This window comes from Peromyscus eremicus, chromosome 3, assembly GCF_949786415.1.
Source record: "Peromyscus eremicus chromosome 3, PerEre_H2_v1, whole genome shotgun sequence".
NCBI lineage: Eukaryota > Metazoa > Chordata > Mammalia > Rodentia > Cricetidae > Peromyscus > Peromyscus eremicus.
The window spans coordinates 58256830-58395432 of record NC_081418.1 but is presented as its reverse complement, the minus strand read 5'-3'; the positions used below and the strand labels follow the sequence as shown (position 1 = coordinate 58395432).

At 46.1% G+C, this 138603-nt stretch overlaps 3 protein-coding genes, 1 long non-coding RNA gene and 5 other non-coding genes across 12 annotated transcripts; 6 read left to right on the top strand and 3 right to left on the bottom strand.

Annotated features, from left to right (window-relative positions):
- The first annotated feature begins 4097 nt into the window (after positions 1-4097).
- Trnac-gca (transfer RNA cysteine (anticodon GCA)) lies at positions 4098-4169 on the top strand. Its single transcript has one exon. It is a non-coding gene; the product is annotated as a tRNA-Cys (tRNA).
- An 867-nt stretch (positions 4170-5036) lies between these two features.
- Trnac-gca (transfer RNA cysteine (anticodon GCA)) lies at positions 5037-5108 on the top strand. The gene has a single exon. It is a non-coding gene; the product is annotated as a tRNA-Cys (tRNA).
- Positions 5109-8939: 3831 nt separating this feature from the next.
- Trnac-gca (transfer RNA cysteine (anticodon GCA)) lies at positions 8940-9011 on the bottom strand. The gene has a single exon. It is a non-coding gene; the product is annotated as a tRNA-Cys (tRNA).
- Positions 9012-22514: 13503 nt separating this feature from the next.
- On the top strand, positions 22515-45403 carry Znf746 (zinc finger protein 746). Of its 4 annotated transcripts, none has more exons than XM_059257691.1 (7): positions 22515-22613; positions 25339-25638; positions 25768-25849; positions 26701-26814; positions 41763-41954; positions 42513-42638; positions 43659-45403. In XM_059257691.1, the coding sequence occupies exons 1-7, from the start codon at positions 22590-22592 to the stop codon at positions 44759-44761; spliced, it is 1941 nt and encodes a 646-aa protein (XP_059113674.1). In that variant the 5' UTR covers positions 22515-22589; the 3' UTR covers positions 44762-45403. The 4 variants fall into 4 exon arrangements, with proteins under 4 accessions (XP_059113674.1, XP_059113673.1, XP_059113672.1 ...); XM_059257690.1 differs by having other exon boundaries at positions 43656-45403; XM_059257689.1 differs by lacking the exon at positions 22515-22613 and adding an exon at positions 22694-23220.
- Positions 45404-53985: 8582 nt separating this feature from the next.
- On the top strand, positions 53986-54947 carry LOC131906283 (glyceraldehyde-3-phosphate dehydrogenase-like). The gene has a single exon (XM_059257039.1). It carries the CDS (start codon positions 53986-53988, stop codon positions 54373-54375), a length of 390 nt encoding a protein of 129 aa, XP_059113022.1. The 3' UTR covers positions 54376-54947.
- A 458-nt stretch (positions 54948-55405) lies between these two features.
- LOC131907527 (U6 spliceosomal RNA) lies at positions 55406-55509 on the bottom strand. Its single transcript, XR_009378434.1, has one exon. It is a non-coding gene; the product is annotated as a U6 spliceosomal RNA (small nuclear RNA).
- A 10538-nt stretch (positions 55510-66047) lies between these two features.
- Znf777 (zinc finger protein 777) lies at positions 66048-91601 on the top strand. Its single transcript, XM_059257687.1, has 5 exons — positions 66048-67141; positions 68320-68446; positions 72716-72829; positions 85668-85919; positions 89862-91601. Exons 1-5 carry the CDS (start codon positions 66299-66301, stop codon positions 91031-91033), a joined length of 2508 nt encoding a protein of 835 aa, XP_059113670.1. The 5' UTR covers positions 66048-66298; the 3' UTR covers positions 91034-91601.
- Positions 91602-108779: 17178 nt separating this feature from the next.
- LOC131905804 (uncharacterized) lies at positions 108780-126339 on the top strand. Its single transcript, XR_009378044.1, has 3 exons — positions 108780-108902; positions 110341-110439; positions 126162-126339. It is a non-coding gene; the product is annotated as an uncharacterized LOC131905804 (long non-coding RNA).
- A 6843-nt stretch (positions 126340-133182) lies between these two features.
- Trnac-gca (transfer RNA cysteine (anticodon GCA)) lies at positions 133183-133254 on the bottom strand. The gene has a single exon. It is a non-coding gene; the product is annotated as a tRNA-Cys (tRNA).
- Positions 133255-138603: the final 5349 nt, after the last annotated feature.

Below are 138603 nucleotides of genomic sequence, written 5' to 3'. Positions count from 1 at the left end.
CTTCACACTCAACAGTCTTACAATTTACAGTTTTTACTTGTCTCACAAGATTTGGTAAGACCAGCACTGCTGCCTCCACAAACTCAGCTCAGACAGGTCCCACTCCAGTCCCCAGTGTCTCCAACTCTGCCCCATGTTGTCATTTTGGCACCCCCACACCTTAGCCTGTGGAACAGCATAGCTGGAATCAGAGAGGCATAAGCTACTAAAGGACTTCAGATTTACATGTCTGATTTCTTCAGTTATGCACAAGTCCTCAGTGTGAAGAGACTCTGCCTAACTTCTTTGGGGAACTATGTGGTACCTGCATGTGAAGACATCTCTCCAGCCCATGGATGATCTGAGTGTTGCCCCTGAGGGTAGTTGCTGGGTAGATGGTGAAGATGTCTCTTCAGGAATGAGTGAGTCATTGAGGACCTCTGACAGCAGGGCAGGAGGACACAGAGGGTCAGGAATTCTGAAGCTGTGGCCTCTACCCTGGCCTTCAGATCAATCACCACACCACAAACTCATTGCCATATATTTATTTCAAAATATATGGCACAATTCAATTATTTTGAAAACTCAATAATATTTTAAAAGACCATTAAGACAAAAACACTTATATCCCTGAATACTCTTTCTTCTTATTGCTCCTGTCACCCAAAGGGAGCCATTCTCCAAAGGTTTAGCCCTCTCTTCTCCTCTGCCTATGCACTTACATAAAATGCATATGGGGTGGCAAGTCTGATTTAATCAGGTCTAGACAACAGTAACTAACTGACTTGTAGAAGAGGATTATAATTTTCATGTCTTCTTCCATTCTCACTTTCCCATTACATTCATGTCCCAATGTATGTTGGATGACCTTCTATGTTTTTATCATGATGACTTGTTGATGTGCATCATTCTAAACAGGACAAAGATATCGGGTAGAACTTTTGATTTTCCTGAAGTTAATGGTAGTCTTATGTTTAAACTGTTTCATTTTCTTTAAATATCTACATCTTCCACAAACCCTGAGTTCTCCATGAAATACTTTCCAGAACAATATTCCATGCATGGAAACATTTCTACTGTCTAATGAACATTTCTACTTTCTGTTTTCCAGGAGTGACCTGGCTCCTGATCCTTGTGTTCTGGTTGTCCCCAAAAGCCAGTTGCATGGTCAAGGCCCTGTGACTTCCTTCACCATGACATTCTTCTTTTCTACCATCTCTTCTGTGTAGCAGTGTCTCTTTCCCAGATTTTGATCTTTGATGCTTCTTAATAAAATGACACTCCTTCTTTTGGGTAATGAACCCCTCCTGTGAGGTGAATGGAAGTAAAATTTCTAGCCTTTGTATCCTTGATAAGGCATATAATTCTTCCCACATACTATACTAGTAGTTTCTATATTTAATTTAAAGATTTTTTCATTAAAAAAATGTGGTGGTTTGAATGAGAACAGCCACCATAGGTTCATATATTTGAATGTTTGGTCCTTATTTGGTGGACTATTTAGGAAGGATTAGGAGATGTGGCCTTGTTGGAGGAGATGTGTCACTGGGAGGTGCTCTGTGGTTTCAAAATCCCAGATCAGGCCCAGTCTTACTCTCTGCCTCCTGCTTGTAGATCAGGTGTAAACTCTTGGGGCTCTAGTGCCATGCCTGCCTACCTTCACCATGCTTCCCACCATGATGATCATGGACTAACTCTCCAAATCTGTAAGCGAGCTCCCATAAATGCTTTCTTTATAAGTTGCCTTCATCATGGTGTCTCTTCACAACAAAGGAACACTATATTGACTATATATGTTACACTATAGTAACACAGAATAGTAACTAGGACAAAAGTTGAAACCAGGGCCTGTGTTATTGCTATGACAGGTCTGACATTGCTGGGTTTGGGTGGAATATGGAAGACGTTGGGACTTTGGATTAGAAAGACAGTTGAATGTTGTGTGACTTACCGGGTCATACTAATAGGAGCTTGGAAAACAGTAGTGCTTATCTTATGATATGTTCACAAAGTGTGTGTTTATACAAAAAAAAGTGACAAAAAGTCATGTCTAAAAATCTGCCTGAGGATAAATTCAAGAGTTTTGGATGTGTCACTGGCAGAGGAGATTCCAAGACAGCCTGGTGTTGATGGTGTCACATGGTTACTACTGATCACCCTTCTGCAGATCTACAATGAAAAGGAGCAAGAAGGGCAAAGTAAAATACAAAATGGATGGCACTGGTTCGTTGGAGTCATCCATCGCCTTTGGTTCTTAATTCCTTTCTGCCTCCTCATCACCGTAGAACCCTGAGACTTGAGTAGAGGACGTTGATGAAGGCATCCCATTTAGGACTGAGTGCTCCAAAGTCTCTCACTCTCTGTCCATTGTCCAGTGTGGGTCTCTGTGTTCATTTCCATCTACTGCAAGGAGAAGCTTCTCTGATGTGGACTGTGCAATATAGCAGTATGTCATTAGGAATTGTTTTATTGCTATGTTCCTTAGCAGAAAATTAGTAGTGGGGTTTTCTCTAAGGGCCCATGACCTAGATGGCTATTGTAGCAATGTAACATATGGGTTCTGTCTCATGGATTGGCCTTTAAACCCCGTTTTGTAAAAGTAGTGGTTACTCTTATAACATTTGTGTCAGTATTGAACTAGTATGTCTTGTAGTCAGTTATGTCTTGTAGTCAGTTGACTGTTGCAGGTCAAGGATTTGTATCTGGGTGATATTGATGATTACCTTTCTCCTCTGGTAGTGCACAGGGTAATTACTAGCACCATGAATGCTTGTCAGTTGGTATGAAGAACTTAAGCACCACCTTAACTTCTCTGTTTTATGAAATAAGGGCTGTCTTCAGACAATCAATCTACTTCAAGATGCAGCAATACCACTCTTAAAAATCTACCCAAAGGACTCTCCATCTTACTGAAAAATACTCATCCATTTTCATTACTGCTCTATTCATAATAACCAGAAATAGGAAACACCCTAGATGTCCATCAACTCATGAATGGATAATGAAAATGTGGTATATTTACACAATGGAACATTACTCAGATTTTAAGAAAAATGTAGTTTTGAAAATTCCAGTACAATGGATGGAGCTAGAGACAATCATCCTGAGTGAGGTTCAAATAACCAAAAAGGCAAATATTTCATGTCTCCTCTTATACATGGATGTAAGCTTATAAAAATTTGATCTGTGGGTTACAACCCAACTAACCACAGCATTTAGGAACCTGCTAAGGGACAATGGGGAGGAAAGGATCTTCCAAAGAAGAGGAAATAGAAAATAGTCATACAGAGAGATAAAGATGAAATCAAAATAGCATCATTTAACTAGGGAGGAAGATGAGAGACATGGACAAGAAAAGGCTATAGGAAGGGACACTAACAATGGTCTTTTAAAAACTACACAGAAACCAGCTATTTTAGGAGCCTCCTGAAATATGTGCCTATAGGAAAGGAAATTAAATTCCAGTAAGTAAAACCTCCAGAGCCAGAAATCGGTTATATCATGTAGAATTGCTGGTCAAAGGGGTTCCATGGAACCCTCCACAAAAAAAAATTATTACCAGCCATTCCCAAGACTATTATTGGTTATTCTCCACAACGAGAAGGTAAGGCCCTATTGCTGAGGACAAAATATGTTTCTTTAAAATATTTTCATTAGTTCTTGGAGAATTTCATACAATGTATTTTGATATATTCACTCTCAACTCCATTACTTAACTCCTTGTCCCAGATCCATCCTACATCTACACCCCTAGGTTTATGTTATCAAATGTGTGCTATCCATATGCTTCTGGGTGTGGGGTCATCCACTGGAACATCAGTGAGAAAACTATTTTTCCTCCTCCAGAAGCTATGAATCGCTTAAGATCCAACCCTTTGAGCTTGGCTTCTCCAGATGGGTGTGGAGGATGAGCTGAATACAGACTTCTGGACATTTGTACGTCTGTCTCAGCTGTGAACTAGGACAGGAGGGTGCTGGTCATGAGGAGGAGGCACACAGGTGTGCAGTTGGCTCAGGACTGGGCCTCACAGGAGAAAGCAGATGATAGCAGAGTACTAGCACGTCAGGGGGTGAACACACAGGTTCAGAGATGTTTATTAGATATACATGAAGCAGATGGGGGTATAGCTCAGGGGTAGAGCATTTGACTGCAGATCAAGAGGTCCCCGGTTCAAATCCGGGTGCCCCCTTCCTAGTGTCTCTTTTAGATACAAGAGACCAAATCTGAAGTATTGGTTAACACTGAGACAAAAAAACTAATGCACTGTGTTCCCTGTGCTCTGTATGAGAGAGGCTAGTACAGGACTCACTGTAAGACCCATCCAGGTCACACTCATGTTGTGACACACTCTGGCCTCCAAGGCTCTGTATGGCTCAGTCAGTGCAGGAAGTCAGTATAGAGGAGTCCTATAAAGATGAGAGTGTGATTCTTCCTCTGGCAACTTTTCATAGTCAATCCCTCAGGAAGTCACTCCTGAGCTCCGAGAAGGGAAACTCTTTACATGCTGTTCCCCCTAGCCTGTGCTTTGGCTCCTGCTACTTCTGAGGAAAGACTTGGATCCATGAATTTGTCTCCTATTTAGACTAAGACTCTGAGGAAAAGGGGAATGGCTGACCTCACTTTGTGTCCTCAGCATGGCTGATAGTGACCAGAACATAGGAAGCTCCATGGGTGTTTGTTGAGTGAATAAATGATGTAGAGAAGTAAAGGACACTCTCCTGATATCTTTGAGTACAGATAAAGTTGTCTCTGGGCAAAAGGTTTGAACCATTGAAAATCCAGAATCACCAGCTCTTGTCTTGGCCACATAAAGAAAACTGAGTGTGAACTTAAGGAAAACACCACAGTTAAGTGCCCTTTCCAGAACCACATGAGAGAAAGGACATTGAGATGGGCTGACTAAGGTTGGAGAGAAGGGTGGAGGGCAGACTTTAATAGAAAAATCTTGCCAGGTCAAGATCATTAGGAAGAACCAGTTGATCGTGAACACGTAGGAAGCCTGGGTGTGGTGCCAAGGTTGAAGAGATGCTAATGAGAGGTTACCTTACCTATAAGTGGGGGTATAGCTCAGGGGTAGAGCATTTGACTGCAGATCAAGAGGTCCCTGGTTCAAATCCAGGTGCCCCCTTGCTTAAATTTGATTTTTGTTATTAATTTACCATATGCGCCTTGAGAAGGACCTCAGTAAAGCTAGGAAGTCTCCATTAGTTGAGGTTTATTAAATAAACTCCAGAGCCTCCCTCTCTGGGTGGCATAATACAGAATAATTTGATGTCCTATAAGAGGATGACTTAGCCTCTTAACAGAACCCTCACCCAAGGGCCCAAACACTCATGACTCTGAATTCACACTCTATCCCCATTACTACGATGACCAGAAACAGAAAATGATGGAAGGGCAAATACAAGAAAATTTACCATAAGTTAAGATATGGACTTCCATCAGATTTGGTAAGTACTGGGCACAATGGATGAAAAGTGAACTCAATAGCAAATGTCAAAGAAATCTAAGACCAAAGGGAAGATCTTAAAAACCTGGGCTACAAGGAGCAGGTGATGCTTACAGGACAAGAAATCACCATGGCAGTAACCTGTCAATGGCACTCCTTGACACTAGGAGACAATAAGGAACATGGTTGGGCAGAGCTCCAGCACACCTCTGACCAACAACTCAAAGGGAGGTATCCCTGCCCGGAACTGGATGTTTTATTTGGTCATCTATAGCTTCTCAGATGAGCATAATCCCCTGTGTGGAGCAATTCCAATTAAACTCTGGTGTCCCAGAGGCCCCCAGGACAATACAGGCTATTGCCATTGCTCTCAGACACTCAACAGAACTTAGTGACAAAACCCTATTGCTGAAGACACCACACAAACTAGTCACAGCACATGGGGGACCAAGTGGTACTGACCAGGAAGCTTCCTCTCTGTTGGCTAGCTTTGGTCCAGCTGGAAAGTGCTTTGCAAAGTCATCAACAGTCTTACCCAGCTGTGGGCTCTGTGAACTGCAACAGTGACCTGCAAGGCAGTTTATTGGGGTAACCACTCCCTCTCTGTGTGATTCAAGGCCTGCTCCACAGAAGGAAATAGATGTTTACTATGGCAAATCTAAGAACACATGGCAGGTAGGAAAAGGTAGGCCCGAAGCAAATGTTCTTAGTCCCCACTTGAGAACCCCTAAATCAGATTCTCTGGAAACAGGACCTGAGGATGATCTCGGTGTCTAAGAAACTGTGGGGATGATTCATACCTGTGGGTTGTTTATAGCTATTAATTCTATATAAGTATTTCCATGATATAGATCAAAAATATTGGATAAATCAGGCCCAAACACGACAAACCGCATAATGACCAAGCCGTATCCGAGTCCACATTTGTGATGCAGGGCCTATTGTATCAGCCTTCTGGAGCAGGGATGGAGCAGCCCCCATTGTCTCTCCTCTTCCTCCCTCTTGGTCTCCATTTGCTGAATCTCTTGATGTATCAGAAGAAGATAAACCCTGAAGAACTGATTGAGTCCTCAGAACTGTGGTGAAGTGAGAACCAGAGAGTCTACGGTCTCAGGAGCAGACATGGACACTGGTGTGCTGAGCAGAGGACAGCGTTGAGTGGGGGTTGCCTGACATGTAGGCAATGGCTCTGCCAGTGATTTTTTGCCTTTGTACCTGTGTAGACTCTCCTCATTACTATATCCCTGCACTGCCTCAGCCAAGGACAAAATATGCTCTGTGACTTCTCATCTCCAGTGCCCTAGGGAACCAGACTCAGACTCACCACTAATGAAAAGATTTAAGACTCCCAACACTGGTGATGGTGTGTGTGTGTGTGTGTGTGTGTGTGTGTGTGTGTGTGTGTGTACATGAAGGTGTATACATGCCATGGAACATGTATCAGACCTCACCTTCTGCTTTATTTGAAGCAGAATCCCTCTTATTGCTTGAAACTGAGATGCACACTCCAAGCTCACCAGCCACGAGCTTCCAGAAAGATTCTCCTGACTCCAACTCCCATCTTTCTGTAGGAGTGCTAGGATTACATACCTGTGCCCCCAGATCTGGCTTTTTCATATGGGTCCTGGGGATCAAAACTTAGATTCTCAGGCTTGTGCAGCAAGTGATAAAGCCTCCTGAGCCATCTCACTAGACAGCATTGGGATAATCTGATTATTGTTTTATGCAATCTTAGTCACTTGGCAGAAATAGCTGAGGTGCTGCACAGTGCTGGGGTTCACATGTTCCTTCTGTGTCTTCAGCCAAGACTGCAGGCTGTGGAGCTGTCCATGGTACAACTTAGAGCTCCAGAGTAGTCAGGCTCTGCTTGGCCCTTCACAAGGCGCTGTAGCAAAAGCTGTTTGTGAAAAGTTCAAATCTTTGGTGAGAGTTTTTTTCTGTGGAGTGAAATTTAAAATGCTGAAGCACAGCTGCCACAGCACAGATCCTGACCAGTTAGAAGAGGTGCCAGTCAACAGCCACCACTGGATGCCCAACAGGCCAACAAGCAGCCTGGAATCCAGGCTTCACCCCACAGCCTGGGATCCTCAATCCCCAGCTCTGGAGAATCAACTGGAGTTCCCCAGTGTAGGCAGAAGACAGCACACTCCTGACCTCCCCCGGCCCCTCGTCTTTAGGGTCATTACTCTGGCCCTGTCCAGTTGCTATGCTGGCTTCCATACATGGTTCTAGATGCAGATACTGGTTCTTTCTACTGAAACTGCCATGGACTAGGATAAAATGATAAAATGCCCAGATAAGAGGCAAGTGAGGGAAAGGGTTGGTGTTAGCTCTCAATTTCAGGACACAGTCCCTTATTTCAGGGAAGTCAAGGCAGCAGGGACTTTAAGCTGTTAGTCACATCACATCTACCATTAACAGCAGAGAAAAATAGGTGCACACATGCTTGTTAGTGCTGAGCACACTTTCTACACTCACACAATCCAGGATCCCTGCCTAGGGAACAGTGCTGTGTCTTCATATCAATCTCATAACTTAATCATCAAGACAATCCCCAACATCAAGGAACACAGGCCAACCTGATCTAGACACTGTATCCTTCATTGAGACTTTATTTCCAAGGTGATTCTACATTGTGTCGAACTGACTATTAAAACTATCCCAGTGAGGATGAGGGAAAGAATACAGATGGGGAAAAACAAGAAGGTAGAGAAGACAGCATAGGTCAGAGGTCAGCTGTGTGCATTGTACTAATGCACTTTGTGGGTTCCAGAGTTTGGGCCTATTGTACCCAGAGTCCCCCAAAGACCACCAAGAGACCAAATCGGATGCAAAAGCAAAGAGTCTTTGTATTATTATGAGTTAACTTGGGACTCTCCATCCGTCTGACTCAGCAGCACAGCAGGAGAGACCCTGAGTAGCGATGAGGCAGGTTTTTAAAGCAAGGGGGCTTGGGGTTTACAAACTACATAGAAACAGACTCAGGATTGGTTTATGCAAGTGGCAATTATGTTAGTAACTTTTAATTGGCTAGCATTAGTTGGGGGTTACAGTTAACATTTTTAGGCAGGCCTGGACAAGTCCCAGGCTTTGTCCTTGAGCTGCCATGGAAGCTGGCTGGCCTTGCACGTTCACATGGACCCATGCACGTAGCTCTAAGTTGGTGAGGGGTTCGAGACAGTAAACAATTGGCTGAACCTTGAGTGGTCAGAGTAGTGCAGAAAGGGAGCTACTGCAAGGACTATGTCTTTTGTTCATGGCCCTCCCAGAAGCTGCTTGCTCAAGTCTCAGGAAACTGAATTGAGGCCTGATCTCTGAGAGAAGACTGAGCAGCCTGCTTGGCGTCTGCTTGGTCCTTTCAGCCAGTGTGCCTGAGAATGGAACCCACAGAAGTAAATGGGCATAGAAACATTGCTTCTAGAAACTTCAGCTAATGAAGACTTTCTAACTCCATGGGTGGCCTCCCTAAGATAAACCTGGTAAGTCAGTGACCAGAATCCAGCATAAATAAGGGGGCACCCGGATTTGAACCGGGGACCTCTTGATCTGCAGTCAAATGCTCTACCCCTGAGCTATACCCCCACTGGTACCAGTGTGCCCAGTTAATAAATTTCATCTGTGTGGTGATAAAGTCTGACTATAAAGTTAAATTACAGATCTTCTCAGACCTACTTTCCAGAAGCAGCCAGACCTGACTGGTGAGATGCCTTCCTCGGCTCTGCAGCTTTCCAGGCCCATACTTTTTTCCTTTTGATTTTTATTTATTCTTCTGTCATACAGTACATCCTGACCAAAGCCTCCCCTCCCTCCACTCTTCCTATTCTTCCCCTCCACCTCCTGTCTCCCCAAGATTCATTGAACCTCTGTTTCCTTTCAGAAAAGAGCAGGCCTTCAATTCCCGGCTCACAACTGTCGCTAACTCCAGTCGCTGGGGTCCCGCTCACCGCACACACGGGTGGCGCACAGACATTCAGGCAGGCCGAGCACCCATACTCACAAAATACGATTTTAAAAAGTGCGGGGGGCGGGGGGAGCGAAGGCAAGCAAGTGTGGTTCAGCGGTTAAGAGCGTGTGTGTTCTCGGCACCCACCAACAGCAGCCCACAAACGTCTGTAACCCCCGGGACCGAGCTCTGCAGGCACCGGATGCACAAACACACAGGCTTGACTGGCATCATCTGCTTTCAGGTTCCCTGAAAAATTCGTTGTTGTGCTCTGGCCTGAAGCTGGTTGCGGCCCCACCTCACCCCTGCCAGATACAAACTCTGAGGACCTGCCTCCCTAAAGTGAACAGGGACTCTGGGAAATCGAACCCAGGTCCCCACGCTTGCAAGCCGACTGCTTTACCTACTGAACCATTCCCCCCAGGTCCATCCCACCGTCTCTTCGTACTGTTTTGAAGGCATCTGAGCTATACTTTGCTTTTTCAGGCAAGGTCTCACTGTAGCCTTGACTGGCCTGGACTTCTGATCCTCCTGCCTGCCCCTCCTGGATACTGGCATCACAGGTGTGCACCACACCACACCTAGTTCTGTGGGTCAGTTTTAGTAAGTTATGTTTTACACCGAGTTTGAATTTTTCTGTGACAAATTTTTTGATGTATTGGCATCACTTTGTTCATAACGTCCCTCGTTGATCTCTCACGGTCTCCAAACTCTGAGGCATTCTCTCATAACTTCTAACATATGCTCTGAGGTCTCCATTTATTTTCTCTTGGTCAATCTTTCTGTTGGCTTATCGATTTATTAGCTTATTATTGGCTTATTTTATTGATAAACTTTGTGTTTGTTGATCTTACCTATGAACACTTAACTTCTGTTCTTACTCATACTGTTTCATTTCTTTTATATTCAGTGGATTTAATTTGGTTCTTATTCTACTTTTGTTTTGTTGGTTTTTCAATCTACCTTTCTCATACCAAACCCAGGTGCTCTGCAAGAGCAGTAACTTCTCTTAACCAGTAAGCCATCTCTCTAGCCACTTTTCAAACATTTTAAATGGTCTCATTTTTGTTACTGATGTCTAGTTTATTCTACATCAACAATGTACAATGTACTCTTACAGTTCAGTCTTTTTTTTTTTTTTTTTCAAGACAGGGTTTCTCTGTGTAACAGCCTTGGCTGTCCTAGAACTTGCTCTATAAACCAGGCTGGCCTCAAACTCCCAGAGACCCGCCTGCTGCCTCCCAAGTGCTGGGACTAAAGGGGTGAGTCACCACCACCTGACCAGTTCGGTCTTCTGAAAGCTGCCGAAGCTGACTTGAGAGATCAGCATTTGTCAGTTTGGTAAGTGTTCTATCTCTGTACACTGAAATGGAATTGTCTTTCCAATTGTTGGGTATCATCTTACATTTGGAAATTAAGTAGAATTAATTGTGACTTTCAACTCTTCCATCTTTGCTGATTTTTCCTCTACTTGTCCTATCAGTTATATGAAGTTGTTAAAGTCACCCAGCATAACAAACCATTTGAATGTTTTTCTTTTAGTTCTCTTAATTTTAGCTTTTATATGTTTTTGAGGCTGTGGCATTTATGCATTAACACTTAAATATGGGGTCATCAAGATGGCTCAACAAGTAAAGGCACTTGCCACCAACCTTGATGACGTGAGTCCAACCCCAGGGACCCACATGATGGACAGAGAAAACTGACTCCTGAAAGTTGTCCTCTGACTGAACACATGTGCATGGTGGGAGACATACATGAATATGTGTGCACACACACATAATAAATGTAATTGAAAAATAAAACTTAAACATGCTATATATTTCTGCTGTACTGACATTGGTCATGTTATGATATTTCTCTGACAAATTTCTAAGGAAGTTTCTTTCTTAGATTACAGTATGTGGGATATAAGTATAACTTCAGCTACTTTCTTCTTATTCCGATTACATGCCGTGCATTGCCCTGTCACTTCCTGCTGCTGCTTGCTGTGCTGGTAGTTTGGTTGTCAGGACCTCTCTTCCTGGGAAGCTAGAGACTCCAATCACCCTCTCGGTGTGTCTCACCTGGACTTTTCTTCTTACCTCCTGACCTCTGTACCCTTCCCTCAAAGCAACTGTTCACACAGCTCCAAGGGAAATCTTGTCAAATGTCTATTCCATATTTCATTGTCAGCTCCCAATGCAGTTACTTCCCAGGCTCTAAACCAATGGTGGTTTTTATTTGATATTTATTATTTTATGTCCCTGTGTGTTTTGCCTGCATTGTATGTCTGTGAACTACTTGAATGCCTTATCCCTGTGGCAGTCAGAAGAGGATGTTGGATCCCCTGGAATTGGAATTATAGATGATTATGAGCCACCATGTCGGTGCTGAGAACCAAACTTTGAACCTCTTCAAGAACTGCTAAGTCATCTCTCCAACCCCCCACTCATCCTCTTAACGTTGATTTGCACACCACTAGATGATGAGATCCATAGGGAAGGACTGTGGCTTTCAACCTTCTGCTCAACCCTGAGCAGTTAGTGCTGGACCAGTGACCATGCATACCTGTCTACCTAGGTCAATGATAATCTCAGGTAGTCTTTTGCCCATATGAACATAAAATGTGGCCCACTTTTCTATATTTGGGCCCCAAACTCTATCTCCCAATATCTCCTAGCAATAATAAGTACCCTAAAAAAATCTTTAAATTACCAGAATCCCTGCGTTTGGAGTTAGGAGATGCATGCTTCTTGACTCTATGCCTGCCTTGCACACCTAAGACCAGTCAGAAGAGCCAGTAAGAACTCCATATAAACTTGACTAATCTTGCTGAGTGGGTTTGTGTGTATCCAAGCTAGAGAGGACTCAGTGTCCCTGTAAAGCAGTCTTAATTTCTGACTAGCCTTAGATGTGACATCTTTCTCCCACTTTAAGTTATAAAGCAATGTTGTATTGACTATGAGGTCATCAAAAATTGATGACTCAACCGTCAGCCTTATAAAACTTCAAAATCTCCTGTAAATATGAGTCAGGATCTGAGTAATAAGCTTGTCTCTATTATAATTATTAATGTCATTGCTGGAGCACGTTGAACTCTTTCACGGTGGTGTTCCTAAACTACAAGATGAGAAACTCAACTTTTCATACTTTGGCCACTATTCTCAGAAGTCATGGAGAACTTAGTCATTATGTGACTTTTCCTGGGAAGATGTGAATAAATGTCTATCCACCCCAGAGAGTACACCAAAGAAACTCTTCTCCCCTAGTCTAGCTTGGTGAGCCAGTGAGTTTATTGAGGTTCCACACAGGACTCAGAGGAAGCTGCATCCCGGCGATCCTTGCTGTCAGCATCATCAGAGAGTGCCCCTCCCCCACCATTGCTTACTGCTTTTCTCGACCTGGGGAAGGGGCCTATCCATCTTGTGGCTTTGCAAGCCTCCTGGGTCTTGTAGTTTCATTAGCTTCCAGAGTCTTGAGTCTTCTTCCTCTGAGAAGAATTATTTTAATTTGGAGCTTAAATGACATCAGTTATAGGAAATTTAATAATCTTAGTTACTGAAATTTTAAAATAAACACAAACTGGTACTTCTTTCATATGTCTGGATTTTTTCATATTTGAAGTTTACTTAAAGACAGGCCCACCTGGTTACTCTTTTTTTTTTTTTTTTTTTTTTTTTTTGGCTTTTTCGAGACAGGGTTTCTCTGTGTAGCTTTGCACCTTTCCTGGAACTCGCTTTGGAGACCAGGCTGGCCTCGAACTCACAGAGATCCGCCTGCCTCTGCCTTCCAAGTGCTGGGATTAAAGGCGTGCGCCACCACCACCCGGCACCTGGTTACTCTTTCAAGACATTCTTCCTCTATGCTGGAACAAAGTGACCCCTTTTCTGTCCTGGAAAGCTCAGGCCTAAGGCCAGTCAACCTGTGGAGGAAGTCTGGAGCCCTTCTGTTCCTGGGGAATGCAGAGGCCCTGGGATAGGCCACCCTCTAAGCAGTTGGCAAACCACTGACACGCTTGTTGTACTCACTCTGACGTCAACCTGTCACAATAACTGTGACTACAGAGGGTTCTAGAAAACAAAAGGCAATCATGGACATTAGTTTGTTTGTTTTGTTTTGTTTTGTTTTTTCCACACATGCCATATGTCCATCTCATCCCTGGTTCAAAGTCACATCAAAATCTTACCTCCAGGTGGTCCAAGAGTGATGTCATCATGATGAAAATTCCACAACATCTCAGAGAGCTGTTTCTCAGACTGAAGCTTGAGCCCTCTCTAAGACAGGTATCCAGAGCATTTAGTGATGTGGGAACAAAAGAAGGCTTTTTCCTTTTAAGATTGATTTTTCATTTTACATCTATCAGTGTGCCTGATGTATGTCTGTGCACTAGTGACAGGTCCCTTGGAACTGGAATTACAGAGAGTTGCTAGCTGTCATGTGGGTGCTGGGAATTGAACCTGGGCCCTCTGCAAGAACAACAAGTGCTCTTAATCACTGATGAGCCATCTTTCCGGCCCAAGAGAGGGCTCTTGAAGCAGCGTATCATTGATCTTTTTCCAGTAGTCAATAAATCAAACAAAACTTTAAGTTTTTTGTTACATGTATTTATGTATTTATTTATTCTGTGTGTGTGTATACATGCACACACTCAAGCACACACACATACTCACATGCCATAGCAGCATGTGAAGGTCAGAGGACAGCTTGTGGGAACCGGTTCTCTCCCACCATGTAGGTTTCAGAGATTGGAGCTCAGTGGGCAGACCTAATGGCAGGTGCTCTAACCCACTAAGCAATTTCTCTAGACCAAAATAATCTTTTACAAATCTATAATTTTATTACTTTATGTGTATGTTTTGTGTGTGTGTTTTGATTTAATTATTTGGTTTTGCCTGCATGGATGTCTGTGCCTTGATGCCTGATGCTTCTCTCTGAGGTGAGTGGATTTGCTTCTGTACACTTCCACTTTGCTAGAAGGGAGTGTAAGAAACCTCATGCTGTGAGCTACCATAGGATGCTAGGAATCAAATCTAAGTCATCTGGAAGACAAGCCTGTGCACTCAAATACTGAGCCATCTCACCAGTAAGCCATATCTCCAGAGCTTCCCCCAAACAATCTTTTAAGACTCAAACAAGCATGGAGTTTTATAAAGGAGACTCCAAGATTTACATGGATTGTTACAGTGTGACAATTCAACACATCTGAGCCCTGAGGACAGATGGCAACTTTTTAAATATGTTATATTTATTTATCTTATTTTAAGTGTATCAGTATTTTGTCTACATGTGTGTATGTGCACCACTTGTGTGTCTGATGCCCAAGGAAGTCAATACAGGATGTCAGATTCCCCGGAACTGGAGTTATAGATAGTTGTGAACCAGCATACATATGCTGGGACTCAAACCTGGGTCCTCTCCAAAAGCAACAAGTGTTCTTAACGACTGAGCCATCCCTCCAGTTCCTATGTGCTCACTTTTCCAGTGCATAGAATTTTAGTTATAAAATGTTTGCTAGGTACGCAGCCATAGACATCTCAGCCCAGGTCCCCCAGATCCCTATAGTTTGGATATCGGATGTGCACTAAAAGCCATGAAGTTAAAGGCTTGGCCCCAGAGTGGTGTTATTGGAAAATGGTGGAGCCTTTAAGAGGTAGGAACCAGCTGGAAATTTTAAGGTCAAAGAGTATTGTGAACCCCAGCTCCCTCCTCACTCCGACTTCCCAGCCACAAGGTGAGTGGATTTGCTTCTCTGTGTACTTCCACTTTGCCTAAAGCAGGGAGTCTTCCCAGTCACAGAGGGGAACTCTAAAACTGTGAGCCACATGACTGGAGAGGTGGCTCAGCCGTCAAAGTGCTTACTGCTCTTGCAGAGGACCAGAGTTCGGTTCCCAGGACCTGTAACTCTAGTTCCAGGGGACCTGACACCCTCTTCTAGTGTGCATGTGCGTCACACACACACACACACACACACACACACACACACACACACACACACACACTGATATATATATATAATATATATACATATACATTGTGATATAGATATAGATAAATATATTCACACAAATGTGAACATACATACCTAAATTATAAAATTAATTAGGCCAAAATAAACTTTTCATTGTTCCTTGTATCAGGTATTTGGTAATAGTGACAGAAAGCTGACTAGTAGCCTATTTCCTCCATTGCTCAGGTTTTAGCCACACTGGCCTTCTCTCCTTTTTCTAAAATGCTCTGAGTCTTTTTGCCTTAAGTTTTCCCCAGGCTGACACCAGCTCCCACCATTATTGCCCACCCTCTGGTCTGAAACTCTCTCTAGTAAAACTCTCTCTACTACTTGCCTATTCTGCAAGATCAGTTCACATTTTATCTACTCTGTAAAGTCTTGCCATTGGAAAAAAATGAGGAAACATATTTATTTATTTTTAAGTTTTATTTTACATGTGTGGGTGTTTTGTGTGTGCACCACGTGTGTGCTGCGGAGGTGAGGGGAAGGTGTTGGATCCTTCCCAAATGGAGTCACAGATGATTGTGAGCTGCCACTTGGGCGCTGGGAACTGAACCCAGGTCCTCTGCAGCCAGTGCTCTGAACCACTGAGTGATCTCCCCAGCTCCAAGACATGTTCAGACACATGCATCTCTTACATACTTTCTGAGCAGTTGTATGCTATGCAGTTGGCTAGTCTTGGGACACAAAGATAGGAAAGTAGTGGTTCTTCCATAACTTAGTGGAATGTCCATCCCCAAAGGCCAGAGTAAACAATGGGACACAAATTTGAAGAGGTCTGTGACGTTAAAGGGTTCTCACGCCCACAGCTCCCTTTGAAAGAAAGTAATTCAAGGTAATTCCCTCTATAAAAAGTCACTGACAATCTGTGCCAAGTGCCTGATGGTGCTGCTCGGGCTCCCCACCTATGGAGGGCCTTGCTTTCAACTCTGCCCTGCACTGGATGGCAAGAACTGACAGACTAGATTCCCCCCCCCCCAGAGTTCCTTTGGGGGACTCACAGATGTTCTCCTAAACCTGGGCAACACCCTATCTGGATGCTTGTGTCCTCAAGGAGGCGGAACTCAGTTCAGCAAGGGAGCAGTGGGAGGAACCGTCTGATTCCTCGGGCTAACACCATGGATCTAAGACCTCTACACCTCTTTGTCCTTAAGCAGCAGCAAGGCCCTTTCTCTCTGAGCAGTTACCTCAGACAGGATGAAATGGACTGGCCGGCCAGAAACGGTGGTGTACCAGGCCTATGATCCTAGCACTTGGGAGACTGCAGAAAGAAGATCATGAGTTCAAGACCAGACTGGACTTACACTGGGGATTGGGGCAGGGGTAGAGGAACTGTGAGAATACAAGCAAACAACCATGCAGAGTGACTAGCAACTGGGCTAGCAACTGGGCCACCCCTGCCCCTCCTCCTCCCCTCCCCCTCCCCTCCCCCTCCCCTCCCCCTCCTCCTCCTCTATTTTTCCTTTTTTAGTTTTTCGAGACACGGTTTCTCTGTGTAACACAGCCCTGGCTGTCCTGGAACTCTGTAGACCAGGCTGGCCTCGAGCTCCACCTGCCTCTGCCTCCTGAGTGCTGAGATTAAAGGCCTGCGCCACCACTGCCTGGCTTGCCACCATAGCTTCTTAAACAACAGGTATGGACTATACGAAGTTGAGGCTTGTGAGACTCAACAGGGAAGATGGGGGTCCTGGAACATTTGGCAACAGTGAAAGGTCTCTGAAGGCATGAAGACAGAGTTAATTCAAAAATCAAATGTGCGGGACTGGAGAGATGGCTCAGAGGTTAAGAGCACCAACTGCTCTTCCAGAGGTCCTGAGTTCAATTCCCAGCAACCACATGGTGGCTCACAACCATCTGTAATGAGATCTGATGCCCTCTTCTGGCCTGCAGTCATACATATTGTATACATAATAAATAAATAAATCTTTAAAAAATAAATAAATAAAAAATCAAATGTGCAGCCCAGCATGGTGGCTCATGCCTGTAATCCCACCACTATGGCAGAGACAGAGGCAGGAGGATTTCCACTATAAATTCAAGGAACTCCAAGACAGCCTGGGCTCTGTGTCAAGACCCTGTGCCTCAAAACAAACAAACAATCAATAAACAAAACAAAAAATGAATCCCTGGTGCTTCTGGTATCATTTGCCTGTGTTGCACTGAACAACATCACTGAAAATTGGGTTCTGAACTGTCAACATACTGCACAGGTCATCACAGCACACTATACCAACAAACACTGCCTGGAACACCTTGGCTCAGACTTAGAAATACTGTTATATGAACTGCATTGCTTTGCCAGTTTTCTGCTTATATAGAAATATAATGGTTTACAGAAAATTAAGACTATTTATATTTATATGCTCATTGTTAATTAAAAAAACGGATGGGCTGATAGCAGGGCAAGAAGAGATTGGGCAAGACAGCCTGACGCAGAGAGAATGATGGGAGGAGAAAGGGCAGAGTGAAGGAACAGACACCAGCCAGATGCCGTGCAAGCTGGACAGGTAGAAAATGAGGTAACAAGCCATGAGCCATGTGACAAAGCATAAATAGAAATATGGGTTAATTTAAGTGTAAGAGTTAGCTAGTAACAAGCCTGAGCTATGGGCTGAGCATTTATAATTAATATAAGCCTCTGAGTGATTATTTGGAAAGCAGCTGCCAGGACAGGAAACCTTCTGTCTACAATATTTTTCTACCATCATTTCTCAGTATGTAAGTTTCATACTGTATTATAGTACGTCTTTGGATTATTGTATATGTGAATGTTAGAAATTTAAAACTGCTATTTGGAATGCTGACTTGAATTTCATTTAAAAAAAATCTAAATGAATCTTGGCTTGAGATTAGGGAGAATTTCCAAAAATTTCTGAAATGGTTCTAAACAAAACTGCCATTCAATACTATCCACTTATGCAAAGTGGAGTTCTCAGCATTGAAAACTATAAAATCAAAATATTCAACCACTCTGAGAAGCATGGAAGATGTTCCACATCCTATAATATCAATGTTCAGCCAAGACTTAATTTTTGCTGTTGTTGTATTTTGTTTATCTGTTTTCTAAGACAGGATTTTGTGTAGCCCTGGCTGTCTTAGAACTCACTCTGTCAGAGATCTGCCTGTCTCTAACTCCCAAAGCTGGGATTAAAGGCATGTGCCACCACCACCATCACCACCCAACCCTGGCTCCAAAATTTAATTCTTAACATAAAAACAAATAAGCACACCTATCATATTAATATGCAACTTGATTTTCCCTGTAAATAATTGGTAAGATTATACATATGCCAAAGAATCATTTTAGAATAAATTTATACTTACTATGAGAAAATGTTTGATTTGGAGAACCATTTTGTATATACCTAGGATCATATAAAATTTTTTCAGCAATCTCAAGCATAAAATGTCTAAGAACTGAGGTTGGGGACATGGTTTAGTGGTTAAGAAGCTGGTTGCTCTTCTAGAGGACCTGGGTTCAATTCCCAGCACCCACATGGCAGTTCACAACCATCTGTAACTCTAGTTCCAGGGGCTAGTTCTAACGGCCTCTTCTGGCCTTTGCAGGCACCAAGCATTCAAGTGGTGCACAGACATACATGCAGGCAAAACACCCATACACATAAGATAAAAATGTCTTTAATTTTGTGAAATGTCTAAGAAGCCCCGAGCTAAGCCACAGTGGGAGGATTGAGGGAGTGCTGGGCTTCAGCTGGGTCCAGTATTAAAGCAAGTTAGGATCTCCTAGGTGTGGTGGCACAGCCTTTAACCTCAGCCCTCAGAAGGGAGGCAGTACAGGTGGATCTCTGTGAGTTCCAGGCCAGCATAGTCTACATATCAAGTTACAGGACAACCAGGACTACGTAGAACAACTCTGTCTCAAGGGCAGGGCGGGAGGGGCAGTTAATATCAAAAGGAAAGCAGATTCAAGTAAATTTCTAGGGTGACCCATCTTACACATGAGAGAAGAGACGCCCGGGAGACTGGCTGACTTGACAAAGAATCGCTGGCAGTAATGGCTGAAGCTGCAGATTTCTAGACTCCCAGGGTCCCCTGAATTAATTTGGGGTCTTTATGCACTCAGAAACTTTTCACTTTCCCCAAATTCAATTACACAGCCCCATATAGGGTTGCTGCCAACAGTTGAAGCTATGGTCCAGTTGTTGGTCATTCTGTGTGATTATTTGTTTATATTCTCATGACCACTGTGAGACCCTTAGGATTTACCTCTCAGGCTAGAAGGACTTGTTCTAAAGTATTTGCTGACTTTGATTTTTTTTTTACACTTATTTATGTGCATGAACGTTTTGCCTGCATGTGGGTATGTGCACCATGTATGTGCCTGTGTCTTTGTCTTTGGAGGTAGGAAGAGGGCATCGGATCCCCTGGAACTAGAGTTACAGACCGTTGTGAGCCACCATGTGGGTGCTGGGAACTCAACCCAGGTCCTCTGGAAGAGCAGTCAGTGCTCTTGGTTGCTGAGCCGTCTCTCTAGCCCTGTGTTTTGCTTTAATAGAGTCGGGGGTTACTAAAGATATTTAGTACAGGCTGAAACACAAAGTCAGGAGGAGAGAGACTCGGGACAAAGGAGAACACAACTGAGAGCGTGTCTACGGGCTTCTCGAGGAAAAGCCGAGGAAGCAGGAATGTGGTGTGGGCACAGCTCTTCACTGGAAAGCTGTCCTTGCTCTTTCAACCCAGGACTTCACAGCAAAGCTACCCAGCACAGGCCTCAGAGCACCTCCCTTTACAGTTGTGGTCTAGTCTGGTGTTTCCCTTATCAGATTCCCTCCAGATGATAAAACTTCAGTCCCACACATGCGTCCACCCAGCAAAGGGGCTGTGTTGAAAGGGGAAGGGATTCTCTCCCTGGAAGAACTACCAGAAGGAAACAATAGAGAAGGAGCTGGGTGCAGATGCCAGAGCTGCCCCCTGTGGTAAGGGTGAGATGGACTTCACCCTTTGAAGGATTGACTCCAAAAGGCAGACGATGTCAGGGGATCCAGGTAACTCTTTTGAGAGGCAATAAATTCCAAAACTTTGGAGACTTCAGAACACAGTTGAGTTAGCAGGAAAAGAGGAAAATCAGATTTGGAGGGGTGCTGCCTACCGGCTCGTTCCTCATGGTTTGCTCAGCCTGCCTTCTTATAGAACCCAGGACTACCAGCCCAGGGATGGCACCAACCATAGTGGGCTGGGCTCTCTTCCATCATAACTAATTAGGAAAATTCCCCACAGGCCTGTCTGCTTATAGCCCAAATTTCTGGAGGCATTTTTTTTCAGTTAAGGTTCCCTTCTCTCAGATGACTATAGCTTGTGTTAAGTTGACATAAAACTAGCCAGCAGTCAGGGAGCTGTGTATGTGTGTGTGTGTGTGTGTGTGTGTGTGTGTGTGTGTGTGTGTGTGTGACAGAGACAGAGACAGAGAGAGACAGACAGAGAGACAGACAAAGACAGAGAGAGAGGGAGACAGACAGAGACAGAGACAGAGAGACAGAGACAGAGACAGAGAGAGACAGACAAAGACAGAGACAGAGAGAGAGGGAGACAGACAGAGAGAGAGAGAGAGAGAGAGAGAGAGAGAGAGAGAGAGAGAGAGAGAGAGAGAGAGAGAGAGAGAGAGAGAGAGATTAAGAATGTGTATTTCTCTTGCAGAGAACAAAAGTTCTGTTCCCAGGTTGCTCCCAGGAATCTTGACACCCTTGGCCTACTTCCCACACCGCACATAAGTACACATATTTACATACAGACACATGCATACATAATCAAAAATAAAAGTAAGTCATAAAATAAATAACCAACAGCAACAACAAAAAGATCTCAGCCGCTGACAGTCCGGGGTGTTACAGGTTCCTGCTTGGGAACTGGCACAGAAAGCAATTCTGAAAGGTAATACATCCTTGTTGCCACACGGGGGCTCCACACCAGGCTTCTGGAGGAATTTTACATTTTAATTTTTTTCTTCCTTCCCTTGTCATTACAAAACAAACATACGAATTGAAAAAAGCTAGGAGATGTCTCCAAACAGTCTGTGGTCTCTCTATTAACATAAAACTAACGACACTGCGTTAATTCATATGCTTCCAAACCTGCCTAAACTTTGTTAGACATAAAATTTTATATGAACATTGGATGGATATGGATAATACATGTGATAACACATATCCTATTATACACACATTTCAATACCGAAATGGAATCGTTCCACACTCCTCTCACTATATATCAACATCTTTCCGTGCCTACATGGTGTCCTGATATGTCACAGGAGTGGGGCGGATCTCTGGAAACTGGACTTTTTTCACAGACGGTTGTGAGCTGCCACGTGGGTGATGGGAACCAAACCCCGGCCCTCTGCAAGAACAGCCAGTGCTTTTAGCGGCTGAGCTATCTCTCCAGCTCCATTCAAAACATTTTTAAACGATGGCATTTTATTCCATTTTTTCATATCATTAAAATGTTTATTATAATACACACATTCTAGAAACCCCTACATTTTTCATGTCATTGAAGTGTTTATTATAATACACATATTACTGAAAATCCTACACGGAGGCCCACTGTGTCAATCACACTTTTCTGTTGTTGGAAGTATTCACTCCATTTCAAGGCAAAGACAGGCGTGCTACAGCTGGCCAGTGGCAGAAGTGACCGAGCCGGGGAGGCACAATGCCCGCCGAGGCCGTGAGCGCAAGTTTTATCCAGCCAAACCAGGTCGCCAGGGGCTGTGTTGACAGGAGTCCTGGTGAGCAGTCCCTCCCGCCCTAGCATTAGCGGCACAGGACCGCAAGGGGCGGGGCGACGCGCGGGGGCGGGGCCGGAGGTCGGGCTGAGGCGGGGCCTCGCGAGGAGGGCGGGGCCGGAGGTCGGGCTGAGGCGGGGCCTCGCGAGGAGGGCGGGGCCGGGCGCGGCGGCCGGCGGGCGGGTGCCGTCGCTGCCGTTCGCCGCTCGAGCTGCAGGTGGAGCTGTGCCGCCGCGCTGCCTCCAGGAAGCCTCACGGGCCTTCGTCGGCCTGGCCGCGGCGCCGGCTCCCAGGATGCAGTGTGGAGTGGCCGGGCGCTGACGGTGGCGGTGCGGCTGCGGGCGGAGCGGCGGGAGGCCGGCCTGCGGAGAGCGCGGCGGGGAAGGCAGCGGCGCTGCCGGCGGAGAGGACCCGGCGGCCGGGCCTGCGTGGGGCCGCGCGCCGCGGCGTCGACTTCCTCCGCGCCGGGCAGGACAGCGCAGGGCCATGGCCGAGGCGGCCGCGGCTCCGGTAAGGGCGGCCCGCGCGCTTGGCCCGCGCGGCCTCGGGCCCCGGAAGGCCGGGGCCCAGCACACAGTGCCGCAGGCCCCAGGAGGGCTTCCGGGCCAGACCGGGCCTGCGGGTCCTGGGGCTGCGGCGAGCGGCCGCGAGGTCCGCCGGGGCCTACCGGACCGGGTGGAGCCGGGCGCCGGGAACGGCCGTCCGCACCCCGGAGGCCGACCCGCGCCAAGTTCCCGGTCTGCGCGTCCCCGGGCCGGGCTCCTTCCTCAGCGCCGGGCCGATGCTTCCCACCCCCAGCTCCCCCCAGCGGCCTGGTGGCACCTGGGAGGTGTCCGACGTCGATTCCGCATACACTGAGCACCCACTATGTGCCCAGCCCTCCCCGGGCAGCGCGCGAGGGCTGCTCCCATTTGTCCAGCCAGGCTGGCGCTGTGCTCAGCCCGGTGTAGGCATGATTCTGTCCGCACTGCAAACCTGTGGGCTAGTTACTATTATAGTTATTTTGTACAAAAGAAAAGCTGGGGGCCCAGCGAAGTTAACTTGCCGAGAATCTCGGAGAGAAAGTGTGGGAAGACAGTACTCACAGTTCAATGGCTGTGATAAGGAAAGCAGACAGGTACACGAGTAGCCATATGGTCAGACAGAAAGAGGTTGTAGCAACCTGGTGGAAACGAAGTTCGAATGCAGGTGCTTAGCAGACCCTGTGCCTCCTGCCTGGCCAGGTATCCTGTCCTTTTGTGAGCTGAGTTAACTAGGGTTTCATAGGGCTTGGGCAGAGAGAGGCAAGGCATGGAGACAGGACAGTGCAGGACCGGTCTACAAGCCTGGAGAGATGGTTCTGGTTATGAGGCTGCAGAGTTGGAAGGGGCTGGAAGGCCTGGACTTGGTCATGTGGGTGGGGAACAGTGGAGGGATTTGGCATCCTCTTAGACCAGTGGCTCCTCTCAAACTCAGTTTCAGCTTCCCTGCCTGGTTTGCAGTTGGCTATATCACCTTCCCTTTGAGTTAGCAAGGTGCTAGGCTTCCCCAGAAGACAACTCCACACAGTTCAAAGGTCCACGGACCCCATAAGAATGGTTAAAACAAACAAACAAACAAAAAACGACCCACAGTTCAGATGTTAAACAACAATAACATCACCGAGGTAGATATTGTGCCCTTTTGTGTAACACAGAGCTTGCCCCAGAGGGAGGGGCGGCAAAGTACAAGGAGACATCTGAAACAGACTCTTGGAGTCTGGGATAATCCCTGACAGGGCTGGCCCTGAAGAGGAAGGAGAGGCCAGAAGTACCCTCCCACAGTAGTTTTTCCCTCCCTGACTATCAGAACCCATCTTCTGAGACCCACTGAAAGTCTTCAGTCAGACCCAGTGTCCTCCCTCCTGTACAGCCTGAGAAACTCTTGAGCACCTCCAGGCCAGCTTTTCCGCCTCTGGTCAAGCTCTCTTGGCCCCATTTTCTGATGTATCTAACCACATTCTGGTTCCCAGCGACTCAAATGAGTCCACACTAGTTCCTAGAAGTCTCTTTTATTTTTGTTGAAGAGTATTCTAGAATGTAAGGAACATCTGTCTTCAGGCACTGGCCAGAAGTGGCGCCCATGCAGGGATGGGGATTCTGTGGGTTGCACCTCCGATGTACATGGAAGAACTCTTCCCACTCCACACCCAAAATGTGCTTTTCATTTCCAGTGGGCAGTCTCTAAAGCCTCTGTGCCATTCCCAATGACAGGGACGTCGTCGTCGTATCAGTTTTGTGATTGTTGTTGCACATGAAAAAGTATGACCGTCCACCTTCCTCACCAGATTAGAGTATGTCACTGATCTTAGGATAGCTCATGTCTGAGACTGATTTGTACCTTCCAGAGAGTTCAAGTGGTGTAAAAATCCAACTCAATGCCAGGCTTGGTAACACACTTGTCACTCCAGGACTTGGGGTGGTGAAGGCAAGGAGGATCAAGGGTTCAAGGCCATCATTCTATTCTACCTAGCAGGTACTAGGTCAGCCTGGGCTAAGTGAGACTTCATCACAAAAACAAACAAAATATTCATCTCTTTGACTGGTTAAAATTAGCAGTAATGGTAATTTTAGCTCATGGGGGAGGGGCAATTAGGAAGGGACCAAATCAGATTGTCCTGGAGGAAAGGGAATTGGCATTGAGCTTATCTGTCTGTAAGAGGGGACAAGAGATGCTTTTTTAAAAAGCACTTGAGCAACCCCCTTGTTTGTGCCTCCTAGTTGAAGCAGCTGGAGTTTTTGCTGGGTCATCATCACAGTTCCTGTGCGATTGTGACAGGAGGCAGGCTGCCCTAGTAAACCTGCAGTTTGTCGTTTCTCCACTGAAACACCAGCAATGCTAAGTCACTGTTTACTCTGCAAAATCGCACTGTGTTTACCATGTGGTTAGCACTGTGCTGTGAAAAGACATAGTGTCCGCCAGAAGAGGTGTTCAGTGTAGTGACATATAGGAGATGCTGAATAAGGGTATGGAAAGTGCCAAGGTAGGAATCTGCACAATGTGCTGTGGGGTCCTGAGCAAGGCACCTGCTGGCCTCAGGCCAGATCTCTATACCCAAAGAGGCTGTCACTAACACAAGATCTGGTGCATGATATAAGATGTCCCTACTTTCCACATACGTGGGTCCTCCACTCCCAGCTTGGCTCACCCCATGCCTAGAGAAGGACCACAGTGCAACAGTGTAAAGAATGATGCTGATTTCTCCTCTTTCTCGAAGATCTCTCCATGGACAATGGCAGCTACAATTCAGGCCATGGAAAGGAAGATTGAATCACAGGCTGCTCGACTGCTTTCTCTAGAAGGTCGAACTGGGATGGCAGAGAAGAAGCTGGCTGACTGTGAGAAGACAGCTGTGGAGTTCAGCAACCAGCTGGAGGGCAAGTGGGCCGTGCTGGGGACCCTGCTGCAGGAGTATGGGCTGCTGCAGCGGCGGCTGGAGAATGTGGAGAACCTGCTGCGCAACAGGAACTTCTGGATTCTGCGGCTTCCCCCTGGCAGCAAGGGCGAGGTCCCCAAGGTAGCTTTTGGGGGCCCTGGGGTGGGGAGCCCAAGGGTCCATGCCTGCAAGCATGTGGGTGAGCGAGTGTAACACTGGTTTCGGGTTCCTGTGACCTTTGATGATGTGGCCATGTGTTTTTCTGAGCAGGAGTGGGGCAAGCTGGAGGACTGGCAGAAGGAGCTCTACAAGCACGTGATGAGGGGCAACTACGAGACACTGGTCTCCCTGGGTAAGGCCTGACACAAGCCTCTGTAAGGTGGGGTTTTAGAGTTCCCAGACCTCTCTTTGTGATAGAGTTGTTTTCATGTCAATGATGTGGAGATGCCTAGGTTCTGGGAGCAAGGAGACTCCTCCTCCTCACTTCTCAACCTTCTCTCCTCATGTTGTGGCTGAAGAGTCAAATCCTCCCTTCTGTTTGGAGGAGCAGACCGGGGAAAGCGGTGCCCTCTGTCCTCACCAGGCCCAGAGTGTGGACATCTGTTTCTGCTGAGACTGGGGCACAGGTGTGCCACAGCTCCCCAGTGTTTTTTTAATCAGCTCTACTGTAGCAGAGGAATTGTTCTTTGACCATCGATTGGGTAGCTTTTATATGACAGATCAGAGGGTCTGTGGAGCATAAGGTAGACCTCGCCTCTCAAAACAGGTGTTCTTTCTGTGCCCCCAAGCCCTGCTGCCCCAGCCCCTGGGGCTGCTGTCCTGAAAGGGGCAGACCCCTCTTCTTGGCCTTGCTTTCTAGTCAGGAGTGTTTGATGGGTTGTGAGTGAGTACACTCACAGTATGGTCTGCTTTGCAAACTCACTGCTGCATCATGTGGCCTGTGTCCCAGGACCGCCAGCTCTGTAGACAGATGACTGTTGGGGTGCGGTCTTTATATGCACTGCTGAATATGCGGCAGCACCTCCCCCACCCCTAGATTCTACTCAAGATTGTCCCTAGACTTTGCAGCAGAATGCCTACCATTGAGAACTGCTGTTTTGTACCAGTCAAGACATTTAGTTCCTAGGCTGTTAGTGATTTCACAGCTGCCTGTCCCCAGCTCTGATGAGAACATGGCAAAATTAACCCCCTGTCTTTCCTCAGACTATGCCATCTCCAAACCCGAGGTCCTCTCCCAGATTGAACAAGGCAAGGAGCCATGTACTTGGCGTCGCGCCGGCCCCAAGGTCCCGGAGGTTCCTGTGGACCCAAGTCCAGGTGAAGGGTTGGGAAAAGGTCAGGGCCACATCAAAAGTGTCATCAACATAGAAAAGTAAAGATCTAGGGGTGGTGTTAGTCTTCTTCCAGAAAGACACAGAGAATGTTTCAAACTAAATCTTTCATGGTTGAGTCATAGCTGACTTACTCAGCTGTGTTGTAGAAACTAGTGATTTCCACCCTGGACATAGATAGCAAAGTCAGAAGCAGGGGCACAGAATTAGGGGATGAGAGAAGAGGGAGTGGGGAACTCTAGCTATTCAGAGCAGTGCAGAAAGTCACCCATTGGTAAGCTGTATGGTACAATGTGACTAGAGTCAGGTGTTGGGTTCAGGTGAATTGGGTCCTGAACAGTGTTTCACATTTCCCTGGAGCCAGTCAGCACCTCTTCAAGTTTAGGAAGGATGGGGATGCTGGGTTCCTGCATGGAAGACCTTGCTGGGTCATTTGGTGAGAGACATTGTCTCTGCTCAGCCTCTGCCTCCTCCCTTGTTTGTCCTTTGTCTGATCTGCCACCTTGGGTTTGTGTCCTTGATACTGTGTCACTCAGATCTTCCTGTGGTGAACTCCCATGTAATTAATTGTGTTTTATGTGTTTACTTCATGGGAGTTCAGCTTCATCTCATTAGACGAGGGCAGAAACAGGTCTAGAGCTGAGCACATGGCCAGTTTTCACTGATGCACTGACCATGTACTTCAGCAGATGTGTTTTGAGAGGCTTATTGGAACCAAGGACAGTGTCAGCTTGATGTTGGGAAGGTGCCTACTGAGAGTTCTCTGCCTGGAAGAGGTGGGGGACACATATGACCTTGACTTCCAAAGCCAAGGGTGAGAGGTTCCTGGTATCCAATTTTATTTCTTTATCTTTGTAACATGGTACTTTCCCTTGTGAGAACCAGTAGGGTCCAAGAAACAGCCAGTTGCTGGCCCTCACTCTCCACTGTCCATTGAACTTAGCAGGAATCACATGTTGCCTTTCTTCTCTCCTCAGTCCTGGTATCTGGGGTTCCTGCCCTCCTCTCACTCCTGATTGAGTTGATCCATGCCCTTACCGAGCCTCATCTCTTCTCCTCACCCCTAACATCTCCATGGTGCTCTTCAGTACCCACTGTGCCTAGCAAGTACTCCTGGGTCCAGTGTGTCCCATCTGTCTTGCGCAGGCTGAGCCCTGGCTCTTCCCAAGTGTGGCTGCCCTGCAGCTCTTTTGCCCTCTTTCCCATGTCCCAGGAGGCAGGTGGCCTTGCTCCTCATCACTGACCCTTGCTAGTCTCTCTCCTTTGGAAACCCTGTCTGGAGAGCTCAGTCCTCCTTTAGACCTCTAGGCATCTTGTCATTTTTCACCCTCACTACTCTTACAGATGGCTGTGTCCATGTGATGGCCTTACCTCCATACCCTTCACCGTTCTGCACTCTTATGGTTTCCTCATTCCTTCCACTGTCCCCATCCCTAGCATGTATTCCACAGCCACTTCCTGCTGCTAGTCCTCCCAGTCTTAGACCCTCCAGTCCAACAGGTCCTCAGTCTGTAGGACCTTCAAAGCCTTCCCACTCTCCTCATTCTCCTCTGCCTGTGGCCGTCATTCGGTGTCTCTTCACACTCTCCCTCTTTCCCTGTATTCACTCTTATCTACTTGGCAAATCATAATCCCAGAGAAATCATCTGCTTGCTCTGCACCTGCACCCAGGCCGCTGCCACGGCAGACCCATAACCCTACAGCCAGTCTCCCCTGCTATTCCTGACCAGCATTTCGTGGGGCTTTTCATCCGCCAGTAGTCACCAGCATCATCTCAGCTGCCTCACTGGCTCAGAGGCTGGCAAATTATGGTTCACAAACCTAGCCCTGTTTATAAAGAGCTCACAATCCAAGAATTTCAGTTTAGTATTAAAGATCATTTTTAATTATAAAAATCTACTCTTGGGGGGAGGGGCTGAAGAAATGGATCAGTGGTTAAAAGCACATGTTGCTCTTGTAGAAGACCCAGGTTCTTTTCCCAGCACCCACATGGTGTTTCACAACCATCCGTAACTCCAGTTCTAAGAGATCTGACACATTCTGACAATAGGCACACATATGCCTTCTGCTTCAGGCACACATGTGATGCATGTACGTACATATAGCTGAATCACACACATAAGATAAAATAAATCTAAGGTGTGTGTGTGTGTGTGTGTACTTTTTTAAGAAAAAAGAAAAAAAAAACCATTCTCATGGCCCTCCAACTCCTTGTGCCCTGCCTCCTCTGCTTACCTGGTCACTCTGTAGTCCAAGGACATCCTTCTGCCTGGCCCAAGACTCTGCCCTATGCCACCTTCTCAAGCAGACATTCCCTCCCTTGGCCCCACTCCTCACTCCCCTCCAAGACTGCCCAATGTCTCTGGCTCCAGAGGGAGCATGTATGACTCCAAGCCATCCCTCTGTCTGGGTGCCTCTTCCACTAAGCCTGACCTTCTCAGTCTCCAGTCACCTGACAGTGCCAAAGGTCTGCTTTCTCATTGTGTCTAGAGAGTTTGCCACCATGGCTCACTGTCCCAATCCAGCTTCTGTTATTACTGACGACCATACACGCTATGTAGACCATACATTCTAGATTCCCCACCGTCCTAGCCTGGAGGCGGGAGAGTCAAGGTCAAGAGGCCATACCTGGTCAGACCCTTCTTGCTGAAAGCAACAAAGGATATCCCATTGTGAGACAGCAAATCTTCCCCTTGTTACAAAGCCACTCAGGCTATTATGGGGGACCCCACACCCATGACCTTATCTAATCCTGATTGCCTCCAAAGGCTCCGCCTCTAATACCATTAACAAAGATCAAGGGATTAAGTTTCCAACACACGGATTCCAGGGACACACCCAACCACAACACTGCTTCCTGAAGTTATATCTCTGGATACACAGGATACCTCCATCTCCTGTGGTTCCTGCCCCACCCACCCCTGCTGCCCTTCCTTTGCTGTTTCCTGTGGCCTTGAGACCTTTCTGAAATGGTGTCCCCTCATTCTCACAGTCTCTTCCTCATGGCAGCTTAGGTCTCTGTACCTATATCTAGGTGTGTGCCCCTAGCCTTGACTTCTGCCTGAATTTCCCACGCCCCACTTCCTGGGCTGTGTCTCCGTTTGGATGCCCAGTAGATAGCCATGACAAGTACATCCCAGGCAAGCTGGTAACCTCCCTTTGAAACCCATTCTTCCTTCATTCTCCCTAGCTTCTCCATCTGTCCAGCTGTAAGCCAAAAACCCAAGTTTCTGGCCCTCTAGTCACAACACACATCTACTTTCTCTCTTCCTAGCCCTCCCACTCAGTTATCTAGACTCCTTCCAAGCCTCAGTCTCTTGCTGAGATGAGTGCCATCACTGGTCCTGCCCTTAGCCCCTAGTCTGGTTGGACCCAGGGATCCCCTTAAAATGCATGTCCTAACTTTCCATCCGATCTCCACAACTCAACCATCCTCCCATTTTCCTGTCTTTCTGCTCTCATCTCACTGTCCTCTAAGCTATTTGCTCAACATTCAGGGCTGCTGGTCCCAAATCCTTGGCTCATGTACTTCTTCAGAGCCACTACAGGCAGGCAGGCCTTTGGGTGGGATTTCCTCAGTCACCCTATCTGACATTGTAGTTCTTCCACCCACAATTCTAGTCTCTCTTTGTTCCAGGTATTTTGTACTTACCCATTATATGCATGTCCTCCCTCCCATTTATAAATCCCAAATGATAAAAAGTGGTTTTTGTTCATGTAATCATTCCATACTCAGAATATTTTATAACAAAGAGTAGGAATTCAGGAAGTGGTTTTGAGTGTATGCTCAGTCCCATCCTTTAAGATGTGTCAGTGTTTGGTATTTGGAATGTGTCTCTGGTACTGTTAGCTGCCTTATTCTCTGTTGGGTTGTTGTTGTTTTTGTTGTTGTTGTTATTTTCTTACTCTTCTACTCTTTGTGGGGAGGGCTGCCACCCAGCTCCCAAATAAATCCCATGGAAACTTATTCTTTCTTATAAATGCCTGGCCTTAGCTTGGCTTATTTCTAGCCAGCTTTTCTTAACTTAAATTATCCCATGTACCTTTTGCCTCTGGGTTTTTCCTTTTCTTAATTCTGTAATCTTACTTTTACTCTGTGGCTGGCTGTGCGGCTGGGTGGCTGGCCCCTTCTTTTCTTGTTCCTTGAGCTCTCTCGCTTCCCAATCCCTCTTTTTTTCCTTCTATTTATTCTCTACCTGCCAGCCTCTCCTATCCTTTCTCCGGCCTTGCTTTTGGTCGTTCAGCTCTTTATTAAACCAATCAGGTGTTTTAGACAGGCAAAGTAACACAGCTTCACAGAGTTAAACAAATGCAACATAAAAGAATGTAACATATCTTTGCAGCATTAAAGTAAATGTTCCATAGAAAATGTAACACATCTTAAAATAATATTCCACAACAAGTCCCATTCTTCATGCAGTAACTACTTGCCCTTTGTTGCCCTTGTGTTTCGGAAAGCCAACATAAATGTTCCTGTATTTTTCACTCTGTAGTTCACAAGTGTCTGTACTAACTCATTAGGGTGCTGCTGCTGTGGAAGATAGTCCTGCTCTTTTAGTGCAAGCCTTTCTGCCATAGCCTCAGTACTGGGGTTAGAGGTGGGGCCTAGTGCACCTGGCCCACTGGGCTTTTCAGCAGGTGCTTGATATTTGAAAAACAACTATATAACTAGGTGTGACACATGCCTGTAATCTCAGCGTCTGGAAAGCAGAAGACTCTTGAGACCAGCTAGGAATACAGTAATGAAAGCTCTCAAACAAGATAAAAGAAAAATCCAGATGTAGTAATGTATGCCAGTGTTTTGGAGGCTGGGGCAAATGGATTGCTATGAGTTCAAGGCCACCTGGATGACATAACAAGTTTCAGGCCACCCAGGGATACATAGTAAGACCCTTTCAAAATAAAACAGAAAAGAAAAGAAACGAAACTGTTGCAATGTATTTTCCAGTAATGTCTATTTTTTCACTGCCACAGCAGCATGGTAGTGGCATCCTTGAGTGCATCTTTGTATCAACATGTTTCTCTGGAGCAGACCTAAGGTGCCACCTGGATCAGTCTTCGTCACCCCCTCTGCCAGTACCACTGCTCTCCCCAGGATCAACAGAAGCCTCTCCCATCAGCCATCAGCATTATGAAATGTGTTTCTGACATCTTTTCCCACTTTTCATAATTAACATTTGCTCATGAGGCAGGGGTGAAATGTATCTCAGTTTAATTTCTGTTTCTCTGACGGCCTATCATAGCATACAGAGGAAAAAAAAAATCTGCTCACCTCAGGCCAGACAGGATGCAGAGCAAAGATACTATCTTAATTTTTTTCTTTAAAAGATTTATTTATACACACACACACACACACACACACACACACACACACACAAATGTCTGCATTTATGTAGGTGACCATGTGTGCAGTAGCTACAGAGGCCAGAAGAGGGCATCATATCCCCCTAGAACTAGAATTATAGAGTGTTGTGAGCCATCACGTGGATGCTGGGAACTGAACCTAGGTCCTCTGCAAGAACAGCAGATGCTCTTAACAGCTGAGCCATCTCTGCAGCCCCTTTAAATATTTTTAAATTACACCTTAAATTTAGGGGTGTGTGTGTGTGTGTGTGTGTGTGTGTGTATGTATACACACTTGCACGTGCCATGGCCCACGGGGAGGTCAGAGGACAGCTTGTAGGGTAGGTTCTCCTACATCATGTGAATCCTGGTGATCTGCAGCGTAGCGGCCAGCACCATTACACACTGAGCCATCTCACCAGCCCATATTGTATTTTTTAAATACATTTTTTAAGGTTTTGCTTTTTAAATTTGTCCTTAATCCATCTAGAATTAATATTTATATAGACTGCAAAAGAGAATTTAAAATTTGCCACTGGGCACAGTGGCACACACCTCAAACCAACTGGGAGTAGAGGCAGGAAAATCAGAAACTCAAGATCATCCTTGACTACAGAGAAAGTTGGAGGGATGGCTAATGGCCCTGTACCAAAAGCTCTGGCCTCCAAGCCTGATGATCTTAGTTCAATCCCTAGGATCCACGTGGTAAGAGAGAACCAACTCCTGAAAGTTTCCCTCTGACTTCTACACATGTGCTGTCATATGGGCACTGGCACTCACACACATATACACATAATAATAAATGTTTAAAAAAACTAATTGGAGACCAGCTTAAAATCCATGAGACCCTGATTCAAACCGTGCATTAGTAGATACCCCGGTCCTGGCTGGTTTGTAACATCACCTGCAGCTTGATAGTTCTGCATATACACGGGCTCGTTGTTCTGTCTGTCTCTTCCAACGCCACACTGTTCAGCTCCTCAAAGCCTTGTGGATCAGACCTGCCCTGCCTGCTCTTTGAACTGTTCTGCTGTTCTTGGATCTTTGCTCTTCAGGATGCATTTTGGAGTCTTTAAGTTCTCAAGAAAATCCTCTTGTGAGCATGGATGAATTTCATTCACTTGCTTTATAATTTAATGTCTAGAGAATTGCCATCATTACAACTCTGAGCTTTTCTGTCCACAGGAAGACTCATTTATTAACAGTTTCTTGGGTCTTGTTCTGGTAGTTGTTTCTCTAACAAATAGGATTTTCTTTTAGACTTAATTTTGAGTTTTATATAGTTGTAACAGGGATACATGTGGTATGCTTTGACTTCATTAGGTTAAAAAAAATGCTGCTCTTATTAGGTATGGTGAGTCATCTGTTCAGACATGCTTTGGTTTTTTTAATCCTTCACAAAAAAAAAGTCACGAGTAGATCCTTTGGCAGTGCTAGGGATAAAACCCAGGGGCTTGTACAACATTGTTTTTCCGCTCTAACAGTTTGGCTAAGGTGTTGCAGAATAGACACCCCTGATGATGTTTCTAGAGTTTGCACCTGCATTGTGATTTTATCAGGTCGTTTGTTTTGTTTTCAGCACTAAAGATCAAACTCAGGGCCTTGTTTGTGACAGGCTAGCATTCTATCATTGAGCTATACCCCAGCCTCCTTTTAGATTTATTTATTTTCACTTTGAGATGGCATCTCCCGGTGTTGCCCAGGCTTGCCTTGCACTTGAAATCCTGCCTTGCCTTCTGAGCACTGGGACTGTTACCTGGGAGGAGATTTCTTGGGTTCTTGTCTTTAAGGGAAGAATTCATCAGAGGGGTGCAGTAATGATTTACTTAGCAAAGTGAAGCAAAGCCATAGTGCACTTCATAGAGTGGGGAACGAGCCGACCCAAGGATGGGTAGTGAAACAGATCTTGCACTTGTTATTTTTATAAGAGGTGTTATGAATATTTATGAGGTAAGAAAGTAGCATGTTTGTGTGGTAAGGTAACCTTTCCCCTCCCAAATCATGGGACACTGGAGCACACTTCTAGTGTCCTTCTTCCCATGATCTTTTTTTAGAAACCCACTAAAGAGATCAAAACCACAATGTCAATGGTATTCTGAAGCCTGGGTCCTTGGAGGATACAGACCCTTTGTTAGTTGGCATGTGCGGCACTTGGGAAAGTACTCCCTCCCCTTAGTTTTACTATAGTGGGAATAACCTAACTGCAGTGTGAGGGTGTTCAGCCAGAGTGACATCTTGAGCACAGACACGGCTACCGAGATAACGGCTTCCATTTCCATGGTTACCATTTCCATGGTTACCTCACATTGAAGCCCTGCCTGCTGTCTCAGGATTACAGGTGTGTGTCTTCATACCTGGCATCTTCTAAAGGACCAGGCTTGATGGCACACACCTTTAATCCCAGAACTTGGGAGGCAGAGGCAGGCAGATCTCTGAGTTCGAGGCCAGCCTGGTCTACAGAGTGAGTTACAGGACAGTCAGGACTACACAGAGAAACCCCGTCTCCAAAAAAAAAAAAAATATCTTCAAAAGGCGCCAGAGAGATGGCTCACCAGTTAAGACCACTTGCTGCTCTTCCAGAGGAGCCAAGTTCTGTTCCCAGCGCCCACGTCAGGCAGCTTACAGCCATCTGTTACTCTAGCTCCAGGGGAGCGGATACTTCTAGCTTCTAAGCCTTAGAATCTAAGGGCACCTGTACTCACTTGCACATACCCAAACATAGACACATACCATATACACGATAAAAAGTATATCTTTAAAAGTTATCTTAGACTATCCTACGAAATCAGCAGTTTATTATATAATTTTAAATAAAATATAGTTTTAAGGCATAGCTGTGCACACCTATAATGACATTCAGGAGACAGGAGACAAGAGTATCAGAAATTTGAGGCTCCATCGTGAGGTCCTGTCTCAAGACCAAAGGCTGAGGATGTAAGTCAGTGATAGAGCTCTTACCGAATATGCAAGGTCCTCAGTGCTGCCTCCGGCACCATGCACACATTTATACACACATTTCCTCCTACTTGTACTTAGCCAAAAGTTTTGGATGGTTTGGGGGCAGTTGTGTGGGAATCCAGTATAGAGCCTTAGTGTACATGGTCACCAAGCACTCTCTCCTGTCTCCTAGCTAGACTTTTTATTGTGGACAAGTGTTATTATTAAACATAGAGGGTTGCTTTTGTTTTTTAGTAGTGTGGTTTTTCTGCATCATATGTAATAGTAAGAAAAATACCTAGGAACAAGACTGATGAAGTGTCTAGAGTAAAGTCACCACTTGTATACCAAACACCAGCATGAGAATTGAGCACCACCAGAACCTTCCAGAGTCCGTGTCCCTTCCAAATCCCAGCCTTTCCCTTTTTTATAAACAAACAAACCAGGAACTGAGCAGATCATTCCCTGCCTTTCTTTATATTGTTATTTTCTGTGTGTATTACCAAAAACCATTGTTTGGCTTGGCCAGATTTTAAACTTGTTATGAATGGTGCTGTGTACAGACGTTCTTCTTGGGCTGCTTTTCTCATTTGAGATCTGTGCTTGAGCTCTCTGTGCTGATATAAAACCATTAGTTTGTTCATTTCCATGATTTTTCACTTCATAGTTTTTTTTTTTTTCTTTTTTCTTTTGATTTTTTGAGACAGGGTTTTCTCTGTGTAGCTTTGCGCCTTTCCTGGAACTCACTTGGTAGCCCAGGCTGGCCTCGAACTCACAGAGATCCGCCTGGCTCTTTCTCCCGAGTGCTGGGATTAAAGGCGTGCGCCACCACCGCCCGGCCGCCACTTCATAGTTTTTATTTACTTCTTTTACTGCTGGGGAGTATTTGCATTTTGTCTAAGTTTGGGGTTATTTAGGGTTAGTTGTGGATTTTGGTTTGGTTTGATTGTTTTGCTATAAGGACATGCTGTTGTGAAAATTCTTAGGCATTTGTAAAGGTTTCTCTAGTATTGACCTTGGAATGACCCAGTAATGTCAAAGTGTCCCTGAAGTGAGGTTACCAGCAGGACCTGGGCCTCCTCTCCTGCCTCATTCAAAAAGTTGTTTTCATTTCTGACCATCATATGGAGGTGAAATGGTTTTGAATGGAGCACTGTATGCTGTGTTCCTGGGCCATTCTTCTATTTGTCTTTTTAGTTGTTTTTCTTATTCATTTGTAAGAGTTCTTACATGTAGGAATATGAATCTTTGTATGTGTACTGATATTTTCTCAAGTTGGGTTTGTTGACTGTTTTGTGTGCTGGAGCTGGAACTCAGGACCCTATATTATAGGCAGTGCTCTTCTGAGCAGTGTGCTCCATGATGTAGTGTAAAGCCCGGATGCTTCTCACACCACTGTACTTAGATTTGGTAGTTTTTCCCTGTCTGCGTGAGCCTTTTTGTGTCTCAACAATTAAGAACTATTTCCCAGTTTCCAGATCATAAAGTCTTGTATTTCCTACTGAAAGTTTCAAGCTTTGCTTTGCATATTCAAACCCTTAACCCAGCAGGATTAGGTTCTCTACTGAGCAGCTGAAGAGACTGTGGTACTTTCTTCCTAGCACTTTGTTCCTCCCTTGCTGCTGGGAAGTACTAGAGAACTACAAATGGGGTTTTGATGCAAAGTGTTGACACTTTTCTCTAGTAGAGTCATGTTATACTTGATGGTCTGCAGTCCTTTATACTATCTCAGTAAGAATTCATGATTATTTCTTTATTTAGTTTTAGTTTTACGAGACAGGGTTTCTCTGTGTAGCCCTGGCTGTCCTGGAATTCACAAAGATCGGCCTGCCGTTGCCTCCCAAATGCTCGGATTAAAGGTGTACACCACCACCACCACCACCACCACCACCACCACATTTCATAATTTAATTCCCAAAGGTCTTATACTTTTTCTTTAGTTATATTTTTATGTTCCTTGTGTACTTTGTTTTGTTGTTGTTGTTGCTGTTGTTTTTTGTTTTATTTTATTGCTGTGCTCAGTGGCATCTTGTTTAACTGGCAGTTTATGTTTATTGCTGATTTATGGGGACTGGGGCAGGAACACCCTCCCATCCAGCAGGAGCTCTGTGGAGGTAGTTTGCAGTCCTCTGCCTCTGATGTGTGAAGTGACGCACTGGAGAGGTGAGGACCAGGAGCTGAACTAGCACAGTCCCCAGGCCACTGGCCACCTCCTGAGACAGTTGTCCTCAGCTTCCCTGCCAGGAACAGGCTCCAGCCCAGCCCAGGTTAACTTCTGACACTAGGGTCACGGTAAACAGTTTTGTCCACAGATGAAAGCGAAAGTCTGAATTATCATCATAAAAACAGCTTAGCCTCACTGCTTCCCTCCTTTGTTTCGTGGGTTAAGATCCATGTCAGAAGAAAAATAGCAATCGATTGGCTCCTCAGAACACTAGTTGTGTATTAAAAAAGCAGTTGTGAAGCTGGGTGTGGTGGTGGTGGTGGTGGTGGTGGTGGTGGTGGTGGTGGGCACCTTTAATCCCTGCAAGCTATTTCTCTGAGTTCAAGGCCAGCCTGGTCTACAGAGTGAGTTCCAGAACAGCTAGGTATGCACAGAGAAACCCTGTCTCAAGAAAGAAAAAAAGGAAGGAGGGAGGGAGGGAAGGAAGGAAGGAAGGAAGGAAAGAAAGAAAGAAGGGGAAAGGGGAAGAAAAGAAAGAAAAAGCAGTTACCTCTCATTTGTTGACATTTCTAGAAATCTTGCTGAAATTCTCATTAATACTAATAACTTTTCTAATAATTGTCTAATTCTCAAATTTTCTGAGAAATTAATCACATCAATTAATAAAAATGTATTGGTTTTTGTTTTCAAATCTGTAATGGCTTCAGTAGAAAATAGGCACCCTGGTGATATAGACGTAATAATGGGTACCCTAGTGATAGACACATGATAATGGGTACTCTAGTGATTCATGATTTGAAAGGGACTGCTTTGAACTTTCCACATTGAGAATACCACTAAACAAGTCCTACAGTTCTGGATGGCTAAGGGCTTCAACATCCAACAGGAGGGACTACAGTTTGGGAGGATGGATTTGTTGTTGGCTTTGGCATCTATTGAGATGATGGGTTTTTATTTGCTGTTTGTCCCTTTAGTGCACTAATACAGTAAGTTACATTAGTTCCTAAGGTTGATACATTTTTGTGTTTGCTGTTTGTCCCTTTAGTGCACTAATACAGTAAGTTACATTAGTTCCTAAAGTTGAACCAACCTTGCAGTCCTGGAATAAACCTTACTGCGTCATGATCATTTGTGTACATTATAGATTTATTATGCTGATGGTTCATCAGTTAGATTATAATTTTCCTTTTACAGACTGCCTCCTCCTGCTTTTAGTATTAAAGATATAAGCCATTATGTGGTCTCCATTGTTATATGCTCAAAGAGTTTGCTTGATGTTGGAATGATCTACTCTGGGTGTTCAGAAAACACTGTTGAAACCACGTGGGTCTCAAATTTTCTTTGTTGGAGGCTTTAGACAACAGATTTAGTGTATTTTAGTTATGAGATTATTTAGGTATTCTGTTCCTTTTTTGGTCGGTGTAATTTTTCTAGGGGATTTGTTTATTTAGAATACCATCCACAGTATACTCCATACCATTTTAACTTCAGCTGCATCTAAGCTCACTTTTTTTTTTTTCTTTCTCATTCTCAGGCCGGTTATGGCCGCTGTCTCCTTTTCTCCTAGTAGTTTGACTAGAGATGAACTAGCTTAAGATTCTTTTCAGTGAACTAATCTTATGTTCTCCACATTGTTTTTCTGTATTCCGATTTACTAATTCCACTTTCACATCTTTCTCTCAGACTGGGAATTAAACCTAGGGCTTCACACATGCAGGGCAAGTTCTCGGACCTCCGCACTGTGGCCCTAGATGTTGTTGTTGGTTGTCTGTTTGTTTGATTTTGTTTATTCTCCACATTATTTTGAGGCAGGGGTGCAGAATGTTGCCCAGGTGACTTTAAATAATGTGCTTATGATCTCCTCACTGCCTGCCAAGAGGCTGGAATCAGAGGCCTGAGCACAGCTGTAGCTTCCTTCTGCTCTTTTTAAAAGCTTTTGTTTGGAGGCCAGCCTGGTCTACAGTGCGAGTTCCAGGACAGCCGTGACTACACAGAGAGACCTTGCCTCAATCAATCAGTCAATAAAGAAAGAAAGGCTTTGCTGTTGGTATTACTTGTGAGACTTTGCATTGCCTGACTAGCCCATTAATTTTCATCCTGTCTTTTCTACTGTAAACATGCAAAACTATAAAATTTCTTGTATGTTCCACTGTAGCTCCAGCCCACACATTTTGATAATATTTTCATCAACATTAGCACCAAGATACCCTCTTGTAATTTGCATTTCAGTTTTCCCTTAAACCCTTGAATTATTTACAAAGATACATATACCATATACATACCTACATGGAATTACTGATTTCTATTTTGCTTTCTGTTAACTTTTTTGTTTGTTTGGTTGGTTTTGGTTTTGGTTTTTCGAGACAGGGTTTCTCTGTGTAGCTTTGCGCCTTTCCTGGAACTCACTTGGTAGCCCAGGCTGGCCTCGAACTCACAGAGATCCACCTGCCTCTGCCTCCCAAGTGCTGGGATTAAAGGGGTGTGCCACCACTGCTCAGCTGTTAACTTCTTTTTTTATTGTTTGTGTAGCTAGAGTTTTCCTGCCTGGCCCACAGTCAGGACAAATCTCTCTCACCTGCCAGTCCCACAGCCACTCAGACCCAACCAAGTATACACAGAGACTTATATTGCTTACAAACTGTATGGCCGTGGCAGGCTTCTTGCTAACTGTTCTTATAGCTTAAATTAATCCATTTCTATAAATCTATACCTTGCCACTTGGCTCGTGGCTTACCGGCATCTTCACATGCTGTTTGTCATGGTGGCGGCTGGCAGTGTCTCTCTGACTCAGCCTTCCACTTCCCAGCTTTATTCTCCTCCTTGTCCCGCCTACACTTCCTGCCTAGCCAATGGCCAATCAGTGTTTTATTTATTGACTAATTAGCAACACATTTGCCATACAGAACATCCCACAGCATGTTTGTGTATGGGTGTTCTGTCTGCATGCATGTCTGGGCACTACTTGTGTGCCTGGTGCCCTCAGAAACCAGGAAAGGTTGGATCCACTTCCACTTCCTCACCCTTCTCTAATTTTGCTCCTGGAACACTTCTGGAGGTATGAGTAAAGCATACCATCCATCCTGTGGGGGATGGCTGGTCCAGACAGGTGTCTGGCTTTGGTTACCTTTTGTCGGGATCCTCTTCTGCCATGTTCCTTGGGATATCAGTATTACTCCTGTCCTTTACATTTTCTTCTTTTGAGTTTATTCATTTAGTTTTTACCCTCTCTTCAGACTATTGTTACTTTTAATTAGATTGAAAGTTATATGCTGGGCAATGGTGGCTCACGCCTCTAATCCCAGCACCTGGAAGGCAGAGGCAGGTGATCTCTGTTTGAGGCCAGCCTGGTCTACAGAGTGAGTTCCAAGATAGCCAGGGCTATACAGAAAAACCTTGTCTTGGAAAACAAAACAAAAGCTCTTTTCAGTAAGCTTCAGAGACTTTCTTTTCCTTCCTCTCATGGGGTGACTTTTTATGAGTTTGATGGTAATGGACTCGTGGTTGCATGTAATGGAATTTGTCTGAAAATGCCTTTGTTCTATCTGTAGTTGAAAGACAGAATTCTAGTTTGACTGTTATTTTCTCTTCCCTGTGAAGATAATGTCCCTCGTCCTTCTGACTCGGCCGTTGTTGGGGAGCAGCAGTAAGTTGGCATTACTCTGCTGGGGTATACACTCCCTCAACCCAGGCAGCACTCACCAGTCTGGCACCAGCCCCGGCCTCTGCTCACCTTACTGTACTGTCACCTGTGCCTGAAACCTGTTTTCCCAGTGTTTTAGATGCCCGTTAGGGGACTTTCTCTGGTTCCTGCGTGTCCAGCCACTGTATGCCAGACTCAGCTCTGAATGCCACTACATCTACAGGGATGATGGCAGGGACTTTGCTGTTAATCTGTCAAGAACTCTCCTGGCCATTTACCATCCATTCTAATCTCCATACACACACCCCTTTGTTTTTTGTTTTGTTTGTTTGTATGTTTTTGGAAGACAGGGCCTCATGTATTCCAGGCTGGCTTCAAACTCGCTATATAGCTAAGGATGATCTTAAACTTCTGATCCATCTGCCTCTACCTCTCAAGTCCTGGGATTACCCGGATGTACCACCATCCCTGTTTGATGTGATGCTGGGGATTGGACTGATAGCTCCTTGAGCTAGGCAGGCACTCCACCAACTGAATTACATCCCCAGCTCCTCACTCCATCCCTAATCGAATTGCTTTCCTTGACCTCGGGACTCTTCCTTTTAAGCTCATGTGCGGAAAGATAGGGTTGAGATTCCTGTATTATATGCAAGTGAGAGCAAGACCTGAGGGCAGCTAGGACTTACCTTGGATCAGCTCTAGCCCTGAACATGTCTGCATGTTCTTCCTTCTCACCAACCCAGGCACCTACTGTCATGGCTTTCTTGTACCGTTAGACCCTAAGGATCTCCTTGATGGTGTATACATTCCAGCTCAGGCCTGAAGGCCTCACGTGCTCTCCTTTTCCTAGGCTCTGGAGCCCCAGTTCCTGCCCCTGACCTCCTGATGCAGATCAAGCAGGAGGGGGAGCTCCAGCTGCAGGAGCAGCAGGGTCTGGGTGTGGAAGCCTGGGCAGCTGGACAGCCAGATATTGGGGAGGAGCCCTGGGGCCTCAGCCAGTTGGACTCTGGGGCAGGAGACATCTCCACAGATGCTACCTCTGGTAAGTAATTGAGATAGAAGCAGACTCTGGGATGAGTTTTAGGGACTGAGGGTAGAGGTTGGGAAGGTGCCTAAAAGCATATGAGGAACTGTGAGCTCTCAGAAGATCTAGCCTAGGGGTTACAGAGATGGCTCAGTAGTTAAGAGCATTGACTGCTCTTGCAAGGACACAGGCAGCTCACAGCTGATGCCCTCTTCTGGCAACTCAGAGTACAAGGCATGCCTGTGGTGCACAGACATACATGCAAGTGAAAAACCATGTGTACAAAATCAAAATAGATCTTTTTAAAAGGAAGGAAAAAATCTGGCCCGACAAGAAGTTTTTCAAACCTACCTTGAGGCATAGGCTCACCTCTTGTTGGAGAAAGGTGAGTTGATAACATCTGACTTCCCAGTGCTTCAGAGAAGGGAGCAAGACACTGACTTCAGAGAGGCCAAGGCACATGGTCATTCAGAACAGGGCTTTCAGGGTTTCAGTGGCCTGCCTTCCTCTCTCTGTTTTCATGTTCACTATTCTCCCATGTCCTTGTCCTTCCCCTGTGATTTCTCTTCCTTACAGGTGTCCATTCCAACTTTTCAACCACCATCCCACCCACTTCCTGGCAAGCAGATCTCCCTCCCCACCACCCCTCTTCAGCATGCTCAGATGGGACACTGAAGCTCAACACAGCAGCATCCACAGAAGGTACAGGGGTGGCGGGAGAGGAGACCGAATGCCTGGCCTGGGAGCCCGGTTCTTCCGGGCACATTGTCCCATCCTTCCCGCCGCCGCCGCCATGCTCTGAGTCCAGTCTTACAGCTGGCCTGTGTGCCTTCTGCTCTCTTCTCCGTCAGAACTCTCTGATTTGAACGGCCTTCCTTGAGGATGCCTGTGTTTCTGTACAGTTCCTTTCATGTGCAGTTAGCCAGTCTATTCACATAAGCTGATTTCTTGGAGGACATGCCGCCCCCTCCCCCCAGGCAACCTGTGGCTCCCATGGCACAGATGCAAACAGACTGAGCTAAAACCACTTCCTAGATATCAATACTGCCAAAGACAGCGGAAGCCAGAGCTGGAAAGAACAGCTCTCACATTCTTGTATTCATTCTCTTGTTTGAAGGCCAGTTATCTGTTACCTCAATAAAAATTTCTGTCATCTTTTACCACCCCCACTCTCAATACACTAAAAATCCAAGATCCCTGATAACAAGCCTTGGGCTTAAAATTCAATATATAAAGTCAAATCGTTCTATTCGTTCAGTAACATTTTGGTCATCAGGTAACTGCAGTTACTGCGTACCAGATGGCATGCTGAGGTACCTTCAGATGTGTTGTCCAGGCTAATCTTGTAGCCCTGGGAAGCTGGGCATTCACAGTGGAGCTGTGGTTAAGAAATGTTCCTGACAGCTGTACAGAGTCCCAGATGCCTCAGAGGCCAAGCTTGTGCCTCGGCCTTATTTTTAGTACATGGCCATCACACTCAGAATCCCTTTCTTAGAATAAACTCATGATTTATTTTAACAGCCGAAGAAAAAGAAAACAGAATCTGGGGACAAAATCTGGGAGTTGCTTTTACTGTGGGGAAGTCACCAGGCCAGGTGAAGCTTTGGGCTAGCCTCAGAACCAGGACGGGATGCTCCTTTGAGCTGTGTTGCTCCATGGGGCTGACTCTTTGTGGCCTTTAAAAATGTCCAGAATGATCTCTGCTTTTCTCTCTTCCAGCAGACGTAAAAATTGTTATCAAAACAGAAGTCCAGGAAGAGGAAGTGGTAGCCACACCTGTGCATCCCACCGACCTGGAGGCTCATGGGACTTTGTTTGCACCGGGCCAAGCCGCAAGATTCTTTCCCAGCCCTGTCCAGGAAGGAGCCTGGGAGAGCCAAGGCAGTTCCTTCCCCAGCCAGGACCCGGTGCTGGGGCTGCGGGAGCCCACTCGGCCAGAGAGGGACATTGGTGAGCTGAGTCCTGCCTTAGCACAGGAGGAGGCCCCTGCCGGGGATTGGCTCTTCGGTGGCGTCAGGTGGGGCTGGAATTTCCGGTGTAAACCTCCTGTGGGCCTGAACCCAAGGACGGTAACCGAGGGACTCCCTTTCTCCTCTCCTGACAATGGAGATGCCATCTTGGACCCCAGCCAGGCCCCAAGACCCTTCAATGATCCCTGCAAATACCCGGGCCGGACAAAAGGCTTTGGTCATAAGCCAGGGCAGAAGAAGCACCCAGCCGCACCCCCTGGAGGCCGGCCCTTCACCTGTGCCACATGCGGAAAGAGCTTCCAGCTGCAGGTGAGCCTGAGCGCGCACCAGCGCAGCTGTGGACTGCCCGACGGGGCAGGCACAGGGGCAGCTTCCACCACTACTGGCGGTGGTGGCAGCGGAGGTGGCAGCGGAGGTGGGGGTAGCGCACGGGACAGCAGCGCCCTGCGATGCGGGGAGTGTGGCCGCTGTTTCACACGCCCCGCACACCTCATCCGCCACCGCATGCTACACACTGGCGAGCGGCCCTTCCCCTGCACCGAGTGTGAGAAGCGCTTCACAGAGCGCTCCAAGCTCATCGACCATTACCGAACGCACACGGGCGTGCGGCCCTTCACCTGCACAGTGTGTGGCAAGAGCTTCATCCGCAAGGACCACCTCCGCAAGCACCAGCGCAACCACCCGGCGATGGCCAAGGCGCCCACTCATGGGCAGCCGCTCCCACCACTGCCGGCTCCTCCCGACCCCTTCAAGAGCCCGGCAGCCAAAGGACCCCTGGCTTCCACAGACCTTGTGACTGACTGGACTTGTGGCCTAAGTGTCCTGGGACCCACTGATGGTGGTGGGGATCTGTGACATCCTCCAACCCTCCCGTGGCCCCTGCAGGCCACAAATGTACAAAGTCCCATGTGCAGACAGCAAGGTGGCCTGAAAGCTCAGAAGCAAAAAGGGAGACTTGGCAGAGAACCAAATTTCCACGTTGCTGAACTGGTCACTGGAAAGAAACTTCTCAGTGCAGCCTCCACCTTAAAGAGAGTAGGATTCCGACTGTGAGACTGAACACCTTAGTAGATCTTAAGTAATTTAATTACAAACCCATTTTTTGTTTGGTTTTTTCTCTTTAATTCGTGAGGAAAAAAGATGGAAACCAGTAGCAACACCAGTTGAAGTTCTGAGGTGTACTGTGGCTTTCAAGGTTGTGTGTCCACCTTGTCTTACCAGGGTTGGAAAGGTGGTCAGTGGGAAGAACAGGCAAGGGCTCTCCCGGCCTTGGACCACACAGTCCTATGGCAGGTGAGTTCCCGTTCTATTCAGGCAGCTAGTCTGGCCCTTAGGTCCTGGGTGATGAGGGCACTAGGGGCCTAGACAGACAGCTTCCACTTAGCAGCAGGGACTACCCTAGAAGCAGCCCTTACCTTCTCAAAAGACCCCTAAAGCCAGGCCTGACTTTCCCTGTCCTAGCCATCTGTGGTACCTGTCCAAGGTGGTACTGTCCAAGGTGGTACTGTCCACTGTAGTCGTGGGCCTGGCTCCTAAGAGTCATGGAGCTGTGGTCGTGTTAGGTCTGGAGGGTGGTGGCCCTCGAACATGAGGTCACAGAAAGCCAGGACCACCCATCCTGGGCTATGTCCATTAGCCATGGATGCTTCTGTTGGCTGCCCATTGTGCAGTGCATTCATTTTCAAAATGGTTCCATTGCCGTGACTAGGAAGCAGCAGACAGTGGTTCTTTTTAGAGAGAAATAAAGGGCTCAAAGGGGACACAGCCTCTCACTGTGAGTACTGTGTGTTCCAGGAACTGGGAAGAGCTTCAGCTGAGTCCCAGCTCTCTCTCGTGGAACATCGGTTTAGGGGAGGAAAGGTTTTGAGGTCTTGCCCTCTTAAAAGATTTGTCCCACACAAATGGATCAGATCATGAAGACAGAGAGCTCCTGCCTCGGCAGCTCAAGCTGGACGGCCCCAGTATGATTCCGCGTCACTAGGCACGCAGGAGGTAGTTGGAGTGCCAGGGAACTGGGTAAGTGGTTTTCTCAGGCTTGCCTGGAATGTCTTCACGGTGGAATTAGAGCTAGGTCCAAGTTTCTGTCATAAAAGTGCTGTCCCCAGCACACATAGCCATTCCCATTTTGTTAAAGCAGCCGCTGGTCCTCTTCCCCAAATGGGTAACGACTCCCTGAAGAGAGCAGAGACCATGGTGCCCAATCAGCTCCCTTCTGCGTACTTTTATTAGAAATAGACTAGTTAATAAGATTGTTTCTATGTACTGTATATTTTGTACCTGTTTACACTTCTAATATTGATATAACTGATATTTTGAAAAACAAATGAACAGAAAACATCCTGTTAAAATAAAACCTAACCAGCACCAAGGCTGTTTGATGGATTCCATTCTTAGGCTTTTGGTCATTTTCCCTGCTGCTTCTAAACACCTCCTCCAGGAGGCCATTCCTCAACCCCCATAGCTAACGCTTGGCCAACTTGGGAACTGTGACTGGGTGATTTCAGGGAAGTCTGGCTCCCTGGAGATAAACTGGATTTTGGAGGGAGAATCAAAACCTACCAAATCTGTTTTGTAATCAAAGTTTATATAGTTTAGTTTACTTTGAGATGGTATTCAGGAAGATAGGATGCTCTTCGAGAAAACTATGGACTATCAAGAAAATGGATGCAAGCTGTTGAGTCTTCCCGCCCTTGCCTGGGGAGGTGGCAGTACCTCTGGCTGCATCCTGGTCTTGCTGCTTCCAGGAGGTGTTTTCGATACTGCCACCCAAAGGCTGATAATTACTGTTGATAATTCACCTCACACTTTCGGCATTTTTCATCTTAGTCATAATTTAAGGAAAAGAAAAGAAAAAAATTTGGGGGGGTGCTAGAGAGATGGCTTAGCAGTTAAGAGTACTGGCTGCTCTTGCAGAGGACCCAGGTTCAATTGCCAGCACCTATGGTAGGTGCTGTGAGCCTCCTGTAATTCTAGCTCCAGTGGAGCTGATGCCCCTGGCCCCTAAGACACCTGCACGCATAAGCACACACTCCTACACAGATACACATAATTAAGAATAAAGATGCATTAAAATTTTTATTTTTCACTTATTTCATATTTTTTCCATGAAGGACATAAGAATGAGACAGAAGGGACGGTTCTACCAGGCCCATGACGGAGAATCATGACAATGCCTAACTCTGCCACTTGACCCCTTTCTTCACTTCTGGTCATGTTCCCCCAGTGGATGTCTAGTATTTTTAAAAGCCAGCAAGGAGTCCTACCCAGTTCCGGTGCCCTTGCTCTTCCCTAACCCCTGCATGCATCCCCACACTCTTCAATGCAAGACTAATAAGCCAGAGCCTGGCCATGGTTCCCTAATAAAGGATTTCTCCATCCTGGGCTGGGTGCCACTTGCCAGATGACAGAAGACAAGATGGATCAAGCTGCATGTTAACCATATCAATAACATCAAGTACCTGAGCCCGGCGAGGAGATGAGCTCTATCATCCCAGCAACTGGAAGGCAAAGGCAGGAGGGTCACTGCAATTCAAAGCCAGCCTGCTCCATACAGGTCCAGTAAGCCAGGGTTTTTCATCATGAGACCCTGGAAAAACACAACTGGAAAGTAACTATAATTGTTTTAAAGTTCTTCTCATGTGTGTGTGCTTGTGTGCGTTAGTGTGCACTGTGTGTAGCAGTCCTCAGAAGTCAGAAGAGAGTGTTGGGTCCCCTGGAACTGGAGTTGAGGCACCTGTGAGCCTCCACACTGGTTCTGGGAATCAAACTAGGTCCTGTACAAGAGCAGCAAGAGCTTCTAACTGCCAAGGAAGCCACTCTCTCCACCCAGCTATGATTCAAACAAACAAACAAGCAAACTTGTACATCACTGAAGGTCTCAGTGCCACAGAGGCCCCATTCCATGCTCCCTGGTTGGTAAAGGTTAAAATCTAAAATGCAGCATAGCGCTTCTAACCGTTCGCATCTCACCCTAGAAAAACAGCCACTGGATCCCCCCAGAACTCCATGTCACAGCCACTGCAAACAATATCCACCTTCCCCTTGTCCCCAGTCCACCTGGTACATTCCTACCTCCCCTTGGGTCTTGGCTCAAAGAGCCATCCAGCCTCCCCTGGTCTCTGCAAGTGGAACTGACACCAGCCTCTCTCCCAGACTCCTGTGTAGATTCCATCTGTCACCTTATCCAACCCTTTCCTACCTTGTAGATGTCTATGGAAGTTGACCATTTAAAAACAAGGCAAGAGACGTAGAAAACAAGGCCTTTTCTCTTTGACAGCTGTAAGACAGAGTTCCTAATTTGGGTGTAATTCATAAAGTTTCCTACAATGTACACATGAATGTTTAAAAATATTAAAAGACCATTTAGACATTAATATATACTCTCAAATAATTTCTATGTTATTTTTAAAATGCAGGGGTATCAGGTGTGGTGGCTCACATCTATTAATCCCAGCATTTGGGAAGCTGAGGCAGAAGGATCACTTTGAGTTCAAGGCCAGCTGGGCTACATAATGAACTTTCCAAGCCAGTCTGGGCTACCGAGTGAGGCCCCGTTTTAAACAAGGGGGCAGGGCTGGGGGAGCCACTGGAGAAATGGCTTAGTGGTTGGGAGCACTTGGTCCTGCAGAGGGCCTGAGTTTAACTCCCAGAATGCTCATGGTAGTCACATCCATCCATAACTCCAGGTCTGGGAGATCTGACACGCCTTTCTGACCTCCACGAGTACAAAGCATGCACATAGTACACATACATACATGCATGCAAAACATTCATAAATCTAAAAAAACTTTTTAAATAATAAATGCAGATATTGTGAACCATATGACCCAAACATATTGCTGATAAGTGCATCTTGAAACTCTAAATAATACTTAATAAACATGCTTTCAAATACAAAGCTAAGACAAAAAATAAAGGGTAAAGACTATATGCCCCAAATGAAGACAACTGCATGCCCAGTTACAATCGTAGAAGTCCCTGTTGTACCTCCCTGGGGTTGGTTGGGTCTGGAGAAGAGCACAGCCGTAAGTCCAAGGCAAGACTGGACTCCACAAAAACCTTGTAAGCCATGTCATCAGTACACACGAGGTTCAAAAACACATCCTGGCACCGTACCACCATGTGACGGTGGGTCCTCTGGGAAACGAGTGTAAGACAGTCTGAAGTACAAGAAGTTTACCTCTGGAAGATCAAAGGGGGAGGAAGCAGGGCTTCATAGGCTATACATCTCAGGCCACAAGGCCACTGGAGCATCTGCAAAAGGACAGTCGAGGAGTCAGGTTTGGAAATCAGGGACAAGGCAGGAGGCAGACCTAGCAGTTTCAGCCAGCCCAGCAAGGTGAGCTAGAGGAAGGAGTCCTATGCTGCACAGAAATGAGCAGGCCCTGAGCCCCAGCTGCTCAGTCCCTGTCAAGCAGAACATGAAAACCAAGGCATTTCCCAAAGGTGTTCACAGGCAGAGCTGGATGGCAAGCTCTTAAACTGAGATCCAAACTGTAAGCAACATGGCTGCCACAGATGACAAAAGCTTGTCCATCTCAAGCTAGGCTCTGGCCATGGTAAGAGCAATGTCCTTCTGGAGAATTCAAAACCAGAACTTGTAGCCAGGCAATGATGGTGCACACATTTAATCCCAGCACTAGGGAGGCAGAGGCAGGCAGATCTCTGTGAGTTCAAGGCCAGCATGGTCTGTAAAGTGAGTTCCAGGACAGCCAGGGCTACATAGGAAAACTGTGTCTAAAAAAACAAACAAACAAACATAAAACAGAGCTTGTATCTGCTAGTACCATACCTAGCAGGTTAGGGGTTCAAATTTACCTTATTTGAGGGGTTGATAAACGGACATAAAAAGCGGACAGAGAACAACGATAGAACTGAAATTTCCAGGTGAAGCAGACAACAGGAGGAACCACCCCAGAATACAGACCTCAAGCCCTGCTCAATATAAACACACAATCACACATTACAAAACCAGAAACAATCTAGCCAAGAGGTGGCTAGAAAAACCCTGTCTCAAAAAAATTAAAACAAAACAATCTACCATTAGTAAGAAACACTAACAGCACGGTTAAGTATCCCAGAACTCAAATTCATATAAAGATACTCCTAAAGCCAGATGTGGTGACTCACACCTTTAATGCCAGCACTTGGGAGGCAGAGGCAGGTGGATCTTTGTGAATTCAAGGCCAGCCTGGGCTACAGAGTGAGATCCAGGACAGTCAGAGCTACATAGTAAGACCCTGTCTCAAAAAAAAAAAGATATTCCTAAAGATAATATAACTTGTTTAGAGTGTATAAACCTAACAGCACAGAAGCAGAAAGTAGAAAATGCATAGTCAATAGAAACCACCAAACCTTAATCATCAGTCTTACACGCAACTGTGAACCCTACAAGCTCCAGTAACCATCCGCCTGGTAAGACATGTCCACTGGCGCAATGGTGGCTTGAGTGTCATGGAGTAACTGACCCTCTCTGGTTGGATTTAAGGCCCACTCCACAGGATGGACCCCATGCCTGGCACTGTTACCAGGGTCAAAAACCTTCGGCTAGACAGGTCATAGGCTCTAGGGGAGAGCCTGCCACTTCTCTCTCTCCCTCCCTCCCTCCCTCCCTCCCTCCCCCCCCCTCTCTCTCTCTCTCTCTCTCTCTCTCTCTCTCTCTCTCTCTCTCTCTCTCTCCCCCCCAAAGGGACATAGTATTAAACTGACTCCTAATGACTTCCTGTTAGACCCATAGATTAGTGCATCTCTCAAACCTCATCAGAAAAGCTTTTTTTTTTTTTTTTTTAAGAGTGTATGGCAATTAACACAGACCCACATTTGGGCAAGGTGCAGAGAATAAGGAACTACAAAGTGACGGCCCTAAATGCTAGTGGGAACAGGGGTGGGGTGGAAGGGTTCTAAGAGCCAAAGGTGGTAGTGACTACAAAAGAACCCCGCAGGGCAGCTGCACAGAGGAACTTCCAGCAGGTAGGAAACCCCAGCACACAGGGAGGAGGTGGGCACAAAGCTACCCCTTGCTGAGTTGCTGCTATTGGTAATAGAGAGTTGCCGGGATTAGGAGAGTAGTTTTCTTTAAGGGTGTGGTCCCAGATAGGTTAAACACACTACAGTGGATGGACACACACCCAAAATGATATAGACAGTGCTAACTGGTCTGGATTTCTTTAACTGAGGACAAACAGTTGGGTGGGCATGGAATTGGGGATGGATTTGAGAGGATTTGGGGGGTGAATATGATCAAAATACAATGTGAAATTCTCAGTTACGTGTGTGTGTGTGTGTGTGTGTGTGTGTGTGTGTGTGTGTGTGTAAATAAAATCATCAAACCTTAAGAAAGCCAATATACTATGAAGAACAATGTACCATTTTTTTAAAGGTATTTCTAGACAGGCATGATAGCCCACACCTTTTTTAAAAGATTTATATATGGGTGTTCTATCTGCATGTATGACTTTATACCAGAATAGGACATCAGATCCCACTATAGATGGCTGTGAGCCAGCTGCCATGTGGTTGCAGGGAATTGAACTCAGGACCTCTGGAAGAGCATCTAGTGCCCTTAACTGCTGAGCCATCACCCCAACCCCTTAGCCCATACTTTTTTTTTGTTTGTTTTGTTTTTGTTTTTCGAGACAGGGTTTCTCTGTGTAGCTTTGCGCCTTTCCTGGAACTCGCTTTGGAGACCAGGCTGGCCTCGAACTCACAGAGATCCGCCTGGCTCTGCCTCCCGAGTGCTGGGATTAAAGGCGTGCGCCACCACCGCCCGGCCTTAGCCCATACTTTTAATCCTAGCAATTAGGAGGCAGGGGCAGGTAGATCTCTGAATTTGAGGCCAGCCTGGTCTACATATGGAGTTTCAGGCCAGTCAGAACTACATAGTGAGAACCTGTTGCAAAAACAAACAAACAAACAAACAAATAAATATGGTATTTCTAAAAGTAAAAGTATGGTGTCTTAGGGTTTCTATGCTGTGATGAAGCACCATGACCAAAAAGCAAGTTGAGGAGGAAAGGGTTTACTGGCTGACACTTCCACATTCTAGTCCATTACTGAAGGAAGCCAGGACAGGAACCCAAACAGGGAAGGAACCTGGAGGCAGGAGCTGATGCAGAGCCCATGGAGTGGTGCTGCTTACTGGCTTGTTCAGCCTGCTTCCTTATAGAACCTAGGACCACATGCCCAAGGATGGCACCACCCACAATGGGCTGGGCCTTCACCCAGCAATCGTTAATTAAGAAAATGCCCTACAGCTGGATCTTATGGAGGCATCTCAAATAAGGTTCCCTCCCTTCAGATGACTTAAGCTTGTGTCAAGATGACATAAACTAGCCAGGATGTATCATCACAGAACTTGAAAAAACTTAATGGACTGATTAAACAACAGAACCACCAATAGTTGAAAAAGAAATTGTGGTCATTCATCAATATTAGGGAAGGACTCATTCTGAAGCCCTCACCCCATAGCATTTGTAAATAACCTATACACATCCTCCCAGCCAGCTTAAATCACATCAATACTACTAGTAACATCTAATACAATATAAATGCTATACAGATAGTTGGTATACTATATTACTTAGTGGAAATGTGACTACTTTTAAAGAATATTTTATGTCTAAACCCACAAATACTGGGATCTAACTGTAGTTACATCAAAGATAGATGAAGAACCTACAATGAAGAATAGAGAAAATGGAAATGGAAATATGTTGTGTTAAATGCATAAACTAGAGGACTGGAGAGATAGCTCAGTGGTTAAGTGTAGTTGACTCTCCTTTGGGCCACCAACTCACAAATAATGACCCAGAGACTTATTATTAATTATGAAAGCTCGGCCTTAGCTTAAGCTTGTTTTTTAAGTAGCTCTTATAACTTAAATTAACCCATTTCTATTCATCTATGTTCTGTCACATACCACCCATCTTGCTTCTTTTGTGTCTCCTGGCGACCCATACCTAGATTCATCTCCTATTACTTTCTCTCTCTGCCTGGAGATAAAGTACACCTCCTGCCTAGCTATTGGCTGTTCAGCTCTTTATTACACCAATCATAGCAATACCCCTTCACACTGTGTACAGATATCCCACAGCAGTTAAGGGCGCTTAGTACTCTAGCAGAGGTCCTGGGTTCTGTTCCCAGTATGCACATCAGGGAACTCCTAACTGCCCAGCTGTTCCTAGTTCCAGGGAATCTGATGCTCTCTTCTGGCCTTTGCCAGCACGTGCATGCACACGAAGACCATAAACTCGCACAGGCACAACATACCCATAAATAAATAAATATTTAATAAAACAAAGCAAAATTAAAATAATAGACAACAATAAAATCTAAGATGGAGATGATTTAAATGAAAGCATTCTATGGTCCCTGTGATTTCACAAAGGTCAGAGATGTTGAGAGTAGTGGTCCCCTATAACCTCAGCACCACGAAGGCAGCGGCAAGAACATCAGGAATTTAAGGCCATTCTCTGTACATAGTAAATTTAAGACTAGCCTGAGCTACATGAGCTTCTAGCTCAAAAAAAGCCTTTTAATCAAATTAAAGTTTTAAAAAGAAAAAGACAGATACCAATTTCATTTTTTTTTTTGGGGGGGTGACAGAGTCCATGTAACATGGGCTAGCTTGGAACTCACTATGTAGACCAATCTGGGCTCAAACTCACAAAGATCTACCTGCCTCTGTCTGTACTGAGTGCTGGAATTATTGGGCATGTGCTACCACACCCAGGGAAGCAGGTTTTAGACGTTCTAAGTCAACCATACAATTTAAAATGTTCATTCACACCACTAAAAGAACAGTAGGATGGCTCCTAGCAGAGGTAAAAAAATAGGAAGAAAATCTGCTTCACTGAGCATGGTTGTGTATGCATTTAATCCCAATACTCAGGGACAGGGGCAGAAGAAGCTGTTGAGTTCCAGGCAGCCTGGGGTACAGAGTGAGACCCTATCTTTAAAAAAAAGAAAGGAAGGGAGGGAGGGACGGACGGAGGGACAGAGGGAGGGAGGGAGGGAGGGAGAGGCTCCTCCAGAGAAAGCCATATCTTCTCATGCAGTGCCAGCCTTGTCCCTGAGACTTGATGGTGAAGCTTGAAGTGAACGGATTTGGTCGTATTGGGCACCTGGTTACTAGGGCTACCTTCAACTCTGGCAAAGCAGATACTGTTGCCATCAATGACTCTTTCATTGACCTCAACTACAGGGTCTACATGTTCCAGTATGACTATACCCATGGCAAGTTCAAAGGCACAGTCAAGGCTGAGAACAGGAAACTTGTCATCAACGGGAAGGCCATCTCCATCTTCCAGGAGCGAGATCCCGCCAACATCAAATGGGGTGAGGCTGGTGCCGAGTATGTTGTGGAGTCTACTGATGTCTTCACCACCATGCAGAAGGCTGGGGCCCACTTGAAGAGTGGGGTCAAAGGGTCATCATCTCTGCCCCTTCTGCTGATGCCCCCACGTCTGTGATGGGTGTGGGACTGTGAGAAGTATGACAACTCACTCAAGATTGTCAGTAATGTCCTGCACCACCAACAGCTTAGCCAACTCCTGCCCCAGCCAAGGTCATCCATGCCATCGCTGCCTCCCAGAAGACTGTAGATGGCCCCTCTGGGAAGCTGTGATGTGATGGCCATAGGATTGCCCAAAACATCATCCCTGTATCCACTGGTGATGCCAAGGCTGTGGGCAGGTCATCCCAGGGCTGAACGGGAAGCTCACTGGCTTGGCCTTCTGTATTACACCCCTAACATGTCCATCTTTAATCTGACATGCTACCTGGAGAAAGTTCCAAGTATAATGACAGCAAGATGGTGGTGAAGCAGGCATGGGAGGGCCCACTAAAGGGCAACCTGGCCTACACTGAGGACCGGGTTGTCTCCTGCAACTTTAATAAGGATGCCCACTCCTCCACCTTTGATGCTGGGATTGACATTGTTCTCAATGACAACTCTATAAAGCTCATTTCCTGGTATGGTACTGGTATGATAACGAATCATACAGCAACAGGGTGGTGGATTTCATGGCCTACATGGCCTCCAAGGAGTAAGAAGCCCTGGACCACTCACCCCAGCAAGGACAGAGCAAGAGAGGCCCAAGGCTGCTGAGGAGTCCCTGTCTCAACTGAGTACCTCCTCTCACAGTTTCCATCATGGACCCCCCAGAAGGAGAGGAGCTTAGGGAACCCTACTCTCTTGAATACCATCAATAAAGCTCACTGCACACACACACACACACACACACACACACACACACACACACACACACACAAAGGAAGGAAGAAAACCTGTTTAATCTAAGAAAAAGGAGAAAGTAACCCCAAAATAATAGGGAAGAGTGAGCAAGATGACTTAGCAGATGACGGCACTTGCCCCCAAGCCTGATGACGGACTGAGTCTGATCCTTGGGACCCACAGAACGGAAGGAGAAAACCAACTCACACCAGCTGCCCTCTCATCTCACACGCGCCTCCTCACACACAAAATAAACAGGTGAATGAATGGAAGTTGAAAATTTAAGACAAATTTTTGTGCCATTCTTGCTCAGAGGACATGCTAATCTCTGCACCATTCCAATTTTAGTATATGTGCTGCTACAGAGCACTAATGTTAAAGCCTTGGTGGGTTGGTTTGTTTTTATTTTTGGACAAGGTTTCACTGTTATGTCCCTGTAACAAGCTATAGAAACCTGGCTGGCATGGAACTCAGAGATCCACCTGCCTCATCCTCCTGAGTTCTGGGACTAAAGGTATATGCCACCATGCCTAACTTAAAAATGGTTTTTGTTTTTTAACTAATTTTTATTTCTTTTTCTGTACATGTCTGTATGTGTTTATGCCATACATATGCGGGTACCCAAAGAAGCCTAATGAAGGTGCCAGATTCTCTGGAGCTGGAGTCACGGGTGGTTGTGAGCTTCCTGACGTGGGTGCCGGGAACCGAACTTGTGTCCTCTGGAAAAGCAGCAGATGCTCTTCATCGCTGAGCAGTCTTTCCAGCCCTTTAAAACCCTTTTTTTTTTTTTTTTTATGATAGAGGAAAATCCAAACCTTCACTATGAAGCAGAAAAGCTCTTTGGACGAAGAACAAATTGTGCTTTCAAGTTTCAGGAGCATGAACCCACTGGGGCAGAAACATTAAAGTGTCTTCCTTTCTGTGGTGACTGCCCTGTCCCTGCATTTGTGTCAAACCTTCCTTTCTCACTGGTTATTCGGTACCATAATGACACCTTGCTAAAATGCCAAAAGATTTTGTCACTTGCTCTCATCAGGAAAAGTATCGTGCTTCTCTGAGTCAGATTGTATTTAGGGTTCAGTGTGAAACATTCAGCAAAGAACTGGCTGGCTCAGCCGCTGGTGAACCCAGCAGAATGCTCTTCCCACCTTCCCTCCTAGCCTCCTTGCTCTTCCTTTATTTCCTTTGCTCAGACTTTGGCCTAGACTTAATTTTGAGACAGGGTCTCACTAGCCCTGACCAGCCTGTAACTCAGAGATCTGCCTGCCTCTGCCTCCTAAAGAGATGGATTAAAGGCATATGCAGCCACACCCAGCTCATGGCCTAGACTTTCACAAAGCATTCTTCTGGCTTTAGGAGTTTACACAGAGCTGGTCCTAGTGGCCCATACCTTTAATCCCACACCTGAGAGGCAGAGGAGGGTGGATCTCTGTGAGCTAGAGGCTAGCCTGGACAGCAGGGCTATAGAGAGACCCTGTCCCATAGATAGATGATGGATGACTGATAGATGATAGATAGATAAGATAAATGATAGATAGATAGATAGATAGATAGATAGATAGATAGATAGAGGAAAAAAGATAAGTGTTTACATAGGAATTAGGAGCAGAGGATACACACCTTGTCATCAGCTTGACTCCATTATTGCCTGTGAGTACCTGATTGTGGTATCCAGGGGTCATCCTGAGCCCCTAAGGTGTTGAGAATCAGTCCTAGAGAGGTAGATGGAAATCCCTGCATCTCTGTGGTGTAGGCATCTCACCCTACGGCACGAAGCCCAGAGTGCAGCCTGAGACTAGCCCCTTCATCCATGATGCTGTTTTGTAGGAGGGTGAGGAAGCTGCTGGAACTCTTATGTAGCTCATGTACTACCTTGGCTCAAGGGGAGCTGGGAAGGGCTAGAAGCTACCCTGCACTAAAACATGTTTCTGTGTCTTAAGCGTACCCACTCCTGAAGGAGATTAATAAAGATCACATGACCTGTGTTAGGCTCCACATCTGCTCTGTATGTGTGATGGGGACAGCAGAGATTGGCCAGTCCTGGACAGACAGTGATCATGCCCCTGAAGCTCTGTCCCATCTCTTGGGAACACATGAAATTAAAAAGTGGGGTACCTTCAAAGTTAATCAATGGACGAGGAGGAAAGACATTAACCAACATACACCAACAACAAGCCAGGGCGCGAACACTACCAGACAAAGCAGACTTTGATACCAGAGGCACTACCTACTGGGATATAAAAGCCACAGTATCAAAGGGAAAATAAGTTTAATGTACCTAACATGGCCTCAAAAATACATAAAGCAAAAAAAAAAAATTACAAAACTATAAGAAAAAATTCAAAATGAGATATGTTCACATACTTTTCTCAGTAATTGGTCAATTAATAAGGCTATAAGAAATTTGAAAGGTAGTCAGGTGGTTGTGGAGCACCTCCTTAATCCCAACATTGGGAGGCAGAGACAGGAGCATCTCTTTGAGTTCAAGGCCAGCCTGGTCTACCAAGTTCCAGGACAGTCAAGGCTGAAAAACAAACAAACAAACAAACAAACACACAAACAAACAAAAAAACCTGAAAGGCGTGGTTAGTTTTTATCCAGAGCTTTCTTTTTTCAGTCATTTACAAAAATCGAGAGCTGGGTGTGGTGGTGCACACCTGTAATCCCAGCACTAGGGAGGTGGAAACAGAAGGATCAGGAGTTCAGGGTCATTCTTATCTACAAAGCAAGTTCCAGGGCAACCTACTTAAGACCCAGTCTCAGAAAAAGTATCATCACTGTTGCAAAGCAAAACATAGCACATTTCAAATAACCTACTTTGTTCAGACTGCTCTTAAAAAAAAAAAAATCACCATACACCAAAATAAAAAGTAAATAATAAAATGATACATAATTTGTGTGAGGGGTACTGAGAATTTGACCTGGAACGTTTTACATGCTAGGCAAATATTTTACCACCCAGCTATAATCATAACCCTATAAAATGTTTTTGTAACCAGGCATATTGGCGAGTTCCTTGAACTCTCCTGAGCTCAAGGCCTGCATGGTCTACATATTGAGTTCCAGGGCAGACAGAGATACATAGTAGGGCCTGTCTCAAAAAAAATTAAACCAAACAAAAACTTTGTAAAGAGAATAGCCATTTATTGAAGAAAACATAAAATATTTAATAGTATTTTGGGGAAGCAATCATCCCTTCCATCAAAGTACTAACCAGGCCTGACCTGGTTTAGCTTCTGAGATCAGACCAGTTCAGGGCAGTCTGGACACACATCAGAGCAATCTTTTCTATGGAAAGTTCATAACAAAATTTCATCTGATTACAGAACATGTAACATTGATGTTTAAATATACAGTTGGTAATCCTGAAGGGGGAAATATAGAGCACATACCATTACAGAAACAAACACACCAGTGTAAGAAACAAAATGCTGAGAAACAGAGAAAACTACATGCTTGGAAGATGTGAAAGGGAATACAGTCCAAGGTCCCAGTGGACCCGAGGCCTCAGCCAGCACAGCCCTGTACAGCTATCACTTGGTCCCCAGGATGAGTGGTTTCAGAACCCCCACGAGTACCAAAACCCACGGATGCTCAGGCTCTTATCTAAAATGACAGTGTACATATACAGAACTTACGTGTGCCTTCTCATACACCTTATGTCATCACTAGTTTAGTTATATCTAATACATGCAAATGATAAGCAAATACTTGCTATATGGTATTGTTTGGGGAATAATGGCAAAGAAAAAAATTATGTAGAGATATGATTTTCTAGACAGTTTTTCACATTTGTTTATTTTTGGTGGTGGGGTGTCATGAGGCATGTGTGGAGGTCAGAGGACAACTTGTGGGAGTTGGTTCTCTCTCCCACCATATGGGTCCCAGGGATCAAACTAGTCATCGGGCTTGAGGGCAAATGCCTTTACCCACTGAGCCATCTTCCTAGCCCCTGATACAACTTTTTAAAAAAGGTCCTCTGCAAGAACAGCAAGTGCTCTTAACTGCTGAGCCCGCCTCCAGTCCATCCGAAGGCGTTTATGAAAGGCGGAGCTGGATGGATGTGGTGCTGTGATGGTGAAACACACCTCTAACCTCGGCCCTCAGGAGGCAGAGGCAGGAAGATGTGCGTGTGACGCCAGGGAGTGGGCGACACAGCAAGACTGTCTTGGTCTGCTCTTTACTGCAATGGTAAACACCATGACCAAAAGTAACTTGGGAACAAAACGGTTTATTTGGTTTACACCACATAACAGCACCTCAAGAAGGGAAGTCAGGGCAGGAACTCAAGGTAGGAACCTGGAGGTGAGAACTGAAACACAGAACTGCGGCTTCCGGGCTTGCTCGCCCCTCATGGATTGCTCAGTCTGCCTTCGTATGCAACCCAGGACCACCTGCCCAGAAATGGCATCACCCACAATTGGCTGGACCCTCTTATATCAATCATCTATCCAAAAAAATGCCCACAGCCTTATCTACAGGCCAATCTGTTAGCAGCAGTTCTCAACCTATGGGTCATGACCCCCTGGGGGGGGTGTCAAACAATGCTTTCACAGAGGTGGCCTAAGACCATCAGAAAACAGGTATTTACATTACAATTTATAACAACAGCAAAAACACAGTTATGAAGCAGCAAGGAAAATAATTTTATGGTTGGGGGGGTCACCACAACATGGGGTACTGTATTAAATGGTCGCAGCGTTAGGAAGGCTGAGAACCACTGTGATTGACGTGCTTTTTCTGAACTGGGGTCCCCTCTTCCTAAATGACTGAAACTTGTATCAAGTTGACAAGAAACTAACCAGCACAAAGACCCTGTCCCGATACTCTATAACTTTAGGCAACTACTTAAAGTTAAGTGTAACTAATAAGCAGACGGTGAAAAGCAAAAAGTAACTTTAGAATGAGAAAGCTGTGTGGTGCTAGCTCACGGCTGTAATCCAGCACTCGGAAGCTGAGGCAAGAACACAGCTGCTGATTGCGAGCTGGGATGCACTGAGTTCCAGATCAGCCTGTTACAGAGGAAGACTCTGCCTCAAAAAACAACAAAGTAAATGCTAATATAGTTAACCTATAAAAGGCAGGGGAGAGAGGGAAAGATCTTTGAACATCTGTAAGAGGGAGAAAATAACTTACAAGATGATAGATTCAAGTGGAATCGTCTTAGTATTCTTACAGCCAAGCAGAGTAAATTGTGGCTATGGTTTATTGAGTATTTCAAAACCGTGAGCAGAGGGCTGGGAGTGCTTGCCTAGCATGCCAGAGGCCTTAGCCAAGAGGATATTGGGTAGTCCCAACACTAAGAAATGGTAAAGGTTTGAACTAATGAATAAGCCAGTTGTCCTGATCTATGTTGTACAGACAAACTGAAATGTTCAAATGCCATCCTGTACTTCACCAAGCCTCATGACCTAGGAACTCACAGATAAAAGGGAAAGCCAACTCTACAGGTGCTTGGGGCATATGCAAGCCCACGCCCATCCCCACCCACCCACCCCCACATACACACAAATAAGTAAGTAAATAAATAAATGTAAACTAAAAAACTAAGGGCTGGGGATGTAACTCAGCGGTTGAGCAGTGCTCTAGCATGCACAAAGCCCTGGATCTCAGTACTGCATTAAATAAATAAGTAAATGCAACTGTGCAGTAGTTACATTAAGTGTTTGGTGGGCAATAGGATTAATAACCAGGATGTATTTCTTATAAAACACTATAAACCAATGAGAGAATGACCAACCAACAGAATAGGCAAAGGATACAAAGAGAACTTTACGGGGTAGAAAACTGCTAGTGTTATAAATATAAAAAGACAATTTCTTTAATGAGGGCAACATAAATATAAATGATAACAAGGAGTTGCATTTCTCATTCAACTTTTGGATAAAATTTCCAAGTGACTTATCAGTAAACGTTGGCCAGGACATGAAAACAGGAAGTCATGCATTGTTAGGCGGTAGGGTAAGTGGGCACCATCTCTGGTAAGCAGTTTGAAGTCTGGGAGAGTTTAAGGTACCCTGGTCACCCACTAGTCCTTATCTGGTGAACAGCACAATGAGCCACGTGTGCCTGCGATGTGTATGTGGCATCCTGGCAGCAGATTTGTTTTCATTCCCCCTCAAAGGCTAATGAAATACTATATAGTGGTTAAAATGAATAGACCAACTAGACTTGTTCACACATGCTGTATCTCAAAATAACAATAATCCACCATGAAAACAAAAAGCTGCAACAGGATGTGCGCTGAATAAATACCATTTATGTAAAATTTCAAGACTATCGAGCCCAGTAGTGTGCACTGTGTGGATGCACACATGATAGGCAATTCTTAGACATACTGGGGGGGCGGGGGGGTAGATTGAGATGACCCTGGCCTGGTCTCCATTTTTAGCGAGAGCTGTAGATTGCCCGGTTGCCTTCTAAGACCTCTTCCAACCCACACATCCCCAAGATTCCATGAAGTGAAAAAATTATTCCGCCTTTTCCTCTCGGTTCCAGTTGGGGTTCATCCCTAACTGTAACCAGGGCACCTGCTCAGACTTTTTTTTCTCTTTTCATTCCGTTCCCAGATCTTTCCAGCCTCGGCATTCAATAAACACGCGTTTCAGTGAACCTGTCCAGCAAAGAGGGTCATCTCTCGTGGTTGCAAAGAGCACTGTGTCCACGGGGGCGAAACAGCAACTTGGGGTCAGCAAGCCGCTCCCCGCTCGGCCTCAGTTTCCTCCTAAGCAAGCCCGTCTAGCCCCTTCCAGCCCGTGCCCTCAAGGATTCCAGAAATTCTGTCCTTTCTGGCCGAAAACAACACTGAGGCTTTTCACAAAGCACTCCCACCCCCACCCCTCGCTCCCCTTAGATCCACAGCCCGCGTCCCTGGAACCCGGGCTGCACCGCGCTGGTCACATGAACTCCGGCTTTCTCTGGTGTGACGGCTCTCTCCGATCCCTTTGTGAGCGCAGGTTTTGAAAGCCAACGACCGGGTTCTGGGTTTGAGACGCGCAGGCGGCCGCGGGCGGAAGGCTGTCGGAGCCCATCGGCCCGCCTCCAGAGCCAGCGCGCCGCACGGGTCGCGCGCCCCGGATTCCGCTCCGCCGCCGCCGCCGCCGCCGCCGCCCGCCGCGGCCTGGCCCGAGGGCGCCGGGCCGCCAGGACGCCAGGTGAGCCGCGAGGGCCGGGGAGCCGCGACGGGCTCAGGGCGTGTCCGGCGCCGCGGCGGCCCGCGCCTCACTGTTCGCTCCTACCGGCTGTAGATGGAGCTGTCTGGGTTCCGGCCGCCTCCGACGAGCCTCCGAGCGCTCCTCTTGAAACGCCTGAGAGGGACATGCCTCCCAGGATGCAGTTTGTAGCAACATGGCAGCTGCGGTGCAGCTCCCCTGCTGAAGAGGCGCCGGGACGGCCGCGCAGCTCGCAGCCGGGGCCCGGGCCGCAGCCGGGGTCGCAGCGTCGGCCGCTCGGGGCGGGCGAGCGCGCCGGGGGCGGCCGCGGAGCGCTGGGGCCCAGCTTGCCGCCGGGGCGCAGCCAGCACAGCCGCGCTCCGACGCCGCCGCCGCCGCCCGCGCCCGCCCGCCGCGCGCAGCCCCCAGCAGGCCGGGGCCCGACGGCCGCGCAGCCCCGGCGGGCGAGGCCAGGCCGCGCCGCACTGCCAGCCCGCCCACGGCTCCGGGCCTGCGTGGGACTGCGCGCGGCGGCGGCGGGGACTGCGCGGCGCGGGCCGGGCGGCGCAGGGCCATGGCCGAGGCGGCCCCGGCTCCGGGGAGGGCAGCCCGCGCGCGCACGGACGCGCGGCCTCGGGGCTCGGGGGACTGCCTGCGTGCTGCGGGCTCAGCGGCCCGGCCTGGGGTCTCGGTAAGGGCCGGGCGCGGCGACGTTAGCGGGGAGGGGGCGCCCTGGCGGGCTCGCGCGCCCCCTGGGGGGGAGGCCGGCCGGGGCGGGCGGGAGCGGCGGCCGTCCGTGCGAGGCTGCGCGGCCGCACGGCGCCCGGACACGCGGCCCGAGGTGGGGCGCGGGCGGCGCGCTCGCTCCCTCGCTGCGGAGCCGGCGCTGCGTCCGTCGGGGTGGCCGGCGGCACGTTTTCCGCAGAGCTCGGCCCCGCGGAGTGGCTCCCGGCCTGGGCGCGGCGCTGACGCGGCTCTCCCATTTCGCAGAGCGGAGACACTGAGGCACGGACACCCGGCGGCGACCTGCCCTGCCTGCCCCAAGGTCACGTAGAGAGTCGGCCCGGGCTGGGTGCCCGTAGCCCCACTGAGGCCTGCCCGGCGTGCTGCGGACCTGGACGGGGAGGGGGCGGCGCTGGCGGCGGCTTCACCGGGGTGGGCGGCCTGGGCTGGCCGAGCACTGGCTGCGGCCCGTCGGGGGAGGAGGGGAAGGCCGGGCAGCGCCCAGCCCAGCCGGCGTCTCTGGTGTGGGGAGCCCTGTGACCCACAACCTCTGCATCGGGAGGACCCCGAGTCAAACTTGGGGTACGGATGGATGGGGTCTGGCGAGTGAGCACCCAAGAGGTTGACGTACCTCTTCAGAGGGCCATTCAATAATTAAACGCCCTCCCACTCAACGTGCTCTCTGAGACACCCTGGCTGTGCTAGGCAGGTTTGCTGCATGGGAGTCCGTGCCTTTGAGCCTGTGTACGGAAGAGATGGGATAGATGGCTTTCTAAAAAGCCTCGCAGTTCTTAAAATAACAATAACAAAACTCCTGGGAAATAAAATGATGGTTTTTTTAAACATGCCTACCTCCGGGCTTAGGTCTCCAGAACCCTTTCATGATATGGCATGTAATTCTGGGTGAACCATCCTGGGTCATGTAAGAAAATGGCACATCTTTTTGTAGGAAGTCAGATGTGTTTTGTTATGCATTTTTCTAGTACGTTGGCTTGGATCCTGGGGCCCCCATCCTCTGATCATACGAGGAGGGAGAAAGAGACAGGTAGAATCTATGAAATGTGGCGCAGAGGGGTTCTAGCCTTCCTCTCTGCTAGCAGTTTGAGAATTTGAGCTTATTCGTTTTAGATCTTTGCTTAAGGGTAAGATCAAGCCACAGGTTTACTGGAACTGATGACATTGTATCAGGACTTAAGTAGTAGATGGGGAAAGGGACACATCTTGTAACCCTTCACCCCTTTCCAGTACTCTAAATCCCTAAATGGAGAAAACAAAAATTACTATTTTCCTTTGAGCTCTGATTCAACTGGCTAATAAAGATGTCTTGCCCTGCTAGCTTTATTTACTATAGCCTTTTTTCTTGTTTGAGTTAAAACCCTGTGTTATCGGGGAGCTAACCTGCCCTCCAGGTATTTTTTCCTTCTTCCTACTAATTGTAGGCAAATACCCCACAGGTAGACAGTCTTAATGTACCTATTGTGTTGGCTCTGTTGTGCCTTTACCCCGTGAGCGGGGCTTCCATCTAAGGGAGCTGTCTAGTCTTGCTACCAACAGTGAAGGGTAGAGAGTTAAGGGGTCTTTGAACTCGGTGTTTGCAGAATTATGCATCTGTGTGTATTTTGAGGAGAACTCATCCCTTGCGATGGGCTTTCTAAGGGCTCTTAACACCACCATCATCGGGGATGTCTTTAAGGGACAGGACCTTCTATTCCAACATGATTGCCTGTGGTAAGCCTCCCATAGGTCTGTTAAATCACCAAGCCTCTGACTTGTTTCACACCTATCAGCTTCCTCTGTCTATAATTGAGGCCTAGAGGTCACCTATAGACTCTGAAGCCTGCAATCTGTGTGACCTGAGGCAAGGTACATGCGGCCTCTCCTGTTTCCAGTGTTTTCATAGGCTAAAGGTGGATAGTCCTAGTAGTGCCTATTTCATCAGGTTTTGTGAGGCGCACGTGAGATGGTCCTTTAAAATGCTTTGACACAGTTTATGTCACATAATAAATCCTAAATATTTACTCGGCTAATGAGCTCCCATATAACAGAGCTATGGATCATGCTTTCTCAAAGATCTTTGCTGGACAAGGTCTCAAAGTCTTCAGTCCTTGGCTTAAAAGTAGAATGCTGCTTTAGTGAAGTCATCTGTGTGTGAATCAGTGAGCAGATGTAAGAAAGACAGCTGTGGAAGGCATGATGTGGGTTTAGACAGGTCTAAAAGGTGGCGAAAGAAACCTCGTCACTTACCTAGATGATCTCTCTAACTATCAGTATACAGTTGACTCATTTGACAGGCATTTATTGAGCACATACTACAAGACTGGACACAAGGGATATGCTAATTTTCAAGTGAAGAAAGCAAGTTTTAAGTACCTTACAGAACACTCTTACAGAGAACATAGAAGCTGAACAGGTTCTTTCAAGGAATATTATGAAGAAAAGAACAAAAATGGTTAGAAAAATTCCGTTTAGATCCAGTAAAGGTATTGAATGGCTAGGTAAGTGGACTAGGCACCCACAGAAGAGCATGGCTTCACCTCCCTAGTGGTTCAAGATTTTAACGTGGATGTGGCAAGATGGGCATCAGACTGCCAGAAGGAAACTTACCTTTATTCTGCTGTGGTCCCCACCACTCTTACCACACTCTCAAAACTAGTGTGATGCCTGCCTGGCTTCAGGCACTGCAGGCCTACCTTCTCCCTTAACCCTACCTCAAGAACCACAGTGAGGGAGCCCAGCAGTGTACGCCTGCCCCGGTGCACCCTCTGCCTAGGAAACAGCTCCAGAGGAGGCTGAATTGCCGCGTTACCGTCACTACGTCTCAGTGTCCTTTACTTGGAGCAGAAGCCAGTCGCCATGCCCCAAGCCCATCCAGCTCTGCAGAGCTTTGCAGACAGACAAGGGCAGCAGTCACAGGAGCAGGCTGTGGTGGAAAGGGCAGCAGTAGGTATTGATGGAGCCACGAGCTGAGTTCTTCCCGGTATCCTTCCCCTCCTGCACACCATTCATCATGTCTGAAGCGTGTTGTGGAGGGAAAGATGGCTTCTGTGGAAAACAGAAGGTAGCATAGCCATCTCTTCTGTGTTGTTCCTGATAGCTTTATCATTGATGTCACATCAGTGCCACTATCAGAAGAGATGTGCTTCCTCGGAATGTGTCTTACTGTCGCAAAAACTGAGGGCCTTTTAGCATGAGTGCTTGTCTCTTGGATTTGTTTAGCCAGCTGGAGACTGTGACCTTCAATGCTGTCTTTCCTTCTCTCCTTGAACACAGGTCCAGCATCTGGACATGGAGGACGGACATTCCTCACCTCTATCATTCTCCAGGGGTCCACACAAAGAGTCTGTGCATCAGGCCCCTGCTGGACTCCCCAGAGAAACTGTGTTCCCTTCTTGTGTTCTTCCCCCCAAAGAAATTCCTTCCTTGTCTCCCACTGCCCCTCGGCAAGGTGCCCTGCCCCAGTCCGACAGTACTCCGAAGCAAGAGACTTCTGGCCAGATGTCACATGTTCTCCAGAAGGGACCTTCACTCCTGTATCCTGCCACCTCTGAGCAAGACGCACACCACCAGGGATCCCTGGCTTCCCAAGAAGAAACCCAGTACTCTCCTTCAGCTGCTGGTCAGGGGACCCCTCTCCTTTCCCACTCCACCCACCATCAGGAAGCTCCACCCCACTCTCCTGAAGTTCCTGAGAAAGACTCGCTGACTCTGTCACCCACAGTTCCCGAGACTGACATGGATGCCCTGCTCCAAAGTCCCACTTTGCAAAAGGACACTCCCTTCCATACCTCTTCTACAGCCCAGAAGGAACAGCCCCTGCCCACCGCAGAGATCACTCGCTTGGCTGTGTGGGCTGCCGTCCAAGCGGTGGAGAGGAAACTGGAGGCCCAGGCCATGCGGCTACTGACCCTGGAGGGCAGGACGGGGACAAATGAGAAGAAGATCGCGGACTGCGAGAGAACGGCCGTGGAGTTTGCAAACCATCTGGAGAGCAAGTGGGTTGTGCTGGGGACCTTACTGCAGGAGTATGGGCTGCTGCAGCGGCGGCTGGAGAACATGGAGAATCTGCTGAAAAACAGGAATTTCTGGATCCTGCGGCTGCCCCCAGGCAGCAATGGAGAAGTTCCCAAGGTACACCCATTCCACTGGGGTCTTCCCAAGGAAACCATCCACAGGGGAGCATGGCTTAGGGATTTAGTTCAGTTGAAAGAAAAGGAAAGTGATGATTGGGAAAGGAAAAACAAGAAGTAAGGATCCATGACGTCCAGTATTGCTTCACCAAGAGCAAATTATTTCTGCTGTTGTTAAAGCACAGATTGGTATATAAGTCCACTTAGAAAGGAGTCAATCAAGCCCTTCCCAGAGCCTGAGACAGGCTGCAGGAGGAAGGCTTGGGAGAGTGTGTGTGAGTCTGCCCTCCTGTCAGTCTGCCCTCCACACGCTCTGGTTCCGCATGCTGATTTCTGCCCACTCTGGGTTAATACGTCTGCCCTGAACATGAACGCGTTTTTCTAGCTGTCCCCTGAATGATAGATTATAACAGCTGTACCCAGCGTTCACATTGAGGCAGTATCGCATGCCATCAAGGAGTGATTTAAAGTGCTGGAGTTTTTTTTATAGTTTTTATGCAGATACTGTGCCATTTTATATAAAGACTTCAGCATCTATAGACTTTGGTATCCTGAGATTCTGGAACCAATCCTTTGCAGGTACCAAGGGACAATTGTACCAGTGAGCAGTGCTTAATGGTTTACCATCAGACTGGACAGGGAGAAGAATATAGTTTAACTATATTCTTAGAGGTTTTGTACTGTCTAACTTTTTTTTTCCAATTTACTTATAAATCTTTAATGCCAATAAAACTCATTTCAGGATGTATCCTTAAGGAACTAAGAAACAGGCTTTAATCTTATTTTCCAGAAGGTTCTAAAGAACCTTTTTGTTTCTTTTTGTTCCAGACTGAGTCTGTAAGCCAGCACCTCTTGGAGGCTGTTGTACATCAGAATTCTAGGGTCTCACTAAAAGCGTACTGGTCTCTGAAGGTCCAGGGTGAGGCCTAAGAGTGCATTCTCAGCCCATTCCCTGCTGCTACTGGGGCTACATGGTCTAAAGTAGGGAGGGCCTGGGCAAGATGAGTCCTCCACCCCTTGGCCAGGAATGTGGCCAGATTTCAGCCGGTTTTTAGGAAAGCCCCCTGAGCAATTCAGGGGAGGAAAGCCTTCCCTCTCCGGTCCTTGGGAAGGGGGTTGGGTTTAACAGTCTGTGGTGTTAGCTCTTTGGTCCTTGCTGACCCGGTTGCTTGGTTTCAGGTCCCTGTCACATTTGATGATGTTGCCGTCCATTTTTCGGAGCAGGAATGGGGAAACCTCTCCGAGTGGCAGAAGGAGCTCTACAAGAATGTAATGAGGGGCAACTATGAGTCTCTGGTCTCCATGGGTAAGTAGGCAAACATTTGGTTTGGTTTCAGTTTTATTTGGTTAATTGGTGGAGGTACTTGTTTGGGTTTGGTTTTGTGTATGTGTTGTTTTGTTTTGAGGTAGGGCTATGCTGGCTGGCCTAGAACTTGCTGTGTAGACCGTGCTGGCCTCAAGCTCACTGAGATCCTCCAGCCTCTGGCTCCCTAGTGCTGGGGTTATAGAAAGGCACTGCCATGCACATGATGGGGTTAACAGGATCTTACTGTCGCGAGTTTAGCCCAGGCTGACCTTGAATTCCCAGTCCTGCTGCCTCAACTTCCTGATGTTGAGATTATACCACACTAGAATTTTACTCGTTTTGTGTGTGTGTGTGTGTGTGTGTGTGGAGGCCAGAGGTCGATGTCAAATGTTTCCTCTGTTCTCCTCGTTAGTGTTTTGAGGTGCGGCCTGTCACTGAACTAGTTCACCTGACTAGGCTGGCTGGCCAGAGTGCGTCTGGGACCTACCTGCTCCCTTCCCCTCCCTCTCCTCTCCAGCCAGCACTAGGGTCACAGATGGTCACCACTACACCTAGTATGCTGGGTGCTGGGGATCAAAGCCGTGTTCCCATTCGTACAGAGCAAGCACTTTACCAACTGAACCATCTCCTGGCCCTCCAAACAGAATTCTAAAGAGTACCACAAATGGGCTAGAGATTGCTCAGTGGTTATAAGTTCCCAGCACACACATCAGGTAGCCTACAACTGCCTGTAACCCCAGCTCCAGAGGATCCAACACTTCTCTTCTGAACTTTGTAGGCACCTGGAATCACATGTACACAAACATACATTCACATGTAATTAAAAATAAGATAATTTTTTCTTTTAAAAAGAGTGATATAGCCGGGCGGTGGTGGCGCACGCCTTTAATCCCAGCACTCGGGAGGCAGAGCCAGGCGGATCTCTGTGAGTTCAAGGCCAGCCTGGGCTACCAAGTGAGTTCCAGGAGAGGCGCAAAGCTACACAGAGAAACCCTGTCTTGAAAAAACAAAAACAAAAACAAACAAAAAAAAAGTGATATAAATGAAAAAAACAAACAAACAAACAAAAACGAACATCCCACATACTCTTGTATGTCAATATGGAACAATCTATTCACAGAGACTATAGGGCACTTGGGCCGCAGGGGAAAAGCTGGCTAGATGTTGGTGGGCCACCATAGAGCATTTTCCCCTGCATCCTGCTTATAAAATTCATTATCTAGTGAATTATTAGTAAAAGGAAAGTAACTAGAGGAATATGGATGTACTGAGGGCCTACTGTGTGTCAGCGGGGTGTGAAATGCTTCTAGGAATAACAGTAGTGAGGGACTGAGGACAGGATTAGAGATCTAGTTTTCTTACTCACACAGCTGGACACTATCGCTACTAAGGCCAGATGGCCCCAGGGTCCTGGTCCCCATTAGGAAGTCACAGTCTCATAGAAACTATTTTATACCAAGGTCTGTTGATTCTTGTTTTCATTAAAAACATGAAAGGACCAAAAAAAAAAAAAAGGAAAGATGGACTTTCTTTCTGTATCCTTTTCTCTCATGTGTAGGATTTTTTGATATAGATAAAAGAAAAAGCTGAGGGTCTCAATGGATAAAGAGCTGCTGGGAAGCGTAGGAGACCTGAGTTAAGACCGCCACCACTCACCTGAAGGCCAGCACAGTGGTGTGTGTCTAACCCCAGTTACAGCTGGAGGTGCCTGGAGCGTTACTGTCTAGTCTGTCTGGTCAAAACAGATTCAGGTTCCGTGAGAGATCCTATCTCAGAAAATGAGGGGGCAGAGTAAAGAGAAGGCACCTGATGTAAAACTCTGGCTCCATGTATGCACACAGGTGTGCACACCTGCATACCCCGCCTCCCCGAAACACAAGTACAAGAGAGAAAGGTGTGAATGTTGAGTACACTGTTGGACAGAAACTTGGATTTGGGTGCTAGAGATGCCTCAGCAGTTAAGGGCACTTGCTGCTCTTGCAGAAGACCTCAGTTTGGTTCCCAGCACCCACATGGCAACTATCTGTAAGTCCAGTACCCTCCTATGGCCTCAGTGGGTATGAGGCACACAGGTGGTACACATGCAGACATGCAGGCAAACACACACGTTAAATACGAGTGAATGAATGAATGAATGAACAAATGAATGAATGAATATGGGATTGGAGAGAGCGCTCAGCATTTAAAAGCATTGGCTGCTCTTCCAGAGGACCTGGATTTGGTTCCCAGCACCCAGATGGTAGCTCACAACCATCTGTAACTCCAGTCCCAAAAGATCTGATGCCCTCTTGCCTCTATAAGTGCTGTACACAATGGTGGACAGGCATCCATGCAGGCAAAAATGCCTGAAGACATAAAGTAAAAATCTCAAAAACTTTTAAGTTTAAAAAAAAATCCTTTTTTAAAAAACAAACTTTGATTCATGCTAAAATAGGTAATTTTAGACATACTTTTCCTTAGGCTAACATTACTCTTCTTAAAAAATTTGTGTTTTTTAAAATACAGACACAATTATAAAAAGTTAACAATTTACAATTACATAATAAAGAGCAACCACTAGCCCACAGAGGAGGCCCCCAGGCCCCCTTTAGATCCTGTCCTTTCTCATCTTTTCTGTACATGTGTAAACATATGCACAGTGCATGCCCCGTTACACATGTAGTGTGGAGTCTGCACAAAGGTAGTACCTCACATTAGACAGGTTTCCTCATCAGCACCTGTGGGCCACAATCCTTGGAAAGAAAGTACAGTATCCAGGAGAACTTTGGCTTTTTTTTTTTAAATATGTATGAGTGTTTTGCCTGCATGTTAGCATGTGTACCACATACATGCCTGGTGCCCATGGAGACCAGAAGAAGGCATTCAGTCCCCTAGAACTAGAGTTACATGTGATTTGTGAGCCACCATGTGGGTTCTGGGTACCTAACCGCGGTCCTCTGCAAGAGCAACAAGCGCTCTTAACCCCTGAGCCCTCTCTCTGGGCCTCTGAACTCTGGCTTTTGACTGTACTGCTGCTGGGCCATGGTGCTTCTGTCTCTCTCACTGTTGTGAGAAACAGCCCTGTTTATCTGGGCAGTGACCCCGTGATTGACAGTACAGAGGTGAAGTGGGCTGTGGGGTAGAGGATGCACTACCGAGGAGCCTCTGACAAGAACAGTGTCTTGTCTGCAGCAGCACGTGAGAATGCCATTTCTCCACACCCTGGTTTCTTCTGTTGTTTTGAATCTCTGTCATGTTTTGTTTTGTTTTCTGAGACAAGATCATGTAACCCAGACTAGCCTCAGATGTTCTGACCTTGAGCACCTGATCCTTCTCTATTCCAAGTACTTAATATAGGCAAATATTTGTCCCTTTGATAGATGAAAAAATGATACTATTTTTATTTGAATGTATTTATTTGATGATTAGTGAACTTGTGCATCTTTTTTTATATAATTGCTGGTCATTTGTATGTCTCCTGTGAATTACCTATTCATACTTCTGCCCTTATTTTCACTGATTATAAAGGTTGCTTCTATATAATTATGAATATTAACCATTTGCTATATGTGGTAATATGTATGTTTCTAATATTTCTGCCATGTTTCTTCATCTTTTATTTCAAAATAATTTTAAACTTCTTGAGGAATATTGAAGATTGAACTTAGGGTCTCATACATGTTAAGCACATGTTCTACCACTGAGCTACATGCCTGCCTAACTTTTTTCTTTTTCTATCGGAGGCAGGGTCTCACTGTGTATCCTTGGCCCACCTGAAATTCACAATGTAGCCCAGGTTGACCTTGAATTCACAGAGATCTGCCTACCTCTGTCTCCCCAGTGCTGAGAATAAGGGTGTGTGCCACCACATCTGGCCTCTTATTGTGTGTTTTGGAACAGGATCTCCCTCTGTGACCCAGCCGCCATCAGACTCACAGCAGTTCTGTCTCCAGCTCCCAAGTGCTGGTATTAGAGGCATGAGCCGTCATGACTGGCAACCCTTTTTCACACAAGGAACTCACTCTATCAGTATTTTGTTTTATGAATTTTATACTTTATCAGGATTAGTTTTGTCTGAAGCTCCTGGGCAAGCTTCATTCCCTGTGAGCAGCGTGAGACACATGTGCACACGGGTGCTGAGGAAAGAGGCTGAATACTTCCTATTTATTTCCCAGCATTGCAGCCCCTGGCAGAGGGGCTGTTCCAGGTCACATCCCCACAGATAACACCTTTACAGCATACAATGCCACCTAATACCACAGAATATTTTCTTTCCTTCCTTCTGCCCAGACTATGCAATATCCAAACCAGACCTCATGTCACAGATGGAGCGTGGAGAAAGGCCAGCCATGCAGGAGCAAGAGGACTCTGAGGAGGGTGAGACGCCCACAGACCCCAGTGCTGGTGAGTGGCAAATGGATGTCCCAGGGCCCTACATCCTGGGTCTTTCAGTAGCTCCAGTCTAGAGTGCCACAGTCAAGACAGGACCTGAGCAAGCTGTATAGGAAGGAGGAGGCCTGCAGGTAGATGTCCTCTGGGGACACCAGTAGCACAGGTAGCTGATAAGTAGGAATGCATAGAGTTCATTGTCTTGGAGATTTTTTTTTTTTTTTTTTTTTTTGACCTGACCCATTCTTGCCATACTTTTTGCAGGAAGAATCACAGAGAAGGCATTCCTGTGTTATGCTCATACCTCCTAGATTTCCCACAGAAGGGCCATGTCTCTGCCTGAATAGAGGGCAGCATGGACTTTACTAGGCAGTAGCCTACACACATTTACTGTGAGTGACATCTTGGTGCATCAGTTTTGTAGGCTCTGCTTGGGATTTTCCTTTGGACTTGAGTCACTTGCCTCAGAGATTCTCAGTAGAAACATCCCCTTGTCCTTGGTGGTGAATGTAACAATCAAGTATAACAGAACATCAGCCAGGCAGTGGTGGCACACACCTTTAATCCCAGCACTCGGGAGGCAGAGGCAGGTGGATCTCTGGGTTCGAGGCCAGCCTGGTCTACAGAGTGAGTTCCAGGACAGGCAGAGCTAGCAACACAGGAAAACCCTGTCTCAAAAAAATGAAAGGAAAAAAAAAAAAAAAAAAACGACGACTAGAACAGCACTGGGGGATCCTATTGACTGCAGAAAGGAGAGTGTTCTGCTGGGGAACTGTTGGTGACCAATAGACAGCTTTGTTACGATTTAATGTCATTGATTTGAAGACTGCATTAGCTCAGAAACAACCCAAGGCAGGGGAGGTTTGTCTGGGCTCCCAGTCTCAGAGGGGTCAGGCCATGGCTACCTGAACCATGCACTCGATGCCCAACATCAGATGGAGGGGTGGGGCTTACCCCAACTCAGTACCACAGATAAAAATAGATGAATTTGAAAGTAGATGAGGTTGAGGGGTTGGTCTAGGGATACACTTTGGTTAGAGGAAAATCTGAAAACAAGAATTGGATGGGAATAGGGAGATTCTGTGTGGAAGAACTCGGGCAGGGAGGCTTAAAGCAAGAATTGGCAGAGATGCTTCGTGGCCAAAACCCTGAAATATGGCTGCTGCCCCCACTGGTTTTGAGGCCAGGGGCCGCACTGGTAGCATCCACCTCTTTCCCTGTCTCCTTTTGCCATCTGCATCCCAGATGGGCCTCCCATTGAATAGGGTTCGAGTGGAAGACAAATGACCTAGCCCACTTTGCGCTGAGCTGGTTTTAGTCTGGCACACGTGTCCAGGGCCTGAGCTCCTGCAGAAGCAGTGGCCTCGTGGAGAGCCCGCCTGTGCCATTTGCACGTCTCCTTCCCAGCCCTTAGAGCTGACATCATTGGGGAGGGCAGGTGACATGGAATATTTAGCCAAAGGCAATTGCTACTGGAGAAACTGTCAGTGTCTGCCCTTTCACAAACCTGGGTGATCTGCCCAGTGTCTTCTCCCTAGCAAGAAGGTGGCAGAGCAACCCTCAACCAGATCCAAAGATAGACCAAGAGGGGCATCTAGAAAACTGAGAACTTTCTAAGTTCCACGTGTATCAAGAATGACAATTTTATGAGCTGTCTCAGTAAATTCATTCAGTGCTTTGGGTCCCTAAGAGATCTAGAGAAAAATCAGATATTTGCACTTAGCTGGAGGTACGCACATTAGTTGTGTCCATGCCATCCGTCCATGTGTCCATCCATTTGTTCCCTTCCCTGTGTACTCACAGCCTGCAAATGCAAAGCAAACCAGAAGGCATGGCAGAAAGGGGAATTCTCATTTGTTTTAAACCTTTTTTTAAATTTTTATATTTTATGTGCATTGGTGTTTTGCCATGGGTGTTGGGTCCTCTGGAACTGGAGTTACAGACAGTTGTAAGCTGCCATGTGGGTGCTGGGAATTGAACCTGGGTCCTCTGGAAGAACAGTCAGTGCTCTGAACCACCAAGCCATCTCTTCAGCCCCTGTTTTAAACATTTTAAAAATATTAATACATTTAACCTAATAAGATCGTTTGAGAGAGTCTAACATTGAACAGAATCTAAAATATAGTTTAAAACATACTACGTATATCATAACATGGTATACTTTCTGTCGCCTCTGACATCGTATTATGAAGAATTTTTATACCATAAGATTCACTTGTTTGTTTATTATTTAGTTCATCAGATTTTTTTTTTGTATCAGGTACTTTGTCCGTAGCTGGGTACCCAAGAGGTCCTTGCTCTCACTTAGGCTTACACCAGTAGAGAAGACCAGTTTTAGCAACCACATCTACACTATATGAAAACAGGACTGGAGAGATGACTCAGCCATTAGCATGTACAGCTCTTGCAGAGGACCATGTTCAGTTCCCAGCACCCACATCAGATGGTTCACAACTGCCTGTTATTTCAGCCGTAGGGGATTCACTGCCATCTGACCTCCTCTAGTATGTTCATGAACGTGGTATGTGCACATGACCTTTGTGCACACAGATGTACACATAAGTAATATAAGTATTTAAAAACAAAACAGAAAAACCACAATCATATCCTATAATACAGCTGTGACAAGAAGCAGCCAAAGAAGAAAGACAAAGCAGAAGATTTTGCTGAGCTTGGGGGGTCAGAAAAGGCATCATATAGACTAGCACGATGTCTCAACAGGTAAAGGTGTTTGCTGCCAAGCCTGAGCATCTGAGTTCAATCCCCAGGATACCCATGATAGAAGGAGAGAACCATCTCCAACAAATCCTCTGGCCTTCACATGAATGTGTACACAACACACAAGTACAGTAAAAACATTTAATAAAGAAGACAAATCTTGGAACAATGAAATTTTAGTAGAGACCTAAATAACAACTAGATTCCTTGCTCCTAGGAGAACTAATTGAAGGGAAGATACTGGAAGCTGGGAGATAGCAGTATGTAGAGCCCTTGGCACAGCCCAGTGGGAACAGTGGCTATTTGCAAGATATGTATTGGCTGTTGACCAAGAAAAACTTAGTGACTGGTGGGTGTGAGTAAGGGGAGTGGAGGGTGCAAAGGATGATTCCTAACCTCTAACTCAGTGAGGCCTGGATGAAGAGAAACAATAAAAATTCACTTTTGAATATGTCCCAGCAAGACTCTAAGGAGAAAGCTGCTGGGTAGAGTCTGGAGTTTAGAAGCAGAGTTCTGAACTACAGACAGTTGGTGTTGGACATTGGGACGTTTGGACATTAGGTATTGATGGTATAGACAGAATTATTAGATTGGTCTGAAAAGTGCAGACTGTCATTGCAGAACCCTGACTCTTGGCAGATTTGGGGATCTGGAATCTGTTGATCAGAAGGAACACAAGTCTTGTTTTATCTTAATTAATTGTTTTATGTATGTGTGTGTGTATAGTGTGCATACATGTGTGTATGTGTAACGGTTCATGTGTGTGCAGGTTCCTATGTCTGTGTATGATGTCAAGAGTCTTCCTTGGGCTGGAGAGATGGCTCAGAGGTTAGAAGCACTGGCTATTCTTCCAGAGGTCCTGAGTTCAAATCCCAGCAACCACATGGTGGCTCACAACCATCTGTACTGAGATCTTTTGCCCTCTTCTGGCCTGCAGGAATACATGCAGACAGAACGTATTATACAATATAAGTAAATCTTTTTTTTTTTTTTTTTAAGATTTATTTATTTATTATGTACACAGTGTTCCACCTGCACATGTGCCTGCATGCCAGAAGAGGGCACCAGATCTTCTTATAGATGGTCCTGAGCCACCATGTGGTTGCTGAAAACTGAACTCAGGACCTCTGGAAGAGCAGCAGCCAATGCTCTTAACCTCTGAGCAATCTCTCCAGCCCCCGTAAATTTTTTTTTTTTTTAAAGAGTCTTCCTCGGGTTGGGGATTTAGCCCAGTGTTAGAGCGCTTGCCTAGCAAGCACAAGGCCCTGGGTTCGATCTTCAGCTCAAAAAAAAAAAAAAAAGACACAATTTTTACAAACAAACAAAAAAGAGTCTTCCTCAATTGCCCTCCACCGTATGTATTAAGGCAGGATCTCTCAGTTGAACCCAGAGCTCACTGATACGGCTAGTTCAGGTATCCCTGTCTCTGCCTTCCTTATGCTGGGATTATAGGTGGGCCACTATGCCCAACCAGCTTTTACATAGGTTCTGGGGATCCAAAGTGGTTGCTTATATAGCAAACACTTTAACCACTGAGCCATCTCGCTAGCATAATTTTTATTTATTTTATGTGTATGAGTATTTTGCTTGAATGTAAATCTGTGCGCCCCACATACATGCCTAGTGTACATGGAGGTCAGAAGAGGGCATTGGGTCCCCTGAAACTGGAGTTATGGACAGTTTGAGCCACCATGTGGTGGCTGGGAATTGAACCCAGGTCCTCTGCAAGAAAAAATGCTCTTTTATTGTTGTTGTTTGTTTGTTTTGTTTGAAACAAGGTCTCTATGTAGTCTTGGCTGTCCTAGTGCTCACTGTGTATACCAGGCTATCCTCAAACTCACAGATCCTCCTGCCACTACCTCCAACAAATTTAAAAAAAAAAAGGAAGGAAGAGATGGAAGAGAAAACTGAGGACAAGGTGGGAAGCTGTGAAAGATCCTGGGTACACTAGAAGGTCTAGAATTTTTACAAGTAGATGAAATCAATAAATGCTACATGTGTGTGAATGCTTTGAGAGCAGAATTACATAGCTTGGGAACTGAGGAGGATTTGGAGCTGACTGTGTGGCCATTAACAGTGAGCAAAGCAAAGAAAAGGTGATCACCTCTAGGGAAACAGCCAGCTGCGGACAAGAGCTTGCCAGCTGTGGCTCCGCATCGGGCTCACCGAAACCGGGAGGCATTTGGGGGCTGGCGAGAGGTTTGGAGGGAATGGTCCTGTCTAACCAGCTCAAGAAGTGCCCAAGGTGTGTTTTTAGGGGTCATGAGGTGAGAAACACGAATCCTTGGAATCCCTGGCTACAAAGTGAGTTTGAGGCCAGCCTGGGCTACCCAAGGCCCTGTCTGTAGGACAGTTAGCAGAATCAGACACTAAGGTGAGAGAGACTGTATGCACATCTGACTTCTGAGAACTGAAGAAGAGCATCCAGGTACTGTTTATACCAGTGGTTCTCAAAAAGAAAAGGCAAGGTGGGGTGGGATGGTAAGAGTCAACTCTTAAGTCACCTTTTTATTCTTTCCAGTGTTCTGTGATATGCTTACACATTGTTGTAAATTATAAGTGCATTCTATTGTAAAACAAGTTCAAATAATACAGATGCACATTACATGCCAGCTTTTTTTGGTAAAGTATCTGACCCAGGCAAGTAGTTTACACCTTCAGTTCCAGCAGTCAGAAGGCAGAGGCAGGAGGATTGACACATGTCTTACGATTTAAATCTAGATTACTTTTAATAGCAGATTCTAGTGTTCATGATCTATTTGCATACTCTCCTGTTGATACGCATTTAGGAGGCTCACAAGTTTTAGTGCTGCATCAGTAAAGACCCTTATAAGTAGATCTCTGCAATGGCCTGAAACTTTTAGAAATGGATTTTCTGGGTCAAAGGATATGCCCACTTAAACATTTAATAGATATTGGCAAATGCCCTTCAACTACCACCTCAGTCTGTCTGCTTTCATCCAAGTATGAAAGTGATGCCATACACCCTGTCCAGTAGTCAGTTTTTAGCTCTGCATGACTTGCAGGAGCTATGGGTATAAGCCAGTGGTTCTCAGCCTTCATGATGCTTCGACCCTTTAATACAGTTCCTCGTGTTGTGGTGACCCCAACCATAAAATTATTTTGTTGCTACTTCATAACTGTAATTTTGCTACTGTTGTGAATCATAATGTGAATATCTGATACACAGGATATCTGATATGTGCCCCTGTGAAAGAGTGGTGTGACCAAGACTCCTAGTTGAGAACCGCTGCCATAAACAGTATTTCGATGCCCTTCTTCAGTTCTCCGCAGAGTGATGTACAAAAGTTTCGCCTTTGTGTCTGGTTCTATGAGCTGTCTTGTACTCCTTTTCCTCTTTGAGATTATTTTTTTTCATTATTGATTTCTAAAGGCATTTTGTTAGTGTTGACAGGGTTTCATGTAGCCCCAGGCTGGCCTTGAACTCTGATCCTACCGCCTCCACCTCCCAAGCGCTGCTCTAAAGACGTTTTAAATATCAGAAATATTCTTGGTTGTGGCTCTTTGCGAACTAAGCATTTGGCAGGTGGAGACTGGACAAACACCTAACACAGCAGTGAGAGACTGAAGCAGGCAGGTCTCTGGGAGTCTCGGGCCAGACTACATAGTGAGACCTCTCTCTCAAAAGCCAAACAAACCAAAGATATTGCCTGTCCTATCTATGAAAACATTTCCCTAATTTGGGGAGTATTTTTGTATTTAATATTTATATTTGTGTTGGTATAACCACTTTAAGTTTTTATTTATTGAGATGAATTGGTCATTTTCTTTGTGGTGTCTGAGTTTCACATCATCAACTACAGAAATATTGGGCCATTTTATTCAGTAAATACTGTGAACACAGAATTTAGGCCTTTGGGCTTCCTAAAAACTGGTAAAAGCCTATAATGTCTGCTAATTAGGAAGATGAGAGAGTTGGATCCAAAGTTCACAGGCCCAGCTGGGCAGCTTAGTGAGCAGCTATCTGAAAAGTAAAAAGAGGAGCCCGGTGTGTGATGCACACCCCTAATCCCAGCACTCAGGCGGCAGAGGCAGAGGCAGATAGAAAAGGCCTGGGGCTAACCCTGAAAACATTGAAAACTTAAAACAACTTTTGCCCTAGAGAACAAAACAAACAAAAAAAAAAATGCTAAAGTAAAGAATTGTTTATTTTAACTAAGTCTCTCCAAATATAACACTGCATAAGCTCCATTAATAAGTAACCCTTGGCCGGGCGGTGGTGGCGCACGCCTTTAATCCCAGCACATGGGAGGCAGAGCCAGGCAGATCTCTGTGAGTTCGCCAGCCTGGTCTACAGAGATCCAGGAAAAGCACAAAGCTACACAGAGAAACCCTGTCTCGAAAAACCAAAACAAACAAACAAAACAAAAAACAAAAACAAGTAATCCTTTAAAGCCGGGGCGGTGGTGGCACACACCTTTAATCCGAGCACTCAGGAAGCAGAGGCAGGTGGATCTCTGTGAGTTTGAGGTCAGCCTGGTCTACAGAGTGAGTTCCAGAAAAGGCTCAAAGCTACACAGAGAAACCCTGTCTCAAAAAACAAAAACAAAAACAAAACAAAAAGAACCAACTAATCCTTTATGTATTCAAAATCAGTTTGTAGGATAGAGTTTTTACAAAAAGTGATTACAGAGATTAAAAATGACAGAGTTACAGCCAGGTGCAGTGATACATGCCCATCATCCCAATAGTTGGGATACAGAGGCAGGAAGGTCTCCACAATGGTGAGGCCAGCCCAAGTCTACTCAGCTAGCCGGAACATAGAATCACAGATTAAAAGAAGATCTTGTAACCAAATACAAACAAGCTGCAAAAATACTTCCAAAATGACTCACAGGGACCAGAATATGGCTCAGTGGGCAAGAACACTGGCAGCTTAATCCTTGAGCCCACATGTGGTTTAAAGAGAGAACTTGTGGGTGGGGTTTTCTGCCCTGCCAGTCAGCTCTGTCTGGTCAGCCCGTTCCCCCAAATAACCACACAGGGACTTATTAATTATAAATGCTTGGTAGATAGCTTAGACTTGTTACTAACTAGCCCTTACATCTTAAATTAACCTATATTTCTTATCTATGCTCTACCACATAGCAGTACCTTTTCCATCACGTCATATTCATCTGCTGCTTCTTCACCTGGCTTCTGACTCCACCCTTCTTCTCCCAGCATCCTCAGTTTGGCTCTCCCGCCTAACCTCTTCCTGGCTAGCTATTGACTAGTCAGCTCGTTATTAACAATGATAGCAATGCATATTCACAGTGTACAAACGGATTATTCCACAGCATTTTCCCCTTTTTGTTTGATTAAAAAGGAAGGCTTTAACTTTAACACAGTAAAACTATATACAACAAATATATTTATCAAGTAAGAGTCATGGTCACAATATCCAGTCCATTTGTATTTGGCAAAATCAGAGAAAATATTCCATTATCTATCTTATCTTTGTGAGTCTAAAGTTTTATATCTAATTTACTTTTTATCATAACTAAGGAAAACTATAAGTTTAATTATTTAGTCTTTAACTCCATCAAAGACCCCAGAAGGGTGTGATGTTACCTAATGACAGGGACATCTGGCTGCCTGGACAATCACCCAAAGTTCTTTTGTAATGTTGGGGCATCCAACCCTGGCCTACAGGCCTAGTATATCTGACAGACATTTCTGAGAAGCAGGGAATTTTGAAGGACTGTCCTACCTTGTCTTGACAAAGTTTGGTAGTGAATTTCTTTTGCATCCTACTGGTCTAGTTTGGACAGTATACTGTCAGCAATTGAAGCAAGGGCAGTTTCTTTGCCCAGTGGCTAGGTTTGCCACAAAGAAAGCAAACTCCATATGGAGTTTCTTCAGTGTCCATCATCTTCTTTGGAGTAAATTGGTGCTGCTGGGATCAGGCGTGTCTCACTGTCAAGAAAAACCTTATGTTATTAAAACATTTTAAATGCCATATTCTGTAGATCTTTGAAGTATTTGAAGATCACCTATCTATCTAAATATATCTATGTATGACATTGAAAACATATCTAACATGACTATAAGTTTGATAGTTATGGGTGACTATTAACCTGTATTTCTTTATTATCCTCAATAGCTTTGAAGGAGTAAAACTTTACATAATTAAGCAAGCTACATAGGTACAATACCTTAAACAAAAATAGACATGTCTGGCTTGCATGAGATCCCAGGTTCCATCTCAAGGACCACAAGAAATGAGAGGGCACCCCCTGCCTGTCCCAGTCTTACATGGAGCATTTCTGAGTTGAACCCTCTGTCACCACCCAAATGATCCAAATTGGTGGAAGGTGTGTGCAGAAGGGCATTGCTCTTGGACCTGTATGACAGTCCTACTGCACATTAGGTTTAGCTTTATAACAAAATTAAGAGAACATAATTGTTAGCCAGTGGCCATTAAGAACAATTTTTTTGGGTGGGGGGTGGTTTTTTGAGACAGGGTTTCTCTGTGTAGTTTTGGTGCCTGTTCTGGATCTCACTCTGTAGACCAGGCTGGCCTTGAACTCACAGAGATCTGCCTAGCTCTGCCTCCCGAGTGCTGGGATTAAAGGCGTGGGCCACCACTGCTGGACTAAGAACAATTTTTGATGATGTGTTAACTCCATGCTTTTTGTAGCATGTAATTAGGGTAAGTTCAAAGAATCAAGTGACATTTTCCACCTGAGCATTTTCCAACCCACCCATAATACCTGTGTCTAAAAAATGAAAAACAGAATAGACCTGATTCTGATCTGTCTAATTATACAGTAAGAACATGTGTTCATTCTCTAGTAAGTGAACTAATTGAGGAAAATTCCTACTTACCCTTATAAGAGATTTGTTTTCAAAGTTTTTTTTATTTTCCGTGCTGGATAACTGTTTATCGTTCTGCATAATTGTCGCTAAGGATAACTCCAACCAGGAAGAAATGAACATGTCCAGCCTTGTGACTATTAGAGATGAAAGCAAGATATCTTTTAATTTATAGGAACATTTTTTTTTGTGGCAGATGAGGTGATCATCAAAAGGCTTCTAAGCATGAAAGCGCATTCTATTAGGGTAACATTCCATGGGCAAAGTGGGATTGGAAACAGGCTCACGGTGAAGAGGAGTGGAGTATAAAGAACCCAGCTATCAAAGAAGAACTTGGCTGTGTATTTTTTAAGCAAATAATGATGGATTTAAAACTGCTGGAGTTTTTAGATTCCATTGGTGACATTAAATGAGGGATGAGGAAAAAGCTTATTTCTATCTCAATGTTTACTCAAGAAATCATATTTCTGTTGAAACTTTTTTTTAGTCGGTTTCGCTGTATCCTAGACTTGCCTCCAGCTTGTGACAATCCTGCCAGCCTCCCAAGTGTTCCAATTATAGTAGTGACCCCGCTTACCTATAGGTTTATTCAAAAAGGTGCAAAGAGACTGTTTTGAAATTTTATTTTAGGGAGTAGACAAGTAAAATACTTTCAGGAGTTTATGCAGGTTAGGGAAGTCGTGTTTCTGGAGGGCCTGTAATGATTTAATATGGACTTGAGGCAGGATAAAGAGGCACAATTCAGGAGGCCCCCAGAATGAAGAGAGGCAGCATAAGGAGAGAGAGTGGACATAGGTTAAAGGAGGGAGGAGAGGTTGGAGAAGGGGGTGATGTGTTTTGTATTGCTCTAACAAACTACCCCAAAATTGGTAATTTATACAGAAAACAATTTTGTTGTAGACATTGTGATGTGTTTCTATAATCTCATTCACTGGGAGGTAGAGGTTGGGAAAATTAGAGTTCAAGGTCATCCTTGCCTGCAACGCTAATTTGAGATCTGCCTAGGCTGTACTATAAGTTCCAAACCAGCCTGAGCTGAAAAGTGAGATCCTGACACTGGAAAAGAAAGCAAGCGTGTTTAGCCTACAGTTTCGGCTGCCGAGAGCCTGTCGCCAACACCTCATTACTCTTAGGAGTCCTTCTGGCTACATCATAGCGCAGCAGATGGCATCCTGGAGATGAGAGGAAGAGAAACCCAGGACTTTTTCTTAGCCAGCATCACTGCCTTCACAAGAGCAATGCCCCCAACCTACCCATCTTGTAAATCCACCCCCCTCAATACCGTTACATAGGAACCAAACTGACTGCATCTGAGTCTTTAGAACCGTGGTTCTCAGGAGCAAACCTCTACAAAATATTTACATTACAATTCATAACAGTAGCAAACTTACAGTTATGAAGTAGCAACAAAAAATAATGCGGTCACCATAACATGAGGAACTGTATTAAAGGGTCACAGCGTTAGGAAGGTTGAGAACCACTCCTTTAGAAGATACTCAAAAGATACACAGACCACCAGGACTGGAAGTTTGGGAGGCTGAGGCAGGAGAATCACAAATTTAAGACCTGACTAGGCTGGAGTGAGTTCAAAGACAGCCTGGAAAATTGAGCGTGAGCCTCTCTCAGAAATGAGAAATAGGAGCTAGAAAGACAGCTCGGCACTTAGGAGCACATGTAGCCCTTACCTCTGGATCCTCCTGCCTCCGCCCCTCAGACTAGGATACATCACTAACTTATATCTAAAAATAAAAAATTAGAACTAGGTGGTACTCCCTACACGAAATCACTTTAAAGGACCAATAGAAAAAGGAAACCATATCTAAACCTCCCCATCCAAGAAGCAGACTCAGGCGGGCTGTCGGTGCCCTTTAATGTTAGTGCCTTTAGTCCCGGCACTGGGAGGCAGAGGCAGGCAGATCCAAGTTCCAGGCCAGCCTGGGCTACAGGGTGAGACCTTGTTTCAAAAAACAAAAACAAAATGAAGCAACAACAGGAAAGAAGAAGAATCAAAGTTGCCACTTTGTACATTACTTGAGGAAAGTGAGCATGTGCAAAAATGTGGCTGGCGGGATGTCGGGAGAGGTTCTCTTCCACAGCCTAGTGAAAGATGGGCTTCCATTGCCTAACTGAAAAGCAATCTGGTTGATCCGCCAAAATTAACAATGTTTCATCTTTGGATGCTGTGGTCCCATAGAAATGAAACCACTATTTTGTAATTGGGGATATAAACAGATGTTTGTTGTTGTGTTGTTTACTGTAGCAAAAGATGAGGACAAAAAGTTTTTTCCATTAGGGAATAACTTGCTAAATTACTGTATGAGCCACAGGATGGGATATATGGATCGTTTAAAAGACTAGTTAGCACTGTGGAAAATCAGCCTGAAGGAATTTCTACAAGATAATTGATCACAGAGGAGAAGAGGAGGCTGTTTGATTTTAACTCCAACAGTGACCCAAGAATAAAATGTTATATGAATGTAACTATGTAAGCATAGAGGCGATCACAGCTGATCATAGGAGTTATCTTCGAAATGACGAAATGAGCGGAGAAAGGAAATCAGTAGGAAAAAAAGACTGCACTGAAAAGCAAAAATGGCCGGGCGGTGGTGGCTCACGCCTTTAATCCCAGCACTTGGGAGGCAGAGGCAGGTGGATCTCTGTGAGTTCGAGGACAGCCTGGGCTACCAAGTGAGTTCCAGGAAAGGCATAAAGCTACACAGAGAAACCTTGTCTCAAAAAACCAAAAAAAAAAAAAAAAGAAAAGCAAAAATGGGTATTATGTTCCCATTGTGTAGAACGATGCTACATCTATAAAGCCCATCTGAAATTAATATAGATCTGTGCAGGAAAACACAAATGTTACAGCCCTTTATCTAACGGTGTCTGTCCAACTAAAAACAGACAAAACCCAAACACCCCTCTCAGTTATACCTGTGTGAGAAATTATGTGGGCCAAGAGAAGGGCCTTCTGGGAGTCTGTAGAACCGGGTCAGATTGAGAAGTGAGGAGACAGCCACCTTTTTATGATCCTCGGTGCATGAATGGACCAGCAAGAGAGAAACTGGGTTTTGGCTGTGAAATAATTTTCTAAACAACTCAGGATTTATAGAGAATAAAGTTTTAATCTATTATAACTTGACTCCATTTTGTATTAGCATTCAGGACTACAAAGTGTCCAGCAAATTCTTTCTGCTCACCATTAACTCTGTTGTATTTTTTAGGGTCTCTTTAAAAAGACCTGTTGGCATGTAAATGCTAGGACTGTAGAAACCTGGGGAGGTGGCATGACGGCTCTGTGTGTCCTCCCCTTCCTCAGCACACGATGGCATCGTGATTAAGATCGAGGTGCAGACCAACGATGAGGGTTCAGAAGGTCTGCAGACGCCAGAGCCGCTGATGGGACAAGTGGAGGAGCATGGCTTCCAGGACTCGGAGCTGGGTGAGCCCTGTGGAGAGCAGCCAGACCTGGACATGCAGGAGCCAGAGAACACACTGGAGGAGTCCACCGAAGGCTCCAGTGAGTTCAGCGAGCTCAAGCAGATGCTGGTGCAGCAGAGGAGCTGCACGGGTAAGTTAGAGGTGGGGGTGGGGCTGCAGAGGGAGGGCCCTGTCTCCTGACAAGTGGGCCTAATGGAACCTCCCAGCCTAGGAAAGAAGTTGTTCTGCCCAAGATTGGCTCAAACAAGAACTCAAAGGCAGATGAGGACGGAAACATGTCCAAGGTCACCCAGGTAGTGGCAGAGTTCTTCCTTCTCATTCATCTCAGCACCGTTGTGACTTTGGAGTTTGGTAGTTTTGTTTTATTTGGGTGGTGGTGTCTGTCTTTGAGCCAAGAGTCTCAACTAAGTAGCCCAGGCTAGCCTCCCGGTGCTGGGAATGAAAGCATGTGCCAACATACCCTGCAAGAAAAGCATGTTTTAAAAACAACTGTGGGCAGTGCTTGTGAGCCAATACAAGGGTCTGCTGGCTCTGCCTGCCATTCTGAGTCCTAACCTAGAAAGGGTTAACTCTTCTCTTTCCTTTCCTGTCCATCTCCCCTACCCTCCTCATTCCCCACCCCTGTGCTGGCCAGAGCCTGAGTGTGCTTTCTCTTTACGCTTTGTCTAGAGCGCCTCTCTGACCTCCATGCCAGCCTAACTCAAACAGTATAGCTTTTTCCTTCATTTCTCCAGTCTCCTGTGAGCAGCTGCTGAGATTTACAGCTTGCCTGCCCTGGGGTTTTCCTTTTAAGCTCTAAAGAGAGAGAGACTGCGAGACTCCTATCCTTCTCTGGTCGACAAGTCACAGTGCCTATAACTACATAATCCCTGTGTCCTCACTCTCCCCAGGAATGCTGTATTGTAGCAGGGGCATTAAGTGCTGACCCTGGAGTGTCCTTCCTGACAGCTTTTCCGGTGCCCCACTGTTTGGTTGCCTGTTTGTGTTTTTATTTGTTTGTTTTTGAGACTGGGGGCTTCCAGTTGTAGTTTAGATTGGCCTCATTTTTGATTCCTCCTGCTTCAGCCTTCCAAGTGCTGAGAGTGCAAGCACGTACACCACATCTGGCTGTAATTTGCATATTCTCAGTTAGTAAAAATCTCATGGTATCCTTGGTCAAGTGGTCAGGATCTAATTCCTTAGATTTAAGTAAGTGCACAGAGGCCAGGTGTGGAGGCTCACTCTGCACACTCCTGTAACACTGCAGGTTACAAGCTGCAGGGCAGCGGTTCTCAACCTTCCAACGCTGTGACCCTTTAGTACAGTCCTTCACAATGTGGTGACCCCAGCCATAAACTGTAGTGTAGTTTTGCTACTGTTATGAATCATAATAAATATCTGTGTTTTCCAATAGTCTTAGGCGACCCCTGTAAAAGGGTCATTCATCACCCAAAGGGTCATGGTATGCTCAGGTACAAAAGACAGGTATAAAATGTTCTACAAAGAATTTGTTAGAATTCAAAAACTAAACTGGAGACATAGTTCAGTGGTTAAGAGGACAGTTCCCAGCACTCATTTCGGGCAACTCAGGATTGTCTGCAATTCCAGCTCCAGTGGGATCCAATACCCACACACAGATACACACTTAAAAGATAATAACAAAACCTGGTACACCAAATGGTCATCCCAGAAAACATATATATAAATAACATGATGCAGACTGAGTAGGTTATACTTAGGAGTGTGTGTGTGTGTGTGTGTGTGTGTGTGTGTGTGTGTGTAATAACATCTAAAAAGGAGGCCATGAATTTGAAAAGAGAACAAGGAGGGGTAAATGGGATGGTTTGGAGGGAGGAAAGAAAGGGAAGAAATGTTGTAATTATGTTCTCAAAAAAAAAAAAAAAAGTCTGAGCATGGTAGCACACACCTTTAATCCTTAAGAGGCAGGGAGAGGTAAACTCTTGAGTTCAAGGCATCCAGGGCTACATAGAGAGACCCTGTCTCAAAAGCAAACCAAAAAACCTCTCCAATTAAAACTGGTTAGGAAATGCCAAAGGTCGGACTACAAAAGCACCTGGAGAATTCAAATGAGTGAGATGTTCTTAGGTTCTCAGGGGCCCCCATAGAACCTGGCTTTTTTTTAGATCCTGTAGGGACAAGCCAAGCTTGGAGGTAAGGGGACTCTACCAGTTGGGCATTGCGGGGCACTGCCCTCTGGAGCCTGAAGGAAGCTGTGAGGCTGGTGTTTTCAGAACACCTTGTTCTGGCTGCACAGTGAGACCTGCATCTGTAGTTCCCTGGGTTGCCCCAGAAAACCAGAGCCTGAATCCCACCAGAGAGGAGCTCAGTTGGTATTAAATGTCACTCACGAGTCAGGATCACAAAAGAAGACATGGAGACTGAGAAGGAGGGAGGAATTAATGGAGGAGGGTCAATGAAGGTATGATGAGAAACACAGGTGGGCTCAGGGAGGAAGAACTGTCTGAAGACGGAGAAGAAGAAAGTTATGAATCAGTGCCCATTGAGACCGCTGCAGACACTAACTCCAAAAGAAAAGTATCAGGGACTATCGGGGTCCAGCCCCTCGATAGTCCCCTCCCAGGGTCTGGGAAGAATCTACAACTAGCTGATAATTTAATCTTTGATGATATGAAATGAATCTATGTACACGAAACTCCTTAGTCCATACACTTTATTCTTCTGAGTCAGTTCTCTCTCTACACAGCTTCTATTCTGCTCTCGTGCCTAGCTCCTTTCTTGCCTGACTTCTCTCTACATTTATCTGTTGTCCCCTCTAAGTTCTAACTTAATCCTCTCATCTTAGTTCTGCCCCATCTGGGTTCTCATCCATCTCATTCTTACCCATCTTAGCTCCTCTCCCATCTCCTTCTCTCTCATCTTGTTCTTCCCCATCTGGCTCTTCCTCATCTCCCATCTCATTCCCTTGTACTCTCTTCTAGCCCTTCAATCTAGTTCTTACCCATCTCAGTTCGTTCCTCTCCAGTCCTTACCCATCTAGTTCTTCCATTCTCTTTTTTTTCTCTCTCCTCCTCTCAGTCTCCTTATTCTCTCATTTCTCCCCAAGTCTGTCAGAAATCCAGTTATAAACCCAAGCAATAGCAATCCTCTGGCAGAGCAAGGTCACCAGGCTCGAATTCTTACAGGGTCATAAAGGCAGATAAGAGTTTTTCTCAGGCAGTGACCACCAGGCTTTCTTTTACAACTCAGAAGGGGAGTGGTAAATGAGGAGGTCAACTGAGAACTAATGATCGGTTAGTATATCAAAAAGGGAATTTGTGTGCTCAACCTACATTCCTGAAGTGGTTAGGTGAGAAGTTAGGAGTCTATGATGTTAGTAATAGAAAAGGAGGGTCTCAGGTCGCACAAGAAATAAGGCTATCCGCCTGACCTAGGGAGCATGTGTTTCCACAAGGGTGTGACCTTAGTTCAGGAGATTGTTTGGCCTTGGATGCTTGATAGGTATTTTAGATAAATACACTGTTAGTTCTCGGAAGCATGCATAGCATTACAAGAAAATCCCTGTAGGAACCAGTTAATATATATACAAAAGCTAAAATATCACCAAAACTTCTTAAGCCATGGCTTGACCTTCAGAAAAGTCCTTGACTTTTCCAGGTAGTAGCTTTTGTGATTGTAGCTGAATTCCATTATGTTTTCCTGCGGCTTGCAGCAGGAAAAGTGGAACTTTGCTGGCTCCCAGATTTGAGTTCATGAACACAAGCTCAGGCACACTGTAATGGTTCTTGGGGCTGGTTTCTTTCCCTCTGAGGACTGATCCTCCAGCAGCTTCCTATCCTGAGCACCAGGGCGCCAAATAGCCATCTCCTCTGCTTCCTCAAGAGCCCCGTTAAGCTCTGGGTTTCACGACTGCTCATCTGAAGGTAGGAATCATGGGACAGGGAACTAGATTTTCCCAAAAGGAGGAATTTGGATAAATGTATGTATATATCTGTGTGTGTGTGTGTGTATACACATGTGTAGCACAAAATCTGTTGGTGAGGATGACACCTTGTCTTATCCAGGATCAGGTTCTAGGTAATAGCTAACCTCTTGCTCTCTAACCTTGGAGCAGAGGGAATCGTGATAAAGACTGAGGAGCAAGAGGAGGACGAGGACGAGGACGAGGACGACGACCTGCCTCAGCACTTGCAGCCCCTTGGGCCGCTCTCCGGGAGGTACGAGGCCAGTATGTACCAGACCCCCCTGCCTGGGGAGATGTCCCCCGAGGGCGAGGAGAGCCCTCCACCCCTGCAGTTGGGCAACCCATCAGTGAAAAGGCTGGTGCCCAGCATTCATGGGCATTCTCATGGGCATGGTGAGCGGCACCTGGGCGAGAACCGCGGGACCTCCAGCCAGCAGCAGCGGAACCGACGTGGCGAGCGGCCCTTCACTTGCATGGAGTGCGGCAAGAGTTTTCGGCTGAAGATTAACCTCATCATCCACCAGCGCAACCACATCAAGGAGGGGCCCTATGAGTGTGCAGAGTGTGAGATCAGCTTCCGCCACAAGCAGCAGCTCACGCTACACCAGCGCATCCATCGGGCGCGCAGTGGCTACGGCTCCCCGGAGCGCGGGTCAGCCTTCAATCCCAAGCACTCGCTCAAGCCGCGTCCCAAGTCACCCAGCTCAGGCAGTGGTGGTGGCCCCAAGCCCTACAAGTGCCCTGAGTGTGACAGCAGCTTCAGCCACAAGTCAAGCCTGACCAAGCACCAGATCACACATACCGGGGAGAGGCCCTACACTTGTCCGGAATGCAAGAAGAGCTTCCGCTTGCACATCAGCCTGGTGATCCACCAGCGCGTGCATGCAGGCAAGCACGAGGTCTCCTTCATTTGCAGCCTGTGTGGCAAGAGCTTCAGCCGCCCATCACACCTGCTGCGCCACCAGCGGACTCACACCGGTGAACGGCCCTTCAAGTGCCCGGAGTGCGAGAAGAGCTTCAGCGAAAAATCGAAGCTCACCAACCACTGCCGCGTGCACTCACGCGAACGGCCGCACGCGTGCCCCGAATGCGGCAAAAGCTTCATCCGGAAGCACCACCTGCTGGAACACCGGCGCATCCACACGGGTGAGCGGCCCTACCACTGCGCCGAGTGTGGCAAGCGCTTCACGCAGAAGCACCACCTGCTGGAGCACCAGCGAGCGCACACGGGCGAGCGGCCCTACCCCTGCACGCACTGCGCCAAGTGTTTCCGCTACAAGCAGTCGCTCAAGTACCACCTGCGGACCCACACGGGCGAGTGAGCATGCGCCCCGCCCCTGCCCCGGCCAGACGAGCAGCCAGGTGCAAGGGTCTAAGGCCCCTGGGACAGGTGCCTCGGCTGCCCCCAGGCTGAGCCCAGTGGGCGGGAGCGGGGCGCCCCAAGCCCTTCTGCTGTGAACCCTCCTCCCCTCCTGTCCCTTCTCCCCAGGAGGGGGTAGTGAGACCAGGTCGCTTGTTGCCTGCTTCCCCAGGGCCCCAGGGGGGAGCGCTTGGGCCAGGGGAACCCCTTCAGGCTGTTAATTTCCTTGACAATAAAATGGATGAAAACAGTCTGCACGGGGGCGGTGATTTGGCTGCCAGCCACTCACAGGCGCGATGCAGGGCCATTTAGTCGGGGATAGAACTGTCTGATTACCTTTTGGATACTGTGGTTCTATTTGATAATAATAGAGTAATTTTTAAAAGACGAGCGTTTCCTGTTTGCTGTTCTTGTTTAGTTTGTAAGGGGAAGGGGCTGAAGTGGCCCGAGGGACATGTGCCTAGTATCAACTAACAGACAACTGATTTCCTTTCTCAAACTCATTGTCCATGCTGTGAGAAGGAGAAGCAGGTACCCTGACTATAATCCAGAGGAGGGGCAACAAAGCCGACCAACCCGAAGGACTGAAGGGAAAGTGCAAGGCTGCCAGTCTAACTGCCCGGTGTCTACCTGGGCGGGGGGAATCTCAGAGTGATCGGGAGGTCAGGTTGAGAATGACGTGAAAAGGCCAAAGCTGGGGCCTTCCCTCGGGGCCCACACTTTCCTGTCCAGCTTGGAATGCCTCTGACAGAGGAGTGGAGTCTGCAGAGGGGTAAGGACGCGTCTCATGGGTTTGTTGGAGCAGCTACAAATACCATCAGGACGCTTCTTTTTTTTTAACTTTATTTGTAATTATGTGGGGAATGGGACGTGTGTGTGTGTGTGTGTGTGTGTGTGTATGTGTGTATGAGTGCACAGAGAGCTTATGTAGCCCAAAGTCACACAGAAGGAAATGAGAGAGCCAGGATTTTTGTCTATTTTTTTTATTTTAGTATTTTGAAACAGGATCTTACTCTCACCCAGGCTGGTCTGGAACTCACTTTGTAGCCCAGGCTGGTCTCAAATTCATGGCAATTTTTTTTCTTTTTTTTAGACAAGCTGTCACTATATACCTCCGGCTAGCCTGGAACTTACTATGTAGACCAGAGTGGCCTGGAACTGATAGAGATCCACCTGCCTCTGCTTCCAAAGTGTTGGGATAAAAGGCCTGAACCACCCATGTCTGGTTACAGCCCAGATTTGAACCCAAGTCTTCAACCCAAAAAGCCATGTTTGATCATAAAGTTCTTTTCCTGGGATCTGGAGGTTGTTGGAAAGAGAAAAGCCAGTCTGTTATCCATTTACACCAGATTTTTTTCATTGAAAATAAGATTGAAGGAAAAGGAATCTATTAAGGGAATAGGCTGTGTTTGTCAAAATGGTGAGTGTACTAAGGATGGAAATGAACGTTAGAGGTAGAGAAAACTCTGGAGTCAAGACAACATGTTCTAGCAGAAGTCATTAAGTGGGCAACTCATGGGTTTTCTTGGCCATCTGAGAGGTTCTTGTGCAGGGGCCAGGAGGAAACGGAGTAGGCATAGGTCTAGTACCTTTTTTTTTTTTTTTTTTCCGAGACAGGGTTTCTCTGTGTAGCTTTGTGCCTTTCCTGGAACTCACTTGGTAGCCCAGGCTGGCCTCGAACACACAGAGATCCGCCTGCCTCTGCCTCCCGAGTGCTGGGATTAAAGGCGTGTGCCACCACCGCCCAGCAGGTCTAGTACCTTTAAGGGTGCTTGGTAATAGCCTTCCAGAATTTACTATGTACTCGGCTCCATGAGGAAACAAAATACAAAAAACCATTACTGCCTTGACAGTATGGATCTGGGCTTTGGGCTTCATTCTCTAAACTGAACCTTTGGCTCTGGAGACGCTTGGGCCTTCAGGGAGAACTTTACTTTACTCAGGTTATCACTGGCAAAAAAGGCCACATCTGTGATTTTCTACCTCTGTCCTTCCTCAGAGCAGTTTTGACAGCCAGATGCCAAGGGAGACCTTTCCTGAGGCACTGTGTGCCAGCTCTTCAGATTAAGGGATCAGGGACTGAGGCCTGTAGGCCCTTCTGTTGCCAGGGTAATGCTGAGTCAGACCCAGGCCTCTGCATCAGCCTTCTGGGAAGTGATTTGGCTGCAGAATCGTCTTGCTGCTCATAGTGCGAATGTTTACATTTAAATTTCTTCAAAATCAATTTTGAATTGATCACTTCAAGTTGGGTTCCTTGAAATGTGGATTCGAAGTAAACACATACAATTTAACTTTTCTATTTCTGACAAAGGATAGCTGCAGAATTAAAAAAGTAAAGAAGAAAAGGAGTTAGCCTAATACTACTGATAGCAGCCTTACATAAAAACCGGTCTGAAGCCATCGTTCAGAATTTTATTAAAGATGATGACAATAACCTACACCTCATTGACTGTTACCACGTCCTAGGCATCGTGCAAGACCAACGCTTCTGTTTCACACTGTGACAAGCTATGAAATGCTGTCTCCGTCCCTCTAACAGATGAAGTTCGGACATCAGCCCAAACTTGCATGGCCAGAATTTAACCTAAGCTCAGCCCCAAAGTATTTGCTGTCATGCCTCCCAGTTTCAATCCGGATGATCCTTAATTAAAAAAAAAAAAAAAAAAAAAAAAAAAAAGGCAGAAACTGCAGCTCTGACTCTCATGGACACCTCAGTTAAGCCTGGACCTGGCCAAAAGCAGCCATCTTCCAACCCTGTCACACAACATTGGGACATGCAGCACTTCTTTCCTTAGCCGAGATCTGGTAGATGTTGCTCACTACTGAAATGGGACTCGGAGAAGACAGTCACTTTGCGTGTTTGTCAAAATGATGGCTGTAGTGATGTGAGCTACTTTGGGTCCTGAGGTTAGCAAGAGGCTACCACCTCCTGAGGTTCTGTCTGAGGAGGCACCTCAGAAGACTTGTGCACTGATCAGGGCAGCAGCTGGGGAAGGAGACTCTTTTTGTTTTGGTTTGGTTTTTGGTTTTTCAAGACAGGGTTTCTCTGTGTAGCCCCGGCTGTCCTGGAACTCCTCTGTAGACCAGGCTGGCCTCGAACTCACAGAGATCTGTTGTGGAATATTTGTTTACACTGTAAAGATGTGTCTCTGCCTAAGGTGCCTTCTAATTGTTTTAATAAAGAACTAAATGGCTAATGGCTAGACAAAAAAAAAAAAAAAAAATAGGTGGAACTTCCGGACAGAGAAGGGGAAACTGAGAGGAGGAATCTAGGCACAATTTTGCCAACAGACTCGGAACAAGTCAGATGTGCTGTACTAAGAAGAGGTAACTTGGCCACATGACAAAACGTAGATTAAAAACATAGGGGTTAATTAAGTTATAGAGACTATTGGGAAAAAAAGCCTAAGCTAAGGCTAAGCTGTCATGAAAGTCTCTAGGTCATTATTTGAAGGCTGGTGATCCAAAGATAGTTCAACAAGAAAACTTGCTATAGAGATCTGCCTGCCTCCAGAGGGAATGGGACGTGTGTGTGTGTGTGTGTGTGTGTGTGTGTGTGTGTGTGTGTGCATGAGTGCACAGAGAGCTTATGTAGCCCAAAATCACACAGAAGGAAATGAGAGAGCCAGGATTTTTGTCTATTTTTTTTATTTTAGTATTTTGAAACAGGATCTTACTCTCACTCAAGCTGGTCTGGAACTCACTATGTAGCCCAGGCTGGTATCAAATTCATGGCAATTTTTTTTTTTTTAGATAGGTTGTCACTATATGCCTCCGACTGGTCTGGAACTTACTATGTAGACCAGAGTACACATACGTTTCCTTCAGGAAACAGATGTAGACAGATGTTCCAGCAGGAATGGAGATTCTTATAAGAAAAAGGCACTAATAAATTAACACCCTGTCTCTGTGCTGCAGGGTCAGCTACCATCCCTCCCCACACCAATAAGAAGGAATCCTAAACCAACCCAGGCTGACTTTGAACTGGTGATGTTCCTGACTCAGCCTCCAGAGTACCTGGGGTTACAGGTGCCACCAGGCCTGGCTCAGAAGCTTTGTTTTGTTTTTCAAGACAAGGTTTCTCTGTGTAGTCCTGGTGTCCTGGAACTCTATAGAATGGCCTCAAACTCAGAGATTCCCCTGCCTCAGCCTCCCAGGTGGGATCAGAGGTGTGGCTCTTATCATTCTACCAGCATCCAAGATAAAAATTTTGTGTCGGGGCTGGAGAGATGGCCCAACAGTTGGCTGATCTTCCAGAGGACCAGGGTTTGATTCCCAGCACCTACATGGAGCTCACAACTGTTAGTAACTCCAGTCCCAGGGGATCTGCTGCCCTCTTCTGGCCTCCCAGGACACCAGGAACATATGTGATGCACATGCAAGCAGAATACCTATACATATAAATAAGTGTGTGTGTGTGTGTGTGTGTGTGTGTGTGTGTGTGTGTGTGTGTGTTTACCTAGTTGAGCATAGTTATTAATGGAAATTACATTGATTTTATCCAAAAGTAGAAGTACATTGGTTCTCACAATTTACTTCCCAATAATTTAATGATAATTAACATTAAACTAAAATGACTGCTCATTTCCCTTTGTAATCATGTGTTTGCTTAACTTGAATTAACCAGTGCCTTATTCAACCAAAAGTTTGTGATACATCTTCAAGTAAATTTTGGGAACAGAAATTTAAAAGGTTTCAGAATGCTGGGGATGGAAAAGAAGCTGCAGCAGCCGAGTGTGGCGGCACATACCTTTAGTCCCAGCACTAGGGAGACAGGGTCAGACAGATCTCTAAGTTCCAGACCAGCCGCTGCTACATGGTGAGACCCTGTCTCAAAAAGCAAAACAAGTAATATGATAATAATACCAAAACAAACAAAAAAGTCAATAACCAGACCAACTGAGATGATCTCTGTATATTTAATTCAAACAGTAGACATATTGAGAGAAATAGAAATACATTTTTCTTGCCAGCTGCCTGGATTCTTGGAACAAATATTAACTTCACCCAAACAGACTCGGGTGTTCATTTTACAGAAAAGATTAACTCGCCTTAGTACATAATCACAGAATTTGAAAATTTTACTTAAAACTTTTTTCCCCCTCAAATGAAAATAGTGGGATTTTTCCCCCCCCCTTTCTGGCTTTAAAAGGAATTTCTGAATTTTTTTTTTCTTCGGTTTTTTAAGACAGGATTTCTCTGTTTAGTCCTGGCTGTCCTGGAACTCACTCTGTAGACCAGGCTTGTCTTTTTTTTTTTTTTTTTTTTTTTTTTTTTTGGTTTTTCGAGACAGGGTTTCTCTGTGTAGCTTTGTTCCTCTCCTGGAACTCACTTGGTAGCCCAGGCTGGCCTCGAACTCACAGAAATCCACCTGGCTCTGCCTCCCGAGTGCTGGGATTAAAGGTGTGCGCCACCACCACCCGGCTCAGGCTTGTCTTAAACTCACAGAGATTCCCCCTGCCTCTGCCTCCCGACTGCTGGGATTAAAGACGTGTGCCACCACTACCTGGAGAATTTCTGAATTCTAAACAACAAACACTTTTAGGTGAGCAAATGACTTATTTTTGTGCTAATCAATTTCTCTCCTAAATGTGATGGAAGAAGTGTGTGGTAGGTGCCATCTGGATGAGGACTTGTAGCCATTTGCACACCTGTGATGTCAACATGAAGTGTGTCACTAGGAAGAGCACAGGGTGGCGGAGAACGCACTCTGTATGGAAGGGTGACCACTTGTCTCATTTCCCAAGTGCTGGAACAACCAGATACCAGACCGAGCTTTGTCAGCTCTGTGAAGACCTGCCAAGTCGGCAGCTCTAACTTTCTGCTCTCTGTCAGTATTCTCAAACTCTTGTTTTCAGCCTCTGAACCCCTTGTTTGAGTAGAACCGTTTCCATGGGAGGGCATCCTTCCTGCTGGCCACTGTCTGCCATGGCTTCTGTGAGGGGACCACCAAGGGGGAGGCTTTCTTTAAGCCCAAGGCTCTGGCCAAATCCCTATGACTCTTCTTAACAGGTCCCAGTCTCAGACCAAGCTCTGTATGCTTTATCCAGTGACACTTGCCATAGTTACCTCGCTCTTAGATAGAGCAAAGTTTCTTAACTTAAATTTTCTTTTGTTTCGTATGCTTGGCAGATATTATCAGAAAATGGTAAGTCCCTGTAACCCCACCAGGAAAATCTCAGATGCCAAAACTCACTAGGAATTCCTGGAAGGCTTTAGAAATGACAGCACAGATGTCCTTAAAGGATGCATTATAATTGCAGCACATGCTTCCACTGCGTATGCCAGGGAAGACTCCAGGACCGCCCCTCAGCTTATGAGCATCCTGGAGGGGCTGTGCTGGCCTGGGGTTAGTGCTACTTCCTTGGGTCACTCAATCAATGGCCACCATGTGTTTGATTTTCCCCACGAATAGGGATAGCTTTTTTTTTTTTTTTTTTTTTTTTTTTTTTGTGCTGCTCTGGAGTCTGACACCCAGGCCTATATATAATTATATATAATATATATATAACTATATATAATAATCTAGTGGTAAATATGCTACAGGTCAACAACAATTTAAAAACTCTGCCTTGCTGGAATTTTGTTATAGTTGTTTTTGTTTTCTAGGGTGTCACTAGGTAGCTCTGGCTAGTCTGGAACTTGTTATATAGACTAGGTTGGCCTTGAACTCAGAGCCCTGACTCTGTCTCCCAAGTACTGGCATTCAACACCACCATGCAAAACCACCTCCCAGTCAGAAATACTTTTCTTCATTGTAGGCAATCCCAAACCAGAGCCATGTGTGGTGGCACAGCCATCATCCCCCAGTGCTCAGGAGGCTGAGGCTAGCCTGTGCTACATAGCAGATTGAAGGCCAGCCGGGGCTATAGCGAAATTCTGTCTCAATAAACAACAAAAAATCTAAAACATTTAAATGATATTCTCTTTTAGTATGCAGTCATTCTAGCATCCTCTCTCATATCTAATCCACATACTACACCTTTTTGACTGAGCACAAACTGTTGGAATGCAAAGTAAACCAGATTCTGAGGCTCTTGTTTCAGATGCCTGACGTGACTGCCTGCCCACCCTCTAAGGCACGCACAGAAGCTCTGACCCTGGAGAGATCTCCCAAACCCCTTCCACATCCCCTCAAGCTCTCCACCCCCAGAGTGGCCTTGATCTCCCTCGCTGGCCTCAGAGTCCATCATTTCTGCCCCAGAGACTTGATGGCAAACTTTCAAAGCCTGAACACCCGTGAAAACCTGCCGGTTTTGTCTCACAAGTTTCTGTGAGTGTGGCAGAGATCAGAGCCAAGGCTCAAAGAAAGCCATCCTGTTTTTTAATCCAAAAACATATCTTATAGGTTTCTATATTTATATTTTCGATAAAAGTAAATATTCTGTTTATACATTAAAACTAATTAAACTAATTTTAATTCCAAACATCCTCCCGCCCAGCATCTTCTCTAGGCCCGGCCCACTGCAGGCCCCTGCAGGCCACGCCACGTCGGGCCGCGCTGGCCGTTGTGCTGCCCCCTGGCGGCCATCATTGGTAAGGCCTCGGAGGCCGGCGTCGTACCTGGCTGTTGGTGGCCGCTCTAGGAATGTGAGGGGGACCTCTCGGTGGTGGTGGTGGTGGTGGTGGTGGCGCGGGCCGTTTCCGCGCGCCCAGTCCCCAAGCCACGCCCAGGGGTGGCTGCTCCCCGAAAGGCCAGCCCCAGCGTCGTCTGCCAGTGCAGTGCCCTTCTGCAGCGATTCCTCAGCGCCGGCGTCCTCGTTGCCCTGCACCCTCGAACCAGCCTGGCACAGTTCCCTGGATCTTGTGCAACCCGTTCTTTATGCAAATCCTGTGCAAACACAATTGTGGGTACCCCAAGTCGAGGTCTCCGGAATGTGCAGGGCATAATAGATACGAGGTTTACCCCAACCGATGGCTCAAGCCAGTTACCGCGAAGAAAGTCAAAAGCGAGGATAAAGGAATGAATCAGTCCTTTGAGGTTTATGTATTTTAAAGTTATTTTCGTGTGCTTCTAAGCGTGGGTGCGTGCACATGAGTGCAGTACCCACAAAGGCCAGAGGCACTCGATCCCCTGGTGGTGGTGAGCTGCGAGTTATGTGTGCTGGCACCTGAGCCCCAGTTGTCTGCAGGAGCAGCAAGCTATCCCTCCAGGCATTCTGGGTTTTGTTTTTAACATTTATTTATTTTATTTTACGTGTGTGAGTGTTTTACCTGCATGTAAACATGTGCGCCTCAGAGGTCAGAAGAAGGTGTTGGGTCCCAGAGCTGGCTCACCACACCCACTAAGTCTCTCACAATTTTGGAGGCCAGAAGATCAAGTTCAGTTTGGAACAGATTGATTCTTCCTGGGTGTGTTAGTCTGAGTACTGCCTCCGTGACCCAGCTGAACTTCTACCCCATTCTTACCTTTGAAAATAGGCTATGTCTTTCTCAATAAAAAATAAATAAAGATAAAAAATAAATGAAAATAGGTTTCCTGTAGGCTAGAAATCCTTCTTTTGGTAAGCCATCAGAACTAATTGGATATAAGACAATGTGTAACTTCATCCTGTTTGCATGCTAAAGAACACACCCTCCATTGCCATAGCGGCTGACAAGTTCCATGTGTCTATCTGGAAAGAACCTTTGAGAGAGATGGAATGGGGAAGAGAAAAGAGGCGTCAGACTTCTCTGCGAAACTCACAGTCTCAAAAAGCATGCTACTCCTCTCCTTGTGGGCCTACCTGCCCCCATTTCTTTTCTTCTATAACTTCCTAGACACAGAGTTGAATTGACTATGGAGTTTATCTCCTGCTTCTCCTATTCCTGGAGAATAATAAGAGTCTCAGTGCTCAGTCGTCCTTACATTGGTTCCACAATTCCTAGAGGGACAAGGGACCCACTTTAGGTACAAAAACTAGAACCTGAAGCCGTAGGAAAAGAATCTGTCCGTGGCTGTCTCTTAGCTTCTGATGGTTGCTCAGCAACCCTTGGCTTGTGGACCCATCAGCTTCAGCAGGAGACATTGATGTTCCTACCTGTGGGAAGACATCTGGTGAGCGGTGCTGGGCCAAGACTACTTGGATCAGTCATTTATTTTTGCCATATTGAAACATAGCACAATTTTGGGGGAAAGTTTTCAGATAAGGACTCAGCCCGGTGAGTATAACAACTTAGGCATGTTTACACTGAAGCTCTTTACAAAGTACAAAGACGGGTTTTTGTTGACTTAGAAGAGTCAAGGGTTTAGGGAGATTGACTAAAGTAAACGTATGCCTGTGGGAGTCAGGATTTGGCCTGGCCCTAAGATAACATAGAAGTCACTTTGAAGTACAAATGATATTTCTCACAAGGATGAGATTTATGTCCTAGAAGTAATGCTCAAGGTTTTAGGTGGAAAGAGTCAGGGATAAGTAAAACATAAATTCTGGAAGATATGGGTGGAGCCTGGCTCATCAGACAGCAAAGGATCAACAAGTTGTAAACTACGTCTATTCCCAGCATTCCGGGAGGAACAGGTTAAACAGCGCGTTCCTTGAAGGATGCCTGAGAGTTTAACTCTCCTGGCTTCTCCTGTGCTGATCTGTGTGCACACATGCTTTTTCCTCCACACCACCTGTAGCAGCCTGACCAGTAAGATAGAGCTGAGACCATTAGCATATGTCAGAAAAGAATTTCAGAGCTTGGCCCAGAGGTGAACTCCTGTGAGCCAAGGCCTTGGGAGATGGATGTACCAGAATCAGGGGTTCAAAGTCATCCACAGCTACATAGTGAGTTCAAGGCTAGCTTGTGTTTCATGAGACCTTGTCTCAAAACAAAACAAAAGAATCTCAGGAAAAGTCATGGTGAAATAAAGTTGGAGTTCTTGAAGAACAGGGTTTAATATAATTTGATCATAGATATTAAAAGTAGGAGAGAGAGCCAGGCAGTGGTGGCACACACCTTTGATCCCAGCATTTGGGAGGCAGAGTCAGGTGGATCTCTGTGAGTCTGAGGCCAGCCTGGTCTACAGAATGAGTTCCAGGACAGCCAAAGCCAAGGCTGGTTTATGGTGTCACAGCCTTCCCTCTGCTGGTCCATGATGTCACAGCCAGCCTTCTCCCATAATGTCATGGCCTTCTCTGCTGGCCTGTGGTGTCATGGCCTTCTCTCTGCTGGCCTGTGGTGTCATGGCCTTCTCTCTGCTGGCCTGTGGTGTCATGGCCTTCTCTCTGCTGGCCTGTGGTGTCATGGCCTTCTCTCTGCTGGCCTGTGGTGTCATGGTCTTCTCTCTGCTGGCCTGTGGTGTTGTCCCAGCCTTCACCACATGCTCCATCTTCTCCACCTTCCCAGCCACGGACATCTTAGTTGTCTTATCTTCTAGGTCACATCCCCCACTCCCACCCCTGCCACTTTTTGGAAATGTCACTGTCTCGGGGAATTTTTGGGACGACTCAGTTGAGGATAACGTCTTGCCCTGTCTTGTTCTGGGCTCACAGCACTAACCACAGTTATGACTGAGGTGACACCGAGTGACTATGATGTGTTCACCTGAGCTGCTCCACCAGAAGCCTCTCCTTGAGGGTGGGAACGAGGAAGACTGCATGAAGTTTATTGAATTCAGTAACTCAGCATGGCTGAGGTGCTAGCAGGTAGCATGGGAATCCTGTTTCAGTAGGACTGGCCAGAGATAAGGAATGCCTATGTGAAGCCCACTGGAGACAGCCCATCAAGGAGGTCTCAGAGGCATGGCCCTGTCCTCAGGATGTTGTAGAATATTATTTTAACTGGGAAAAGATGTGTTACATTTGTTTATGCTACAGAATATTACTTTAACTGTGTAAAGGTGTGTTACTTCTGTTTACTCTGCATTTGTTTAATTGCTGTGGAATAATCCTTTTGTACACTGTGAAGATTTGTCACTTGGATTGGTTTAATAAAAAGCAGATTGGCCAGTAGCCAGGCAGGAAGTATAGGCAGGACAACCAAACTAAGGACACCAGGAAGAAAGAGGGTAAAGTCAGAGTCTCCAGCCAGACAGAGTGTAAGAAAGACATGCCAGAGAGGTAAATGCCACGAGCCTTGGGGGAGCACATAGAATAATAGAAATGGGTTAATTTAAGTTGTAAGAGCTAGTTAATAATAAGCCTGAGCTATCAACCAAGCATTTATATAATATTAAGTCTGCTGTGGGATGGTCTGTATGTCAAATGTGTTGCTGATTGGTCAATAAATAAATCACTGATTGGCCAGTGGCTAGGCAGGAAGTATAGGCGGGACTAACAGAGAGGAGAATTGAGAGAACAGGAAGCTGGGTGAGAGAGACACTGCCAGCCACCGCGATGACAAACAGCATGTGAAGATGCTGGTAAGCCACGAGCCATGTGGGCAAGGTATAGATTTATGGAAATAGATTAATTTAAGCTGTAAGAACAGTTAGCAAGAAGCCTGCCACGGCCATACAGTTTGTAAGCAATATAAGTCTCTGTGTTTACTTGGTCGGGTCTGAGCGGCTGTGGGACTGGCAGGTGATAGAGATTTGTCCTGACTGTGGGCCAGGCAGGAAAACTCTAGCTACATAAGTCTCTGCGTCAGTTATTTGGGAACTGGTGGGTGGGGAAGAAAAGTCCACCAATATGTAATTATGAAGAGATGTGTTGTTGTTTCACCTTGCCTGCCTAAGGCATCTGATTGGTCTAATAAAGAGCTGAATGGCCACTAGCTAGGCAGGAGAAAGGATAGACGGGGCTGGAAGGCAGAGCGCATAAATAGGAGGAGAAATCTAGGTTCAAAAAGAATGGGAGGAACAAGAGAAGGAGGAGGAGAGAATGAGGGAGACGCTGGAGTCCAGAAGCCAGGCAGCCTCCACCAGCTAGCCGGATACGAGAAGCAGTGAGAGAGATATACAGAAAGAAAGTCAAGAGCCCCGAGGCAAAAGGTAGATGAAGAGAAACAGCTTCATTTAAGTTAAAAGAGCTAGCCAGAAAAGAACTATGGCTACAAGCATTCAAAACTAATAATAAGGGCTAGAGAGATGGCTCAGAGGTTATGAGCACTGCTTGCTCTTCCAAAGGTCCTGAGTTCAAATCCCAGCAACCACATGGTGGCTCACAACCATCTGTAATGAGATCTGGCGCCCTCTTCTGGCCTGCAGGGACACATGCAGGCAGAGTACTGTATACATAATAAATAAATCTTTAAAAAAAAACAAAACCTAACAATAAGTCTCTGTGTCATGATTTGGGAGCTGGTTGGTGGCCTAAAAGAAAAAGCCTGGTACATCAGGAGGTCCAAATCTAGGCGTCACCTTCCTCCCTGCCAGGAGTGCACATGAACTAGAGCTCTCACCCTGACCACAGTGGCCTTACATAATCTTAGGAGATGGCTGCGCTCGCAGATGTCCACCTTAGACAAAATGAACTTCCAAAAGCCGCACTTTGATTTCCGGAATCGATGCCAGAGCAACAGGCCTGACAGCATAACTGTCCCTGATGCAGACTCGTGTTCCCCCTAGGAAAAGAGGGTTATGTAGCTTCTGACCATCTGCAGCTGCCATTGGTGCCTTCCTGAGGGTGGACTCTCAACTGGAAGGGAGGTAGAACAGGAAGGATCAGGAGCAAGCCGCACTCCTGGGAGGTCTGAGGTTCAGACTCTGAAAATACCAAATCTCCCTTGAATGTTGCCTTGAAAGTTGCCACCATCCCCGAGGTGCTGGGCAACCTGGAGCCTCTTTCAGACAGAGCTCAAAGAAACTTTCCAGTGGCTCTGAGAGTTTGTGAGTATTTCTTTATTTTCCTTCCTTCCTTCTTTTCTCTTTTCTGTTTTATATTTATCTCGTGTGTGTGTGTGTGTGTGTGTGTGTGTGTGTGTGTGTGTCTCGCATATGCGCACACAACAGCATGTGAGTAGAGGACAATGCAGTGGAACACACCAGTAACCTCACTTCTTTTTCATGGGTATTTAGGTGTTTTGCCTGTATGTGTGTTTGTGAACCACATGTCTGTGTCAGCTCCCTGGGGACTGGAGTTACAGACGGTGGTGAGCCGCCATGGGGCTGCTGGGAATTGAACCTGCGTCCTCTTAACCACTGAGCCCTCATATCTTTTGTTTTAAACGGTTTTGGCTTTGCTTTGTTTGAGACAGGCTCTCATGTAATCCAGGCTGACTTCAAATGCACTGTGTAGCTAAGAATGACTTTCAACTCCTGATCCTTCGGCCACCACCTTTGGAGGGCTGTGACCACAGGCATACTCTACCACACCAACAACCCAGCCATCCAGCAGCTTTGATGATTTCAATGCAGGCATGCTGCAGACCGGCCACTTTGTAATCAAGAGCTACTTATAGACTCTCAGTGCTTTAGAGTGTCTGTGCTTGATCTCACTCGAGTACTTGAACACCTATGATGTGAGGACAGAAGCTGGCTGTATTGTCAGAGGAGGACTGGGGTCAATGGGGTGGTCACAGGCTCGGCAGCCTCATGAGCATCTCAAGCAGGAGCTAGCATATCTAGCAAAAACCATGTCACCAAATGGCAGTTAACATGAAAGTCCAGAGAGATAAGACCTTGGTTTTTGTTTGCTTGAGACAGGATCTTATGCTGAAGCTGGCCACAAGCTTGTGGTGATCCTCCTGTCTCAGTCTCCCAAATGGTGGGATTATAGGCGTAAGTCACCACTCTCAGCTTTATTTGCATTTATTTCTAAAATTATTTTGCCTTAACAACCTATGAAGCTTGAAGCATGGGCATTTATGTTTCAGTCTGTGCACTTATTTGTATACAAACACAAGCGTCCTGATAAACTAAACCCTCGGAGGCTAAGGAAGTCCTTCCTGTTTGAGGGTGGACAAGAAACGGGTGACAGGGTGGCATGGGGCCCATGTGACACGCCCCATGTGGGATGAAGTCTTTAATTCCTCTATGCACCATTTTGTAACTTTTTGATCCTGAGCTGTGTGAAAGCATTGTTCTTATGAGGGCTAATTAGCTCAAGCGTTCCAAACAGCCTCAGTTATCCAGGTATAGTGGAACAGCCTGTAATCGTAGCACTCAGAAGGCATAGAAACCAGTTCAAGGAGAACCCAGGCTACATAGTGTGTTCCAGGATGCCAGGGCTACATAGACCCTGTTTCTAAAAAGCAAAAACCAAACAAACAGTAAACTTCACATTAAACAGTTGGCCTCTGTCTAGCGCTCTCATGGTACTAGGCTGGGTGGAATTTCTGATCCCTGGGCAACCCCTTTACAGAGAGCAGCTGTGGGTGGCGTTGGTCAAGGGGAAGGGACTGGGAAGGAAGAGTCAGTTGGTTGTGAGGCAGCATCAGAAAAGACAGCTGACCTCGGGACACTGATCAACCCCGATCCTGTCCACTCACTGTCATCTGGAGCAGTTGCCTCGGTGTCCTGTGTCTCTGTCGTCAATTGCACCACCACAAATAATGTCTTAGCCCATACATATGAAGCTCCTAGCACAATGTCTCTGGAGCTTTGTGCAGCGCTCAGAAAGAGGAGAGCGGAGGCTCACGCCTGTAATCCCAGCGCGCAGGTGAAGGTAAGAAGCCAGAGTTCAAGGTTGACCTTAGCTACAGGGAACCTAGTGTTAAAAAAATAAAACAAGGTTGGTGGAGAGACGGCTCAGTGGTGAGGAGCACTCTTGCAAAGGAGTTGGGGTCCCAGCACCCACATCAGGCAGCTCACAACCACCTCTAACTCCAGCTCCAGGGGATCAGAGACCCTCTGGCCTTCACGGGCTCCTGCACACACAAGGTGCATATAAACTGATGAAGAGACACACATGTACACACTAAATAAGTAAATAAATAAATCTTTAAAAGTCAAACAAAGGCCGGGCGATGGTGGCACAGGTAGATCTCTGTGCGTTCAGGCCAGCCAGGGCTACACAGAGAAACCCTGTCTCAAGAAACTGAAAATAAATAAATAAAAAAGAAAAATGCTTTAAAAAAAAAAGACAAGGAAAGAGAAAGCCGTAGGCACAGCAGTTCTGCAGCATCTTAGATACAGCTATTGAAGTGGGATGTGCTCAGGAGGCAGCTGGTTCCGGTGTAGATTAGGTGTCAAACACCTGACAGCAGTCCTAACGTTCTGTGGTTCAAGCCTAGGTATGCCTATTCCCATAATTATTGTTTCTGTACCTACTGGGTTCTCCGATGATGCTCCTCTTCCAGCAAAGCTCCTGAAACCGGGAGGGATGATGACATCGTTCCCTTTCAACAGCATCAAGACACTGAGAACTGCATCCCTCATTTTGGGAGTGGATGCTCGCAAGTATTGTTCAGATAAAATTAAATCAGATGGAAGAAAGCAAAATGTGGTACCGTGTGTATTATTCAGCCATTTGTGTTTGTAGGAAAGGAGTGGATGCTCTCTAGCAACCCACCTTTGGAAGAATACAAAAGAAGCTGTTGACTTAGATTCATTTCTATGGCTGTGGTAAAAAAAAAAAAAAAAAAAAAAAAAAAGCCTCTGACCAAAGACAAAAGTGTAGAAAGGATTTATTTTAGCTCACAATTCCAGGGTGCAGTTCACTCATCACGGTGAGGAACATAAAACAGACACTGACATGTCATACCCACAGTCAAGAGCAGAGGAATGAATGCTTTCCCCATTGCTTGCTTGTGCTCAGCTCCATTCCTCCACTCTCACACGGTTCAGGACCCCTGCCTAGGGAATGGCGCCACCCATAGTGGGCTGAGTCTTCCCACACCAATTAACTTGATTAAGACAATCCAGTGAATGACAGTCCCTCACTGAAACTCTTCCCAGGTGATTCTAGGTTTTGTCAAGTTCACAGTTTATGCTAACCATCACATGTGGGCTCAAAAAACGTGGGTAAATGAACCAACCAGAGGAGAATTTTTACTGCTTGTTATGTTCTTTTTGAATGAAAACATTGTGAATCCAGTGTTCATGTTTTAAAAGTACAACTGAACTGGGCATAGTGGCACAGGCCTTTAATCCCAGCACTCCGGAGGCAGAAGCAGGCAGATCTCTGTGAGTTTGAGGCCAGATCTACATAACGAGGAGTTCCAGGACACCCAAAGCTACATAGTGAGACCTGTCTCAAAAAATAATTTGTTTTTATTTAAAGAAAAGGCACAATTTAAATTTGGGTATGGCCTGGAGACATGCTCAGTGGTTAAGAGCACTTGCTGCTCTTGCAGAGAACCAGGTTCTATTCCCAGCACCTACCACCATCTGTAACTCCAGTTCTGGAGATCTGATGTCCTCTTCTGCTCTCCTGAGGCACTGCACACATGCGCTGCACATGCACACGTGCAGGCAAAACACCTGCGCACTTAGAATGCATGCATGTTTAAAAAATGCTAGCTAAGGGCTGGAGAGATGGCTCAGCGGTTAAGAGCACTGGCTGCCCTTCCAGAGTTCAATTCCCAGCAACCACGTGGTGGCTCACAACCATCTGTAATGAGATCTGGCGCCCTCTTCTGGCCTGCAGGCATACATGTAGGCAGACCACTGTATACATAATAAATAAATAAATCTTTAAAAAAAAATGCTAGCTAAGCACTCACGGCCTTGCTCCCCTCGTTTTCCTTTTCATTTCCTCCTCCTTCCCTCCTCTTTCTTTTCCTCTTTTTTCTCATTATTTTGAGAAAGAATCTAGGTTCCCCAGGCAACTCACTCCGGCCCCTGCAGAGTGAACTTGCGTCATCCCACTCAGTCTCCCAAGTAGAATGTCGCTGGATCACAAACCTATCCCTCCAGGCCCCCCTACCTTATGCCTCACTTGTTTTCTGTTTTTGTTTGATAGGGTTTCTCTGAGTAGCCCTGGATGTCCTAAGACTCACTCTGTAGCCCAGGCTGGCCTCGGGCACACAGAGATCCGCCTGGCTCTGCCTCCCGAGTGCTGGGATTAAAGGCGTGCGCCACCACTGCCCACTAAGCTTTGCTTTTCAATTTTACCAGGGTGAGTGCCGAATGATTCAGGAAATCGACGTTGGCATAAGAACCACCGGTGGCAGAACTGATTGGGCATGGCTGGATATCTTCAAGAACATGATGAAGAGACGCAGGAGGTGGCTGGAGGGACTCGTGTCCATGTGTGATTGGGAGGGTTGAAGAGGCCAGAGTCCCATTACAACCTCACTATTGGAGTGCACAGAATGCCACTTCAGAATTTACAGATGTGAGAAAAGCATTGGGGGAATCCAGGGTGAAGCCCCTAAATTTGTACCATTCAGTTTCTGCTGAACCCAAAATATAAATCAAGTTATTTTATTTTGTATTATATTATCTGAGACAGAGTCCGACTATGTAGCCCTGTCTGGCCTAGAACTCCCTTTTGTAGACCAGGCTGGCCTCAAACTCACCGACAGCCACCTGCCTCTGCTCCTGAGTGCTGGTGTGTGCCATCACGCCTGGTTTCGGGTTGTTTTTATTATAAGAGAATAAAGTTAACTATCATCTATCCCTCAGCTTGTGCCAGAAGATTTAGACCTGCACAGCAGGTCATAGAGCTGAGGAAGCAGCGGTGGTCAACTGGGCTTAGAGTTTGTGGATGTGAGGATATATTCTGGCCTCTAGAGAGGGGCCAATATTTTGCAACAGGAATAATTCATATTAATTTTCCACAGCCTGAGAAAATAGTCTCAAGAGCATTTGATTCCATTTGCTCTGATGGCAGCCTCACTAAGCAACCTTCTGTTGGCTAATTTGGTTTCCCAGGTAACCTGAAGGGCATTCTGGCTTATTATGTATCAGTCCTTGAGAGTATAATTAAAGAGGTTTTAGGAACACAGTCAAATCAGGTTCCTGTACAAGTTGAGAGGTCTGGGCTGCAAATCTGAGGTCCAAACTCCATTCCTGGATGGCTGCGTGGAAGGTCTGCCAGGTCAGGATTTCTGAGCGCTTTTCTAAGCTAATTATTAGCACTCTGGTGAGGGTGAAAGGCAGAGTGAATGCTAGAGCCAGCAGGCACTGTGGTGAGGGAGAAAGAGACCTGCCAGAAACTCTAAAGGTTAATCCTGAGACTCACTTGTGAGCCACATTAGTGAGAGTAGCCTTGGACCCTAAGATTCTCACATTAAGGAATCAATCCAGGAGATACAGTCTGATATAGGGAAAGGTGTATGTTCAGAATCATTAAAATGTTGTTTATAATATTGGAAAAGTAATCCACTTGATACTACTCTCTGTGTGTATATGGGGCATATGTGCCTGTGAGTACAGGTGTCCATGGAGACTGGAAACCAGAGGCATCGGATCCCCTAGAGATGGAGTTACCAGTGGTCATGAGCCACATGATGTGGGTTCCAGGAATCTAACTCAGGTCCTCTGCAAGAGCAAGATGCACTCTTAGCCTCTGAGCCATCTCTCGGGCCCTATATTTATTCTATTTCTAATTATGTGCGTGTCTATGTGGGTTTCTGCACATGAGTGCAGCACCCATGGAGGCCAGAAGAGGGCTCAGATCTCCTGGAGCTGGAGTGGCCGGTGGTTGTGAGGGGCCCCACGTCAGTGCTAGATACTGAGCTAAAGGGAGCTTGGGTCCTCTGGAAGAGCTGGACGCACTGCTACCACTGAGCCAACTCTCCAGCCCCTTCACTACTCTTTGCTCCTTGGTCTCCCTCTTCCTACTTGTCCTTGTAGGGCAAAGCTCGACCTGGGATCAACCCAACAACACACTCACCCTAGGAGAATACTCAGTCATGGATATCCATGTTGCTAGAGGAGAAAAAAAGTGTAATTCTGGCATATTAGTTTGCCAGGATTGCTACAGGAAGGGTCCCTGTTTTAGTTAGGATGTCTTTTGCTGTAAAGAGACACCATGACCATAGCTACTCTTATAAAGGAAAACATTTCACTGAGACTGGCTTACAGTTTCATAGATTTAGTCCATTTTCATCATGGCAGGAAGCATGGTGGCATGCAGGCAGGCATGGTGCTGGAGAAGGAGCTGAGAGTTCTACATCCAGATTGGCAGGCAGCAGGAAGCGAGAGAGAGCCACTAGGCCTGGCTTGAGCTTCTGAAACCTCCAAATCCACCCCCCAGGGTCCTAAAACAAGGCCACACCTACTCCAACAAAGCTATACTCCCTGTGAGTCTCTGGGGACCATTTTCATTTGGACCACACAGTCCTCAAACGGAGTGATCTGAACAATGGAAATTTGTTTTCCTTCAATTGGGAAAGCCAGAAGTCAGAACAAGGTGCTGGCCAAGCTGGTCACTTCTGAAGCCTCTCTCTTCTGCTCTCTGCCTCTGTGTCTTCACATACGTGATCAGTTTCAACCTTTTTAAAAATGTAATGCATATGGCTGTTTGCTCACAGGTGTGTCTGTGCACCACCTGTGTGCCTGGTGCCCACACAGGCCAGAAGAGGATGTCAGATGCCTGGAACTGGAGGTCCAGATCATTGTGAGCTGCCCATGTGAGTGCTGGGATCCGAACCCAGATCCTCTGCAAGAGCAGCAAGTGCTTTTAACCACTCACCCATCCCTCCAGCCCCTCAGTTACATTCTGAGGTCTTGGGATTAGAACTCGCACACAGCAGTCTTGATGCCACAGTTCAGTTGGTAACAGCTGCTCGACTGCTCTCTAATTTTAAGGCCAGGAGCGACGCTCACCTAGGTTCCAGCTGCCCAGGGGCGCCACACTGCATTTCCCTGCAAGGCATCCTTCCGAGCTCCTGGATGGCTTCTCTCTCCTGGTTTGCAACACTGTTCCTCACATTTCAATAAGAAGTAGGAACCCTGCTCTGCCACTAGCACGGTCTCCAGTCTGGAATTCTCCTTCCCCAAGGACAACGTGTCCTTGCTCCGCTCTGACCAAAAGCCGACCCAGTCTGCATTCTGTGTCGGTTGGTGGGTTTTGGTTTTGTTTATTTTCGTTTGTTTGTCAATTTGACAAACACTAGAGGCATCTGGGAAGAGGGAAACTCAATTGAGAAAAGGCTTCCTTGAGGCTGGCCTGTAGGCGAGTCTGTAGGGCATTTTCTTAGCTGATGTGGACCCGGCCACTGTGGGCTGTGCCAGCCCTGGGAAGGTGGTCTTGTGTTGTATAGGAAAGCAAGCTGAGTATGCTGGGAGGAGCAGACTGGTGAGCAGCACCCCTCCACAGTCTCTGCTTCAGTTCCTGCCTCCGTGCTCCTGCCCTGACTACCCTCAGTGTGCCCTGAGAGTTAGAAAATAAGCCCTTGCCTTCACAAATTGCTTTTGGTCATGGTATTTTATCACAATAGAAACATTAAGACATGTGTTCCTACCCTTTCCGGCTCCTAACACGTTCTTTTTTTCTTTTCTTTCTTTTTTTTCTGATTTTTTTTTTTTGTCGTTTTTTGAGACAGGGTTTCTCTATGGTCCTGGCTGTCCTGGAACTCACTGGGTAGCCCAGGCTGGCCTCGAACTCACAGAGATCCGCCTGCCTCTGCCTCCCTGAGTGCTGGGATCATACCGCCAGGCTCTCCTAACACATTCCTGCATTCTCAGTCCGTGTTGCTCTCTCTGTTCCCTTGGCAACCGCTGCACTCCAAAGGCTGAGTCCTAAGTCCCCACTCCCGTCTCCCACCCCGCAGCCTCCTCAGCACGTGCTGTTCTCTGTGTGGACAGAGCCTGTCTGCACTGCGTTTCCCCTCCCCATCATGGTGCTCGCTGACTTTCTCCGAGTCTTTGACTCTCCCGAGGCAGCACTTGTGGAGATCATCCGTGCTGCCGATCATGCTCTGCTTCTCTGAGTCCCACCCTCTATTCCTTGGCAGTGCCAACCCACAGACTCCTGCGTTCCCCTCCGACACATTTGTTTTCTTCGAGCTTTCATGACGTATACCTCCTGTCTGCTCTTTACCCCGCCTTGGAGCCTAGCCCTAGGCTCTTTGCTGTTCGTTCTATGTCCAGTCTGACTGAGAGGTGTATGTCCTCACAGCCCTTGTCATCTACTTACGATTGCTCTAAATCAGGTCACTGCTCAGCCACACGGCCTTTCATCCCGTTCCTCCACACTACTTCTTCCAGTCTCGGGACGCAGGTGTAATGTACTACTAGACTTTTCTCCCGTACAAAGAAAGCCCTACACAGAACAGCCCTCTCCGGACATAATATGTCACATTGGCTCCATCCATCTGCTACGAACTTACTCTTGGCCTTGAACTCCTGATTCTTTTGTTTGTTTGTTGTTGTTTTTTTTTTTTTTGAGACAGAGTTTCTCTGTGTAGTTTTGGTGCCTGTGCTGGAGCTCGCTCTGTAGACCAGGCTGGCCTCGAACTCACAGAGATCCCGAGTGCTGGGATTAAAGGCAAACTCCTGATTCTTACAGCCTTACCTCCTGAGAGCTGGGTTACAGGCCTGCGGCACCAGGCTCTGTCTTCGTTTCTTTTCCTGTTGCTGAGATAATACTCTGACAGGAACAGCTCGAGGGAGAAAGGGTTTGTTTAGGTCATAGTTGAAGGCACCTGGCAGGCAGTCCAGACACCTGGAGATGAGGTCCCTGGACACACTGCTCCCACAGTCGGAGCCACAAGTGATTGCTCTTGCTGTAGTCCTGAACTCGGGAGGTTGAGGTTTGAAAAAGAAATGCCTCTCATAGCCGTGTGTATTTGAACACCTGGTCCCTAGTTCCTGTACTGTTTTCTCCCCCACAGTACATTTTCGGGGAGAGGGGTGGCTGGACAGAGCTTAGGAGGTCCAGCCTCCTGAAGGAAGCGCATCACTGCATGGGGGCCGGGGAGCTTTGAGACTGTATGAGTCTCTCTCTATTTCCAATTCACTGGCGTCTCTGCTTTGTGCTTGTGATTGAGGCTACGCTCTCAGCTTCCTGTTCCCGCCACCACGCCTGTTGGCTGCAGGTAAACGCTTCTCCTCTGGAACAATAAGTGCAAATAAACTCTTTCTTCTATACCTCCACATGGTACTTTATTACAGCAACAGAAAAGTAAATAATACAGGGAGCTAAGGCAGGAGCATTACCATGAATTTAAGGTCAACTTGGCTATATAACAGGTTCTGGACTAGGCTGAGCTACAGAGTAAGACCCTATTTAAAAAAAGAACCAAAAAAAAATAACAATAACTCTTCCACAAATATTCAGTATTACCTTATTTTGTCAACTTTTGAACCATTAACATAACAGTTATTGCTGTAAAATAATTCATTAATCATTTTATATTTAATGATACTACATTTATTTAATGTTCATTTAGATCATGAGCCCATTTTCCATTTCTCTCTCCATTTTCTCATATTGCCTATCAGTCATTCCTTCTGGATAGCGTTTTCTTCCTGAAAATGTACCTTACCAAACATTTATATTGTGGGCCATCAGATGGGTGAGCCGGTAGAGCTGCCATGCCTGACAACTTGAATTGCCATTATTACCTCCTGAGAGCTGGGTTACAGGCCTGCATTTCTTTTCCTGTTGCTGAGATAAGACCTCATCTCCAGGTGTCTTGACCGCCTGCCAGGATGAACTGTGCCTTCAACTATGACCTAAACAAACCCTTTCTCCCTCGAGCTGTTCCTGTCAGAGTATTAGCTCAGCAACAGGAAAAGAAACGAAGGCATTGTTCTTTTACGGTGGCTTAGCTGATAAAGGTTCTCCAAAGAAAGAACCAACGTTCATTCTTTCTCTCTCCCTTCCTTCCCTCCTTCTCTCTCCCTCCCTCCCTCTTCATCTGCCATATAAGTCGCAGGTTTGTAACCCAGAAAAGCCAATAGTTTACTTTCAATCCAAGTCAGAGGAACAGCAAGTGCAGGATCCAGGAAAAGACAGTGTTATCAGTTTTTTGTTTGTTTGTTTTGTTGGTTGATTTTTTTCAAGACAGTCCTGGCTGTCCTGGAACTTGCTCTGTAGACCTGGCTGGCATTGAACCCAAAGAGATCTATCTGCCTCTTTCTCCTGAGTGCTGGGATTAAAGGTGTGCACCCCACCGCCTGGCCCAATGGGCCTGACCTTATGCAGATCTTGTGTAGTCATCTGAGTGGCTTGATTCAAGAGTGCAATGGCCTGAAACTTGTGTAGCCAAGGATGACCCCAACCAAGATCCTGCTCCTTCTGCCTCCCTGTCCCAAGTTTGTACCACCACACCCTGCTCGGACACCACCTGCTTGTAATGTTGCAGGGAGCCACAAGAAGCAACAACCTTTGTTGTGTGTGGGGTGCAGACACCAGCCAGTACCTTGGGGTGTTGCAGTAGCAGGTCTTTGCCTCCACTGTCTCACATTTCAAGGGAGCTGAGGAGGCCACAGGAGTTCTCGGTGACTCTGGGACAACGGAACGTCTTCACTTAAGGAACAGTCCTGTAAAGGGAGCGTGCTCAGCGGGAGGTGGTGTCACATACCTTTAATCCCAGCACTCAGGAGGCAGAGGCAGGGGGATCTCTGTGAGTCTGAGGCCAGCCTGGTCTACAGAGCTAAATCTAAGACAGTCAGGGATACACAGAGAAACCCTTTAAAAACAAACAAAACAAGAAAGAGGGGGTGGGGAAGCATGCTCTTTTAGGGCTCCTGGGCTGCTCTCCCCTGAAAGTTTCAGTGGTGTTTGTTTGTTTGTTGTTGTTGTTTGGGGTTTTGTTTTGTTTTTTGAGACAGGGTTTCTCTGTAGCCCTGACTGTCCTGGAACTCCTTGTAGACCAGGCCTGCCTCTGCCTCCTACGTGCTAGGATTAAAGGCACGTGCCACCGCCTGGCTCGCTCTTTGTAGTTGTGGCCAGGGCTGGCATGGGAACTTAAGGGTGCTTTTAGGCACACAGCCTTCTTTTACCTCTCTATGAGCCTTCCTTAAAACGTGGATCCCATTCTCAAAGTTGGCAGCTAGGCCTCCGGCCATCCCATCTGTATCTCAAGTGGGAAGGGGTAAAATTAGAGTTCTAAAACTAAGGTAAATGATGGAAAATAATTGAGGCTCTCTGAGTTAGCCTGTGTGCTGCTTAGCTGTGTGTGTTTCTTTGTTTATTTTGTCAACTTGACATAGCTAGTCATCTGGAAGGAATGCACCTTAATTGGGAAAATGCCTCCATCAAGGTGGCCTGTAGGGAGTCTATGGAGCATTTCTTGATTAGTGTTTGTGAGAGGAGGGTAGTACCATCCCTGGGCAGGAGGTTAAGAGCACAGCTGTGTGAGGTGTGGGGAGCGAGCCAGTACAGACATTCCTTCACGGCCTCGGCTCCAGTCCTTGCCTCCAGGTTCCTGTCCTGACTTCCCTCTATGACAGACTGTGATCAGACACGTAAGCCAGATAACGCTTTGCTGTGGGATGTATGGCAAATGTGTTGCTGATTAATCAATAAAACACTGATTGGCCATTGGCTAGGCAGGAAGTATAGGCGGGGCAAGGAGGAGAATAAAGCTGGGAAGTGGAAGGCTGAGTCAGAGAGACACTGCCAGCCGCCACGATGACAACCAGCATGTGAAGATGCTGGTAAGCCACGAGCCATGTGGCAAGGCATAGATTAATGGAAATGGATTAATTTAAGCTGTAAGAACAGTTAGCAAGAAGCCTGCCACGGCCATACAGTTTGTAAGCAATATAAGTCTCTGTGTTTGCTTGGTTGGGTCTGAGTGGCTGTGGGACTGGCGGGTGATAGAGATTTGTCCTGACTGTGGGCCAGGCAGGAAAACTCAAGCTACAACGCTTTCCTCCCCAAGTGACTTTTGGTCATGGTCTCTATCCCAGCAACAGAAAGCAGACTTGAACAGAGTGTATGTTGTCTAATGAAGTGGTGGGCTCAGGACCTATCCCGCCATCAGGTCTGCTGTGAGTTCTGCTTTTTACAATGTGTGGGATGGCAACGTACCACGGTGCATGTGTGGGGGTCAGAGGATGGCTTTGGAAGTCAGTTCCCACTTTCCACCATGTATATCTTAGGGATTAAACTTAGGTGGTCAGACTTGGTGGAAGCACCTTTACACATTGAGCATCCCCCGCTTTGTAACACATAAGGTGTGGCAAGTGTTTGGGGTCACTGTGTTGTAGAGCCCTAGGGTGCTAACACCTGCTATATACCACCTGTGTGCTGTAGATGACTGCCCTGGTGATGACATCACCTGTGTGCTGTAGATGACTGTAATGACATCACCTGTGTGCTGTAGATGACTGTAATGACATCACCTGTGTGCTGTAGATGGTTGCCCTGGTAATGACATTACCTGTGTGCTGTAGATGACTGTAATGACATCACCTGTGTGCTGTAGATGACTGTAATGACATCATCTGTGTGCTGTAGATGACTGTAATGACATCACCTGTGTGCTGTAGATGACTGTCCTGGTAATGACATCACCTGTGTGCTGTAGATGACTGTCCTGGTAATGACATCACCTGTGTGCTGTAGATGACTGCCCTGACTGTGATGACATCACCTGTGTGCTGTAGATGACTGCCCTGGTAATGACATCACCTGTGTGCTGTAGATGACTGTGGTGACATCACCTGTGTGCTGTAGATGACTGCCCTGGTAATGACATCACCTGTGTGCTGTAGATGACTGCCCTGACTGTGATGACATCACCTGTGTGCTGTAGATGACTGCCCTGGCTGTGATGACATCACCTGTGTGCTGTAGACGGCTGCCCTGGTGATGACATCACCTGTGTGCTGTAGATGACTGTGATGACATCACCTGTGTGCTGTAGATGACTGCCCTGGCTGTGATGACATCACCTGTGTGCTGTAGATGACTGCCCTGGCTGTGATGACATCACCTGTGTGCTGTAGATGACTGTGATGACATCACCTGTGTGCTGTAGATGGCTGTAATGACATCACCTGTGTGCTGTAGATGACTGCCCTGGTAATGACATCACCTGCGTGCTGTAGACGGCTGCCCTGGCTGTGACATCATCTCCCTGGTAAAGATCTGTTCCATGAATGTCTACTGTTCTTCACAGCTAATCATAGCTATTTCCTAGTTGATGGGAAGTTTACACTTCTTTTTTATGACTAGGAAGCTGCAAGATGGTTTGTATTTCACTGTGATATCTTTTAAATCAAGACTTCGAGAATATTGTCTACTAGTCCTCCAGATTGTCAGCTCTTGTCTTTGTTTTTGTTAGACAGGTTGGTATTTTATTGTAAGCCCTGGATCCCATTTCCCTTAAAAGCAAGCTTGGGGTTAACAAATAAAGTCAGGATAGTAATTATTAAACACAAGGAACTCTGACAAAGCCTGGGACAGATTTCCTCAAGTCCTTCAGGGACTGATTGTGACCAAGGGTGTAAAGATGAAGTGTGAAAAATGTCACAATAGGAGGAACATGCACATCTGTGATGCTGGTTTAAGAATTTCACAAGTCAGTCTACCAGATAAAAGGGGGCTACACTCCTCCTGGTGTAAAAGTAGAAAAAAGCCACAGAGGGTACCTGTAGCGTGAACTCTAATTTGTCTTAATAATAAAAACCTGTGGCATCCAACTTTAGGGGCCCAAGGTAATGAAAAAGCCACTTGCCTCAGGCTTTGCAGCCACTGGTCCAGGCCAGAGCTGCACGTGGCTGGAGTCAGTACCCCGCTAGCTAAGGTTTTCTTTTCTTTTCCTCGAGCCTATGAGTGAGTTGGGATTTTTCTGTTACAGCCTATCTGGAGCAAACTCCACACACAGGCGTTTGGGCTCCAAACGCTGCAGGAGATAGCTGCTTTCCCGTGTGTGTGTGTGTGTGTGTGTGTGTGTGTGTGTGTCCCGGTGTAGACGTAGCCGCTTTCCCGTGTGTGTGTGTGTGTGTGTGTGTGTGTGTGTGTGTGTGTGTGTGTGTGTGTCCCGGTGTAGACGTAGCCACTTTCCCGTGTGTGTGTGTGTGTGTGTGTGTGTGTGTGTGTGTCCCGGTGTAGACGGCTGGCTCTTTGGCTTCTTCTCTCCCAGTGGGTTGTGGGCTTTCCCTGGACTCCCTTCTCGGGCTGCTGCCAAACTAAGTAACTGCTTTGAAAACCCACTCGGGCTTCCACTCTTCTACGCAGAAGCAGTCAGCCTCACATCTGAATCATCATCGTCTACAGATTCGGTGAGACAATTGGGAATTCTTACAGGGAGGAATTAGTTAAAAGAGAGAGTTTTTTCCCCACATTAAAAAATAGGAAACACTATTACAATGGAGGGAGGTAGATCTCTGAATGATAAGACGCTGGATGGTTTGAAAATGGAGCAATTAAATGAGAGGATAATTAATTTAGATGGGATTTACAAAATGTCAATTATAAATATTATGTTTGATCATTTTTGTTTTATCATTTAAAAAGTTGGTTAATATGAGTGCCAAGATAAAAGTTTTAGAAAAACTTATTAAAACAGATCATAGAGCTATTCAGACCCAGACAGAGGAACTTAAAGGAGAACCAATCCCAGCATTGCATTATAAGGTTAGAGAGGAACAGCCTAAGGTTTTCAAACAACCAACCTTAATTTATCCAGTAACCTTACAGGAACTGCCAAGTGATAGCTATCCTCAAGGCTGTTTAAGAGCTGAATGGACTCCTATGCAAATGTTAGATTTGAGGAGATTCAAGGAAGTGATAGTCTCATATGGCAAGCATTCACCTTTTGTGAAGCAGATGTTAAACTCATGGTCAACTTGTAATGGAATTATTCCTCAAGACTGGAGAGACTTTGTTGCAGCAGTCTTGGAGCCTGGTCCTCAATTACAGTGGAGGACCTGGTGGAAAGATGGGGCTAACACCATTGAACAATGAAGTAAGTCTAGAGGTATGGAAATCTCCCAAGACCAACTTCTTGGAGAGGGAGATTATGCTAATGTAGAAAGGCAATCTCTACATGATGACCACACCCTGGTTTTATGCTGTGCAGCAGCCAATCTGTGGGATAGAATTGTAGCTGGAATGTTTCTCAGTCCTGCCTGGCCCCTTGGTCCAGACAAATCTCTCCCACCTGAGGGACCACAGATGCTTATAAAATAACCACTCAGAGGCTTATATTAATTACAGACTATATGGCTTCCACTTCTGGCTAGCTAGCTCTTTCATCTTAAATTAACCCATTCCTATTAATCTAATAGGATTAATTATTAACAACACATGGCTGTGTTGTTACTGGCCTGTGGCATCTTGTTGCTCCTTTGGAGGTAGCTGGTATCTCTCCCAACTCTGCCCCCTTCTCTCTCTCTCTCTCTCTCTCTCTCTCTCTCTCTCTTTCTTTCTTTCTTTCTTTTTTTTCCGAGACAGGGATTCTCTGTGTAGCTTTGGAGCCTGTCCTGGAATTCACTCTGTAGCCCAGGCTGGCCTCAAACTCACAGACATCTGCCTGGCTCTGCCTCCCGAGTGCTGGGATTAAAGGCATGTGCCACCATCGCCCAGCCTTCTCTCTTTATCTTTGCTTGGATTTCCCAAATGGCTGTAAGCTTTCTTGCCATAGACCAAAACAGCTTTATTTATTATCCAATGCGAGCCACACATATTCACAGCATACAGAAAGACATCCCACAGCACAGAATTGAAGAAGTAGGAAAGAAAACTGAGTCATTTATTAAAGTTATACAGGGCCCAAAAGAAACCTTCACTGATATCTTACAAAGATTGACTTCAGCAGTAAATAGAATGGTACCAAATTTAGAAGCTAGACAAATGATAATTGAATCTCTGGCTTTTGAAAATGCCAATGCACAATGCAAGAGGCTAATGAGGCTGTTAAAGACAAGATCAGCAGCATTAGAGGAATGGATCCAAGATACAGTCAATATTGAATCTCATAACTATGATGATGCTTGGATACGAAAGGTGATTTCCAGAGGTTTAAAGAAAAATCGGAATGTCAGGTGTTTCAATTTTGGTAAACAAGGTTACCTAAGAAGGGACTGTAAACAGGGCATTCCTAGAAACAATGTTTCTTCTAAAAATAATCCCAACAGAATGAACCCCCTTCTGTATTCTGTAGAAGGTATGGTAAAGGCAAGCATTGGACTAATGAACGTAGATCAACAAGGGACAATCAAGGTAACCCTTTGTCATTGTGAAACACCTAGAGGGGCCTCTCACAGGCCCCCATGTCAAATTCAGTTCAGACATTTCCTGTCATTGTGGAGGAAAACTCTTTCCCAGAGCAATTAAAGAACCTAATGCCACCAGGCGGCGGCACACGCCTTTAATCCCAGCACTCGGGAGGCAGAGCCAGGCAGGTCTCTGTGAGTTCGAGGCCAGCCTGGGCTACCAAGTGAGTTCCAGGAAAGGCACAAAGCTACATGGAGAAACCCTGTCACTAAAAACCAAAAAAAAAAAAAAAAAAAAAAAGAACCTAATGCCTATTTTAAGAAACCATACTGCTCTGGATGATAGAACAGTTTTAGAAGATAAAACAAAAATTTCAGGAGAAAGCATAAATCAAAATTGATAAAGATTAGATTTGAACAAGAGAGACCTCTTGATTAGAAGAGGTGATAGTTCCTCCGGGCGGTGGTGACGCACGCCTTTAATCCCAGCACTCAGGAGGCAGAGCCAGGCAGATCTCTGTGAGTTCGAGGCCAGCCTGGTCTAACAAAGTGAGTTCCAGGAAAGGCACAAAGCTACACAGAGAAACCCTGTCTCAAAAAACCAAAGGGGAAAAAAAAAGAGAGAGAGAGAGAGGTGATAGTTAATCAATCAGTGTGATCCTTCAATCTAAACTAACTTATAAGACTTACAAATGCTTTTCATTTGATCATATATAACTTGCCAAAAAGGAACCTCCCTTAGGGCTAGAGAGATGGCTCAGTGGTTAAGAGCACTGAGTGCTCTTCCAGAGGACCTGGGTTCAATTCCCAGCACCCACATGGCAGCTCACAACTGTCTGTAACTCCAGTTCCAGGGTACCTGATACCCTCACACAGACATACATACACTAATGCACATAAAATAAAAAAATAAATAAATTCAAAAAGGAACCTCCCCAAAGGTAAGGTTGGAATAGGGTCTTGTTTTTGTCTTTCATGAGAATGAAGGCATCCAGCTAAGGAATCTGAAGAACACTGGACAAATGAGACATGTGAAGAAAAAGGACAAATCATAAAAAAAAGAATGTCCCAAGAAAAAGAGTAAATTGGCCTATTAGTATATCACATCTCCAACAGGATAAAATTTCATAAATCTTCCCAAATGTTTGTTTCTGTTGTTCTCTACAGACATATAATATAAATAGTCTTTTTGTATCCCAGTCGAATTAAAAATTAAAGATGGCTTTGGAGATGAAGTGTGGCTCTCTCCTTCTCTAAACCCAAGCATGCTTGTTAAAGTAAAATCCAAAATCTCTGTCTTATGTCAGAAGAGCCACCTGATATGGGACAGAAGAAAAAACAAAATTCAGAATTATTTTATTGCCACAAATCTCATAATCCTTTGGTTTTATTTTGACTCTTTAAAGCTTTTCTTAAGGTATAAATATTATCTCAAAATTTGTAAGATTAATATATATATTAAACTTTTTGTCATGATATTAATGGTTATATAAAGTACTAACTAATTCTAGAAAAAGGCTTCATCTAGCTTCCTATACATGATTTCAGGTTTGAGTCTCTATCAGGCAACTAGGAATTAAGTTTTTGTACTCTGGATGTACATAACAAATACTGATCCTTTAACATCTTTGAATTCTGCTGCATATGACATTTAAAATGTTTAAGATTTCTGCAATGTGGGCCGGGCGGTGGTGGCGCACGCCTTTAATCCCAGCACTCGGGAGGCAGAGCCAGGCGGATCTCTGTGAGTTCTGAGGCCAGCCTGGGCTACCAAGTGAGTTCCAGGAAAGGCGCAAAGCTACACAGAGAAACCCTGTCTCGAAAAACCAAAAAAAAAAAAAAAAAGATTTCTGCAATGAACCATGACCACGCCTAACAATGATCTTTGAAGTCTCCAAAAGGATGGGGCCCCACAGTGATGATTCCACATGGACTTTGATAATGCCACTAAGCTGACAAACACCACCCAAAGATCAGCTTTGGATTACAAACCACTCAGGACAATTTGCAAGTGGCTAGCTGAGATGATCCAGCTTCACAGATTACTCCAGCCAGGACTTCAGACAAGCCCTGCATTTTCCCATCTCTGTGTAATGGGAAAATGGACAACAAATGATACAGCTACCTCTCCCAGGACTTGACAATTAACCCAAATTTTTCTTTTCAGGATCCCCTAAAGATGCCATTGCTCCCAGACAGCAGAAAGTAAATTTAAGAACATGATTCCCACATTCCCAAGAGGTGGGGTGGGTGGTTTTTGGTCGTTCAATGTGTTATGGATACCTGTCATCATTTGTGGGGTTGGTTACAAGTCGTTATTGGTAGTGGTCAGGGAAAAAGCTGAACAAAGGAGATTAGATTCAGAGTTCCTGTTTTAAAAAGAAAAATGGGGGATATAGAAATGATAGGATAGGGCTGGAGAGACGGTTCAGCGATTAAGAGCACTGACTCTTCTTCCAGAGGACCTGGGTTCAATTCCCAAAAACCACATGGTGGCTCACAGCCACTTGTAATGAGATCTGGTGCCCTCTTCTGGCCTGCAGGGACACATGCAGGCAGAACACTGTGTACATAATAGTTTTTTTTTTTTAAAGAAATGATAGGATAAAAGATTATTGAATCTACTTTTTAAAAGTAGCTACTTATTTTAAATATTTTGCATTGATATGTATCTTTGTTTATTGATACAAAGTTGAGATTATTTTTGTTAGAGCATACTATACGTATGTTTCTAATCTTGTTCAAGGTATTGTACTTATACAGCTCATTTAACAATGTAATACAAATTCCTAGTTCTTCAAAGTCATTATTACAAACTATTTAGGATAATAATGGAATGCAGATTAGTAATTAGTCACCTATGACAATTGAACTTATAGTCATATTAGGTATGTTATCAAGGTCAAACAGATACATTTTAGATAGATCATCTGCAAACACTTCAGAGATCTACAGAATATGGCATTTAAGATGTTTTAATAACATAGGTTTTTTTCTTTACGACAATGAGACATGTCTGCTCCTGGCAGCACCAATCTACTTCAGAGAAGATGATGGATATCAAAGAAACTCCATATGGAGTTTATTTCTTTGTGGCAAAATTTAGCCACTGGGCAAGAAAATTTCCTTGTCTTGACTGCTGACAGTATGCTGTCCAAAATGGACAAGCAGGACACAAAAGAAAGGACTGCCAAACTTTGCCAAGACAGGGTAGGACAACCCTTCAGAAAATCCTGCTTCACAGATGAGTCTGTCAGACATTCTAGGCTGGTAGGCTGAAGATGGATGCCCCAGTGTTGCAAAGGAACCTTGGGTGGCTGTCCAGACAGCCAGCTGTTTCTGTCATTTTTCACATTTTTTGGAAGTTGCTTGCTTGCACTTCCTGCTTACTCAGGAATATTATATCCTTCTCAGGTCTCTAATGGAGTTGAAGACTTTATAGTTATAGTTTTCCTTGTTACCAGATTCAGAAAAGAAATTCACTAAAGAGGTGTAAAATGTTTAAGGTTGAGAGACATTAAGAGATAATTTTGGTAATGCAAGTTAGACTAGAAAGTGAATTAGGTACAACCTTTTGGATTCACCAAGATAGGATAGATAATAGAGTATTTTCTCTGAATTTGTCAAATGTTTATGGACTAGACATTATGGGTGTAATTATTGCCTGTATATCTTGTATGTAGTTATTGTACTTATTGTATATAGTTTTTCTTATATTACTTATAACTTTTTTATTTAGACAAAAAAGGGGAAATGTGGTGATATTTTGTTTGTGCTCTAACAAATAAAGCTTGCCTGGAGATCAGAGTGTGGAGCTGGCCACTAGAGGCCAAGCAGTGGTGGCACACACCTTAATCTCAGCATTTGGGATCACATGCCTTTGATCCTAGTACTTGGGAGGCACATGCCTTTAATCCCAGCACTTGGGAGAAAGAAACAGGAAGTGATATGGCTGGAAAGAGAGAGGAAGTGGTAAGGCGGGGTAGAGACAGGAGATCTGCCTTTTCAGTCTGAGGATTCCTAGAGGTAAGAAGTTTCACAGTTGCTGGCTGCACTGTTTCTCTGGTCTTTCAGTTTTCACCCTGATTCTGACTCCAGGTTTTTATTATTAAGACCAATTAGAATTCACACCACAGGCACCTGGACATGAACCAGGAACCTCTTGAACTGCAGTCAAATGCTTTACCCCTGAGCTATATTCCCAACCGTATGATAGTTTCTTGTAAAACCGCTTCATGATCACTGACCTCTCCAGCTGTGCTGTGGCTGGGTTGTCTTCTGGGGACTATCCAAGCCGTTCTTCTGCCCACACCCCTACAAGGCTCAGATCTGCTCCCTTCCCTGGGTATTCCCACCGACTCACACCCAAGCACCCCTCTCCAAGAAGCTTCCTCTCTTTCCTCACTGTTCCACTATTGGATATGAAAGCTCTCTGGTCATGCTTTCTACTTCCTTTGCATCTTTTCCCACGCCCCACTTGTTTTGGTTTTCTTTACCAGCAGCAAAGGCCTAGGCCATAGAGGAGGCTGTTGCAGGGCCTGACCAATGCCAGAAGAGGCATCTGGCCCACTATGTTGCAGTCTCATAATAGGCCAAAGTGGTGTATGCAAGAGTAGGGCCAGATATTAGCAGAATTGGAGAGCCTAGGATGGGCATGGAGACTGCTTGCTTAGGGCCTTGAAGAGTGCCTACTTTAGTAAATGTTCTACTATTAAGCTGAGCTTGAGACACACCTCCAATCCCAGCACTTGGGAGGTAGAAGCAGGAGGATCGGGAGTTCAAGGTCATCCTTGGAGACTTGGTTGGTTATTGTCAATTTGACACAAACTAGAGTAACTGGGAAGAATCTCAACTGAGAAACCCTCCCTAAGACTGGCCTGTAGGCAAACGTGTGGGAAATGTTCTTGACTGATGATTGATACAGGAGGGCCCTGCCCACTGTGGGTGGTGGTGTTCCAAATCAAATGATCCTGGGATGTATCAGAAAGCAAACTGAGCAAGCCAGTAAGAAGCATTTCTTCATGGCCTCTCATCCCGTGCCTGCTTTCAGGCTCCTGCCTTGACTTCTCTCAGTGGACTATAACCCAGGATATATAAGCCAAATCAACCACTTGCTCCCGAAGTTGGTTTTGTTCAGTGTTCTATCACAGCAATAGAAACCTAACTACAACTCTTGGCTACCGAGGGAGTTGGAGGCCAGCCTGAATGGCATGATAAAGACTGTCATAAAAGAACAGAGTCGGGAGGGCAGTGAGAGGGCTCAGCAGGTAAAAGCACTTGCCCCATGCACAGTAAGAGCACTTGCTGCTCCTGCAGAGGATCCCGACACCCTCATCAGCAGGTCCACAACCACCTGTAACACCAGCTCCAGGGGGTCCAGCACACGGGAGTGCATACAGAACAAATTCTGGCTTGTTTTGTTTTGTTTTGTTTTGTTGAGACGGGTCTTCACTGTGTAGCTCTGGCTGGTCTGGAACTCACTATGTAGACCAGGCTGGCTTCACTAACAGAGATTTGCCTGTCTGTATCTCCTCAATGGTACTGTCATGCCTGACTTTTTTTTTTTTTTTTTTTTAAGAAAATTCCTAAAAGGTAGCCGGGCGGTGGTGGCGCACGCCTTTAATCCCAGCACTCGGGAGGCAGAGCCAGGCGGATCTCTGTGAGTTCGAGGCCAGCCTGGACTACCAAGTGAGTCCCAGGAAAGGTGCAAAGCTACACAGAGAAACCCTGTCTCAAAAAACCAAAAAAAAAAAAAAAAAAGAAAAAAAAGAAAATTCCTAAAAGGTAATACCAGAAGAAGGTGGAGTTCTTGCTGAAGATGGGTGCATGATTGGATGGGACTTGGGAGTCAGTGAAGGATAAAGAGCTTGATTAGATGCTGGTAATGAGCAGGTTTCTAGGGTGATTCCTGCTAAACTGACATGGCAGAGTTCTTTGCCAAGGCTGATTTTACAGTGGCATGCACAGATGGGCCTGTCTGTAGTTAGGGTCCCTGGGAAAGCTGGGACTGATGTTCTGCTCTGAGAGGTAAGGATCTCTGGTCAGCTGTTGCCTCCAACAATTATCTGCATACTGCCTCTTAAAACACCTGACTCACTGACTCCTCTGATAGTGCAGTGGAACTATACATCTCTCTCTAGATCAGCTGGCATAGTGTAATGCTTTGTCATGAGAGTGCAGTGGCCCCAGAGAAGGAAGAATCCATGTTCCTGATGGCAGTGTGCTTTCTTGGCAGGTTCCTGCAGCAGTGGTGCTGGTGGCCAGGGTCTGGACCAGATTGCAAGGATCGAGGAATGCTTACGCAAAGCAAAGCGGGAGAACAGACCAGAAACACATTGCTAAGACTGCCAGTGAGCCTCATCAGCGAGGGTGCCCAAGGTCCCCAACTATTAAACACACTTCTAAGCCGGTGAGACCTTTGTATGCCCACGGTGCCTGATTATTGTTTGGGGCTTCCTTTTATGGGGTTCAAGAGAAGGCGGAGCTGGCTGTGGTGGCTCAGGCCTTTAATCTCACACTATGGCGGCAGAGGCAGGTGGATCTCTGTGACTTGGAGGCCAGCCTGGTCTGTATAGGGGGTTCCAGGTCAGCCAGGGCTGCATACTGAGACCTTGTCTCACAAAGAAGGAGGAGTTTGTTGTTAGGGCTTTCGTTTGGTGGTTCTCTGTTTTGACTGACAGGCTTGGATGACTTAAGCCCGTGCTTACTATGTCTGCTCCATCCTATAATACATCTAATTTTAACCATATACATACCCACTATAAATAGGCATAAGATGATAAATCGAGGATTTTCCCTAGAAGTCTGCCTTATTGCGCATGCACCTAAACCCTGGAGTTCCTAATAGAAGTGAGGCATTATGGAGGAGTGGTTAGGGGTTTTTTGTTGTTTGGTTGGTTGGTTTTTGTCAGTTTGGCACAAACTAGAGTCACCTGGGAAGAGGGAACCTCAATTGAGAAAATGCCTCCACCAAATGGAACTTGGCAAACCTGTGGGGCATTTTCTTGCTTGATGGCCCCACAGCGGGGAGGGCCATCCTGGCACAGGTGCTTTTGTGCAAACTGAGAATCGGGTGTGGTGGCACACACCTTTAATCCTAGCAGAGGCAGGCAGACCTTTGTGAGTTCTCCACCAGCCTGATCTACGTAGTTCCAGGCCAGCCAAAGTGATAGTTAGTCCACGTCTAGGGAAAGAAGGAAAGAAAGGGGGGGGGGGGGAGAGAGAGAGAGAGAGAGAGAGAGAGAGAGAGAGAGAGAGAGGAACTGAGCAAGCTAAGAAAAGTAAGCCGGTAAGCAGCATTCCTCCATACCTCTGCTTCAGTCCCTGCTCTGATTTCCCTTCGTGATGGACTTGAAGTTGTAAGGTGAAATAAGCCCTTTCCTCCCTAAGTTGCCTTTGGTCATGGTCTTTATGTAAGCAGTAGAAAGCAAACTAAGATTGCAAAGTAGAGTAATGTAAATAAAGTAAATAGAGCAGGGGATTATGCTTCTTCATAGCTGGGCCTGTCTAAAGCAGGCATACTGCAGTTCTATGTGGATGGAGGTTGTGGGTTGCAAACAGATTCTGAGAGGGGTGTGTGCAGAGTCCCAGGTTGCTAAACTGTTCCCATGTTTGCCTGCCTCAGCAGGTAGCAACTGCTGCTCCTGCCTCCTGGAGTGCTTGGGACCAGCAGCACCCAGCATCACGCACCAGCTTGGGGCACCTCCCACACGGGTGGCTTCCTCTGACTGTCCTCACGCTGCTTTCAGGTGCGATTGCTGTTTTTATGGTATACAGCTGAGCAAGACTGTTACTGACAATTCACCCCAGCACCCTCTTGAACTTTGAGAGCTAGCCAGCAGGAAGGAAGCTGCCGATTCAGTTCTCCAGCTTGATTTTTCTGTGTCCTGCAACCAAAGGGTTTGGCATAGGCACTGGTAAAGTGCCAAGCTCTGACAGAAAATCCCCACACCCATGATTCCATAAGCAGTGCACTGAGTTATCATAAAACGCGGTGAGGAGTGAGGGGCCTCAGCAGGTAAAAGCCTTGAGTGCCTGGACCTGAGTTCCACCCTCAGAACCCACAGTAGTTGAGACCTGAATCCCCAGTGTTTCCTCTTTCTTTCAGACACCTGCTGTGACGTGCACACCTGCACACATATTATGCACGTAACAGTAAGAAAGTAAATAATTTAAGAAACTGTAGCTGGCTGTGGTAGCACACGCCTTCAATCCCAGCACTCAGGAAGCAGAGGCAGGCTGATTTCTTAGTTTGAGGTTAGCCTGGTCTACAGAGTTCCAGGACAGCCCAGGGCTACTCAGAGAAACTCTGTCTCAAAAAAAACAAAACAAAACAAAACAAACAAATGTTGTTGGATGTTTTTGCTCTTTTGGGGAAACTGCCACCCAGCTCCCAAATGAATCACACGTAGAGGCTTATTCTTAATTATAAATGATCAGCCTTAGCTTGGCTTGTTGCTTGCCAACTTTCCTTAACTTAAATTATCCCATCTACCTTTTGCCCCTGGGCTTTTCCAGTTCTCTAACTTCTGTAAATCTTACTCTTAACTCCATGACTTGCTGTGTAGCTGGGTGGCTGAACCCTGATGTCCTCCTCCTCCTCTGGCTACTTTTTCTTTTTCTCCTTCTATGTATTTTCTCTGCCTGCCAGCCTTGCCTGTCCTTTCTCCTGCCTTGCTCTTGGCCGTTCAGTTCTTTATTAGACCATCAGGTGTTTTAGACAGGCCAAGTAACACAGCTTCACAGAGTTAAACAAATGCAACATAAACAAAAGTGACACACCTTAAAATATTCTACAACACAAAAAATTTGTAAAAAGACATGAAAGTAGAAAGGGCACTAGTTAGAAAGGAAGATGATGAGTGTGCGTGGAGGGGCAGGAGATGGCGAAGGGGTGAATGTGATCGAAATATGTTGTATACGTGTGTGAAAATGTCATAATAAAACCATTGCTATATAATTATATATAACTAATATAGGCCAATAATTATTAAGGGGTCCCTGGTTCAAACCCAGATGCCTCCTTTGAGTGAAATGAATCCTTCTGGAGCCATTTTAGCCCCTGGAGCTAACGCAGCAGGACTGGGAGAGCTCGGAGTCCCTTTTGCACAGTTCCGCGGCTCCATCTTTATATTCCTTTGACTTTGATGGCCCTGTGGTAGTTTTAAAGTGTTTTCACAGATCTTTGATACTTCTCCCTGAAGGCTGTGAAGCTCAATTAACCTCCCTTTGAATGCGAGCTGACTTGGTCTCACCATCCTAATGAACAGGATGTAACAGAAGTATCACTTCTGAGCCTGGTCACAGCACACACTGCCTCTGCTCTCGCTTGGATCTCTGGGGCAAGTCAGGCGCATGTCATTGAGGACACATCGAGCGGCTCTGTGAAAAGCCCCATGAAGCATGAAGGGAGACCTCCTGCCAGTACCAGTGAGGCACTAAGTCCTTTCCAACAACCATGGCAGTGGGCTGGCTTGGAGGGGCCCCTCATGGGACAGCTGGCTTGGAGGGACCCCACCTGGAACAGCCGGCCTGGAGGGGCTCCTCCTGGGACAGCCAGCTGACTGCTTATGGCAAACTCCTGAAGAATCCAGAAGCACTAAGGTAAGTAAGTCCTTTCCTCATTCCCAGCCAAGGGAACCCTCGGATGTCTAAGAGGTAACTGATGCCCAAAGGGCCTGCTTTGCCTCACAAAAAGCTAAAACAAAGCTTGAAATTCCAAGTGCCTCAAGAGGATGTAGAATTTGAAAGAGACGTGTGGGAGGGCTCATCTTGGTCTCTACCTGAGTTACAGGAAAGAGACCTTGTATTAGCTACTTTTCTCATTGCTTTGTCAAAATACATGATAGAATCAAGTCAAGGAGAGAAAGGTTTATTAGCTGACAGCTGAAGAAGTGACGGTCTACCACAGTGTGGAAAGCATGGTGGCAGAAGCTGTGAGAGAGCAGGAAACACTGGGGCTCAGCGCTTTTTCGTTGTTGTTCTATGTATGTGTGTGGTATTGTGAGTGTGCGTATTCATATTCAAATATGTGTAGATACACATGGATGTGTGGAGGCCTGGAGCAGATGCCGGGCATCTTCCTCTACTTCTCTTCACCTTATGTACTGAGGCGAGGACTCTCACTAGAACCTGGAGCTCGATGATTCGGCTAGTCTGGCTGGCCAGCTTGCTCCATGATCCTGTCTTCATCTGCTGTGCCTGCTTGGTAATTACTGGTTGCTGTGGATCCGAACCCTGGTCCTCGCGCTCACACAGCGTGTGTCTTACCATCTCCCCAGCCTCCGCTTTCTCCTTTTCATTCAGTCTGGGATCCCAGCCCGTGGCATGCTGCCACCCACATTTAAGTGGGGGCTTCCTACCATCAACCTAATCCAGGAGCTCCCTCAGAACTCCTGAGGTTCGTGTCCTAGGTGATTCTAGAGCCTGTCAAATTGACAGCACTCCCCATCCCAGATCCCAGCAAAGATGGCAATGAGTCCTCTAGTTTTTCCTTAGAAAGCAGCCCCTTCCCTTGGGGTTTGTCTTCTGTTTGGACTCCAAGCCAGAATAGAGTATCATTTCATGTGGAACCTGCCGTGACCTTCCAAACTCGTGGCAGGAAGTAATGGTTTGTTGTTGTTTGTGTTTTGGGACAGGGTCTTTCTGTGTAGCCCTAGCTGTCCTTGAAATCCACATGTAGGCCAGACTGGCCAGCTCACACAGACCCAGTCCAGCGGTGTTCTCTGGAGCTCTGCTTGGTCCACCTCCACCATCCAGGGTCCCGGCACAGAGAGAGTGCCCGCCGATCCAGATCTCGGGTCCCCAGGCGCCTCCCTTGGCCCCGCCTTGTAGGCGTGACAGTTGCCGAAGTCTCAATGGGGGTTGGAACTTCCAGATCACCGCTGGACTGCAATACACCTTCCCCAGACCCCGCGACCTACCTATCCCTTAATTTGTAAATTACGCCATTAAATAAATCTCCTTTTAACTAGGTGGAGTGGCCTTAATAATTTCACCAATAGTATTCAACTCAGATCATCAGGCTTAGCAGCAAGCACCTTTACCCACTGAGCCATCTCATTGGCCCAAGCCTAGCTTTTATTTTGCTTTTTTTTTTTTTTTTTTTTTTTTTTTTTTTTTTGGTTTTTCGAGACAGGGTTTCTCTGTGTAGCTTTGCCCCTTTCCTGGAACTCACTTGGTAGCCCAGGCTGGCCTTGAACTCACAGAGATTCGCCTGGCTCTGCCTCCCGGGTGCTGGGATTAAAGGCGTGTGCCACCACCGCCCGGCTTTTTTTTTCTTAATGTGGGTGCTGAGGTTTGAACTCGGGTCCCAGTGCTTGCACACCTTACCAACTGGGGAGTCTTCCCAGTACCCGCATTAGTCATTATGTGACTAGATTTTTTTTTTCAGTTAGCATAATGCTCCTGCTGTGGCATATATCTGAATGTCTGTTGTGTAATATTTTGTTTGTGTTCTGAAAAATCTTGCCTGGAGATCAGAGGGTGAAGCTAGCCACTAGGTAACCATAGAGGCCAGGCAGTGGTAGTACAACCTGTAATCCCAGCACTTGGGAGAAGGAAGCAGGAAGATCAGGAGTTCAAGGCCACCCTGGGCTACATGAAATTAAATCAGTCTAAAAGAGAAACAGAGCCTGGCAATGGTGTACACCTTTAATCCCAGCACAATCAGGAGGTGGAGACAGGATCTCGGGCCCCCATTCAGTCTAAGGATTCATAGAGGTAAGAAGTCTCTAATGGCTGCTGTTTTCTGCTTCTCTGATCTTTCAGCTTTCACCCTAGATATCTGACTCTGGGTTTTTATTGTTAAGACTAATTAGGATCATGCTTCAAATGTCCTTTTTATTGTTACTTGTTTTGGTTTTGTTTTTAGACAGGGTCTACTGTACATCCCTTGCTGGCCTAGAACTCCCCATATAGATCAGGCTGGCCTTGAACTTGCAGACATCTACCTACCTCTGCCTCCTGAGTACTGGAATTAAAGGCATGCAGCACCATGTGTCTTAGTTGGGTTCCTAGTGCTATGATGAACCAGTGTGGTCAAAAGCAACTGGAGGAGGAAAGGGCTTATTTCACTCGCTTCCACATAACAGTGTATCATCAATAGTAGTTAGGGAAGGAACTCAGGGCGGGAACCTGGAGGCAGGAGCTAATGCAGAGGCCACCAAGGAGTTGCTTACAGTTTCATAGGGCGAGTCCCTGACCCTTCAGGGTGAGGAACACAGCAGCAAGACAGGCAGGCAAGATGCTGGAGCAGTAGCTAAGAGCTTACATTGTGTGTGTGTGTGTGTGTGTGTGTGTGTGTGTGTGTGTGTGTGTCTGTCTGTCTTTGTCTGTGTATCTGTGTGAGATAGGGTCTCACTTTATAGCTCTGGCTGTCCTGAAACTCTATGCTAGTCTCAAACTCTGAACTCAGAGATTCTCCTGCCTCTGCCACTTACGGGATTAAAAGCATGCTAAGAGTTTACACATAATCCAAAAGTTGGAGGCAGAGAGAGAGACTAGGACTGGTGTGGGCTTTTGAAACCTCAAAGCCTGCCCCCAGTAATACACCTCCTCCAACAAGGCCACACCTCCTAATCCTTCCTAAACATTTCACCAACTGGGAACCATGCATTCAATATGTATGAGCCTATGGGGGCCATTCTCATTCAAATCACCATACGCAATACCTTCTTTTGTACACTTGAATTAGTCTGTCAAATATATATACACACTACATTTCGTTTGCCCTTTATCCCTTGCAGCCCATGTTGCTTCTGTATTTCAGCTATTATGAATAACACCACCATAAATCTAACTTGGATTTCCTGTCCTCTCTTCCTAACCCGCAAGGCCACGGGGTCTTTGCGCTTGAGCTCTGTGTGCAGATCAACTAGGAGAAACATCAAGATCATTGATGTTTTTGTCAGCAATATGAGGAAAGAAGAGAGCTTGCAAGGGTTATGGGATTAAACCCTCTGCAGGGGAGGCAGACTGTCAAGGGGCCAGGTCCAGCCCTGGTCATCATCACAGGGTAGCTGCTCTAATTTCTATTCTCTCCAGCCAGGTCTTTGAAGTAAACATGGCTAGATCAGTGGTTTTTCCAGTTTCAGCCTGATAACCGCTCCCTCTGGTGGTCACCTATTTATTGATTCTGTTCCTTCAGCTCTTCAGAATTTCCCTCGTTTCCCAACTATCCGCACTTTTTTCATCCCAAATAGACAAATATTACTGGATATGCAAAAGAATGACCCACACCTGTGAGAGGAGGGGTAAGGGGGCACCTGGACTTGAACCAGGGACCTCTTGATCTGCAGTCAAATGCTCTACCACTGAGCTATACCCCCTGCTGGTAGCAAAGGCTCTCTCTAATCCCATTTACTTTCAGTTTCATGTTATGGTCACTGTTTACAAAGACTGCCATTAGAGCCGGGCGGTGGTGGCGCACGCCTTTAATCCCAGCACTTGGGAGGCAGAGCCAGGCGGATCTCTGAGTTCGCCAGCCTGGTCTACAGAGCGAGATCCAGGACAGGCACCAAAAACTACACAGAGAAACCCTGTCTCAAAAAACCGAAAAAAAAAAAAAAAAAAAAAAAAAAAAAGGTTAAACTCTTCTTCCTAGAGAAGATTGGAGATTGAATTGACCCTTAGAGAAAGGCAAGAAATCCCAAGGATTGATAGCCATCCCCAGGAATGAGGAAAGGGAGGGAGAAAAGGAACCGAGCCTCCTCCTGGATCTCACACTTCTGCTCTTGAGAAATGTGAGATTAAACTTTTACTGTTGAGACCACCTAGTTTGTGGTACTTTGCTCTGGCAACCTTAGGACACTTGGTCCCAAGATGGGGGTTCCCTGGGCAGAGCCTTGGCCTGCAGAGAGAACAGTGAAGAGGTCCTGTGTCTCCACCCGTGTCTCCAGCTTCACTGACCTGCTCAAGATGTGCAGGGCCCTGGGGTGGCGTCCTGTTCCACCAGAAAATAGTTTTCACTGGAGCCTGACTCTCCAGATAGGAAAACTAAGTAAGAGGCACTAAGGAAAGAATTCAACTCGGATTGGAGGAACACATCAACAGCATGTGATGCTAAGACATACCTAGGCAGGCAGGAGCGCTCACACACACCGTGCAAAACCCAGTCCTTCTATCCAAAGGCAGGGAGTGTGAGCTGCTTCCTGCCAGCACACCTGCGGACAGAGGGAAGGAAGCCACAGCACTCTGTGGTGGTGGAATGTGGAGGTGAGCTGGAGTGTGGCCTTACCTTAGCTTCTCAAGCAGCTGGGCTCACCAGCCCATGCCACCATCCCCAGCATGAGATTTCTTCCAAGACAGGGTTTCTCTGTGTATCCCTAGCTGTCCTGGAACTCACTCTGTAGACTAGGCTGGCCTCAAACTCAGAGATCCACCTGTCTCTGCATCCCAAGTGCTGAGATTAAAGGGATGTGCCACATATATATTTTTAAAGTCTATTATTTTTACATGAGAGGCAAAGGCATGAGGCATGGTCTACAGAGTGAGTTCCAGGACAGCCCGGGCTATATAAAAAAAAAAACCTGTCTCAAAATAATAATAATAATAATAATAAACTTTTAAATTATTATTATTATTATTATTATTATTATTATGTGCATGGGTATTCTGGCTGCATGTGTATGTATGTGTACATGTGTGTGCCTGATGCCTGCAGAAGCTAGAAGAGGTTATTAGATATTCTGGAATTGGAGTTACATAATGGTTGTGAGCTGCCATGTGGATGCTGGGAATCAAACCCAGGTCCTCTGGAGAGCATGCTTTTAATCACCGGGCCACCTTTCCCGTTATTACCCATCTCAAAAGGAAGAAGGTGCGAAAAGAACAAAGCTCCAACATACTCCAGGAATTGCCTTCTGTGTGCTATGGCAATACCTTGTCCTTTCACCTCTGTTCTTTCCCCATTGGCCATCTGTGTCCCTACATAAACATGTACATTCTCTTAATATAAAATATAAATGACTGAGTATACCTCAGTTGGTAGAGCGATTGCCTAGCATTCATGAAGCTCTAGGTGACACATGCCTGTAACCCCAGAACTAGCCAGGTGGAGGCAGGAGATCAAGAATTCAAGGTCATCCTTAGTTACATAGTGAGTTCAGGGCCAGCCTGGACTACATCAGACCCTGTCTCAAAACAGACAACAAAATATAGAGCTAGTCATAGTGGCAGTAGCATGTACCTGTAGTGACATCCACATGGGATGCCAAGACAGAGTCACTTGTGTCTAGGAGTTCAAGATCATCCTGGAAAAGAGATACACACACACACACACACACACACACACACGCTGTTAAAACTGGGATTGGAGAGATGGTTCAGTGGATAAGAAAACAAGCATGAGGACCTAAGTTCATGATCCTATCACTTTGGATCCCCAGAAACAACATAAAAAGCTAGAAATGGCCACATGTGCCTATAAACCAACCTTGAGGGGTGGAGACGGGGGGGGGGGAATCCCAAGAACCTATCAGAAACAGCAAGTTACTGGTTTAATGAGCAACTCTGTCTCATGTAGGTGGAGTTTCTCTGTGTCTTGGCAGCCACTCCCAAATAACCACCCAGAGACTTATTACTAATTAAAAATGCTTGGCTGATAGCTCAGGCTGGTTACTAGCCAACTCTTACATTTTAAATTAACCCATATTTCTTATCTATGCTCTGCCACATGGCTGTACCTTCTTTCAACACTGCATGTTCATCTTGTTTCCCTCTGTGTCTACTCTCGACTCCCCAGACTCCACCCTTCTTCCTCCCAGTGTCTTCTGTCTGGCTGTCCCGCCTATACCCTGTCCAGCTACCAGCCAGTCAGCTCTTTCATTAAACCAATCAGAAGGCACCTTGGCAAAGACACATCTTCACAGTGTACAAAAAGATTATTCCATAACAGTCTCAAGGAAGAGGGGCTCAAAGAAGACACCTTATGTCCTGCTCAGGCCACTACATTCAGGCACATTTGCCCACACACTCATTTTAAATGAGTATATGTATGAGTATGAGTGGGACCTTGCATGCCATGGCACATGTGCTGAGGTCAGAGAACAACTCTTTATAGTCAGTTTTCACCATCCATCTTTATGTGGATTCCAGGAATCCAAGTCAAGTCATCAGGCTTTTGTTGTAGAGTAGCAATTGCCTTTCCTCATTGAGCTCTCACGGCGGCTAAAACACATTTTAAAGATGATAGGACTAATATGGTCTCTAAACCCAGTTGCTTGTGAGTTATTATAAAGTACAGGTAAAAAGGGATTTAGGAACCAGGGGTGTAGCTCAGTGGTAGTGCTTGCCAAGTACACCTAAGGCCCTAGGCTTGATCTCCAGCACTGAAAAAACAAAAACAAAAACTTTTTTATGGAAAGGAACCGCACTTTTTTTTTTCTTTTATGCACACTGGTGTTTGACCTGCATGTACATCTGTGTGAGGGAGTTAGATTACCAAAATTTTAGTTACAGACAGTTGTGAGCTGCCAAGTGGGTGCTGGGAACTGAACTCGGGTCCTCTGAAAGAGCAGCCAATGCTCTTAACCACTGACACATCTCTCCAGCCCTGAAAAAAAGGTTGATTGGCACTGGTGGTCTAGGTTAGGGGTAGTCAACCGCGTTGCATGTGTGAGACCTAGGGTTTAATCCTGAACACCAAGAGAACAGAAAAAAAAAAAAAAAAGGGATTCATACTTAATACTAGGCACAGAAAGTTAAATTTGGGGACATACTGTTTCTAATACTAGGGTGGCCCATTGTTATTTACAGAATGCCCTACTGGACCAGGTCTGAGTAGGGCATTGATATCTGCCTCCATCCCTCTACACCTTCCCATAAGGACCACCACCATGTCTCAGTTCCCTGTGTTGCTCCATCGTTTAGTGTAGAGACTAACAGGCCACTGAGAACCAGCAAATATTGCTAAAATAACGAGGGACAATCCAAACCCCATAGACATCTGAGCAGTCCTTCTCAGGATCCGCAGGGCTTGGCAAACCCTCAGTAATGTCCACAGGAACAGTGAATACAGCTGAAGACAGTGTGCTGGCCCGTTCCTGCAGCTACACAGAGTTCACTCTGCCTTATAAGCCATTTTCTCTCTCAGCCATCGGCAGCTGGGGGTTCAGGAGGAGTTAAGTTTGATTATAAGGAGTATGGTGGGGGTAGGCACTCTCTTCCTCTGAGACAAGATGTCACTGTGTAGCCCTGGCTGACCTAGAGATCAGTATTTAGACCAGGCTGGGCTGGAACTTGGAGAGCCACCTGGTAAAGGCATGTGCCACCACACCTGACCTGTTTCTTGGTTTTGACCAATCGATGAGGTCATATAAACATTTTTCTACTGTGCATGTTCCTTCCCATAATGCATCTGATTTTAATCATAGGCATGCCAATTATGCATATACATAAGATGATAAATAGGAGATTCTCCCTAACAGTTCACTTGAAGGATGCAGTTTGCCTTACTGTTCAAGCACCTGTTATGGAGTTTGTGATCCCTGAGGAAAAAAACATATAATCAATCCAATTATAATTAAAGATTTATTGATTAGCTGCTAGCAGGACAAAATAAATCTCTGAGCCAAATTTGAGATTGCTTTAAGAGAGGGATGAGGAAAGGGTTTTTAAAAGGGAAAACCACAAGAAGACCTTCCATATCAATGTAAGCAAGAAAAACTGGTCTGTTCTGCCAAGTTAAGTGACCCAAAACAATCTTCGGGTATCTAGGTAAGCAAGTTACAAAAGCCAAAAAACCAGTCATATAACAAGTAGATGGTCACGGCTGTACATTTTTTTTGGGGGGGTCATTGAATCAGGGTTACTGGGAACTTACTTTTCAGGGACTGGAGTCAGAGACAAATGTCTAATGGGTACCAAGATGGATGCTGTCTTAGGGTTTCTATTGCTGTGAAGAGACTCTATGACCACAGCAACTTTTTTTTTTCACACAGTAACTCTTATAAAGATAAATGTTTAATTGGGGGCTGGCTTACAGTTTCAGAGGTTCAGTCCATTATCATGGCAGGGATCATGGCGCTGTGCAGACAGACATGGTGCTAGAGAAGTAGCTAAAAGTCCTGCATCTCCAAGGCAACAAGAAGTTGACTGAAACATTGGGCAGTATCCTGAGCATAGTATCAAAGCCCGCCCCCACAGTGACACACTTCCTCCAACAAAGTCATACCCACTCCAACAAAGCCACACTCCCTTAATAGTCCCACTCTCTATGAGATTATGGGGGCCAATTACATTCAAACGACCACAGATGCCTAGCATAAAATGAGTTTAGCTATTACACACCCAAAAACAGTTTAGGCTAGACTGGCCTATTTTTTCCTATCCAGATACACTAAGAACACACTTGATTGTTGTTAGGCATGGAGAAACGTATACTAATGTCGGTGAGGGGTATAGCCTGATAGAGGTGGGGGTCTGAGGGGGGGGGGATTTGATGTGTGGACCAGACCGGCCTTGAACTCTGCCCCTGCTTCTGCCTCCTGAGTGTGGAGATTAAATGTGTACATCATCACTTCCCAGCCAAGTTTCCTTGCTGTTTTTGAAACAAGATCTCATATAGCCAGGCTGATCTTTAACTTACTTCATAGCTGAAGCTGGCCTTGAACTCCTGATCTTCTTGCCTCTAGGATTACAGGTATATGCCAGCATGCCTGGTATATTCTTCCTTTTTG

Coding starts and splice junctions, on each gene's coding strand:
- Znf746 (XM_059257688.1), top strand. CDS start 22,885: ATGCTTCCCACCCCCAGCTCCCCCCAGCGGCCTGGTGGCACCTGGGAG. Junction 23,221..25,338: donor GTGATAAGGAAAGCAGACAG/GTACACGAGTAG, acceptor TCTTTCTCGAAG/ATCTCTCCATGGACAATGGC. Junction 41,955..42,512: donor CTCCACAGATGCTACCTCTG/GTAAGTAATTGA, acceptor TCTTCCTTACAG/GTGTCCATTCCAACTTTTCA.
- LOC131906283 (XM_059257039.1), top strand. CDS start 53,986: ATGGTGAAGCTTGAAGTGAACGGATTTGGTCGTATTGGGCACCTGGTT.
- Znf777 (XM_059257687.1), top strand. CDS start 66,299: ATGGAGGACGGACATTCCTCACCTCTATCATTCTCCAGGGGTCCACAC. Junction 67,142..68,319: donor GCAATGGAGAAGTTCCCAAG/GTACACCCATTC, acceptor GCTTGGTTTCAG/GTCCCTGTCACATTTGATGA. Junction 85,920..89,861: donor GCAGCAGAGGAGCTGCACGG/GTAAGTTAGAGG, acceptor ACCTTGGAGCAG/AGGGAATCGTGATAAAGACT.